At 35.1% G+C, this 144,179-nt stretch overlaps 5 protein-coding genes across 12 annotated transcripts; 3 read left to right on the plus strand and 2 right to left on the minus strand.

Moving 5' to 3' along the window:
• Positions 1–217: 217 nt before the first annotated feature.
• On the plus strand, positions 218–23,235 carry LOC129791315 (leucine--tRNA ligase, cytoplasmic). The gene is made up of 7 exons (XM_055829424.1): positions 218–372; positions 487–573; positions 636–2,128; positions 16,990–18,289; positions 21,126–21,347; positions 22,604–22,835; positions 22,936–23,235. Exons 1-7 carry the CDS (start codon positions 370–372, stop codon positions 23,124–23,126), a joined length of 3,528 nt encoding a protein of 1,175 aa, XP_055685399.1. The 5' UTR covers positions 218–369; the 3' UTR covers positions 23,127–23,235.
• Positions 3,670–13,310, minus strand: LOC129791320 (restin homolog). The gene is made up of 4 exons (XM_055829431.1): positions 10,222–13,310; positions 8,372–8,589; positions 7,753–8,251; positions 3,670–5,286 (listed from the first exon to the last, which is right to left on the minus strand). The coding sequence occupies exons 1-4, from the start codon at positions 10,699–10,701 to the stop codon at positions 3,943–3,945; spliced, it is 2,541 nt and encodes an 846-aa protein (XP_055685406.1). The 5' UTR covers positions 10,702–13,310; the 3' UTR covers positions 3,670–3,942.
• Positions 23,236–35,459: 12,224 nt separating the features above from the next.
• On the plus strand, positions 35,460–94,842 carry LOC129791367 (out at first protein). Of its 5 annotated transcripts, none has more exons than XR_008750678.1 (6): positions 35,499–35,733; positions 45,101–45,214; positions 66,064–66,198; positions 68,239–68,422; positions 82,876–83,310; positions 84,027–88,680. XR_008750678.1 is itself a non-coding variant. In XM_055829517.1 (6 exons), the coding sequence occupies exons 1-6, from the start codon at positions 35,626–35,628 to the stop codon at positions 94,825–94,827; spliced, it is 705 nt and encodes a 234-aa protein (XP_055685492.1). In that variant the 5' UTR covers positions 35,499–35,625; the 3' UTR covers positions 94,828–94,842. The 5 variants fall into 5 exon arrangements, 3 of the variants coding, with proteins under 3 accessions (XP_055685489.1, XP_055685492.1, XP_055685491.1); XR_008750679.1 differs by having other exon boundaries at positions 84,181–88,680; XM_055829517.1 differs by lacking the exon at positions 84,027–88,680 and adding an exon at positions 94,817–94,842 and having other exon boundaries at positions 82,876–83,028.
• LOC129791308 (uncharacterized) lies at positions 46,734–53,279 on the minus strand. 4 transcript variants are annotated; one of them, XM_055829406.1, is made up of 4 exons: positions 52,789–53,279; positions 52,621–52,692; positions 52,453–52,548; positions 46,734–52,380 (listed from the first exon to the last, which is right to left on the minus strand). In XM_055829406.1, the coding sequence occupies exon 4, from the start codon at positions 52,311–52,313 to the stop codon at positions 47,001–47,003; it is 5,313 nt and encodes a 1,770-aa protein (XP_055685381.1). In that variant the 5' UTR covers positions 52,314–52,380; positions 52,453–52,548; positions 52,621–52,692; positions 52,789–53,279; the 3' UTR covers positions 46,734–47,000. The 4 variants fall into 4 exon arrangements, with proteins under 4 accessions (XP_055685381.1, XP_055685380.1, XP_055685378.1 ...); XM_055829405.1 differs by having other exon boundaries at positions 52,621–53,279; XM_055829403.1 differs by lacking the exon at positions 52,453–52,548 and having other exon boundaries at positions 52,621–53,279.
• A 12,935-nt stretch (positions 94,843–107,777) lies between the features above and the next one.
• Positions 107,778–113,083, plus strand: LOC129791379 (peptidoglycan-recognition protein LB-like). The gene is made up of 5 exons (XM_055829535.1): positions 107,778–108,213; positions 109,380–109,484; positions 109,570–109,694; positions 110,791–110,875; positions 112,534–113,083. Exons 1-5 carry the CDS (start codon positions 108,162–108,164, stop codon positions 112,749–112,751), a joined length of 585 nt encoding a protein of 194 aa, XP_055685510.1. The 5' UTR covers positions 107,778–108,161; the 3' UTR covers positions 112,752–113,083.
• The last annotated feature ends 31,096 nt before the right edge of the window (positions 113,084–144,179 follow it).

Genomic DNA, 144,179 nt, shown 5'->3' on the forward strand with positions numbered 1-144,179 from the left:
CATCTCATTTTCTCTTTAGCAAAATGTTCCAAAAAGGGCGCCAAATTCAAAAACTGGTCAAAAAAGCATGAATTTTATATGGGGGCGCTATGAAGGGAGGCTCTGGGGGGAAAATGAATGTCGTTGGTGAAAACCGCCTGGTATCAGTAGTCTCTGTACCAAACATCGCGATCGGACCAACGAAATTATAGAGAAAACTTTATACATATATATATATATATATATATATATATATATCGTACCAGCTGGGACGTTGTGGCAGTTTTGCGACGTGGTGCATTTTCTTGAGTGTTTTCCCTGTAAAATACTCACCGGAAAATCCACAGGATAGTTCTATAGTGCATCCCTATTGACCAGGAATACGTGAAAATGGTAAGATTGCTATGACAAGGCTGTAAAAATGAGATTTCCGGCTGATGCAATTTTGAGGTTATGTTCAATCAGAATGAAATTCACTGAAAATCCCCCGGAAAATCCTTTTTGCAGGCTTCAGTTGAGCGGAAAGGAACGTACAAGGTGGAGTATTTGCAGAAGATTGAGAGGGAAGTACAGCAAAAGTGGGCAGAGCAGAAGGTAATTAATTTTGCGGGGAGATTTCCGGGCGTTTGAGCTAATTTTTGGCAAATTCTCTGCAGCTTCATGAGACTGATGCACCGGAAGAGCCAAGGAAGTCTCTCGATGAGAAGTTCTTCGTCACCTTCCCATTTCCCTATATGAATGGGAGACTTCATCTGGGGCATTCGTTCTCGCTGTCAAAGGCGGAATTTGCTGTGCGCTACCATCGTCTCAAGGGAAGGAAGGTGCTCTTCCCCTTCGGCTTCCACTGCACTGGGATGCCCATTAAGGCATGCGCGGATAAGCTGAAGAGAGAAATTGAGCTTTATGGGTGTCCACCAAAGTTCCCCGAAGGGCAGGAAGAGCAGGAAGTTCCCGAAGAGAGGGATGTTGTGCCCAAGGACAAGAGTAAGGGGAAGAAGAGCAAAGCCGTGGCCAAGACGGGTTCTGCAAAGTATCAGTGGCAGATAATGCAGAGTCTGGGCCTGAGTGACGATGAGATCGCGAAGTTTGCTGAATCTGAACACTGGCTGGAGTACTTCCCGCCATTTGCCATTGAGGATCTCACGAAACTTGGGGTTCACGTGGATTGGAGAAGGACTTTCATCACCACGGATGCCAATCCGTTCTTTGATTCCTTCGTTCGGTGGCAGTATAATCATCTCAAAGCTCGCGGGAAGATTATGTTCGGCAAGAGGAATACAATTTATTCCCCCAAAGACGGGCAGCCGTGTATGGATCACGATAGAGCCTCAGGGGAGGGTGTGGGACCGCAGGAGTACACGCTGATTAAGATGAAAGTCGAGACGCCCCTCCCGAAGCTCCCGCAGAAGGCAAAAGTCTTCCTCGTGGCTGCTACTCTTCGTCCGGAAACAATGTACGGGCAAACAAATTGCTGGCTTCATCCGGACATCAAGTACATTGCCTTCAAGACATCCCGGAAGGATGAAATTTGGATCTGTACGCGTCGTGCTGCGAGGAATATGAGCTATCAGGGATTGACGTCTGCTGAGGGGAAGATTGAGGTGTTGGCTGAATTTACGGGGCAGGAACTCCTCGGGCTCCCACTGAGCGCCCCCCTGACGTCCAACAAGGTCGTCTACACGCTTCCCATGCTCTCTGTCAAGGAGGACAAAGGTACGGGTGTTGTGACTTCCGTCCCATCGGATTCTCCCGATGATTACGCTGCTCTGGTGGATCTGCAGAAGAAGCCCCCATTCCGGGAGAAGTATGGCATCCGCGATGAGATGGTGCTTCCCTATGAACCCATCCCAATCATCGAAGTACCCACTCTGGGCAATCTAAGCGCCGTCAAGGCGTACGAAATGTTCAAAGTGGCCAGTCAGAATGACAAGGATAAGCTCCTGGAAGCCAAAGAGCTCTGCTACCTCAAGGGCTTCTACGACGGAACACTCCTTGTGGGTGAATTTGCCGGAAAGAAAGTTCAGGATGTGAAGAAAATTGTCCGGGAGAAATTGATTGAAGCTCACCAGGCGGAGGCATACTTTGAACCTGAGAAAACTATCATTTCCCGTTCCGGAGATGTCTGCGTTGTTGCCCTTTGCGATCAATGGTGAGTCAATTTGTTTTTTTTTATTTATTTCTTTAAGGAAATTTCCATTGAATACTTCCCGGAAGTTGTACGATTAATGCGCGTACAATGTGAATGCAATTTATACAAAATATTGCATTTATTTGCAAAATTAATTTGAAGCTCAAATGCAGAATTTTGGGATTGGTACACTGAGAAAAAATATTCCGCACAGAGAGAGTAGAAAACGTGTGTTGGATTAACACACGAATTTTGAGTGATGGAACAGAGAGACATCTGTGGTGAAAACAACACTGAACTTAATTTAAATTACTGATTTTCCTTTAAAAATTAACGTTCTACTCACAGATATATTTTCTTCAGGGATTTGTACTTACCATTGAGATTTTTTTTGTTAACTATTGAACTTTACCGTTAAAAAGCAATGATTTATCTGAAATATTTCCTTTAAAATTTGAATTGATTCCCTTCAAATATTATTTTGTGTAGAAAAAAAAAGTCTAAAAAATTAATATTTTGCATTTAAAAAAAAATTATAATTTTCCGGAAAATATTTTTTTTGTTCCGGAAGCATTATTCGGCATTTATTTCCCATATTCTGAAATGTATTTCATTAGAAATTAGATCATTTTTGTTATATAAATGACAAACTAGCAATAAATGCTAAAAAAAAATGCGTGTAGAAACGCTACCGGAAATCTTTCGGATTAACAATTCGTAAATAAAATTACGCTAAAGTTAGAAGGTTACAACAGTATCGTCTGATTTTCTAGCATCCTTTTATCATTGATCATTCTTAGATAGTCAAGAATAAATTAATGGTTCTTTCTAAGGCTTATCTGAATGAATAATATCAAACGTATCAAACATAACCTAATAAACGTTCATCCTATAGCAGTAATGATCTTGATTAGCAGAGTGTCATCTTCTCATAAAAATCTTTATAATGAGGTTGTTAGATGTTTAGAAATAAAACTTTAAAATCTTTAAAATTAAAGAATCAGAGTAAAAAAAAGATAGGTTATCATTAACATAACCTCACAAATGAAATAAGGTTAGTTCTAACCCTTAGAAAGAGCCTTAGAACTGTTAGAACAGAGTTAGATAAAAACTTAATTCCATAAATAAGAAGAAAAAGATCCAAGAAGTTTATAGAAATTACATTTTGTTTTAAATTATGTCATGCCATGTGATTAGCTTGAGAGTAGATTTTTCATCAATCAATTAATTCAAACTATAATTTCATTTTAGGAATTATTCTGTGCTAGATCAGAACTAATAAAAGTTATAAATTATTCTCTTTTTTAAACCTTTTTCTTTATAATTTTCAAAGCTCAAAATTCGTGGTAAAATTAACCCCCGTTGTATCCACAAAATTATTTTTTCCTCAGTGTAAAATTTTTCGTTTTCACAATAATTCGCAACAAAAGAAAAATCTCACTGCAAATAAAACTTCGTTTAAAGTCTCTGTTGAATTTATTCTCATAACATGGTCAGCCCCAAAGCCTTTAGAGCTGGTAGAAAGTATAGAACCAAAAAAATGAGAATGAAAAGTCATTAAATTTTCTTTCAAAGAGAGCGCATATTTTATTCAAGAAAAAAAGAAAACTTTTACAAGAACTTTTCTCACTGTTTCAAAAGATATTTCGCTTTTCTCTCAAAAGAATTACATACATACATATATGGAAGATTCTTTGGCGATTAACGAACATGTAAAAATATATATATTTCGCTCCTCTGGTGGAGGAAGGGAGAGAGAGAGGGAGGGGAGTGAGATAAGAAAAAAATGTAAGAAAAGGGAGAATTTTTCCAATGATAGGAGGAGGATGGGAAAGTTATGGGAGATTCTTATCGGGGTCTTCCGGTTCTTGTGGGGCTGTACTGGGGGTTTCGGGGGGTTGAATCTCAGGGGATGATCGTGTGGAGAAGCGCTGATGCATCTCGTCGAGTTGTTCACTCAATTCCTCTCCGCGATTTCGATTGGCTGTCATTTTGTCCATCAATTCCCTGCATTGCGCCTCCAAGCGCTGAATTCTCTCACTCCGCCGCGTGGTGTAGTCCTCCTCGGTGGCTGTGAGGATTCCACGGGGATTTGTGGTCAAAGGAGACTCTTCCCGTGAGGTAGTTGATGGTGCTTCTTCGGCACGATTCGAGGGGGTTTCAATTGATTCCGGAAGGTCTTCTTCGGGACCAGGGGGCGCAGCATTTGCATTCCCATCCACATGGTGAGTTTCAGCGAAGCGAATGTGAACACGGTCGAGATGATTGGAGAGTTGTGAGCCACGATTTCGATTTTCCGTCATCTTCGCCACAAATACCTTACATTCCTCCTCGAGGCGCTTAAGTCGAGCAGCACGCCTTGCTGTGTAATCCTCCTCGTTTGCCGTAAGAACACTCCGGCTTGTGGATGCAATTGAATTCCCACCACCATCCATCTCAGGTCCGTCGGGAGTGGGTGTTGGGGGAACTTCAGCACTCACAGAGCTGTCTCCGGGGATTTCCTGCAGTGGATTTTCGAGAACTGCACCACTTATCCGATTGAACATCTCCTCGAGAGTTTCACTTGCTCCTGTGAGTCTCATTTGAGGCATAATGGGGGTGGTGGTGGTGGCAGTTTTATCTCCATCCTGCACTTCGTCCTCTGAATCCACTTCCTTGCAACTCTTTGCATCGTCTTCCTCCTCTTCCTCCGAGGCGGGATCATCGCTGTAGCCACTCTCAGCTGAGGCACTTCCATCTTTGCGATTGGCAAATTCACGCCTCAGTGATTCCCACTGAAGCTCTGAATCCTCATTCTTCTCGCGCGCTTTCGCCCACTTTTGCCGGCAGTACTCGAGCTCTTCCTTGAGCTCCAGCAGGAGGCGTCGCTTCTGCTGCAGCTGATACCGCAGCACCTGTTCCTGCGTATGCAGCTGTCGGTGCTGCCGCTGCAGACGATTCACCAAATGCCATGTCTTTGTCAGCTCAATACTAACAGCACTGAGACGCTTCTCCTGCGACGACAGTGTCCGCTCCAAATGGCAATTGAGCGTCTTCAGGCGATTCGTCTCCTTTGTCAGGGATTTCTTCTCCAGGATGAGATTCTTCAGCTTAATGTACGTCTTACTGACACTCAGCACAAGCTGTGGGCCCGTGGGTGTCTGAACAGATTTGTAGCAATCCTCATTTTGGCTGTTTTCCTGTAAAAATTCAGAGCACAAAGAATTTCATTTTGTAGCTTTTTGCGATGTAAACTCTTCCACTTTAGCGTCTAATCAATTACGCAGAAATTTTAATTAAATAAAACGCAAATTTTGTATAAATATTTTGGGAAATGAGGTGAAGCTAATGTGTGGATTTAATGTGATTGTGAGAGGTTTTATTAACTTTTTTTTTGCTATTTTGTGTGGATTTATTTACTATTCTTCTGTTGATGAAAACTTTTAATTGCGAATGTTATAAAATCTATAAAATTCTCCAAAGAAAATATCATGAAAAAGAGTATTCAAAGCACTGATTAATATATAAAAGAAATAAAATTAATTACAGTGGGGCTCCGTAGTAGGAAATTAATTATTTTTACAATGAATCGATGTTGGGACTTTTCCGAGATGTTGGAAATTAAATTTTCTTTGCAGCATCACAGGAAAGTCACAAAATTGACTCGAAAAGTAAGGAGTGTTTATCTGAATGAAATTATTCGGATCTTCGGAAATATTCGGTTCGGATTATTTATTAATATTCGGATGATTTGGCAAAGAAATCAAAATATTGGTTCTTAGCCTGAAAATGGCTCAGATTGAGGAACAGAAGCCTGAAAAATATTTAATTCAAGCCTAAAAAAAAATTAAATTTAAGTCGAATAGTAAATTCAACCCGAAACGTGCTAAATTCTAGCCTAAAACCGGCTAAATTCAAGCAGAAAAACATTTGTTTTCAGTCCTAAAATGGCAGAGATTAATGAACAAAAGCTTAAGAAATTTTATTGAACTCTCGAAATAACAAAAATTAGTAAATTTGACCCGAAACGTCCCTAATTCTTCAATCTCAAAAGGCCTAAAAAATAATTATTTTAAGCCTAAGAAGTAGTAAATTCAAGCGGAAAAAACTAAGTTTTTTTTCGATTTTTATTCCGGTTTCGTGTTATTCGGATCATCGTAAGTATTCGAATGTATCGCCATATTAATCAAAATATTCGTTAGATTTTAGAACACCCTTTAGAACACCCCTTGTGAAAAAAAGCAAAATTGAATAATATTTTACTGCGTAACGCCACTGTATTTAGAATAAACAAGGCTCGTCTAATTCCTTAAAAATGTAAGAAATAATTTTTGATCTTTCTTAATTTTTTTAATCAGTTTAATCAAGCCGATTATTCGATTTTGCCAATCGGGATGTTTATATTAAATTCAAGCTTCAAAAGTGTTTAATTTAAGCAAAAAAAAAGTCGTTCGGTTTTTACTCCTAAAAAGGATCAAATTGAGAAGAAAAAATTGAAAATAGGTTACTAAATTCAAATCTGAAACGTAAAGTAAAGTCAAGCGATAAAAGGGCTAAAATCAAGTCTAGAACGTACTAAATTCTAGCTGAAAAAATTAATCTGATTTTAGTCTTAAGAAGGCTCAAACGGAATTGGAAAAGTTTAAACAAAGGGGTAGATTCTGATTAAAATCTTTTTTTTTTTCTTCTTACAATTCGTCTTATAAGATATTAACATTTTATTTCTTTCTTCAATCGGGTTTTTGAAGGAAAATTACTTTTCCAGAACTCTTTAAAAATCTTTCTGATTGTTTTTTAGAACAACAAATTCTTGGCTTTTCTTTAATAGAACGACAATAGAATAATTAAAAAAAACACACACCATCTGTCAAAATCTTATAACAAATTTTAAATTTTTATAGAAAAGAAAAGATTTTTATCAGAATCGACACCAAAGTTTCAAAAAAAAAATCAATTTTTTTTGCCGATATTCGGATGATTCGCCAAATAATAGATTATTATAATCAAAATATTAGACAAATAAACACACCCCTTGGTTTTTCAAAAATAAAAAAAAACAATTAAAATTATTCTCCAAATATTTGTTTTACAAATTTTAAATTCAATTTGCCAAAGGATTAAATTTTGACAAAAATTAATGAATGTGAAAATGTTTTATTTAATTAATGAATAAATAAATTCATTCATTAAATGATTTAATTAATAAATTATTTAAATAAAAGTCATATTTCACCATAATTCTGTTAATGAATTTTACCAAATCTCTAAAGCTATAAAATTAGAATAACATTGAATTGAATTAATTGGCAAAACCAGAAAATTTTTAAAAATTAATTTGTTAATATTTTCAAAAATTAATCTTCAAATAAATTTTATGAAAAAATAAAGAAAAAGTCTTTTAACACTACAAAGAAAGAAATCAATGCAGTTTATTTTTTGGCTAAATGTTACCATTGAAATTACAGAGATAATAGACTAAAAATAAAGCTCGCGTGAAAAGTTATGATATTTTCGTCAATAACAGGTGTGTGATGAATGCATTAAGTTTAATGGGAAAGTTTTTCCCGAAAAGAAAATGAATGCATTCACTTAAATTTAAAGTTTTGCAAACAAAAAGAATGAAAGAAAAAAAAGTTTGGAGTTGAGGAAGTAAAAGTTTTTCTTACCTGCAGTGGCACAGGATTAATTTTCTTCTGATGGCTCAATAATTCCGTAAGAATTCTCCATACTTTTGGCAAATTCCCAATAATTTCTTCTGTAGTTGTGATTTCTTTTCTATTGGCATTTGATGGTGATGATGATGAATCCTCAAGGGGGACGACGGTAGGTTGGTCCTCCGTCTGTTTGTCCTCACCATCACCCGTTGCTTGGGTAACTAAATCACAGAGAACTTTGGGCAGGAAATTATTTGCAATTAGGGAATCTTCGTTGTTTGTAATGTCACACAGGAGGAGACGATGATCCTCGAGGATTTCCGTCAATTTATCTATATCCAAATTGTCATTTCCCGAATTGAAACCCATTAGCATGCGTCCAAATAGTTGATTGATGGCACCATATTCAGTTTGGAGATTTTCAATTTCACACTTTGAGTCGGTCAATTGATTTTGTGTGATTGAAAGCTCCTTCTCGAGGTGTTGAATGTGATTCTCCTGCTCTTGATTTCTGCGAATTGTTTTTTTTTTTTTCACAGCAGAGATGGAAAGAGAAAAAAGTAAAGAGAAAGAAAAAAAATGGTTAAGAAAGTTTTGTGAAAAGGAAAAGTTTGTGTGGGTGTTAAATTACTTGTCAACTTCTTCTTTCAATCGATTTTCACTGGCAATTAGGCGCTCTTTCAGCGCTTCAATCTCCAAGTCGGCCGTCCTGGCTCTCTGCTCGTACAGTGTCCTCAGGTTCTTCATATTCTCCAACTGCCGCATGTACTCATTCCGTAGATTCTCGGACATTATCAACATTTCTCGGTCAGCCAGTGACACCTCGATATCTCTCAATTTAGCTTTCAGCTATAATTAATTCATTTTGTGGTGAATGAAAGTATATAAAGAGGAGAGAGAGAATTAGGATTTGTAGTGCACTTATTGGCATACTTTGCAATTGCACACACAATGCCTCCTCACAGACTAAACACACTTTAAGAGCTGTTAATTAAATACAAATTGAGTTTGGATTTAGCTAATTTTGCCAGTTTGATGCGTTTGATTCAGTCTAATTTTTTTTAAAGATAGGTTTTAGTTCTTTCAGGCTGTGCTTGACTTTTTTTTTTCAAAAACAGGCTTAAGGTTTTGAGATAAAGTCAGGTTAGATCCGGACTGAATGTTTTTTTTTTTAAGATTATTAAAGGCCTGACTGTTTTAGCGCATTAAAAGCCTTAAGAATTATCCAAAAATCCATTCTCCACTGATTTAGATTGATCTAACTTTAAGGCCTTAAAAACGTGACCTTAAAAAAAAATAAGTCCGGATTATAGAACCTACGTCTAGTCTAAGGGAACTTAAAACTATCCAAAAAAAAAAATTAAAGTCTGGTCTTAGAAAACTAAATTTAGTGGCCTAAACTAAATTAAAAATTAAACCTAAGCCTAAGCCTATATTAAACCTAGTCGGCCCTATCCTCCTCCATGGAGGCTAATGACAGGTAAGTAAGTAAGCCTAAGCTAACTGACCATTAAACTCGAACGTATTTTTCAAATTAATCAAGGAATTAAAAAAAAACATTAAAAGTTCAAAAACTTTTAGTTTGGCTAAGTTATCTAAATATTCCATTCAATTATTTTTTAAACTGATAAATATTTTAATAGATTAATTAGAAAAGTTCTTGAGAAATTTTGCTCATCAAGGAAAGACATTTAATTAACCATTTTTGGCGAATTTTTAATAAATTCTTTGAATCGTAAAAATAATAATTCCCTTGAATAAGGAATTTATGAATAAAGGTTGTTTATTATAACGCTTTCTTATTAATTTTAGTCAATTAAACAAATCTTTGAAATATTATGAATGAATTTTTAAAAGAAAATTGGCGTTATTTTCTGAGAATTCTTTTCAAGTGACATAAATTAATTTGAGGCGCTTGAATTCGGAAGGAAATCGTCTTGGAATTTTCCTAGAAGTACATTATATTTGCAGAAAAATTTGCGATTTTAATTGGCTAAATTGAATTACTTCCTGCCTAATGAATGAATCTTTAATAAATAAGTAGGTTGGGATGCAAATTATTGGATATTTTATCATAATATTCTTTCAAATTAAGTAGGAGTGATTATAAATTAAATTAAATTAGTTCTTTACAGGCTTTCAGAAGCCATCATACGTCTAAAAATTGATATTCTGAGGCATTTTAAAATTTGAAATGGGTATTTCAAGTTAAACCAGACATTTGAATTTATGATTTAAGCAAAAAATATTACCCTCTATTAGCCCTAGAAACTCGATATTTATTTATAGAAATTTATCAAGAAGAGAGAGAGAAAGACTTTAACAGAATCCTTAAAAATTCTGAAGGAACGATAACGTTCTAAATTGCAGAGTTTCCCAAGTAATTTATTCTAAATTAAATTATCTAGGTATGTAGATTATCTATATTTTATTGGCAGGGCGTGTATGTTGGGATGAGTTTTAATTTGAAATGCAACTCACTTGATTCACTTCAGCTTCCCGAATCTCCATTAGTTGTTTACTTATTGTATTCACCTCCTTTAGTGAGACCACCTGTCGTTTGATTGCACTCAACTCTGATGTCAACGAGAGGACGTTTGCATTTGCTAATTGCAACTCATGTTGGGCTTCTGCCAAGTTGGACTTGATACTCGTGACGTGATCATCATCATCATCCTGCTGATGGTCACTGTCGTCTGGAGATGTGGCACAGCTTGATGAATTTTGTGGTGTATCAGCTGATTTCGCGGCTGTATCCTCAGGAAAATCCACCACAATACCCTCTCGGGCACAAATTTCGCGCAATTTTGCATTTTCTCCCTCCAATTTGTGGAGTTTTTCACGAAAATTGGCAATAACTGTATGACGTTGTTCACGTTTCTGTCGTAGATTCTGCCTAAATTCCTCCATTTCACTCTCACGGGAACTTTTATCACGATTTCCTTCACAAGAATCACCCATTTCTCCACTCACATAGCACACACACAACACTTTGAAAATGCCTGGAAGAATGAAAGTTTTCTTCCCTAAAAATTCCTTGGAATCTCTTTGTATACTCTCCGGAGACACGGGGGGTGGAAAACTTTCTCAATTTGATTGAAATATGTATATAGCTTCTTTAACACACAAGAAAATTTATCTCAATAGAGGCGTGTTCTCTCGATGAAAATTCACCACATTCTGAGAAAGAGATGAGGTTCGTTGTGAAGAGATGTATCTCCTTTGGATGTGGAAATGTTGTACGTATTGTGAAACTCGAGGGATTTATATTTAGATTTTTCTACGTTAGTTGCGATGACTGGTCGATGGTCTATGTGAGCACATTTTCTTTATTTTTTTATGTGTGTCTTCATAGACGTTCAACACTTTCCCCGCGTTTATGATGCGCACAAGCTAAAGGCTTTAAACAGTTCCTGAGAAGAATTTTGAGTCAGATTTCTGCAGGTTTTTTTTTGTAAAGAACTTTCTATAAGGAAAATTCAATGATTTTCTTCTATTTATTAAAGGAGGATAAGCAAGGATCTTCAGAGAAAAATGAACGTATAGAGAGGAAAAATTTCAAATTATTCAATAGAATTAAATTTTCTCCTTATTTTTCAATTAAATTTCTTCATTAGGAATTTTCTATTATACCTGGGAAAATTCTAGCTATATTTTCTCTCTGATTTTGAGTATCTGAAAAGGACATCATGCACAATACATGAAGAAAGTTAATAGGAACAACATGATTTTTTGAACATTTTTAAGCTTGAAAACGATCTAATTTATTTTTACGAATCTATTGTGTTTCGACCTTTCGATGGCTTGGATTTTGCTCTTCCTCAGGCTTCCATAAAAAAATTATAAAAGACAATTTTCAGAACAAGAACTTACCGATAAAATATCAGAATTTCTTCAGTCTGCATTTTGCATTAAATAGAGCAAAGATGTTCATTACCTTAATTACCTAATTAATTATATTTATACTTAAATCAAGGGCTGATTATCTGCCGAATATTTTGACTGTTTAGGCGAATAATCACAATATTTCCAAAGATCTGAATATTCTAATTTTCAGCTAAAATTTAGTACTTCTGCAGCTTGAATTTACTACTTTCTTGGTTTAAATTAACTGTTTTTTAAAGAACTTTTCAGGATTGAATTTAGTACTTTTTAGGCTTAAATTTAGTAGGTACTTATTCGCGTTTAAATTTAGTACTCTTTTTCCGATTGAACTTTTTCATTTAGAATTTACTATATTTTACGCTAGAATTTAATATGTTTTCGACTAGAATTTAATACTTTTAATTGTTAAGTTTTTACTTCTTAAAATGAATTTAAAAAAAATACTGAAGTACTAAATTTAATCGGAAAACGTACTAAGTTGTAGCTAAAAAAGTATACTGAATACAATGAGAAAAGTACTAAATTTAAGCCTATAAAGTACTAAATTAAACACATTTTTGTCTAAAATTTAGTACTCTTTAGGCTTTTGCTCTTCAGTCTCTACAAATTTGAGACTAAAAAAAAACATAAATACCTCTTGATCTAAATTAAAATTCTTTTCAACATAAGATCTTTTTTTAAGCAAATTTAGTACAACTGAGCATCGATGTGATCAAAGAGTTAATTTTTAGAGGGTTTCTTTGTCTTCTATCATATTCAAAAATTTCTTTAAAAAATCGCTCAAAACGATAATTTAAATTAGGTTATAAATAAAATACGAGGCAGTGTTAATATTCCACGCATGTGAGAAGAAATCCTTTGTGATTTACAGAGACGGTGGTAATGTGTTGTCTGATGATGTGTTGGGTTCAAAACGGAGAAATCAACCATTAGTGAGTGCTGTGAGAATTAGAAGAAAGGAGACTTGTAATATATTTTACCACCAATTTATTTTTATACCATTTCTCATTGAGCATTTGCAATATATTTCATGAAAGATTTGCTTTTCCCCGCATATTTCCTTCTTCCTTTCTATTCACATTTTTTTTTCTCGCGGGAAAGCAATTTATCCATTTTGTACACAACTTTCACTTCTTTCAAAGTGTTGCAGTTTGTGTTGCATCTATCGCAAATGACGTTCTATTATTAAATTTTCTGTTTTCTGAGTACTTTGTTGTTGCATTTCCAAGTGGGTGGCTAATGCGGGTAATGCAATGAAAAATAGAATGTGTGTATAATGTAAGAAGAAAAGCGTTGATGAGTCAGGAAGATTCGTATTGGATGCCATCGGATGTTTACTGAGAAGGGTGGCCGGGGAGGTGTAGGGAAACACCTCATCGCGAAAATATATACGTAATTTTCTGCTTTTCAATCACGTGGAAGATTGATTGTCGGAAAATGTTGGGATGGTGTGTATATGTGCTCTGCTGAGCAGAAAGAATTTTGTATATATGGGATAAAACTGAGAGGAGGGAAAGCTCGGTGTAAGGAAGCGGGAGAAAGAAAGAAAAGACCTTTCTCTTGTATTTTGTACTATTTTTCCATTAAGATGTCTCCCGAAAAAAAAAAGTTGGATGAAACAAAGAGAAAAGTTGTTGACTTCTCGTGCGCGCTTTTTCTCTTTGTCACTAAAAGAAAATTATATATGTACAAAATCCACGCCCAGCTAGCCTCTTGTGGCTGTGGCTCCTGTGGCTGCTACGGGGATCCACAGTAGCGCCACCAGACAGTCCCAATACGTGGCTCTTTCAGTTTTTGCCGTGACCGAAATTGGCGGCCACAGGGGACCCACGAATGGTTGCAAATTGTGACCATGCAGAATTCAATGAATCTTGAAAATCGTATTTCACGTATTTAACACCAATTTAATGTAACAGAAACTTTGTAATTTCAAATAGAGATTACTTAAAAATCGATATCAATCGGAAAAGTATAGAATTTTAAGAGAATTAAACATTTTTGTAAAAACGGCCACGAGAGGGTCCCAGAGCAGCCACAGCGGGGACGAGACGTTTACAATTTATGTGGAATATTAGCAGTTTTTTAGCTTTTTCTTGAAAATAAAATATCTGGGCATCTTTAGTATGTTGATAACAACTGATAAATATCATTTTATCTAAAATACAAAGAAAAAAATTTTTTTTTAATCAGCCACAAAAGTAAAGTCACAGGGGGTCCCCTTTTTTTTGGTTCGTGGCCGCCCTGTGGCTCCTACTTTGGGAAATTTCCCAAAATAATTTTTTGAGCCACCACCGCAGCGCTAGTTATGTTGAGATATTTTTGTGTGAAAGAGAGGCACATAAACGTCATATTCCTATACTCTTCTTACACATTAGAGAAGATTACTTGGTGATAGACCCAAAACGCATTAGGGAGACAAGGATAGAAAAGTGAAACAAATATATATCCGCAAGCGGTGCGCGAACCACGTGGACGGCCACTACGCGGTCACCACACGGCCACAGCGATCCTAAGAAGTGCATGACGTCACAGCGATGCTTCTCACTCACAAGATCAATGATTCTCCGGGAGATCAATGCCAAATGAGTTTAAAATAAAAATATTAGAAAAAAATATTTTTATATTTTTGAATTAAAATATGCTTTTACATTAATTTAAATAATTAAAAATTATCCGAAGATACTTTATTAAATTTTTCGCGTTTTTAATTTCATTTTATCAATGCTCTCTTTAATTACTAATTATATTTTTTGTGATCGTTCAAACCAAAAATCATAGTTATTCATTTTTTAGTCAGAAAATAAATTATCTTTAAAATAAAAACCACTCAATCGATATTTAAGTACGTTCAAGAGAGAAAAAAATATGTTTTACCGCACCTACTAAATAACATCTTAAACGTAATTTTCAATCTTAATCTTAGGTATGAATATAGGTAAAAATTTTAACACAAATATTACTGTAAGTATTTTCCTTTAGTTGAGACAATTGCAGGTAATAAATTGGTTTTATGGTATTGTACTGCCGAAAGGCTTAGTAGGGAAAACTAAAAGATTATGCTCCAGGTAGCAATTCGAGCAGCACTTGGGCATCAATGCATATGTTAATATTGGAAATACCCAAATGTTTTGCAAAAAAACTCCTAAACTTTCCAGACGCACAGTAAAATATATGAATTCATTTTGTTTGCAGGAAATTCATATTATTTAAAGTCTCGAAAACAGCGTATTTTCAGTTTTTAGTCTTTGCAATAGCTATCTATTTTACGTAAGCCTACGAGAATAATGTTTGCAATGGTTCCCTATTTAGCCCATATGAAGCACGTGGAAAAATATCATTACAAATAATCTTATTTTCTTTATAATCCTGGACATTTATTGGCATAAAACAATGTCAGGACCCTTCTAAAAGGGTTTAGTTTAGGTTTTGATCAATATTTTGCAATTTTATTATTTTACCCTAAAAATCGTCAATTTTAAATCATTTAATTAATAAAATTGCATTAAGGACCCGCATTTTGAGATTATTCATTAAATTTCAAGACGTAAAGTGGATATCGCATTTATTTCTGAATGGTTGATACCCCGAAAATCTGATTACAAAGTTATGATAATTCTTTGACATATTATTGTATATTTCATGAGGGAATATACCATCGCCATGCCCTCTATGTATCTTGTAGAAATATATTTTAAAAGAATATTTTTGGGATATTTTTGTGGGAAATTTTTCTGGATGCTTGCGCCGTAGCCACGAGCCATCCACAGAGGGGACGTCACAGTGACCGGTCACGATTTATTCCCCATTTGTATGTCACCTGACCGTGTGGTGGCTGTCTGGTGGCGCCACAGGGGCCACCCATGACCGCCACGGACCGCGTGGTGGCTGCTGAAGGTGTGCTGGGCGGTTAAATATATATTTTTCTCATCTCTTTCCTCCCGTGGATAAAGTCTCTGCAAGCGGGTAGAAAGACAAGATGTGGCTGCGTCTTTTGGGGGGATCTTGCAGCTTGTGATGCCTAATTTTAGAATAAATATGAATATTTTTATTTCCCATACACTGCGATAAAAGAGAGAGAGGGAGAAAAATAATTTTGCTCCGTGTGTATTGCAAATAAAACAGAGGGAGTGATGTTTTTATTTGCACCAACGACGGAGAAAGACTTTCACAAGTTTTATTTGTAGAGTTGAGTAATGAAATTGTAATGTGTATCATCTGTGAGTCACAAAAAAATTCTTTGCAGAAGAAGAAGCAATGAAATGAAAAGATTGTGGTTGGGAAATTAGAATTTTATATATGAAAATTATACTACATTTCTCTTTTCTCTTTCTTTTGCTCCAAATTAGAGTTTTATTTAAAAAAAAAAATAGGGGAGATGGTGGTTGAAATTATGGTAGTTTAAGTTGAAATTTAAAAAAAAATGCGATGAAAACAACACACTTCATAATTTTCCAAGTAAACAAATTGCCAAGAATTGATCAATTATTCAGCTCAATTTTGAGTCAATGTAGGTCTGCATGTAGTTGATCAATTATTGATCAATCAGATTGATAGACAATAATAGCTCAACTTGTTTTGAATGTGATTAATTGTCATTAATTGATCAATAGATAATCAATCGGTGATTTATCAATTATTGATCAATCCTCTGATTGATTCATTTACAATTGAACATTTATTGGCTCAATTTATTGATCGTTTAATGATCAATTATTGTCAGTCAATCAGATTGATTACAAATTGAGCGATAATTGACTGTCATGCCGATTGATTAATGTTCATTGATCATTAATTGTGCATAAATTGATCAACTGTTTGATAAAAAATCAATAGTTGATTAAAAATTGACTCAATATTTTTTATTTATTTATTTAATTAATAAAGGGGTTGCCATCATTGCTGATGATTCCCCTTACTCAATATTGAGTCAATAGAAGATCAATTATTGAGCTATTATAGAATTTTTTAAAAATTATGGTCAATTGTTGGTCAATAATAGAACAATGGATTGACTGATGATTCAATTGATATAGCAATTATTGAACAATCATTGATCAATTTGATTGACTCAATTGAACCTTTATTTGCTCAATAAATTGGGATGCGTAACACTTTTTTTCAAATCTACATATCTATTAATTTTTTAATTTCTTAAACTAACCTAAAGTACAAGTTATGAAGAAGTTAAGATCTTGAAATCAACTTAAGAATTCTACTCATTTTTTTTTTTAAATTATTTAACGATCTAAAGAATATTTAAAGAAAAAACAAAACGTCAGTTTTATTGCTGAAAAAATCCCTTTTAAAGAAGAAATTCCTTAAAAAAAAGGAAGGTGATTTTTAAATGATTTTTCAATCCAAAAGGTACCTAAATTATGGCGAAGATACCTGGCGCAATCAGACAACAAAGCACATGGAGAGCATGGAGCTGTACCATGAGGAAGTTCGTCGAAACTTTGAAGCATGCTTCGAGTGGCTTCATGAGTATGCTTGCTCAAGAACTTATGGCCTGGGGACGAAGCTTCCTTGGGATAATCAATGGTTGATTGAGAGTCTGTCCGATTCAACAATCTACATGGCTTTCTACACGGTTGTGCACCTCCTACAGGGTGGTTCATTTCGCGGTGAACGACCCAGTCCGTTGGGGATTAAGGCTGAACAGATGACTGAGGAAGTGTGGGATTATATTTTCTTTGGCGGGGCAAAAGTGCCAACAAAATCGGGAATAAGTGAGGCACATTTGAAGGTAATGCGAAGGGAATTTCTGTATTGGTACCCAATGGATTTGCGTGTCTCGGGGAAGGATCTCATCCAGAATCATCTCACCTTTATGCTGTACAATCATGCGGCAATTTGGCCGAATGAAGAGAATCTGTGGCCTCTTGGGGTGCGCGTAAATGGGCATCTCTTGCTGAATTCGAGCAAAATGTCCAAATCTGAGGGGAATTTCCTCACATTGAGTGATGCAATTGAGAAGTTTAGTGCAGACGGGACGAGGTTGTGCTTGGCAGATTCAGGCGATAGTATTGAGGATGCGAACTTTGTGGTAACAATGGCAGATGCGGGGATTCTGCGACTCTTCACATTCATTGAGTGGGTGAAGGAGATGCTGGCATCGAAGCCACTTCTTCGCAAAGGTGCCACAAATTCCTTCAATGACAGCGTCTTCATTAGTGAGATGCACCTCAAGACGCGCGAAACTGATGCTAATTACCGTAGAATGTTGTTCAAAGATGCCCTCCGTACGGGTTTCTTTGAATTCCAGTCAGCACGCGATAAATATCGAGAGCTCTGTGGGGCAAATGGGATGCACGTGGAACTCGTGTTTGAATTCATTCGGCGTCAGGCACTTCTCATTGCACCCATTTGCCCCCATGTGGCGGAACATGTGTGGCATTTACTCGATGAGCCAGAGAGTATTTTCCGTGCAGCATGGCCACAAGTTGGTGACATCAATGAGAATCAAATAAAATGCTCAGAGTATCTCATGGAGGTGGCGCACTCATTCAGGCTTGCCCTCAAGAATACGGCACAGGTGAAGGCAAAGGGGGCAAAAGATAAAGTGTCCGCCGCAGAGAAGCCAACTGATGGCACTGTGTGGGTGGCAAAATCCTACCCACCGTGGCAATCATGTGTCCTCAACGTTCTGCGCGGATTGTTTGAGGTGAGTTTTTCTTTTATTTTTTCTCTTAAAAAAATGATTTTTTCCAAGGGGTGTTTATCTGGCGAATATTTTGGCTATTTAAGCGAATCATCCGAATATTTCTGAAGATCTGGAAAACCATTCCTTGTTAGGAAAATGGGGCCCAATTTTGACTTCCTAGTGTCTTTTTAAAGTAATTATTTGTTAAAATTATTAAGACTTTGAATGTAGAAAATTATGGAAAAATAAGGTCCTAATATTGACCTAAAAATGATATCAGATTTATGAGAATTGATTTCTATTTAATATATAATATTGAATATTTGATTTCACACGAACATCTTTTGCTAAAAATCGATAAACTTAAAATGGAACAAAATTCAAAAACGTATTTAGGAATTTTTTGTTTGAATTTAATCTTTTTTAGGTTAAATTTACTACTTTTTAGCATTAATTTATTACTTTTCGGTTTAAATCCATAGTCCTTTTTTAGGCTTTTTTAATGTTTTTTTTTAATAAACTTTATTCCTCAATCTGAGCTGTTTTGGGACTGAAAACCAAATTGGCTTGAATTTATTCTTCTTTGGGGTTGAATTTACAACTTTTCGGTTTGATTTAATCGTTTTTAGGCTTGAATTTAACATTTTTTAGGCTTGACTTTATTAGCTTAGGCTATATTTGAATTTCCTTGGCGAATCAACCGAATATTAGTGAATAAACCGAATATTCCCGAAGATCCGAATAATTTTGTCCAGATGAACACCCCTTGATTTTTTCTCTATGCCAAATAATAACTTCCGTGGAAATTGGATGATCTCAAAATAACACGCGGATTCTCAAAGAAAATTCTATTTTGGATGGCATTTAGAAAATAAATACTTCACAGGGAGAAATTGGCGCGAAATGGACAGCATGTCATGTTGTCTGGCTTGTAATTAGTGTGGTATTATTTGCACACACACAAACACACATTACGGGGTTAAAGGCCCAAATTAGCGTACAACATTTTGTGGATTGGTCAGTTGGGGGTTTATTAATGGTAGTTCATCAATTATTTGGATTCTAAGCTAATCCAAATCAACCCCAATATCGGTTGTGGCTGTGTTGTCTAACATTGAGGTTGCACACACAGAGCCATAGTGTTTGGTGATGATGATTGATTAGTTGGTTGTTGTAAAATTGAGCAAATATTGAGCAAGAGTTATGAAGAGTTTTAATTAGAACATCTCATAATTCTTTTTTAAATACGGAAAAAAAGAAATCCAATCGATTTTTCCTCGATATTTTGAACATTTTTCGACTAAAAACTATTTTTTTGCATTTTCTATCTCTATTGGTTTTAGAATGAACAGAGTTGGGCAATTTCATGTAAAATTATTTGTTTACATGTAAAAAATATGTAAATTATATGAAAAGTATACAAAAATGTAAAAAAGATGTAAAAAATTTGTAAAAACAATAATTGAGGGAGAAATGATCGGAAAAAACCTAAAGTTTGATTTTTCTTTGTTAAAATTATTTTAAGTGATTAGCTAAAAATCTTTAAATCAATAATTGTTTTACATTAACGGAAAAATTAATTTGTAAAAAGTTTGTTAATTTTTAAAAGGTTTTAAATTTCTTTCTTAATATGTATGCAAAATTACTGATTGGTCAGAAATGTAGGTGGAAAATAATCTTTTAGATGAAACCCGTTAAGATATTAAAAAAAAAACTTCGGTCAAGATTATGTAGAAATTTCCTTTTTGTAAAGAAAAAGATGAAATATCCTGGTTTTTCATTCTTATTGACGTTCTTAAAGCCTACTAAATGATTCTAAAATTGATATTTTTCATATTTCGATAAAAAAAAACCTTTTCTCACATTATTATTAAAGCTTTCTTTAACATAGTTTTGAGTTAAAGCTCAAATTACCATGATAGATAATTTTGCGTTTATGCGAAATGAACACTTATATATTTTTCATGGAGAAAACTCACCTTTTAAAGGTATAATGTTAATTTAAAGAATTTTTTCATAAGGAAAGAATGTGTTGAAGGAAGAAAATAAGTTCAATTTCAACAAATTTTTTCATTAATAATGGAGTTGAAAAACATTTTTACAAAACTTTAAGTGAAATTTTCCATAAAAGTATGACAATTTACAAACCTTTAACAAATTAATTCTATCTGTATTTACAATTTTGTCTCTTATCATGATTTTTTTGTCTGAAAATAACTTTTTACATAATTTTACAAAATAATTACTTTTTTTTCCAATTAAAGAAATATTTTTCTACCATTATTTTTCTTTACATTATTTATGTAAAATTAAAATGTAAAGAAAACGTAAAGAAAAAAGCATGTAAAGAAAGGAATTGTTTACATGTAAAAAAGTATGTAAAATGTAAAAATGTAAACAAACGCCCAACCCTGAGAATGAATCTGAATTAATTTGAAAACAACGATTGTCTTTAGGAAAATCAAATATTCTAACTTTTATAGAAGTCGAGATATTAATCCCTAAAGAAATCGTTGGAAAATAAGAAAATTCTTTCATTACTTTTTTAGCTGTGATTCTTTTTTTTTTAATTTAACAATAAACCTTCGCCAAAAATTTACAAACAAACCATAAAAATATTTCTTGCAACATAAATTTTTCTCCGCATTGCATAAAAACATGCACATAAATTACATTTTGAGAAGTATTTTAAAAATGAAGAAAGAACCTTTCAACACTGCGAAGATTTCTTTCCCTCTTGGGGCTGCTGAATGGGGGGTGCAAAATGTTACATTTGTAGCATAAATTGCTGGCAATTTGTACCTAATCTTCGTCTCTTCTGTCTGTTTCATTCCTTTCCATGGAATGGATGTTGCAGAAACACAATAAATTGCCCGATAATAAAACGATTTCGGTGGAATTGGGAAAACAAGAGATTCTCAAGAAGTACATGAAGAAAGTTATGCCATTCGCCCAGATGATACGTGAGAGAGTTGAGGCGCCCGGGGGTCCACATCGCCAAGCCCTATCGATTACATTGGACTTTAGCGAGAGGGAGGTGCTCGAGAGTAACTTGGAGTATTTGAAAAACACCCTCGATGTGAGTTTTTAGCTGTGTTTCTTTCAGACACAGCTTTTGTGTACCGAGCAAAATCGAAAGTCGTCAGATCGGGCTCAAACTTTGGATGAGCACGAATTAGGGTCCCCACATTCCAAAAAACGTATGCGCCAAAAAAAAAATTTTTCCGGCCGTCCGTCCGTCCGTCCGTCCGTCCGGCCGTAGTACAACGATAAATTGCAAGAGAACGGTAATAGATAGAGACTTGCGGTAAACGGCAAAGTTTAAATATCGACCGGAAGACATCCGATTATGAAGTCAAATCCACCCCCCCACTCCTCCGTCCGCCATTTTGGATAACCTCAAAATTTTGTTTTCGCTATATCTCAGCCCCTATTATAGCTAGAGGTCTGAAATTTTGATATGTTGTAGGGGCCATCAATACCTTTCCAACGATACCTCATTTTCGAAAATCGGTCAAGCCGTTTAGTCAATATGGCCGCCACAATTTTTCATCGAAAATCGACCATAACTCGAAAACGGCTTGACCGATTTTGATCAACCCGGGGTCAAATGAAAGATCTCAACAAACCCTACAACTCTCTAGAACATCCGAAGTTTCAAAAGTGACCGCTAGGGGGCCAAAAATCAAAAACAAAATTTTCGATGAGTTTTCGACGAATATCTCGAAAACGACGACATAAATTTTTTTCATTTTTTGATATGTTGTAGCTGACCATATTATCTAGCTTCATGCCAAAAATGAAGAAAATCTATGGATCCGTTCTCGAGATATAGCCTTCCAAAGTTGACATGTCATATCTCGGGTTCTACAAGTCCGATCTTGATCAACTCAAGCGCAAATGAAAGGTTTCGAGAAACCCTACAAATGTCTAGAACATTGCAACTTAGAAAAATGTCCGCAAGAGGCGCTAAAGTCGAAAACAAAGTTTTCGAAAATTTCGAACTCGAATTTTTCGAAAATGGCGACATAAATTTTTTTCATTTTTCGATATGTTATAGCTGACTTCAAGATCTTTCAAACAAAAAAAAATTTATGAAAATCTATGGATCCGTTCTCGAGATATGGCCTTCTAAACATTTCTTAGGGTATGACTTTTCTACTTTTCCCGACTTTGCGCGTATTTAAATTAATTCGCGTTCTAGTTTGCTCTCACAAAATTGGTGCACTGAAAGAAACACAGCTCCCGTAAGCTTGGTCAGCTTACCAGTACATTTTTGTTAGATTTTTTGAAGATGAGAAAAGTTTCTTGATACAAAATAATTTATTTAAGCAGCTCAGTACACTTATTGTGAAATTTACGGATGATGCGGATGCACCGGAGAAGATGAAGGAAGAAGTCCGTCCGGGGGTGCCATTTATTGCATTTAGCACAAAGCCATCAGTTGTGCTGAAGTTGGAAAATCCAATTCCATCCAGTGGACTCTTCACCGTACACGTGTCCATTTGCGATGGGGACAACGTGAAGAGCCTCTATGCGAAGGTTTCCAAGATTATTGGGTTGAAAGGTGAGTTAGTTTTGAGAGAGAGAGAGAGAGAGAGGGGGGAGATGAGTTTTAAGGGCAATTTATTGAATTTTCCTCCCAAAAAAAAAAACTTTTCATGAAGACGTGAAAGCACTCAAGATCTGGCGCTACGAAGATCCAGTACTGGGTCCACGGAAGCTGCCCAAATTCAATGACTACAAGTCCGGAAAGTGTCTCATTGAGGATGGACCTTTGAGTATTGATTGCGAGAAGAAGGAAGTTTTCCTGGAGGCATCAAATATCGGATCGAATTTGATTTATGTCGTTGAGTAAGTTTTTCTCTCTTCTCACCTCTTCTCTGTTTTTTTTCTTTTTCAAAAGCTGCCCATTGAATTCTGTAAAATGTAAACTTAAAATGAAATAAAGAATTTTATTTAACTTATTTTTGATAAAGTTTTGTACGTTAAAGGTGAAAGAGAATCCTGAAAAACTCGCGAAAGTTTCTCACACAACTTTAATTCAAGAAAAGTTGAATACTTATTTTTTTTTTATGGAGCATGCCTCATTAGGGGAAGAATACGAGTGAAAACGCAAAAGAGTCCTCGCGTGCAAATGGAGCACCAACGTCAATTATCTTTTAAAAATTTTTCCATTAAAAACAATGCTTAATGAGAAGGAGCTCCTAATTTTGGGTATACTTGGAGAATATAACGCGTAAAATTCAAGATGCTTCACAAACGAGAGAGAGAGTGATGGGAACGAGGAGGAAGTACATGGATGATGATGAATAAAAACATTGCAGAAGTGAATAGGGAAAAGTGGGGTTAATTGATTAAATTAATTTGCGTAAATTTATTTTAATTTTTGGGGTAGATTCTGATAAAAATCTTTACTCTTCTAACAACTTAAAAGTTTATTGTAAGATTTTGACAGATGGAGTTTATAATTCGTTCTGCTGTCATTCGTTATATAAAGAAAAAACAAAGAATTAGTTGTTCCAGAAAATAGTCAGAAAGAACTTTAAAGAGTCCTAAGGCTGTATTCTCTAAGAGTGAAAAACTCTCGTGATAAACTCCCGAAGGCTTTTTGCAAGAAAAAGTGAGGAAAATGTTACGTGAGCTTGATCCTTTAAGAAAAATAATGCATCCGTGATAAACTCCCGTAAGATTTTCCCGGTTTTCACGTTTCTTTTAAAGCGCTAAAGGCTTCAGGAGTTTATCACGGGACTTTTTCACTCTTAGAGAATTCGTGCCCTGGAGAAGTAATTTTCTTTCAGGAATCCGTTTAAAGAAAGAAATAGCTTTCGATTTTTTTTTAAAGAAGATTGCGAATGATGGAAGCGATTTTTACGTTTCGAGGACCTGATCAAGAGGAAAATGCAAGCCCTCAAAGCGTCGCAATTAATAAATCTTCGATAAATAAATTTCATTTGGTTAAATTCAAACAAAAGGCACCAACTTTTACCAATGAATTGTACAGCTTTATTTTTCTATTAGTATTAACCCTTTCACGTTCACGTAAAACATCAGAATATTTATTCTATGGATGCTCTCAGAGGACATTTCTAAGTCAGAACATCTTCTTTGGCCTCTTCTGCTTGAATTTAATACATTTCTAACCTGGATAAACAATAAAATTTATTAAAATTCGGAATAATTTAATGTTTCACCTTTAGGTCAACGTATGACCCAAAGATCGCGAAAGGGTTGAATGTCCCATTGTAATGATTTTTGCGATTTAATAAATAAATAACGAGGTATGTTTACAAAAGATTTTTTTGGCAATTTTCATCCATTGCTCTCTTTTTAAATGTTTATTTTTCGTTGAATTAATTTTTCGATCGAATTAAATTCAATGTGAAAGAATTAATTATTTTAAATAACAATTTGGTTGGAAAAAATGTTTTTGCTCATATAATGAAATTGATTATACCGACAGAGTTTTTTTTATCATTAAATTAATTTACATTTTGTTGATTTAATTAAATTAATAATGAAGAAATCAATAAATAGTTTTCATAATGAGAAAGATTTTTTTTATTATTCTTTGAAAATGTTATTGTTGGGCTTTCTAAACGGTTGAAAAATAATTTAATAAAAATTGAATGATTTACCTTTCAATGGGTTGTAAAATATCCAAGAAAACGTTCAAAATAATTCGTTTAACGGTCAACCAGGGGTTAAGACAATGAACTATCAAGCCCCAGTCTTCTCTATATGGATGTCAATGCAATAAAATAGAATGGCACGCAAACGTTCCTCAACGGATGGTGGGAGTGGGTGGTAATTTGAGACATTACGGGAAAAATCGCAAAATTAAATTAAATTATTCTAATTACACTTTCTTGTTTGTGAGATTGTTGCAAAAAGGAATGGCAAGAACTCGACTTACAGCACAAGTGGATCTACTTTCACGAGAGAGACACGGAAAACTTGTATTGAGGCCAATTATTGTGTACAAACAATAATGAAATTTTCCCTGCACACTGGTCAAAAGAAGCAGGAGGGGTGTAAGGCAGGGAAGAAGAGTAAAAATAAGGAAGTGCCGAAGAAAGTTTGTATGCCAATGGGAAACTTCTGCAAATTGTCTGTCTCCAATTACGTTTTAATTCTTTAACAATTATATAAAATTGTGAGAATTATTGCGAGACGATGGAGTGATGATTGTGCAAATCCGAAATAAATTTGAAAAGTCTAATGGGAGGAGGGTTTGTGTGGTTCGTTGGGATTTTTAAGTAAATTTGTGGGAATGAAGTTAATTAATTATCCCCCGTAAGCAGAGAGAGAGAGAGTCCAGCAAGCTGCTGAAAATCTCCATCGCGCCTCTGTGCTAATTTTCCCATCACTATAATGTTGATTTTATTAAAGTGAATAATTTGGCAATTTCAGCAAAATCGGATAATTTGGAAATTGCGGATTTGTTAATGCTCGATGGATATTAATTTTAATTGCGCCGCGTTGGTGTGAGAGGTGGAGGTTAACTCTTCCATAAAATACGACAGAAACGTGGCGGAGATAATTACCCAGCAGAATACGTTTTTATTAATTCGATGAAAGTTGTGGAGTTTAACGAATTTATTTTCCAATTTGTTGAAGTCTTTTTGATTTATTTTTTTCTTGATTTATATTCCATGATTTTTTCCGCTATTAATTTGTTAATTATTTGCATTAAAACTATGGGAAAAAAGGGCAAAAAAGAGACAGAAATAGACTCAAAAAAATTAGAAGGTAAACTATTAAAAAAGAATTTAAATAATTTTTAAACAAGTTTTGAGAAAGTTAAGAAACTTTTACACACTAAAAAAAATTCCCGTAAAATTTACGGAATGGACACTCATTTTAATTTTTTTAACGATATTTTAGTAAATCTCTAAATGAGTTTGCTTTACATTATTACTAAAATTTTAGTAATTTTTAACTAAATTTCTTATTAAAAAAAATCCTGAAAATATTTTTTTCTCAATTTAATTCAATTTATATTTGTTTTTGAAGTCATTTGGTTTCCATTTCTTTTATTATATTATTGGTAATTAGCATAATACTATGCTATTTCAGTCGTATGACTGACAACATAGAACTTAGAAAAATTATAAAGCACTCTTCAGACAAAAATATACAAATTTCGTTCATTTTACGGTGAAAATGAATTATTTTACTCAATTTAAAAGAAATTTGTTTTCAAAAAAACTAAAATTCTGTTTTATTTTACTAAATTTATATCTATAAATTATAAAACTAAATAATTTAGTTATTTTTACTAAGAAAATATTCATCAATAAAAATTTAGTAAAAAAAAACTCAGAGAAAGAATTGTTTAATTTAACTAAACATTTAGGAAAATCACTAGTTTTCCGTTAAAAAAAAAGACAAATTTCCCGTCAAAATACTTTTTATGGTGAATTTAGTAGCAAAACTAAAATTTTTTTTTAGAGTGTAGAAATCTTTTTTCCTAATTTCTTGTAGCATTTTGTAGCGAGTAAATAAACTTGTTTTAACCCTTTTCGCATCATTTTACTTCATTTTTAAATTATTAAAAAACAAAAATCATAATTCTTTTTATAAGTAATTTTCAACCCAAGTTTTCCCCACAAAACAATAAAAAAATAGTGCTTCATCATTTTCAGCAAACACCTGTGGGCAATTTTGGCCTAATTCTGGTTCGTATTGTCAGTTTTGGGCAATCGTTAGTCTCTCCTAATGAATCCATCCATTTTTTTCTCCCCACAAGTCGTGTCTTTTGAGGTTTAAGAGCGGCACGAAGGAAAAATTCCTACAGATTTTCCTTCGCTTTTCATGCTTCGTTGATTATTGACTAATTACTCCAAAGCTGCGGCAGCTGCTATGAGGCACACACTACTACGCCAAAATTCTATATCATATATACATGTAGTTAAACCCCTTTTTAGCGGGAGAGAAAATCATTAAGTATTTTGGAGGGAACGCGATTGCAATGGCTTCCACCAAGCACCAACATCATCTCTCGTTAGCTCACTCCGCGTTGGCGAACAACGACGTGCGCTCCTTCGGGGGCTGGGAGGGGGGAGGGGGAGCTTAATTGAATTTCGATTTTGATTAATTACGAGGAAATTGCCGGTGTAAATCTTTTCCATGAACCACCACTGATGCAGAAACCCTTGAGTACCATCATTTGGTTACTAAAATTCACACAGGATTCTCCCATCCTGCCCAATATGAGGTGATGGGTGGATGGTGAGGAGGATACTCTGTACAGACTTTCTCACAACTATACTTCACTTTCTTCTCGCTCCATAGAGCATCCCATCTATATGTACAAAAAACTTCTAAACATTTTGGCTCCCATCATCTGCTCACGGAGAACTTTTTCATTTGCTGATGGGGAAATTTTCAGCAGCAGTGTGTCAAAAGCACGAGCGGAGTTTCCGGCTTGAGAATTTCCCATGAACTCTCCCCCGAAAATGAACTTGGTGTGTGTCTCCTTATCACGCCTGGGACGTTACTTGATGGAATTGTTGAATAAGAGCAAGCATATACACTTCACTGCGCCCTTTTAGTTACTTTTTGTACAAAATAACAAAGTTCCAATCAGAGAGAAATAAATTTGGAAATTTTAATCGTTTCTCAAAGAATTCTTTATTCTCAATTTGTTGCTGAAGAATTTCATTTAGGAGCAATATTGAATAAAAATGGATAAACTTTAAGGGAATCTAGGTGGATAAAGGGAGAGCTTTTAGGTAAGTTTTGTTGCCAGAAGTCCAATTCAAGGAGTTGTTTTGAGAAAACGATTTTTCTTTTAAAAATTACCTCAAAAACAGTCCTAAAAAATTGATTAGAAAGAATCAGGATTAAATTAAAGACTACTAAACCATATTAACCCTTCGTTTACTATGAGGGATAGGTGACCGACCCCAGAGTTATATTTCGATTAATTACGCCTTAGTTCTTAGAGGTATAGAACCAAGCTTCTGGAAATAAGTTCCTTGGTTATCTGAGAAGATTGTGTAAAAATTTCAAGTCAATCTGATCACCAGAAAAAAAGTTATTAACAAAAATGTAAGAAGAGGGAATTCAAAAATTGGTGTAACGGTCAAATTTATTCCATTTTCTCTTCGCTTTGTCACTCTTTGTCTCTAGAAGATTCTACTTACTTACTTACTTAACCGGCACTACAGCTGGTCTCCAGCCTTGGCCTGATCGAGGATCCTCCTCCATCTGTCCCTATCCCGCGCCACTGTCCGCCAGTTCGGCACCCCTATTGACTTGGCGTCCTGGTCCACGCCGTTGATCCATCTGAGGCTGGGCCTTCCTCGTCACCTCGTGCCATAGACCTAGAAGATTCTAACCTCAAAAAAATCATTGCAAAAATCATCAAAAAAAAATCCATTTAAAAGTTATTTTTGTGTTCTAAAATGGACAAAAAGGAGTCTATTAAAGCTCATTTGAAAGAAAGAATTTGCTTATTTTGCGAAAAATTCTATGGGGTCGGTCAGCTACCCCAATAGTAATGCGCGTAAGTGTTTTGTTCACAGTATACGGACGGTTAACGGCTATTGCATTCAAATCATCAACATCTAAACACAATGATATTCAATTTTATGAAATCTTTGATTTTTACTTTCTAACGTTTGACATTTTGTGGCTTTTTTTCTTATTGTTTGATATTTCTATAATTTTATATTGCTTTCTATCTTTTTTGTAATTATTGGTTTGTCCAATTTTTATTTGGATTTCTAATCAAACACATTTGCATTCAATTCAGTCCAATTTTAATTTTCTGTTGACCAACTTCATTAAATTTAATGTAAGTATGTTAGGTTAGAAATCCGAATAAATATTGGACAAACTAATACATTTAAACGTTTGACGTTTTCTTTCAAATGTTTGACATTTCTCTTCAACATTTTTTATGTTAAACATTTTTTTCTCCAACTTTTGATGTAACTTTTCTTATTTTTGAAATATTCTTCTATTTATTAAAATATTTTTCTCATTATTTTTTTGTAATGAACGTTCCTTTCATAACGTTTGACGTTTTCTTGTTACCGTTTGACATTTTTAGTATAATATTCTTTTTTTTTCTTAAACAAACTTTAGAAAGAAAAATCTGTCAAATATTTTCTTTTTCCCCTAAAAATATATATTTTTTTTTAAAAACTTCTCCCCACACCTTCCTTTGAAAGTAATAATTTTTGCCAATTTTTAACCAATTAGCGTCCTCGGGAGAAATAAATAGCATAATATGTTTGGCTTTGTGCTATAAAATAACAAAGTTAATTTAATATTTCCTCCAACCATTTGGATTTTCCATGAAAAAATGAACATTTTATCATTTATGGGGGTCCAGTGAAAACAAATTCTGCCTTTTAGTGCATTCATTTGTGAGATATAAAAAAGGGGCGATTAATGCGCTGCGTGGGAGAAAAAAAAATATTGCATTTAACACAGCAAAATCCATAGTAGATTATATCGTGATTTATTGAATTAAAACTACAGTTTCCACCCACGCGCGCGGGTAAAAAAAATCGAATAATTGATTATTATAGGTATTATGTCCCGTAAATTATGTCATACGGTCATTTAATCAGTTCATTTGTATGCTAAAATTATGATTAATTGCCACGGGGCCAGTGTAACATACACTACACCCACACAGTGTGGTTTGGAATTACATATCCTCATGTGAAGTGGCACATACATACATAATACAACATTGAAAACCCCCTGATTGAGCACAAATGGTCGTCGTGTTGAATTTTCCTGCAATAGAGATGTTGTATGTGTCAAAGGGGGATGAGGAGGGGGGTGAGGGTGGTAAATTGAATCACAGTGCAAATTATGATTTAACCTTCCTCCCCTCTAAATTCCCCCCTCTCCCCCGTTCTCAACAACTGCACAATCACCATTCCAAAGTCAGAGAGAAAATTACAAACTTATCCCTATTCCCACATTACAATTACATCGCGCACAAGAAGCTACGCTAAAGAGGTCCTTTTTGAGTATTCTCTCCGTCTTCGTGACTGCTACAAATCATATATGAAAGTTTCGTGCGCGGGGAGGGAAAGCTTCAATTGCACCCAAGTACAATAGTGGGTGTGGAAAATTGCCATGTTAATCGAAAGGCAATTTAACGTTGCACATCACTCACACAGAAAATATCTACATAAAACCATAAAGTCATTGGGCATTGCAAAGTACCGTGGGAAATTGACGCAAAGGGATTTTCCAATTGGACGGCGCATTTATATTATTAATTTTCATGATTTTCATGCAATGAAATTCATACGGAAAACATAGGGGCAAAGAAAAGTTTTTAAAACGATGTGATAGATTAAAGATTTCGGTATAGCTGACATCGACACTCAAATTAAGAATTCTTAATAAATAAGCAAAAAAAAGTCGATAAAAATTTAGATAGAGCTGACTTTAAATTTATTTAGGGGAGGGCGGGGCTAATAAAGTCACTTAAGGGTTTGGAAAAAGCTTAAAATATCATATTTCCGAGCTAGATAGAACAGAATGATCTGAGAACGAGTTGTAGGGCAGTAAATTTCCAAAAGAAATGAGCTATACATTTCGCTTTATCTGTTTGGGAAATATGATATTTTGAACTTTTTCTAAACCCTTAAGTGACTTTTTTAACCCTGGTCTCCCCTATTTATACATATTTCTGTAGCACTTATTGGCTCAATTTTGACATCTTCAGGCTTTTTTTTAAGACTTTGGAATTTAAGGTTTATTTAAAATAAAATGGCTTGATACCTGTTTGACTTAAACACACAAGTGGAGACGCCGGGTGTAACTAGGCGCCTCCATTCACAGTTTCAGTGAACTCAGAGTTCAAAGAGGAACGTTGAAGAAAACTGGGCATAATTATTTTATTTTTTAGATGAAGAAATTACCTTACAGGTTATGAAGAGAAATTTTAAAAAATTTGGCTTCTTGAAAGAGCTCCAAAAGCGCCGAAAGCTCAGAGCTTAAAGTACAAAATTTCTTCCGTGAAACCAAATATTCCAAGTATCCCTTTATTGTGTCGTAATCTCTGTTTGATTTCTTAATAATGGAAAAACCCGAAAAATCTTTAAGAGTTCGAGGATTTTCATCATGATTTGTATGTAGTTTTTAACATAAATAGAAACTTTTGGATCAATCTTAAGTTTTATTTTGAATTATTACTCATTTTTCTGATACTAAAATTCTAGACAGTTCTACAATATTCTCAAATGAATTTCTTTCTTGTGCTTTGATCTTCTTATCGTAAATTGAATAAATTGATATGCGAGAATAACCAGGCGTCTCCATCGTCTAATCAATCAAAGTTTAATAATAGAAATTACGATTCTCTCGCTGAATCTAATAAAAATTTAAATTCAACTGCCTAAGGGTGACACAACCTTGACCCAATTTCAAATCCTTTGCCAAGAATATTTCTTCTACTACATATAATGGCAGAGAGACATTGTTGTTGAAGCTTTTGCTTTGCAGCTTTGTATGGAATTGCGCATGCAAATTCTCTCATTCCGATGGGAAATTCAATTTACTTTCTATATCAAGCAATTGTACATAATTTTGTACTTTTGTACTACGATGACAAATGGCTCTCATCAATCACTATATGCGAGGGAAATGTACTCCAAAAGACATCCTGTTATGGAGTTATTTCTGTTATACGAAGGATTAATTAGCTGAAATATCAATCTGAGGATTGATTGTGTGTCGCTGAAGGGGATGAGGGAGGAATTTTATTAGTATACCATTCAGTTTTCCACTTAAAACTTGACTTAATGATAGGAGGGGAGGTGCAAACCCCGCAGTGTATATATGGGAATGTGCCATATTCCAATATGTAATCGATTAATTCCAAAATTGACACATACATATATAGTATCATACATGGATGCATATTATGGAATATGCAAGTCAATGTTTCCGCTTTTGGAGGTTTCATTAAGTTCACTGAAGTGGATGATTGACTACAACATCGTTTAAAGTTCACATCAAAATTTCATGTCTCCGGAATTATTATTGATTGAAGTTCTATTTTTCCATGCAGTATATGGACTTCTTTGAAGTTTTAGCAGTCAAATAAAGGGAAAATATGAATTTTACTTTGCATATCTCTCTTCTTTGCATGGTATACCCGAGATATTTGTTTGAGAAAATCCTCAATGTTCCATGTCTTGTTGATTGCCCTATTTCTTTCAAGATTAAACAAAAAATAACGAAGAATACGTTTGAAAAATATGTTTTCTCGTAAAATTTCAGATGTTAAGTAACAACCAGGCGTCTCCATCTGGTTCTTTTTTTTTCTTTTTCAGTAAAAAGCTTACTGCAAAAGCTCTTATAAGAAAATCACCTAACTTTTGAAAGTTTTCATTTTCAGCCATCTATAGATGATTTTCTTATAAGAGCTTTTGCAGTAAGCTTTTTACTGAAGAAAAATCAGATGGAGACGCCTGGTAGTTACTTAACATCTGAAATTTTACAAGAAAACATTTTTCATACGTATTCGTTATTTTTTTAATCATGAAAGAAATAGGACAATCATCAAGACATAGAATTGAAACATAGGAAAAGATCAACCAGAAAATCTGACCATTTCTTTTTTCTTTTTCTTCGTTGCTTTTCCAGTGAAAATTGCAATTTTGAATGCAAGTTTTTCATTAGCGTCTGCCGCGGGGGTACGTTTATTGAATGACTTTCTTCATCTTTCAGAAACACTCAGTTTATAAGTCCCCGCTCTTCCACCTTTAACCTCCTCCTCCGTATTTCCACCACAAATCCCAATTATACTCCCTGGTCTTTGGGAGCGGGGAGTTCTTTGGGGAGAAAATACCATGAGATTTGTTGGAGTGTTTTCCAACACTTTTTGTATATCGTTGTACCCTTTGAACTTGTGGCGAATTCCGTGGCAAATTTTCCGTGTCTTTTCATAGAGTTTGTGTACGTTGGATGGAAACTCTTCATCTCTTAAATGAAAGCTTCGTTGGGGACATGCTGCTTTTTAATTGCATTCATGACTTTTTGTGCTATAAAATCCACTCTCGTTTACTCTTTAGATATTCCTCAGGTTTATTCTTGGTGCATGTGATCACTCCACTTTAGAGGAATCCTCTTCCACTCATATACAACATCCAACATTAAACTTTGTCGTTCTCTCACTCTCTCGTATTTCATTGGAAAATGTGCGTATCCTGAGAGGATGAAGGAGTGTTTTCTGCATGATTTATTTCCTTGGAGCACCCTGTTGAGAGCCCTGCATAGTGGGGGTGTGTGCGCCTTTTCCAGGATTCAATTAACAGAAATGTGTATTTGTTTCCCACTCTTACCCATCGTCTCTTGTGTAGGAATACACAATATGGTGTACGACACGAAAACCCACCCACTCCCATTGAAAACCTCATCACTAATGCAGAATGATTTTCTTATCAAATTACAATTTAGCAATTCTGCGAACACGCAAAGTGCTAAAACGCCAACAATAATGGGAAAGCGAAGCTCCATCGAGTCTCAACATTTTCCATCCCTTATCGATGTGGATACGATGACAAGGAGAGAAGGTTTATGTGGAAATTATTTATTGCCTCCTTGTACCACACACAATACGCAGGATATTCAACCCTTAATTTCACTTGCCCTCTCGTGATATTAATAATGCAACACTTCAATGAAAATCACCCAGACTTACAGATTAAACTTAAAACTCAATTGATGGGAGCGTCACTCGGTGGTTGCACTTTCATTGCATACCTACGATACCTACCTCTACCTACGTATATCCGTTTGTGTGAGGAAGGTGCAGTCAAATTAATTGAATTGATCAACTCTAAATAAGTGAATTAAGTCAATCTTCCCTTACGAAATATTTACATCTCATTTGTATTTGACTAAACATCGGTACACAAGCAGTATCAGTTAAATAGTATTAGCGGAATGTTTCTCACTGTATTAAGACGTAGGTTATATATTAGACATTATTGCAAATATTGGTTCTGTTTAATCAGAATGATATCATCTTACATGGAGATCTGTTAATTTTTTTTTGAAATGTTCTGCAAGAAATTTTGCAGAAGATACAAAGATGTAAAGGGAAATTTCAAATGCAAAAATTTAGAATTTTCAATTTTTACCTTGAAGTTTAGACATATTTTTGACTGAAATCAGTTTTTCGCATTTTCTGGCTCTCCTGTTGATTTTAGAGCAAATCTGAATGGATTTTTGGGTCATCCCGTACCCGCAGGTTCGTCGATGAGCCTGATCGATATGTACCAAAGCGAAGTTTCAAATACAAAAATTTAGAATATTCAATTTAAGAAATCATTGATTAAGTTATTCCTAAATCATCAATATTAAAAAAAATATCATTCAAGAATCAGGGACTCAAAATTTTATTTACGAAATAGACAGGAAAAGCATCACAACAAATTCCTTTTCCTATCAAATCTATAAAAATTCATGATTATAAATATTTTTATATAAAAAACTCGACTAGGTTCTAACAGCATCCTTCTGCACGAATTCTTTTTAAGAAAAATTGAAGGAGATCCAATAAAATGTTTTATTATGCAAAAATTCTTTCACAGCGGGAAAAATCTTTTGTGTGATCAAATAAATCCTTATTCTTTTCTTCTCAAAAATCTATATATCATCCCACCCAGACGGTATGGGGAAGATTAACCGAAAACTTTAACCTTAAATCTCTCGAAAAGTTGATCCAGGAACTATATATTGATTAGGAAATATTCCTTTGGAAATGCAAATGCCTTCTGCGAGTGAGGATAGAGGGTGGGAATGTGAAATATGTGCCATCGCATGAACTTTGCATCGGTATTGAGATAGAGAACAAAATATATATTTCATAGCACGCGGGAGACTTTCTGCACACTGTATATATACGTGAAAAGTTCCCTTTTTGGTAAAAGGGATGAAGTACATAAATCTTGTCTTAATACTATTCCTCTTCATGCCTCTTCTTCCTCCTCCTCCGCTAAAGGTGTGTGAGGACGTGTGATGAAAGTGTAAAAATGTGTGGAATGATATTTTGTTGAAGATGTGTTTTTGTGCATGATATACCACAAGCTCGCCGAACGCTCGCGCATATTGGCGCCTTTTTCGTGCGCGTCGCCACGTCGACTCAGAGCTCCTGCATTGCCAGCAGTGGGATGTCTTTTAGACCATGATTGCCCTAGTTGCCGCTCCGTCGCTGGTGCTGTGTTATCATAAACGTCAGTCGAACTGTGGAAGGCAAAGAGAACGGTGCCGTCACTGAAGACGAAATTTTTTTGGCAAATCGGTCAATAAAGAAGGTTTTTAATGTAATAAAAATTGCTTTTTTCTTATGATAATCCTTAGTGAGAATGTGTCGAAAAGTGTACTACCTGCACAACTATAAATTTGGATTACTCTACTTCCTACAATTGTTCCTGCTGGGCAATGCAGAACTTTTAATTAATGTACAAAATCAGGTATATTTGCCTTCTCAATTTCATTGTACTGTCAAAAATTTTTAGTGATGATTTTTTTATGTGTGCAGAGAGCTTTAAGCTCCTTGGGGATGATTATAGATAGGTCGTTTTAATGGGGTGTCAAAGGGTTGTCGTGTGTGGTGCAAAAAAATCTTTGTGATGAATTTAAATTCTTCCGATTGGTGAAAGTTTGGTTATGTTTTTGGGTTATTTACTTCCGAATTACTACCATCCCGTGGAATTAATTAAATGCTAAATTTTGTAATTAATTTTATTTAAACAAATTACCTATAGTGTCAAGCTTTTGAGCTTTTTCTTTTGTTTACTACACGGTAACAAATTGAAATATATATATCACATATATATAACACTTGCACTATATATACATAGTTGTTTTAATCATTTTGAAGGGGGCGGATTTAATAATAATAAAATACAAAACTATATGTGGAATATGTCTTGATAAAACAACAAAATGTTAACCAAATTCGGGTGGTAATATGAGTACCCACCGAGATACTGTTTTGCTAATAAACCAATTTAAATTAATTATATTTAATTACCACAAACTCCCGATGGAATACTGGTGCTCCACTCTAGTTCAGACTAAATTAAAATTCACCGGAAAAAAGGAGCTTTTGGAGTTTGTTTTTAGTATGGATGGCGAATTAAATTTATCTATAGTTTGAATTATTTATTATGAGCTTTTCGGATAAAATGCAGGATGTACAACATTTTGTAGGTATGTTGTAGATGAAGCAATATTATTAACAAGTTGTGTGTGTTGATTTACTAAAATGTGTGGTCTTCTCACCTCGAAAATTCTCCTCTGCATGGGGGTGGTTTTGTAGAGGAAAAACTTCTCTTCCGGAACCACTCTAGCCATTAAACATTAAAGCTAAAGGTGTTGAAGGGGTGGAAAAGTGTGGAAAAGAGTTGTAGGGGGTGTGTATGTGTAAAAACTCGTCTGAAATCCACACCGTCATGTGTCTGCCACGAGGGGGTTGAAAAGGAGGCAAAAAGCATCCCCTTTGTGACCTTTTCAACCCCACACAAAACTCTTCGCCGGTACTCTTACACTCCTAAAGTTTCAAACTACAACTAAATATTTGATTGTGTATTGATTAGTTTATCATCTGTTATGTGCAGCACTTTTTCCCATAAACGTGGGAGGAAAGCTTAGAAAGTATTACATGTAAAAGAGCTAAAAAATGTAAATAAATTGAACAATCCAATGTGGTTAATGCGGATGATAAATCAGTTGGGCAGAGGGATGTGGTTCTTTTTAATTCTAAAATAAGTTTAACCTGCTGAATGAGACCAAAATTGAACCATTTGTCACCGCAGGGTCAATTTGAGAATAATTAGCTCATTTGAATGCTGCGGCAATGGTGGTCTAGGTGAAATTATGGGTCATTTTAATTAGGCCTTTTAGCCATTGATGTCCACAATGATCATTCTCCAAATTATCGTACAATTTACCTAAGTTATTGTTCATCCAATTCCACCAAAGTCACCCAAAAAGCCACACACACACACATACTGAATGTTTTGCAAATCGCATTGATCGAGCTGCCAGGAGGAAAGTTATTCGGTAACGTCCAGTCTGATTAGTATTCTCAGGCCTTCTCTCATTCCTCCCCTTGGTACAAAACCCCAATATACCTAAAGCTAAACCATGCGAATCTAATTGCATTTCTCAGTGGTTCATTGGAGAAGGAATTTGCATTATCCCTGTGACAGAATATTAGCATCTTCCTCCTCCTCTATCTCGTTAGATATTTTCGTATAACGAGCACTTTGAATTATCTCACTTTCCCTCGCATTGACAAATCCACTAAAAGGTAAAGAATTTATAAGAGAGATTTTTGGTTGAAAGTGATTAGAAATTTATGAACACTGTCAGACACTGTGGGAGACTTATATTTTATTGGAGGTTCCCACAAAACCGCAGAATTTTAAATTCTTACTTCAGCATCTTCTTGCGCTGAAGAATTTTCCGGGGAAATTTAATAATAAGGGAGAGATTTAGTGTTGAAATTTTAATACCATGTGGTGGAGCATCCTTGGGCAATTGAAAAACTATTTATAGGTAGTCTTCATCTTGTTATATATGTATTAAACTGAAATATTTAATTTTTCTTAGTCCTTACCTTCCATAAAGAGTTTATAAAATTATTTTGATGATTAGTGTAGTCAGGGAAATTCTCTGAAAGGTCATACAAGTCTGGTTTTTTTCTTAAGAGGTTAAAAGAAATTCTTTCTGGGTAAAACTTAAAAAAAAATCAAAAGGAAATTTTCAAACGTCTATCATGAAAAAGAACGTCAAAATTAATACATGTAAAAAATTATAAAATTATTATTAAGCTTTACAATTTAAAATTAAATTTAAAGAAAAGGAAATGTCAAACGTTAGAAAAATCCACAATTAAAAGAATGCCAAACATGACCAAACAAATACTAGAAAATAAATGTTAAACGTTAAAAACAATCGCCTAGGGTTAAAAAATGTTAACGTTAGAAAAGAAACGTAAATAGTTATTTATTAATCAATAAATACATATATGCTAATTTTAATGCACATAACAGAAAAACACACATTTGAAAAAATTTCTAATTACACCCCTGTGATAATATACATAATCTATTTAATTTTATTTGAAAGCAAAGAGTTGTAATATGTATGTACATAAGTTGCAGACCGTTAAATTTAATGAAATTATTTATTTTATGTTCTTTTTTTTATTTAAAATATGCTGTACTCGATTTACATATTAATTCAACCCCCGATTCAAAGTATAAATACAAAAAAAGAGAATCATTTATAGCAAATTCAGTGGCAATGTTTTTGCAATTTGTGGTTAATTGCATGGTCATTGTTTGTATTGTTGTAATGCAATTTGCGCCAAACAATTTTGTACTTTTTGTACAATTTTCTTTTAAACATTTTAATTAATGTCTGGACAAAACTGTTCGTTTCAATTATGTTTAAAATCATTCAAATAGTCGTTATTTTATGTTTCGAGTTCAAAAGTAAAAATTACCTTTTCTATTTTATTAAATTTATTTTTCTTTATGGATTTTCTCAATTAGTTTTTGTTTTAATATTTCTGTCACAAAAGAAAATCGAAGTCGTTATCTTTAGTTCGTATAATAAATAGAAGTTAACGAACTATATAGTTTGCGTTATGCTTTTTGCATAGAGATAAAAATTAAAAGTACTAAACTGACAAAAGCTTCGTGCTGATTCTTTTTATTTTTATTTCAGACTTCAAATACACAAATGATGGCAATTAAAACAACATTTATGTTCGCAATATGTATTGTAGAATAATAAAAAAAGAAAAGGAAAAAACATACCAACGAAACAGATAAAAAAATTCACTAATTAGTTCTGTGAATGTCAGGAGGGTAAAAAAAAATAGATAGCAGAGAAGTGCTATTAAAGTGAAATTATGACGTTTATTCGGGGAAAAACCAACAGTAGGGGTTTGCGTTAGATTTTTTCCGTGTTTTTCGTGATTAGTTCCAGATCACGCGGAGTGGGGTATTCTGTCTACCATCAAAGGTTAACTACCTATGTACCATTGGTTGGCAGGAGAATGGTGAGGATGACTGTTTGGAGATACATACAAAAAGCTCTTTATTCCATCCTCCTCCCCGAATTTTACCTCATTTTTCCGAGAGAAATGGAAAGGGTACCATTTCCCGGGGGCTTTTTTGCGCTTTGTATACGCGCGACTGGATTGGGCTTCAAAATGTGAATTCGTTGGGAAATTTATTCGTTTCATTGGTGTTTCAGATCTCTTTTTTTTCAATTTGCTTTTCCTCCCTTCGCTTTTTATTCGGCTTAGGGGATGGGGTTCAGACTGTTTAATTAATCCATGATTTAGAACTTTTTGTTTTTTTGCCATCTCACCCCATAGTCAAACCAAAAGGAATGTTTACGCTAAATATCGGTGGTAGGGGGTTCTTTTTTTTCCTCTTTGATATGACTATGACAAGCCCCTCGCATTTACATACCCATTTTTATCCTTCAGTCGTTGTTTGTTTCTTCTTTCTTATGTTTAATTTGAGCACAATTGTGTGCAACAAGGAGCTACACTGGGGGGAGTTGGGGGAAAACTTTCTCTCAGCGTTATTGCCAACAATCACCAAAGAAACATTTCCATTTAGTCACCCCTTCTTATCCCAACGAGGGGAGTATTTCGCCGTTTTTGGGGGTGAATGGAATCAAGCCAAGAATCAACCCCATCCAACATTCTAGTATACTCACAATTGTACCTCTATGTGGGGGATGTTGGCTTTTTTTTCCACGCAACGTGCAATATTTGTTCATTGCGATATACCTACAGTTGTTGTGCAGAGGGGGGTGCTGGGTGGGAAGGAGGAGGAGGGTGAAAGTGGGAAGCACTCAGAATGTTAACATGAGAGACAGCTGAGGGAACAAATGACGGGAAAAAGAGGAGCGCACACAAGTGAAATGAAAATGAATTGCTAAATTAATGAAAGTATAGTCCTTATCGTCCCCAATGGTACAACCCCCCATTTTCTTCCCCACACCCCCCCCTCCGCCCCCTTTGCCGCACGTCCGGCTAATTAATGTGGAATTCCCATGACTGAATTGTGGGGCTTTATGGTTTCTCGCCATCGTGACGAACGAAATGAAAATGCAAAAGAATTTTGCTATATACACCATAGATGGGTCCCTCATTAAATAAATCCTCAATTTGGGAATTATGAAAAAGGGACACGCAGACGAAATCTCCAACAGGGATTTTTTTCCCACCAAATTCAAGTTGAGCTTTTTTCAACAATTTTCTCGCATTGTTAATTCCTTTGCGAATTCTACGAGTAAATTTTTTTTTATTACATCCACAATTTTTTTTTACTGTTTCATACCACTTTTGGGGATTTTTTTCGTGCATTTTTCAGTGAATTAAAACAAAAATGTTAAATAAGGTATGTGAAAGCAGCTTTCCGGTCCTTGTAAATAAAATGTAATTAATTTATATGGAAAATAAAGCACATGTATAGCATAATGAATTTATAATGAGTCGGAAGGAAAGCAAGGTCAAGATCTTTTACTTTGTCTTCATTTTTTCCACATTCAGCGCATTCAGCTGTTTGTGGAGCTTTCACAGGGCAACTCGGAGCTTTTGTGATTTATTATCCTGGTGATTTTCTTTTTGTTGCAAAGGGCAAATAACTTAAATTTTTTGTATAGCGACGTTTCGACTTTACTCTGAATTTAGGATTTTTAAAATTATTCTTTGAAGTTCTAAAACTTTGCAAAAATAAACGGCTTTTCAATTACGTATTTATGTACATTTTATATATGTAGGTATATAATCAACTTCAACAAGTCCTATGAAAAGCTTTTCATGGGGATAAAATGAACAAAAACCATACCAATTTTCCTTAAATATTTTCACTATTTATTAGGTATACATTTTGCCAGTCTATTCAGTCAAAATGGAACAGTAGAATGTCCCAAGGGTGGGTAATACCATACAAAATTGTCTTTGAGACGTCAGCATTGGCGTAAGTGAATGGGTTGGCTTTTCTCTCAACATACTACATATATTTTCCCTTTAGCATCGTCTTTTTTGTACGAATTCTCTCCAAAAAAGAGATTGCTTAGAGAGCATTCAAATGCCTTACTTATCCTAAAAAGGGACAATCCCTTTGGAAGGTGAAATGGGGAATAAGAGAAAGGACAAATGAGGTTCACCTTTTCCCCTTGGCCAGGGAAGGTTATAAAACAAATCAGTTTCAATTGCTTTTCTGCCACACCATTGAATATATCATTTTGATGGCGGTACTTCGATTTCTCCCCTTAATGACTCTCCCACCTTCTCTCTTGTCGACCCACCGAAAAATCCCTCCACCACCCCTTTCTTCCCTATGAATTGATGATTTTTCCGGCACGGCGTGAACCGAAATACATAATGAAGAAGAATTGTGTCCAAATGCGGGTGAGAATGGTTGTTTCGGGGGAATGGGGGATTTTTCCATCAGTATTGGGGGATGGGAAAAAAATGACTGGCTGTCAATGGCAGAAAAATATTAATAACGCAAAAATAATGACTAGACGCTTTTTTCGCTGCGGCCGTAACCTTTTCACCTCGTGGTGTCTGGAGTAGAATGCTTATGCCTCCCCGCCTCTAAAAGCGCCTCGGCAAAAATTGCTAAATGGGTTAGTACGGCGGGGGAGGGGGGGGGGAAGAGTGTTCATATAAATCGCCAGGAAATTGGGGATCAAGAGAAGCGATTAACCCTTCCATGGATTATACGGATGGTGGTGGGTGATGGGTTGTGTTTGAGGGGGAAACGTGCCTCGTGTGGAGTCGATGGGAAAGCCGTCATTTGTGGGGGATGAAAGTGTATACAGGAAAGGTATATATACTTTTTATTTTTACTTTTTTTTTGCATAAAATCCACTCCCAGCCTGTATGAAAAGAATCCTTTTTCTTTGTTACAAATTCCAAGATATTGTTCATATTTTTGCGTGAATTTTCCTCCGTGTCAGGCCTATTCAGGGTTCGTGTTATTTCTCCCCATGGCATCTTTGGAAGAAAAACAATATTCTTGAGGTATTGTTGAGGGTAAAAGTACCCCTATATGTATATCCGAAAGATCCCAGAGAGTGTCAAATACACCCTCCTAAGCATCGTTCTTTCGTGTTTTTTTTTTAGGTCAACAAGGGGGCAGAAAAGCTCTCAAGTTGCGACAACCGCATAATTTTAGACGAAAACTTTCTACATTAAATTTTTATTGCGTAAAAATTGCGTGATGCTCTATATAAGCTAGATACCTACATACTTATGTTTAGGTACTCGTGTATACATAATATTGATACTTGAGAGGACTTTGGGGAAGTAATAGGAGAACATCGGTGAAACACATGTGAATATAAGTTCTTTATTACGTCAGTAATGTCACATAATGTGAATATCTCGCTAAAGTATTAAAGTAAATCCCATAAATTTATCCATTCTACATTCTTTTTTCCTCGCGCATTAATGTACTCCATGTACCCCATGTACTATGCTCAGTCGGTCTACATCTCCCAAGGACTAAATATATGCAGTATGTCTATTTTTAAGGACTCCACACATGGTAAAACACAAGAAATTGAGGGAAATTCCCCCTTTGCATGCTTTATTTGCATTGCTTTTCCCCCTCAAACAATTTCAAAGTGAAATTTCTCAAATTGTTTCATCTCATATGAATGTTCCATTTATGTAGCGTCGTATTTTTTATGCTTTCTCAAAATTACATTTCATATTACGTGTATTATTCTTTGGGAGTAAAGTGAATTTCCATGTGTTTCTTTTTTTTTGATTTTCCAAAGCATGTTGTAAAAGTAGATGGGTTCATGGGGGGGGGGTGGAGGGTTATGGATGTACCCACCTACATATATCTCCTCCCTTAGCACAAAGTATGATTACATTTTCGCAAAGCCAACCACAGACTCCGTTAATGGACACTAACCACAAATTCCTGAATGGTCGTGAAAGTTACAAGATTTTAATTGCATGGTTTTACGTACCTACGTATGTAAAGGAATTATGTATAACATTGGAATGATTTACCATGAAAATATTGCATGGGTGCTGAATGAAATGTTTGTTTACTTACTATAGTTGGAGAATAGCAATTTCAACTGAAATACTAATTTAATAAATCAACCCTCTGTTGTTTAATAGAAATTGCGGTCTTATTCAAGCTCTCCGTGCCCTACCCACTTCTGGGTACAAAATGAGGTTACAGGTTACAGCTAAAGCACAAAGAGATCGATTGATTTTTCGCCATGAATAGTTTAAGGATATTCATACCAGTAGAGGCATTTGAAAGGACATTTAATTTTTCAACCCCTTATTCATAGATCAGGGACGTAACCAGGGATTTTTATTTTTCAGAATTTTATCGAACATTTTTTAGAAAGTTCTTTGATTAATTCGAATATTTTCCGCATTTTTTTTATCATTAGAATTTATGTAAAGAGATTTAAGGCAACATAATCTTTATTGCAAGACAAAAGATCTCCTCATAATCACCCCCAAAAGTCTGTAATGGATCAAAACTAAACGAAACTCTCACTTCTTAGGTTTCATTTTGCACCACATTATCACCCCCATTCCATTCACATTTTCCTCCCACAGTCAATGAACTATTTAGCAAAACATAAAACATATATAGCAAAAGCAACTTTGTCACTAAAGATTTTGGGTATACAAAAGGACGCACGATGCCTGAATAAGTCTGATAGAGAAGCTTGTCTCTCGGTACGTGTATTCAATTTTATTTTATATACCCAACTGTTTAAGTCCCTCTGGGAGACATAAGAAGAAAATATGATTATTATTTTGTGTTTGTATCTATATTAAGTATTGCTGAGGAGCTTAATGAAATTTACATTCGTACCCTGATCCTTCTATCTCATAAATACACAGAATTGGCATTATTTGTGTGGCTGCTTTCTGGGTCGAAAGCATTGCCCTGAGGAAAATGAAGCATTGTTATTGGAAGTCAATGAGTGTGGGGAAAACTCAAACCATTGAATTATATTGGCAAATTAATTAATTGCCTTTGGATGTAGATAAATAAAATAATTCACATGAATTAACTGACATATATTATAACGCATATTATAGGGTTCTATAGAAAATTAAAGGGGTTTAAGTAATGAAAAGTACCCACCAGTGGAAATAATGTATGTACATACCGGAGGGGGTTATGTGTGTGACCATGAAGAACCCGTAGCAGATGGGGAAACTGCTGTGGTACTAATACTATACACATATTATATAGGTACACAATATACCACCTTTCGTGTGGCAATGTGAATCCTTTTGGACCCCATCCTTGTTTAACAAAGCACCATGAGCTTCTGTGCAACTGATACGAAAAGACCTTCTCATCTATCACAAAAGCTAATCCATGCTTGAGTTTGTTATGAATAATGTTGCAGCTGAATGTTCCTGTGGGGACAATGGAGAGTGAATGGTTATATAAATGCGTGTATTGGCTTCCCCCTTTTGTCCATTATATCTGTTTAGTTTTGTACCAATGAACACAAGATAATCCTCTGCTCTCAAGGGATGGCAGGTATTGGTGCCAAAGGGGAGGGGGGGGGTGTGCGGCAGGGAATGGGGCGAGGGTATTGTTTGGGAAATGAGACGGAAAGTGATGGAAGGAAAATTGTCTTCTTAAACACATTAACGATTCTCTCGTGCACTTAAGATTGCTTCAATGCGATATGACGGGAGAAAGCACCGAAATGGTGCTGTTGCCTGAAATATTCCGTGATGTGAGTCATTTTCTTAATGATGTGTCCTTTTTCTTGTCCTTTTTCCCATAGGGAGGCGAAGTGGTGCAAGAGACAATAACTTCCAATGTCAGTGATGATGTTATTACCTTGGAGTTTCAACGGACTGATGGAACTCTTATCACAGAGCTGATTGACTTTCGAAACGTAAGTTAAAATGATTTTATTTTCTAACTTGGGCAGAGTTAAAAGAATTGATCGTTTGGCATCAGTGCGATGACTTCCAATTGCTTTTAAAAAATCATTCTTTTGAATTTTCTTTGAGTTCCTCCTTGAGATGACATTGTGTTAACTATTATGTGAAGGAAGACAATAAACGATTTATTTTAGGACAGAAATCTCCAAAATCCTCTTTCAACTCTGCTATGTATGAAAAGCATCTCTATCTTCTTAAGATTTTGAGTGAATGTGTATCAAGATTTTCTTAGAAAAGCATACGAAAAAAAGCTCTCGGGTGAGATAAGGATTTTCCCAGAACACTTACCCCAGGAAAATTCTATAAAAACACATGGCTTAAATTTCTTGGTAGATAAATTGCTGCTTCAATTGAATTCTCATGAAAATTGATACAAATACAAAAATGTATGTAGGTTACTCTAAAAAATGGAAATGAGGAAGAGTCGGAAGAGTTGGAAGAGAACAAAATGAGTAAAAGTTCACTATGTGCCAACATACCCCACACCATCATTCCGTATGAATAACAATTTAGTTGGTTTAGCAAAAGTTTCCCTCTTTGGAAAACATATTCATTCACAAATTGGAACAAGGAGGGAAGCGAGGAGTTTAGCGTTCCACATGTACCTTACCAGAAAAAAGGGGTAAAGTTGACAGAATTAATTGTTTTCTCTGCAAAATTCATTTTCGTATGTATCTAACAGCAATTTAGGTATCTCTTTTCCATGAAAACTTTCCACTACTTTTCATTTAAGTTCTCCTACCATGTGAGCTTTCTATGTTGAAATTAAAATTCTACAATAATCTTTGAAGCTTTTTTTGTTTTTACTTACAGAATTATTTAAATATTAAAAAAAATGATTTTTTAATATAAAATAAATTACAAGAGCTCAATTAAATATTTTATGAACAAATAAAACCTATAAAATATGCGCTATTATATTTTTACGAAGGGTGTAAATTATTCAAAATAATCAAGATAATACTTGAGATATGTTTTAGCAATATATATAGCGATATTATCACGATGCTCACAATATATTTGCATAATCAGCTGCTTATTATTCACAATATTTTTGCAGATTTTCTCTACCAATCTGTTGCTTGTTTTACGACTCTTTTAAATAATTTTATCAGTTACGTTTATTAATGCATTAAAAGAGAGAGAAAAAAGCACAAAAGTGACGTCACTGTGCGCATTTCCGGGCAAATATTTGCCGGTTTTTCTCAGATGAAAATGGAAAGTCTCTGACGATTTCTTATTTATTCCCTTTTGAAAAATAATCGTGTCCATATTATTTCTTCGAATGAGAAATTTCCCCATACAACGGTGACTAAACTCCTTTTAAATATTCAAGATTTTTACTATTATAACCTACATCCATACTTTTGCCGCCCCTTGATTTATGTCCATGCCAGAGCTTTTAACTCACCCAAAACTTCTTTTTGGTAAATCAATTTTTCCCTAAAGCATTGACTTTTTCCTACAAAGAATGAAAACAAATAGCTTTATTGAATTCTTAGAAAGAAATTCCATAAATTCTGAAAAATCTAAAAATGTTTTTTGACAGGAAAATTACAAAAAAAAAACTCAGAGTGTATAGAGAAAATTTAAAATAGGTCACAGAAGTGTTCTCAATAAAAAAGAGCGAATAAAGGAGTAAATTCAAACGTGAAGAGAATTTAGGGGAAAGAGGGTAAATGGAGTTTATGTATGACAAACTTCAGTATTGATTTATATATTGGTTACCATGAGAAATTACGATGGGAAGCGATCAAATTCACACGCCGATAAATAACTAAATTGCCATTGGACTGCCGGAGGGAGTCCAGAATTCCGAAGATCTGTAGCTGGTAGGCGTGCGACCTTTGTGATGGGCCGCGTATAAACTCCTCGCTTTGTTCGTACTTCAACAACACGAACGTGTCCGTCTCTCCTTGGGCGAACTTTCTCGATAAGGCCAAGCACCCATTTGCAACCTTCGGGATTGCCCTCGTCCAGGAGCAATACAACTTCTCCGACCACAAGATCATCACGTACGTTGCGCCATCGAGATCGTTGCTGAAGGGTGTTCAGATAAAACAACCTCCATTTCCTTCCGAACTCCTGAACTTTGTGCTGACAAGCTTCCCAATAGGACAAACGATTTTCGGGAATGTGGGTTAAATTTGGATCGGGAGGTGCGTTGGGTGCACCAAGGAGAAAGAAATGTCCGGGTGTGAGGAAATTTCTATCGTTGGGATCTTCGGACATCTTGCAAATGGGTCGACTATTGAGCACATTCTCAATTTGGCACAACACAATGTGCAATTCTTCATATGATATGGGCTTGGAATTGGTGACGCGGATCAAATGGTATTTCGTACTCTTGACGCAGGCCTCCCACAGGCCTCCATGGTGTGGTGAGGCAGGTGGATTGAAATGCCATAAAATCCCGTGCTCTCTTGTAGCCGATACTATATCCCGTTGAGCTTCTTCCTGCTGGAGTAGGCGCGAAAGCTCATTTGCCGCGCCTGTGAAGTTTTTTCCGCAATCCGAAAAGACATGGCGTGGCGTAGTTCTTCGTGCTGTGAAGCAACGAAATGATGCTAGAAAAGCTTCAGTGGATAAAGATGTGACAATCTCCAGGTGAGCAGCTTTCGTCGCCATGCATACATACACAGCGATGTATATCTTTTGGGTGCCAGCTTTCCGAGATCGCACTCCCCGGGTTGCAGAACTGAGCATTTGGATGGGACCCGCAAAGTCCACACCAACTGATTGGAATGGACGGTACAGCTCAACACGATTGCCGGGCAGATTGGCCATGATCTGCTCCAAAGGTCTGGGTTTGAATCGATAGCAACGGCCGCATTCATGAACAACTTTCCTCACAAGATTGCGTCCACCAATCGGCCAAACATATTGCCGCAGTGATGCTAACAACAGAGTGGGTGGTGCATGAAGCTGCTGCAGATGTTCCCTTCTGGCGATGAGCAATGTGAGCAGACTCTTCGGCAAAAGAATTGGATGTTTTGCAGAAAATGGCTCACTGGAGTATTCAAGTCTTCCTCCTACTCTAATCAGGCCCTTGGAGTCGAGAAATGGTGCTAGATTGCTAATGGACTTGAATTCAGAAGAGAGTTGTGATTCATCCTTGAGTTCCTCAGCCAAACCCGGCCAGTAGGTTTGCTGATCGATCTTGATGAGTGTATGGAGAGCATTCTCCATATCCACAGCAGTGATTGGTTCACGAGAATGTTGACAAAACTTCAAACAGTACGCAACAATTCTCTGGATTTTGGAAAGAGAAGAGAATTTGACGAAGAGGTCACTAAATAGGGGTGGATCCTGAGCAACAACATGACATTTGGCCTCTTCTATTGTTGTTGGAAAGTCCATGAAGGGTTCTGGCCACGAAGTTTTGGATGCTACAAGCCATTCTGGACCCTTCCACCATAAATCACAGTCCCGGAGCTTGGCTGGGGATGCTCCCCGGGATATGATGTCTGCGGGATTGCATTTTCCAGGGACATGGTGCCACTGATCGGGTTCAGAACTCTGTAGAATCCTCCTAACTCGGTTTGCTACGAAGACCTTGAAGTCATCAGGAGGGCTTCTCAACCAACTGAGCACAGTGGTGGAGTCAGACCAGAAGTAAGTTGAATCAGCGTTGCAAGTGTTCTTGAATTTATCATACGTACAAATGGCAACCTTTGCAGCTTCTAACTCAAGTTTTGGTATCGTCAGCTTCTGAAGAGGGGCTACACGTGACTTGGCGAGGTATAAACTGCTGTGCTTGTTGTTCTTAGCATCGGACGTCACAATGTAAATTGCTACTCCATATGCGTTGATGCTAGCGTCACAGAATATATGGAGTTCAGTTGTAACCGGGCATTCAAAGCATGAAATCCAACGAGGTATTTTGAGTTCAGGAAGGTGCTGCAATCCTTGAGCGAATTTGAGCCATTTCTCGATGATGTCCTGAGGCAACTTTCCATCCCACGGAATTTTCAACTTATGAAGCTCTTGTAGCATAATCTTGGCTTCAATAACTACAGGTCCTATGAGACCAATGGGATCAAATAACTTGGCTATGGCGGAGGCCATGTTACGTTTTGTTTTCACCTCCTTGGTGTCGTCCAGAGGAGAAGTGAAGACGAATGAATCAGTTTCAGTATTCCAGGGTAGTCCTAAAACACTGATGATGGGATTTTCTGGCGGAGCATCCTGAGAATCGGCATTGGGTTCAAACAATCCCTTGTGGTTGCTGGTCCACTTAGCAAGTGTAAAGCCCCCACGACCAAGCACATTGATCAATTGAGACTGTATTTCCCTGGCTTCCTCGATAGACTTGCAAGAAACGACGCAATCATCGACATAAAACCACTTCTTGAGTGCTTTGGATGCTAGTGGAAATTCTCTCTCATGTTCCTCAGCGAGTTGTATGAGAGCTCGTGTGGCTAAAAACGGGGAAGAGGCCAGGCCAAAGCACACACGTAGAAATCGGACATCACATATGGGTTGATTCGTGTCCTCACGCCAGACAAGTCGAGTGCAATCTGCGTCCTTTAGAGCCATGAGCAGTTGGAGATACATCTTGGTGATGTCAGCAGTGAAGGCGATTGCATGTATTCGAAAACGCAGCAAAATGATAGCCAAGTCGTCCTGCACGGTTGGTCCTACCATCAGGAAATCGTTCAGGCTGAAACCTGAGGTGGTTTTTGCGCTACCATTGTACACAATGCGTAGTTTGGTGGTTGTGGAATCCTTAAAGACCCCATGATGCGGCATATAGTACGAGATTGCACGTGAATCATCCCACGGCACAGGTTCTAACCATCCTCGTTCTAACTGATCCCGCATGACTTCAGAATAAGCTTTCTTGAGCTCAGGGAATTTTTCAAACTTTCTTTCTAGGGCAAGAAGTTGACGAATTGCTTGAGGCCGCGACTCTCCAAGCAACTCTGGACTTTTCTTGAAAGGGAGCTCTACCACAAATCTCCCTTCAGGGGTGCGGGTGTGTGTAGCGACGAAGTGATCTTCTGCAGCTTGCTGCTCATTGGTAATTGGGGCATCATCTGGCAAATCTTCCAATTTCCAGAATTTTTCTAGGGCATCATCCAACGTAGAAGTAGTGGCAAGGCAAACAGCACCCCTATTCGCTGGTACAGAGTGTTGTTCTCCCACGATGGCGTACCCAAACACGGTCTCTCTCAAATGAGGCATTCCAGGGCCAAGGGAAATCACATTCGTAAGGAGACTGAACCAGTAAACATCTCCACCAACAATAATGTCAATGGGCTTCTGGTCAGCCCAAAGGGGGTCGGCGAGGGTCACATGTTGTGGAATGTTGTACTGCGTTTTGTCGGTGGTCCAGCCAGGGATGTTGCCTGTGGCCTTAGGCATGACCTGGCAATCGAATGTGAAAGTGTCATTGGAAATTTGAGAGCAAATTGTGGCAGTTATTTGGTGGCGAATTTTGGTTTGGTGGCCTCCCACCCCAACAACTGCAACATTGGATTGGCATCTTGGAAGCTTAAGCTTTTGGGCAAGCTCTGTGGTGATTATGTTCACTTCTGCTCCTCCATCTAGGAGCAGACGGCACGGGATCCTTCCCCCATTAACATCGAGTGCATCTACCATGGCGGTCATCAAATACACCCTAGTTCTTTGGGTAGAAGCAACACCCACCAAGGAAGTGGAATTCTGCAGCGGGGGTCCGCTAGCATTCTGGGTCGTTGGGGCTGGTGGTGTTGTAGGTGTGGGTGGAACAGTAGAATTGGAGTCGCTAGCGAATTTGTCGTGCAATAGAACATTGTGTTTGCCCTGGCATTTGCGACAAACACGGAAGGTGCAAGAATTGGTCATATGAGGATCGAGACAATTCCTACAGAGGCCAAGGCGCTTGACGACATCAAATCTTTCGAATGCAGACATTCCCAGAAATTTTGCGCACCTATACAGGGGATGAGGTGCTTCTGAACAGCATCGACAGTTGGGTTTGGCGGCATCCGATTGAGTTACACCGATCTGGCGTTTGGAAACATTGGGTTTGTGGTAGCTTTGGTTCTTGGGATTTGGATTGGTATTTTTCGTGGCAGAGCTTTCGGTGGAATTTTTAGCATCAATACATCGCTGCATGAGAAATTTCTTAAAAGTGGACAAGGAGGGCACATCATTTCCACACTCGCGTCCCCATAGCACCTTTGACTCGGTGTCCAATTTGTCTAAAACAAATTGCACAATCCATGGATCTCTTCCTGGGATTTCCATAGCATCAAGCGCCATCACGCTCTCAGACAGGGTGTTGTAAATCTTGTGGATGGCTTGAGAGTCAGATGAAGTCACACGTGGGATAGAGTAAAGGGAGCGAATGTGGTCAGCAACAATTTCACCTTTCCTCTCAAATCGCTGCACTAGGAGGTCCCATGCGATTGAGAAATTCGTTGCTGTGGTACTCAGGTGTTTAATGGTGGATGCAGCGTCGGAGGTGAGGGCGGATTTCAAATAATCGAGCTTTTGCACGGCAGATAATGAGGGGTGATCAATGACGGAAGACTGAAAGCGATCTCTGAATGATAGCCAATCGTTATATTTTCCATCAAATGTGGGGAGCTGAATTTGAGGCAATTTAGTGACTGTGGGTGGATTCTGGCTGGGGGCTTGGCCACTGCTTGGGCCACTACTTTGGTTTTGCGAAAGGGCATTCACTAAATCCATCATGCATTTTTGATTCTGCTGCATGATGTCGCGCATGAAATTGCATAGATCTGATTTTGACTCACCAGCTGAATCTTGGGGGGCTTGCTGCAGCATCGATGTGATGTTAAGCGTGAGAGCATCACACCTGTCGAGGATCTCCTTTTGGTAGTCCACTTCAGTCCTTTTTCGGGTTTCATCAGTTTGGTCAGTGATGATGGATGTTTGCAGCACCAAGAATTTGTTCCTCATTTGCCCAACAAGCCTCAATTGGGACTCCAGAACCTCACGTGTGCCCAGGAGTGGTACTTCTGCTTCGGTGAGGCCATTCACCAATCCCTCAATGCGGGTGATGGTTGATACAATGCCACCTCTCTGCCGTATGACCATGGTTGCGAGCTCTAGCTGGTTCCTTCACAATGAAGGCTCGAAGATGACCAGGAATTATGTAACGTACCTTGAATTACACACGGAAAAGTAGAATTAACTCAATGTGAAAGCTCTCTCCAGTCTCCCCGGAAGTGCATACCTTTTGAGATGTATTGGGAAAAGAATGGAATTAATTATTAGCCCTTTGCCTCTTTCAGCCCTCTAAAAGCTCCTCAATCCTCTTCCACGTTCTCACCTTTAATTGATAAGCAGAACAATTAATATTGAATCTTATCCGGCTCGAAGGACCAGGAATTATGTAACGTACCTTGAATTACACACGGAAAAGTAGAATTAACTCAATGTGAAAGCTCTCTCCAGTCTCCCCGGAAGTGCATACCTTTTGAGATGTATTGGGAAAAGAATGGAATTAATTATTAGCCCTTTGCCTCTTTCAGCCCTCTAAAAGCTCCTCAATCCTCTTCCACGTTCTCACCTTTAATTGATAAGCAGAACAATTAATATTGAATCTTCTCCGGTCGGAGGACCAGGAATTTTTGTAGATTCAGCTCCTCGTGGTCCAATGAGGGCACCAATGCCTCAGTAAGAAGATAAGGGGAAGATCTGATGGCACCACGACGTGATCACAAAAATCTACTTTTTTCTTTTTAATCCACAACTTTATTAGTTCAATTTAATTTAATCCACCACCTGAATAATTTATTTTCTTCAATTATAAACTTTTAATATAAATTTTACAATAATTTTTCAATAATTTCTCAAAAACTTTGCCAAAAATTTCCACGAACAATTTCTCCACGTAAAGCTCAAAACGGAAGTGATTGTACATAGCTGTCACAAACAGCTGCTGAGCTTTTGGGACTCACAAAGATTACCGATTTTTTAACGTGGCGCTACGCGCGCAAAAGTGGCGCACGCAGAATTTGAATTTTTGATCTTCTATTGTAACGGGTTAACGAGCGGAGCCAACAGCCATAAAACCTCTCGATTCTCCACCGATCAATGGCCAAAGGTGTGTAAATTCTCCCTTCTCTATACTCCGGTGGTCATCTGAGGGATGAGTCCTCCGGGTTATCGAATGGCAGTGAGAGTGAAATGCACGTTCCATCGATTTTATGCAGTGCGAAAATATGCAGTTGACAAACAATCACTTTATATGGCGCGCGTTCACATTCACATGACCGAAAAATAACTTTCAATGGAAGCACCCAAAGCTTCCGCATAGCCCACACTGAATGATTTTTATCTCATCCAGGTGAAATATGTTGCAATGCATGGGCGGTATGCCCTTTTGTGTTACGGTGGTTCTCTCATTCATGGAAACATTTGAATTTCATCGTCAAAATTGCCCTCTCCAGGTGAAGGTATATAGAGAGTTTCGCTCGACTACCTTTCCCGGCTCTGGAACATTTTGAAAAGTTATTTTAACAAGATTTTCAACCATTACTCCAGCAGTGTGTATTTTCTTTCCATCCCTAACGAGGCTGTATTGTATGCTTTTGCGCCAATCTGCAATGTAATTGAATTGAGAAAAGGAATGGTGATAAAAAATAAAGAAAGCGTGTCTCCAGTTTCTTCCCTTCTTCAAATTGTTGAAATGTTTATTTGTGTTGAAGGAAAAAAAAACGGAAAATTGCCAATTAGGATCATGTTTATATGAAAAGTTCTCCACCAACGGACCAACGCACGTTTCTCAATACACCAATATCGCTTCGGAGGATGCAATTTTGTGGGGTAAAAGAAAATAAACATCGTCTACCTTATTTGTTGCCATCATTATTTTGGTATTTTCTCGTTTTCTCGGAAAAATCTCTTATTTGCTTTTCACAAGCTATATACAATTGAGAAATCTCAGAAGAGGGAATAGATAGTAAAAAAAAATTCTTTCAAGCTGAGAGAACATTATTATAATGGACCTAATATCGTGTAGAGATTGCTATGGTGCAAGTGGACACGCCGGGTAGAACCAGGCGCCTCCATTTCTATTATCAATCTATAATAAATAGAATGGACAAAAAGTAAACTGATTTGAGATTAATATTCAATCATGTTGACTTTTTATAATTTTTAAAATATTTTAAAGACAATAAAGTACAAAAAGAACTTTTTTATGCATTGAGCTTTTCGCCACAAAGCACAAATTAATAAGCTCTTCATAGGAAAACATTCATTTGATTGAGTTGAGATCATTTCTGAGTTTCATTTCAAATTATAAAAATCTTCTATAACTATGAGAATTTGTGTATATAGATAGCATTTTCAACAGTACAAAAAGCTCTTTGAACAGAATCAAAGAATTTCACATAGCTACTGCACATTTTTCCCACCACAATGCATTTCTTCTTTTCTTTCTGTGAGTATAGAAGTGGAAAGTAGGTGGAAAAAAAGAAAAATACTTTTCTCCTCAAACTATGCTAAGAATCTTTACATTTGTGCAAAAGCTCTCCTCCTAACACTACACATACCACACTGAAATTCCCCAGCACCTTACCTACAAGGTGTCTTTCTACACACACAGGGGGTTTCCCGTCACATTCCCATTGGATTTTTTTCTTTCAGTTTCTTCGATTCGAACCCCTTCTGCGATATATATATCGAATTTTTAGCCCCATCTATAGATATTGTGAAAATTGCTCGAGGGCAACAATTCAACTGCGCATTCCCTTTTTACAAATTCGTTACTTCACCATTTCACACCCACACACACACACTAAACCCTCCTTAAGCAGTGTACTTAAAAAAAAAGACAAAGCGAATGTTTCTCCTTTGCTTGGAATCCTCATGAGGTGGGTGAGCGATAAATGGGGGTGAATTTGCTTGCCAATGACACTGAATATAAACTCCATGGGGAATGTTTTTCACCTTTCTTGGCAAGTACACGATGGTTTGTACTTTCTTCTTCTACATACATACACTGTCTGTGGCGAAAGTAATATCCCCCAAAGAACACAAGCTGAAAAAAAATCACAAATTTATGTCGCCAATAAAAACACCACATGGAATTGCGGTTCCAGCACCACAAAATAATTCTTTCTCCTCACCCAAGCCTCCTCCTTTACACATTGGCATACTTATGCATTTGTGTAGCTCTCGCGAGGAGTAGAGGGAGTACAGAAGAAGAAGAAAAAAAACAAGCATCTCACCTCAGTCTTGCTTATCACCACGTTGCATGATATATTTTTCATTTTTGCATACCTACTGAGGCATAATATAATACACATATAGAGCTTATAAAGCTCGCTGTGCATGTGCGAAGCCTGGCTAGGGTTGGGGAATGTATAGCAGAGGTAGAGAGGAGTGGGTGTAACGAAAGCCTGAAAGGGAGGGGAGTGCCTGTTGAACCGAAAGCTCATGCAGCATAGAGTTCCATCAGGATGTGAATGTGCTTTTAAAAGAGTTCACCCTCAGAGTTCATGGAGAATGAAAGCATCACTCTCGGGGCGAGTTCATTATGAGGAGAGTTTGCCAGATAGTTAAATCTTCCCACCCACAGAACACGAGAATATTTATCACTGTAAACAGCGAGAGCATAAAGAATGGACATAATTCATAAAAGCAGCGCACTTAGAAAGCTCCCCACAGTGTGCATATCATTTACACACATCAAACTTTGCTGCACATAATGCGATGAACGCAAATGACTAATGTAAATATGATATGTACATATATTCCATTGAAAATCCTTTTATTTCCCTCCCCTTTAATGAGGGCTATACAATGGAAATTTTCCAATAAACCGGCATAACAAATTAACTTGTTTTCATTCGTGGAAATGCATTATATTGGAAATTTGCTTTATTGCCGTATTTAATGAGTTATATAGGAAATAAAGAAATCGATTTTTTACCTTTGATTTACTTTGTCATTGTTTATTTAGATTAAAAGCTTCCTTTTGGTTGAAAGCTTTTAAGTTCCATGCCAAATAAACTGTACTGCAGGACACTACTGTATGCTGCTACATTTGTATTAATGCGCCCTAGAAATGCAAAATGATTCCACAAAACTAGGACGAGATGAATTTTGAATAGATAAAATCCTATATAGTTAAAAAGCTTTCTCTCTTTTTTGGGCTTTTAATTCCATCATAGAAGGGAAATTAAGAAAAGAGGATAGCGGAGAGATAATCCAATAGGGTTTTTGCATATAAAAGAGAGATAATTTGCAATCCTCTTAGGTGAAACAACACTGTGAGAAATATAAGGCAGCACAAAGGATGTTTTGGAGTTAAGTTACAGAAATTGTAATAATTTTGCATTATGTAAGTCATGCCCTTATTCAAATTTCCACTTCCAAGCAAAGTGCATCCGAGTTCTGTGAGAATAAACAAACACCCACTAAACCTCCCCTGGTTCTATTTGAAACTTAATCCAACAAGATGTGTTACGTATAGTAATTTGAAATGAATTCTGAAGCTTTCGTTATATTATAGAGAACCCAGAGTGAGTTTGTTACCAGAAAAGGCTTGTTTTCCTATATGATGTTGATGCGTCCCCGCTAGAAGGATTATGGGTAAACAAAGAAGTTTAGTTTAGTTTAAGATGTTATCCTCAAAATTTAATAAAAGCTCATTTTGGTACTCATATGTTTGGGGAAAGCTCATGGAGGAAATTCTATGTAGAAAATCTGGAAAACCGCATATTTAATTTCAAAGGAAAATATGTAGTTAAAAGAAACAGATTTTAACGTGCATTCTTCGGTGCTTTTGAGCGGGTTTAATAAGGACATCTTACATTTTTCCTCTTGGAAAATTATAAGAGGAAAAGAAAACGAAAAAAAAAGAAATTCTGCTGCTGTCTTTGAAATTTCTTATAAAACGTATAATTTTTGTGAATCCCAAGAAATTGCAGAATAATATTTTTCCTTATTAAAATTATTATAAAGAAATAAAATTTCACGTGGAATTGCAAGGAAGCATAGTTATGGAATTTTCTAACGTTTAATTTCTTTTGGTAGAAAATCCAATTTAAAAAAATATTTTCTCATTTTTTTTTCTTAATTAAATTGCAAAAATGTCACTGACATTTCATTTCTCAAACACCTTCTTGAGTCTGTGAGAAAAGTTTTTGCATATAATTCTCCAAGAGATGGTATTTTCTTCTTATATTAAAGAAAAAAATTAAATGAAAAATCAGTTTAATTTAGCATAAATATGAGTCAAAAGCACATTTATGTAGAATAAGAATTAAAATTATGTTTTTTAAAATTCTTTTAGAAGAAATAAGTACGACTGAATACAACTTAACCAAGATTTGCTTATTGATAATTTAAGCGCAATAATTGGGCATAAAAAGTTCATTTTCGATAAAACAAATGGATTCGGTTAATGGAAAACCTTACGATCTTCTTGAGACAGATTTAAAGAATATTGGTTGAGAAATAACTATTCAAGATAATTTTAATCTTCGCAAAAAAATCAAAAAAAAATCTTAAGCTTATCTAGAATTTAATTTTAAAAGTTTCCAAGAAAGTCTGAAATTTTCAATTTCAATCCAGCGTGAAGATCAAAAAGTCAATCTAAATCCAAATTAATCCAATTTAGTGTCACACTATCTAAATGAAATGATGCTATCGTGACTTTTAAGGCAACCGAAACTTTTCAAAACTTTCGCTAAAAGTTGAAAGAAAAAAAATGTAATCAAACTTTTTTCAAGATTCTTCATTGTCAAGATGCGAACTCATCCCTAAAAGTTTTTTGGTTGTCAAATCTTGGCTCCTATGTAGAATTTCATAGTATGTGTGCCACGAGGAATTCATTGGCCACCTGAGTGCATGAAAATTCCACCTTTCGTGCCAAAAAGGAGGCAGAGAGGGAGCGCATCGTGTGCGATAAAAAGACATAGAGTAATGTGTATGAAGGAGTTTTCGCCTCGTGTATATGTTAGTGTGTTAACCACCTACCCGGAAGGACATATAATGGAAGTGAAATTACTTGGAAACTTTTCGGTTACAAGGCAAATTTTAAGTTTTATGGGATTTGCCAACTTCCTCTCTCATCATTTTCTTTAGTACAATGACAGAGTACTCATTGTTCGGAAGGTGGAACCCGGTAGAATGGAATTTTGGGTAAAATCCCCGAATTTCCTTTTTGTGTGAAATCTTCTACTGTTTGTCCGAAAATTTTGCCAAAAGCCCTGCCACATGGAAAACTATTATCCTCCACAATATACATATTTAATTCCTAATCTATTCAACAGAGCTATATATGTTTTATATGTATGATAAATTAATCATGTCGAAAGCAGATAAAATTTTCAAGATACAAAAGAACTTTTGTTCTAAACGTTAGAATGGTTTAGAATTATGTTCTATCAAAATGAGTAAAATTTGCTTAATATTTTGCAGAAAATGAAAATAATAAAGTTCTTAGCTCTCTTTGGTGGGAGATTTTAAGAGCATTAGTGTCTTCGCACTACTTCTTTCTCATCCAATACTTTTTATTGGATTTCAGTGTTAAGGGAAAATCCATAAGATGTTGGGTAATGTCAAATAGAAATTACTATTGAACCGAAAATGGATAAACAAGGGGCGAAAAAGAATTCAGAGAGAAGAATAGCAAAAGACATTACACATTAGGAAGACTGATATAAATGCCCCAATACTTGGCAGGGAGAACGAAACATAATGAGTACACCAAGTTGGGTTTTCTATTGTACATACATATTGAAAGTACATATAGCACATATATAGAAAAAGCATATTACGTATATACAAAGAGGGAAATGCGAAAGAAGACGGAAATGTGTTTTGCCATTGCAAGTTGGTGGGAAAACAATTCGATTAAATTACCAACTGAAATTGGAAGATTCTTATCCGCAACTTGTTATAACGATAGCGTGGCTTTAATTATTATTAAATAATCTAAATGAGAAAACAAGGGAGAGATTATGTAATTGGACATTCAGAAAATTACCTTTTTATTTGATTCCTTTTCGCATTTCCAATGAGATCTATTTATGTTGATAAATAAACATTAATTTAAAAACTTTTATTTTGAATTATTTTTTCTCTGTGCAATATGTAGAGGTACATTCGTTAGAACTTGGCAAATTGTTCTAGCAATATTATACCTAATGAAAGGTAGATTATACTTGAGAAGAGAAAACTCCGCAATGTTGACAAAAACGAACATTCCAAACTTTGGGAAATTTCATTTATTTTGCTTAAGTAGATTAGCACACGTTTTGAAATGAAATGTGACATTATAGCTCATCAACTGAACATGTGAATTGCTATCATGTAAATGTATTCATGCATGAGGAAACTTTGTGACAAGTCTGTAAAGGTCTTTCTCAAGAAATTGTTATTTAACCGTCTAATTTTGAAGTTATATATAAAACAATCAACTTGTATTGCTATCTAACTTGTGCATTTCCTCAAAGCTCAGTTTAAACTCTCCTTAGTATGTAATTAAAGCTCTTTAACTAACACAAACGATTGTTTAATTTCAAATATTAATTCATTTGCAATACTTGGTGTCTTACTAATCTAGTCTTAATATGTCTTAATACTTTGGCAGATTATAAGGTAGATTCGGTAGAATATAATGTCTAATTTTCACTTGTATCTCCATCCTTAAGATAACTTTCTCCTCTATAAGCTTCACAATCTATTGCCTTGTACCAGCTAAGCTTCCATTGGTGAGCGTACTGTTGTCATAACTTACGAATTCTCGACAAGAAACTAATTGGGTCACTCTGTGGAATGTATCTTGGCTTTTATTACCTTCCTAATTGCATCACATTTTTAATCTTGTGCCAGTCTTCCGGTGGCAAGGGTTAGTGATGGTAATTCTTCTTTGCGGAGTGAGGGGGTAGGTGATATAATACACATAAAACAAAACACAAAAGAAAGTTAAGAGTCTCATGGGGGGGGTGGCTGGACGAAGTGCGATAAAACCAAGTGGAAGAACATGTAAGGTAGGGCCATAGGAGGGTGGTTAACACGTTAAACAGTTTCCTTTTTTTCTCTCCTCTTCACTCCACTCCCCACTGTCCCAATACATGAGCGTCTTGCCTCGTAACATGTGAGTATCTTGAGGGTTATTAACTGCTAACTTTGGGCATTTATTTGCTCCAAGGAGGAAAATGAAGGAGAATGAAAAAACGGGCTCTTCCCAGGAAGTCATAACATTAGCCTTTAGTTACTACACCGTAGGGCAACTAAGAAATTCAATATTTGCATTAAAGCTCACTCTTTTGGAGCTTAACTGCTAATTTTGGCTGTATAGTATTAAAGAGATTGTTTTATTGTACATAGTTCGTTAGAAAATACGTTACGTTTATTGTTCCGTTTTAATGGTTTCTATGTAATATTTAAGGTCTCTTACCTAGGAAAGCTATTAGTAAGTTTTTATTTCACTTTTAATGTGAATTTAAAAGCTACTATTTTCTACGTGCTCTATTAAAAAGCTTAGCGTAATTTATAGTAGAATCTTAAATTGAATTAATTAAAATAAAAAAAATTTCTTACAATAATTTATGTTTAACATTCAATCGATTATTATAAGTTTATGCGTTTAACATAATTAGAACTGCGAGAACTTAATGGTCATTTTAATAGCACCATAAAATGATACTTAATCACGGTCATACCATATGGCTAATTCATAAATTTTATTGGTTTAAAATTTATGTTTATGTTTAATTAAATAGCCAAAATATTTCAAGTTTTTTTCCAAAGAAATTGTATACCAAAAGAAGAACATGAGAAAATGTATTTAAAACGAATTAATTTATTTAAAAATCTACAATGTCTGTGTGAAAAAAAAACGAACAAAGATGGTTTTGTTATTTTAAAATTAACTCGGCAATTAAATAAAAAAATAATTCGCCAGATGTTGCAGAATCATTGAATTATTTTTCCATATTGGTTATTTTAATATTTGTTTAATCATAAATTCAAGTCATATTTGCATATAAATGCTTTTTTGAGAGCTTTTCAATATTGTTTTTAAATTGTTAATATTTTGTGTTCGTTGAAGCAATATTGTGCAAGCAATAATTACGTAGATTTATTTATTTATTATTTTTTTTGTGAAATACCTGATGAAAGTGTCTGATGTGGAGCAGGAATTAAATAGACAAAGAAGTTTCTTTTGGGAGCTTTTTAAAAATTAGGATTCTTTTTCCATATTGCCTTTTAGCCACAGATAGCACCGAATATATAATTCAAAGAAAACTCATAAAATTCTGAAGCTTTGGAAGCTTTTGTTAGTTGATATTATATAGCTCACTCTCCTTACGTGACTAATATTTATTTAAAAAGCAATGTCTGTCACAATATATATTTTACAGTGAGGGTTTTCTGCATTAGGAAGTGTCCTTATTTGAGTCAATTTTCTTCAACAACACTCAAGACACTCAAGAAGAATTTATCTTACATACATGCATTTTGTTTTGTACAAAATATTCTCTAAATTATCTCTTAAAATTCTTCTTAGCTTTCATAGAACTTTCTCAATGACTTCATAAATCTTGTGTGGTTAAATTCATTTCTTTCCGCCTTTTCTTTACAAAACACGAAACCTCAACCGTATTAAAATAAATGCATTTACTTCACTTTAGCTTTGTACTCACTACAACACACTATTTTATATAAACGTGAGTGAAAAGTTTGGTTGCTATATATTCATGTCACGCGGTGTACATACATACATACTTCTCGTTTCGGCATTGCTGCACAATCTTTCGAGTTTGCAGTGCAATATAAACAAAAGAATTGCTGAAAATCGCACCAGTTGTCTGTGCCACCGCATAAACTAACGAATTTTCATGAGAATGAAAACGCAGATATAAGTATAAGCGCTTGACATCTTCATTATATAGCACATAGTTGTTTATACTGTAAATATGTATAAATATGCATATTCTAAGGGGAGATTCCGTAGACGTCGTGGATGGTGGTGGGCCACTGACAAGAAGGATGACTTTCAGCAAAGACGACGTAAAAGTTTATACCACTTGTGGTTGTCTTCGTCGTGACTTTGAGTGCATGAAAATAATGGGAACATATCGCTAAAGAGAAGAATATTTGCCGCGCGCGACAATAGATTTTCTCGGGAGATTCAAAAAGTAAATTGGGATGAAAAGTGGAAGCTGCGGGGTTGCCTTTCAACGAGGCTATAACAACAGAGAGCAGAGAATTTCTTGTTTTCCCAATATATCACCCGCTTTTCCTTTGCGTCGGAGTTGGAGAAAAATATTATTTCTCTGAATTCCATTGATTGCTCTATAAATGACATTCCCAATGATATATTTTACCGAAAAAGTTCCGCACAACTTTTCCTCTATCAATACCCATGATTTTGAGTGGGTGAATGGATCTATGGGGGATATATTTTTACAGTATGTTTTGTTACAGAATCAACCATTAAACTTTCTTCTGTGACCATGAAGTTTCTATTAAAGAAAATTCATTTGGAACTTTATGGACAAAGTTTTCACAAAAATAATGAAGAATTTTTATTAACAAAAATTCTTGGAATACCGTCAAAGGAAAAATTCTTTTATTAAATTAATTTCTTTGAAAAAAATCCTAAGATAGTTAAGAGAAATTCTGAGTCTCCTGCAAACTATAACATCATACCTTTCTAAACCTGATATTATCTATCCAGTTATGGGGATAAGTATTTGGATAGAATCCTTGTACAGAATTAATAATAAATTAAAAACACTTTTGAATAAAAATATCTACAAAAAGAAATAATAAAATCAAATATTAATTAATTTTTAATTGATAAAGAGTCTTATGCACAATACATAGAGTAAGTCCCTTTCATGTTATCTTTAATTTATACATAAATTGTTGTAAGGCATTGCCAAAGATTCAAGAAAAGTGTGGTCATTTTCTGGAAAGATCCTAGAAAAGTATAAAATTCCTTCGAAACGTCTAGCCAATAATAATTTAAAAAAAATGAAATTTGATAGATGTAGAGAACTTCCTCTATGTATTGTGCATAACATTCCTTAGCAAAATCGAACAAAATTAATCAAATTGCTCAAATAATTTCATATTTATTATTAAATTTTTAAAATCCTTTTTGCTTTAAAACAATGTCCGACTATCCCATGACTTTGCTCAAAAAATCAACTAAAAATTAACCCAAAAATAAGCAATAAAAGCAACACCCCCGCAATGAACAGACTGTAGCAAATAGCATGCCAACTATTTAATATTCTGTCTGTTACCAAAGTATTTTGTATGAATAAAAAACAGCACAAGGGAAACATTTTTTTTCCACACAAGATCTACATACAGAGTTTGGGGGCATTTGGGGGGTGGAAATGGTAGAAAAACTAAGGCCAGATTCAGGTATAATATTGTCTATGGATCCTTCAATATATAATCTTGACAAGTTGAATAGATATTGATTGTTTCTTCTATACAATTTCACATTGGTCCCGCTCCACTTGTTCTGATTTCGGTAGACTCCGTGAACAACTTCCCTAGTGTAGGGGAGGTGGGGGTTGGGTGGGTATCCTTCAGATATCCTGTGAAAATTTCGCTTTTTCCCCTCTCACATACACCAGTCACGATTTTTGTGCGACATTCACACACAAAAACCCTTGATTATCATTGATCCCGAACCCTGGATGTATGTGATATATTATTTTCTTTTGTACGATCTCCGGGGGGTGGGTGGGCGGTTGATGGGGGGGGGGCGGAGAGGGTACACGCTGTGTGCCCGGAGTTGGCGTTGAGATAACATTCGGAGAACGGTCAGTCTAAATGGGAGTGTTGGTGGTGAAGTCCATGAGCTGAGGGAGGGTGTGAGTTGGGGGAGCTTTTGAAGCTTTTCGTCAGTTGCAAAATGATTGATTTTCTTGTGTATACGAACGTGGATGGGGGCGAGGGTGGTTTTGGTCACCGACAAATGTGTGGATGGTAAAATGTTAAATTGATTCCCCATACTTCCCATCACATGCCAGCAATTTACTTCCCTGAATGGTTCGTGTTTTTTCTGCGTCCGCACTGAAACAGAGTGGTGTGTATTTGGAATAGTAATGACGTCCAGCAATTTTCTGCTATTCAAAGCGATGACCGTGATTTCCAGGACGTCATCAGCATTGCGAAATATTTACGGTTTTCATAAATCGATATTTGAGGACGGTTTGCATTGTTGGACAAATCGATATGGAGCTTTTTGTGCTTAAAATTAACGTTTGAATTTAAAATATGAAACTTTTCAGAGCATAAAAGTATCTGGAAATTCATGATACGGCTTATGTCTTAGTTTGGTTTAAGGGATTAAATACAATGCTGAAATTTATCTCTTGTATGTTTCATTGTTTGTGCAAAAGCAACGTATTGATTTTCAGTTTTTTTTTAACAAGGATTTATTTGATTGAATTGGAGGAATTATTGAAGAGTTTTTTTTCATGGTTTTTCATTGCAAAGAGATTTATGGTATTTGTGAAAATATTTGTAAAATTTGCATAAAGATTTATTGTGATTTGCAACATTTTTTTATTGGATTTATGAGATTGAGCAAAATTTACTGCTTGTGCTTAAATTACAAATTATTTAACTCGAAAAATCGTGAATTATGTGAAGGGAAATGGGTTTTATTAGGGGTTGCATCAAGAGCCAATTAAATCTTTTTTAAAAAAATATATGTTTAAATATTTTTAAACAAAAAAGCTCGAATCTTTTATTAAATCTAAAATTGGACTGAAATCTTTCAACGAAAGCTTTGTTGGTTTTGTTTATGTATTTATTTTTCCTCGAAATATATACCATCTCAAAATAAGATAAACATATATTTGATTTTTTGACATTGAGAAGCATTTGAAATGATTGAAAAGGAGAAATCAATCATCATGATTTATTTCCAGTTCGATGAATCCTTGAAAGGAATTCAATGGATTTAAAATCCTTTCTCAATTTCTTATAAATTCCCTGAAAGACTATTTTAATATTCTTCCTCCAACGACAATAAGTAGAAGACTTTTCATCTAACCTTCCCAACAATAAGACGTTATAAAATTAAATTTATATAGGAAGCCATAAAAACTAGAATTATTATCAGTACACAACATATGAAGCTTTCACCGGGAATTTCCCAGAGTTTATCTTCAATTTTAATATACACACCAAACCCAATGGAAAAGTGGGAAAACTTTTGCATGACTGATAGCCCCACAATGTTGTTTCGCAGCTATTGAAGCTTGATTTGAAACTTATACACAAAAGTTCCACTTTTCCTGCGCAAATTGACGCGTGGGGGTGAGGGTTGCAATAAAAGCTCTCACACAACCCCTATAAATTTTCCTGTGAATTTCAGAAATTCTCACAGCAATTTTTTTCACACTTTTCCCACCCCCCACCATCCAGTGGATGTGAATTCAAATTATAATTGCTATATGTGGTGCTGCACAGTGTACGACGGCTACAAAGTGAGAGTTGAGGGGATGTTCACTTTAAATTTATTGTCTGGAAATTGTTGCTCACGAGACTTTCCAGACAAATTCAACTCTCTTTAGTTGCAGCGTAGTCTCTCCAACCGCTTTGCGCCATTTCAGTGTCTGGCGCGGAGCTTTATATTTTGTATGAATGTGTCTATATGTTTGAGGGGGTGGCATCGTGTGGGGTGGGTGAGTGTGTGACATATAACCATATTCCCTGGGAGAATGGTGTGAACGTTAAATGTGAGAAGAATGTGAAATTGATCACATGTATCCTGTGTGACTCTGATATACAATTGCCATTGACTACATCGGAAGTTTTATTGTTTTACTATTCCATTTGGCAGGAGGTGCACGTCCTGAAGGCACTCGTCCTGGGTGAGGAGGAGCGAGGGCAGAGTCAGTATCAAGTGATGTGCTTCGTGACGAAATTTCAGAAGGGCGATTTCATCTCTTCAGATGCAATGGCAAAATTAAGACAGGTAAACTTAGAATTAAATTTCCTATAAAATATTTCTCCCAAAAAAATCAACTTCTTGCAACAAAAAATGTCAAGAGGAGTTTCACCTTTTATTAACATTGACGTCCACCCCCTCCCCCCCCCCGGCAATTCATCGTGTCTTCGCGTGCATAAATAATGTGGTTGTGCTTTAAATAGAGTTTGTGTTGCACTTGATGTGAAAGTTTTTGGAAAACTTAATGAATTTAAGATAAGATCGTATATGGAGCATGGAAAAAGAACTTAGAACATACTGTTGAACTCCTACTTTAGCGATAATATTCATGCTTATGGGACCTTCTCATGAGATTCTACATGCAACATACCACATACTACTGAGAGATAATTTATTTATAATGCATCTGTCTGATTAAGTTTAAACTTTTCCCTAAAACCACAAATTTGGATGTATAGTACTTCCAGTATAATAATACTTCTCATGTAGTTGATATGAAGACAAGAGAATTACATTGTTAAATGGCACCCACACAAAAATTTTCTGTGTGCGAGAAATTATGCTTTTCCTTGACAAATGGGACAAAGCTTATAATAGAAGAAAAAGTCTGCTGATTTTCTTCGTAGAATAAGCAAAAAAAGACGTCCCTTTTGGCACACAAGAGGGATTATTTGGCAGAAAGTTTATTAATCTTGTGTGTTTGCTTCAAGTCATCGCACTTCCATTACAATTTGATAATGCTGAAGCATTTTCGGTGGATTGCGAGGGTGGAAAAACTTTATGTTAGGTGAGATATTCTCTCGCAAAACTTTAGTTTATGTATGAGAGACAGCACTGTATGTAACACTAATTCCGTCCGATATTTGACATTTTGTTTTACATAGATATATAATGTATACTACATGCTGGGAAGTCAACCAAAAGTTCTTTTTACTATCTGTGTGTCTCTTGAAAAGTCTTTCATGAGAGAGTGGAACTCCTCTCGCATTTTGCAGATATGTACATTTTGAGTTTTAAAAGTGAAGGTAAAATGTATGGAAATGAGAAGTTTAAATGCAAAGTTTTAGGGGGAGAGAGAGAGCATCTCAAAAAGTCCTTTTCGGGTGAGGAAGTCTCTTTCAGCGCAGGGATGGGTACATAAGGATGTTTGATGGAATTTTGGGAGTTTAGTGTTTGAGTTTTGGTGATGCGTTGTTTAAGAGAAAGTGTGGGCAAGAAAATCAATGATAAACATGCAAAGAGTCTGACTAAAATCCCCTCAAAAACTTAGAAAGTTTGCATTTCAATCCACAGAAAGTTTTTCTTTTGAAAGAGAATGGGATTTAGAAATAATATTTTTTTGTTGTTCTTGTTTGAATGAAAAGTTTGCTTTAAGCCAGCATAAAGCTTATAATTCAGGATTTTTTTTTAAACAAAGTTCATGAAGTGGTTGAAGTGAGATAAAAAAATCATTTGAATGTTTTTTAAGGTTTTTTGTGAGGAAATGGTTTTGTTTCTTCTAATCATTAAAATAAATTAAGTTAAGGTAAAACTAGGAGATTAATTTATATATGTAAATATTATACATAGTCCAGCATAATTTCCTGTAGGTACTTATTTATTATCTTTTAATCCAGAGCTTTCGATTCTCTTCTTAAAAGCTCTTAGCACATCTTAAAGCATATTCAAAAAAATATAAAAATTCAACCAACAGAATCAAGACATCAAGACTCAAAAATTCTATTAAATAAAAAGAGAATAATTTCTCGAGAATTTTAAAATTTTGCCCGGTATTTCTTCGAAACTGTATTAAAATTTTCATCGTGAGTGTTTTAGAATTTTGCCCTAGAATGTTAATGAACCATCTAACTCTATGAGCTTTTCAAGCCCTAAATTGCAATTTCTTCTGTGCTCTCGTTCTTGAAATTCTTCCTACATTACCTCCATACACACATAGGTGACACCAAAATAAAACTAGAAAATGAGCTGTAAATTCTTAATTTAAATTCATACACAACCACCCCCTGCGGGCAGGAGAGACAATTCTTTTGAGAGTTTATTTTTTGCTTTTTTTCTGTATTTTAACAGAAAAATCCCAGTACAATTCGAATCCCAGAGGAGGATCGAGGGAAGGAGAATTTCACAATGACAGCTTGGGTGACACTGGAACGGTCGTCCTCCATATCACGGCACATAGCATCCCTGTGTGCTGAAGCATCGGACTCAACCTATGCGAGGGATGTGGATTTGAGAGCATGGGCGGAACTTCCAGGTAAAAAAAAATTTTTTTCCCGAATTGAAGAGAATCAAAAAGACTTTTTCTCTCTTGGCGTTCCTTCCGATATATTTTGCAGACTGAAAAATATCAATGTACCCCCAAAATGTTGAATGAAGAACGTGTAGCATAGAGGGGATATTTAGGTAGAATACATTCTATTCAGAGACTTTTAGAGCAATATAGCGGGGGTTATTTGTGGAAAATCTCTCTCTTTCACTCCCTTTTGCCTCGAATTTATATACACGACGTCGGATGTGTTGCTACATAGTAAGGATTTTATTAGAATTGGTGGGTGTAAAACGGAACATCAAGTATGTGCCCGAATATGAGCGAAAAACGATGACGGTTCGTTGTTATCGTTTCCATATTTTGCCAAAAAGGATGTCGTCTCGCCAACTAAATGGTTAGAGGGATTTTTCAATGGGACATGGAGTCTCGAGGAATGGCTATATAACGCTGGTATAGAGGCGACTGCTAGTCGCTCGCAGACATCGTCGTCTCGTCACATACTTCACGAATATTTATATTGTTAACAATATTACTTACATGCGGGAGGATGATTCTCTTGCAAAATCATCTTCCACAGCACATACACCCCCGCCCCCTAAGGGTTGGAAAATTCCATGGAGGTTTTATATAGGGAAGAATGTTTCAATCTATTGTGGCAATTGTGCAAATCGAATTACATCAATTTTGTGTGAAAATGGGTGCCATGATAGCGAAGGAGATGAGTTTATTTGTTGCTCCTTTCACCAACCATTCCCGAGGTTGTTGCACATTTGCTTTTGTATAACGTAAACCATGGGAGAGATTTAATGGCGGTTCCTTTACACGTGCTGTAAAGTGATTTAATTGCTGTAAAATATTCACCATCCAATTTATTTTGTGGCTATAAACAAGCTAAATTTAATTTTATATGAATGGATTGTGAATGGGTTTTATGCAGAGGGAAAATTTGAGTAAACTGTTTAGGAAAGTCATTCTTTGTTGTTAATTTTATGCGTGAGAAAATTGAGGAAAATCAGGAAATTCCTCAATGCTATTTGTTATTTTATTCTTTTAAATTTATTTTTTAAATCTCAATAAATCCATTTGTGATGGTGTTGAAGGAATTTTTGTGAAAATGAAAGAATTAAAAGAAGCTTTCAAAGAGAAGTTTTAAGTAAACTAAAAGTCCGTAGAAAGTGCATAAGTTTATGAAAGCTTTGACTAAATTTTGAGATACTTTTTTCCATTTAATACTCATTTTCCACGAATTTAATTTCATCTGAAAGTTGAGTTAAGAAAGCTTAAAAATTCTCAAAATACGTAGAATTGATGTCAGTGTGAAGTCAATGCGTGGAATAAGAAGATAATAGCATGTTTATGCTTTTCAGCAATGTTTCGTCAAAATTCATATTATCATAAAATTAAAAGATTTAGTATTCGTGAGAAAAATTAAAAAACAACCTTAAAGGCTTTTTTTTTAACAAAAATTGAAGAATTTCGTAAAAGCTCAAAAACTTTTTTTTTTTTGAAAAAATTCAAGAGTTTTTTTTAAATTGTTTTAGATTTTTTCACCAACTTTTAGTCAAAGGTAAAGGAATTTCATAAAACTTTTTCTTTTTTTTATTTCTTATTTAGCGCTAAACTTTCTTTTAATTGTAGGTATTCACAATAGAGTCTGCTGGAAGCGTTGCTGGAAAGCTTAAAGATATGTTTTTTTTTCTTATTTCCGCCATAATTCCCTACTGATAAATTCAAAAACTTGCACTAGAGTCGATAGTATTCAAAAATCAATTTAATGGAAGAATTGAAAAGTTTGAAATACGATTTCTTCTAATTCTAATAAAAAAGTTTCAGCAGTATGAGCTTTTTTTTTACATACCTAACAGTATTATGAGTTGCTTAAAATTTGTCATTATAAATTCTCCTCACAGAGGTGAACCCTAAAAAGATTTTAAAATTAATTAAATAACTTTACCTTTGAAAAAAAAAAGAAAACCTCACAAAACAGAGTGGATGGACGTGCTTTTACTTCTTCACGTAAATTGTGGAAATGCACGTGATCTTACCATAATGTGTATGAATAATAAACAACAGGAATATTTAAGTATTCATTTGCAATTTATGTCATGTTTTATAATACTTCAAATGTCCCATATATCTCTTATATCTGTGTTAACAATAAATATGTATGTTTTTTATGTTATTCAAAATACGATGAGAGCTTTTTTTTATAAGTTCATTCCACAATGCTTCTTGATATACGTTCGAAGATAAAGTCATTTTTTATATCTAAAAAACCTCACAAGATAATAAAATTAAATGGTATTCAAGTGCGTTAGTCTGGTGGGAATAAGACGATGGAGGAAGAAGGAAAAAAAAGACGACAGTCCCTCTGGCACCCAATGAGATGACATTATTGAATCGATCCTTGCTTTCAGGATGAGAATGATAAATTGTGTAATGTGTCTATCAAAATGTCTGTGTGTGTTTATGTGCTTTTTTTAAGGGTCAGTGGTGAACAGCATTTATCCATTTGGGAGGGTGGAAGATGGATGAAATTGTTTCACCGCATCGTGTTCTTTTTGCAACATGACAGGTGGAAGAGCTTTTAGATGGGTGAAAGTGACGAATTTCCAACTCCAAATCGACCTTTGGTGTGTGTATGAATTTAATTGAAATCCATACACGCAGGTGTGGTTGGAGGTAAGGAGGAAATTCTCTTGTCCAAACCACACACATTACCTTCCTGAATGGATTTCAAAATGGTCCTCTATATTGATTCCTTGAGGGTAGAAATAATACGATCTGGTTCAATGCTACCATCACTCCTCTTCCTTCTTAGTCTATAGGTGTTTCAAGTCAGATTTTCTTTTTCCCAGGAGAAAGCTTTTGCTGTTTAAACGGCTCCTTTTCACTAAACATTCTTCCCTCTTTCTTCTTCTCACCTCTTGCGCACTCTTGTCCATTTTCCATTTAAAATTAAAATGCTCCCAGGTATCAAAACTACCTATATATATACATATATAGGTTGCATGCAGCAAAACCATTTGAGGAATGCTGGAAAATGTCTGTTGAATAAACATGACGCAATTGTGTAGACCAAAGCTCCCAACAATTCTTCTACATGGGTGCTATTTTTATGCACTCTACGTGGGTAACGATTGTAAATGATTGCGTTTCTTAATCCAAACCAATGGGAATCAATATTAAAAGGAAAAAATCCCGAGTTCATGTTTCCATTGAATCCACTCGCACTAATGGAGTGAAAATGTGGGATGAATTTTGTATTTGTCTACATAATTTTTTCTCTTGCTGAGCTTTTAGCAGATAAAATGCAAGTTCTCCAATCATTTATTTCTTTTTTTATTCCAACAAAGAATAATTCATGTGAATTTATTCTCGGAAGATGAAGGAAAAAGTAAATAAAAATCATAGAGATTTTTTTTTAACATTTCCACATCAGGTGGATTAAAGCTTCTGTGGAACTACTTACAGCTTACTTTCTTTCTTTTCTTTTTACCAAAATTGAGAAAATACCTTAGAATTTTCTTCCATGAGATCCCCATGAAGAAAAGTTCCCGAAATTGGTATAAATAGGGAAATTATTATCGTGGGTTTCACTGAAATAATAAAGTTATAGGAAGTTTTTTTTGTTGTTGTTGAAAAAGTGCTGGATGGTTATAATAATAATGCGGGGGCGGGAAGGTGTAAGAGGGGTGGGGTATTATGGTAAAACAACATCTGTTAAAAGTTTATAAATTCAATGTTGGAGTTGAAAACTCACGAGGCAGGCAGAAAAGGAAAAGGACGATACGAAAAGGATGTTGGGTGAAAATATAAGATGAAAATCCCTCTGAAGAAACCTGTTTGAGACATTTCCATTTACTCCCAATTTCCGGAATACCTTTTCCCACCATTACATTGTCCTCTCCATTTGCATACAGAGGGACAGGACTTTTTTTTCCTAGTGCTCCTTTATAGGGAGAACGGTAATCACTACTTGGGAAATATATATACGTGCGGGGTTAGGTAGAAAGTTTGAGGTCAAAAAGGGATTCAACACAAAAGTTTTTCCAATGTTTCTGAAACAATTTGAAAACAAAATGTAAATAATAAAATTTTTACAGTAGATATGGGTAGATTTGGTCGAATTTAAGGAAGTTCTGTGGGAGAATATTTTGGTGAAATCTTTTAAAATAAATTAAAAATTTTTGGGTTCTGCCAGAGTTGTTCTTAAAAAAAAAACTCTATTTTCTTGCTTCTTAAAATTCTATTTTAAATATAAATTTAAAAAATTATTTAAAAAAATAAGTTTTTGGTAAGAGATGTTTATCCGGCAAATATTTTGGTTGCTGTAATGAATCATCTTAATATAATGAATATGTTGTGCTCAAAACCGGAAAAATCATAAAACAACTTTAGGAATTTTCAGCTTGAATTTGCTTATTTTTAGACCTTAATTTACGACGTTTCGATTTGAATTTAGTCATTTTTATTTAAAGACTTTAATTAAGTCTTTTTTCTTTAACTTTGTTCCTGAATTTAAGATGTTTTAAGACTGAAAACTATATGAATATTTTTTGGCTTGTATTTACTCTTTTTTTATGGTTAAAATTACTATTTTTTGGCCAAAAATTAGAACTAATCAGTTTGAATTTACTAGTATTTGGCTTGAATTAAATATTTTTAGGCTTAGACTAATATTTATTTTTCCTTAGAGAATCATCCACATATTTCCGATAATCCAAATAATTTCGTTCAGATAAACTCCTCTTGGTTTTTGGGCTTCAATTAAAATTATTTTCAAAGGATTGTTCTTGATTTCGGTGTGAAATGTGAATGTAACTGCTAAATTATCTAGAGAAAATCCAAAAATTCGACCCACTTCCCAATACAACCCCCTTTTACAGTATAAATCATTTTCAGGATGATTTAGAACAGGAATCTTTTTCCTAACCCTCCAATGTATCCATTTTCGTAGACATTTGTAAGAAAAGTATAGTATTTATCTCGGTGGTTTTCTATAATAGACCATTCCGAGGGGATGTACATTGCCGACAATGATAGATGAGATTAGAAAGGTCTCGGAGATTTCCCTACAAGACTTTTTTCACCACGTTCGTGGGTAATCTCAAGGGGAAAAATCAAAGTGAAGGGAACCCATTTAGAGGTTTTTGGCTTTTTCACCCATTCCGTGCCAACAAAAAAAACCCTCCACCGTACTCATGAGTAGGTATTGACATTTTCTATGATATTACGTCAGTGAATAAATTTATTATGATGGAAGCGCTTTTTATGATTTTGAATTAAAATTCAATGTGTATGTAGTTCAATTAATTTTGCAATTCCTACAGCTTCCGGATATTGCTTTTAAACGTCATTAATAAACTTTTATAGAACGACTGGATTTCCGGTATACCGAGAGTGATGAATTTTATTATTTCAACTCGGTTCAATGGGTGTTTTGCGATAAATTCCACTCAATTAGTCTAAAATGGTAATGAAGATGCACAAAGTGCAGCAAAAGAGAGATTTTGCACAAAAAAATGATTCCAATTCACAGAATTTTTCATGCTGGAGAATAAATTAATGAATACTGCACCCTCTCAATGGGTTTTTTTTGTGCCCCAATCCACCGCATTGGAAAGTTCATAGTGAGAATTTTTTCACCGTAATTGCATGGTGATGGTATTTTAGGAAGGTTGATTTTGCACCCAAAAGTGTTTTACTCTTGTTCTGTACAGCGATTAAGTTTTAATTAAAATTTTTATTACCGAAATTCCAACAAAAGGCACGGATATGGGAATGAATGGAGCACCATACCGGCACAAAAACCTACATTGAACCGAAGATTATGCCTTGGGCAATTTTCAATTTAGTTTTTATGACTTTCCGGCTAAAGGAGATTATATACACTGCGTTTGGTTGTTGTGGCTCTGATGTTTTTTGTCGCAAAAAGGATAGAGTAATCATTGGGGAACTTTTTGTGGGGCTATTGATTTTGCTACACTATACAGGCCATTTTTTTTTATAAGGGGATGGATACTGAAAAAACTCTTCTCTGGGGTTTTGTAATGCTTAGAATTTCAAAATAGTTCATTGATGTAGTTTTAGTAGGATCCACATGGAATATTTAGACAAAATTTTCAATGTTAAAAGCATATTAAAGAAATATCCTTGATTGAAAGCTCTCAACAGAGATGCAAATGCATGGCAAATGGATTCATATGCTAACAACCGGGCGTCTCCATTTCATTACATTTAAATACATTAAAACCAAGAGATTGCAGTGGAGGCGCCGGGTGGAATTATGCAACTCTCTTTGATTTCAACATAAACCCATCACTAAAAGCTTTTGAACTTAAGGGAAAATTTACGTGAAAATAGGTGGAAACTCTTTTAATTTCAGTGCCTAATTATTTAATCTAAACTCTAATGATTGCTCAATAATAATTTTTAACTTATTCGTGCCAGGGTTAAACGCAGGAATTCCTGCAAAAGAAAATTAAAAAGTTTTCAGTAATGTTGCGCAATTTGAAACTGCTCCACTTTAAAATCTCCTAATGCCTTTAAAATAGTTCCAAAAAATTTCCCCAACAACATTATATACTGTTTTGCAAATTGTTGCTCAATTGGTTTAAAGAGTGGAGGAGGAATGGGATAAACTTTTCCATGATCCTTTGTACCAAAACACGTTCCCATTTGCAAACTCCAACATTCAATACTCTCTCCCTCTTCAAAGTATATATACAATTTTGTATAAAATGTAAAATTTTCCTGAAGCAGCTCAAAGGCACAAAACGAAATAAATGACGTTTTATTCTTTGTACGATGCACACAAAAAAGGCTTAGGGCGTGTTTTTAATGGGGCAGTAGAGATGAAATAATAAACGAAAAAAAAAGTTAGAGAAAAATGTGGAAAAATTGCGGACTATATATTAATCTGAAGGAAAAAATGGGAAAAATTGCAAATATCTGTCTACAAGGGCTACAGGCAAAAATGTGGTTCTCTACTGATATTAACTTCTGTGGTTAATGTTTTTTTTTTCGTTCAAAACTGATATGTTCCAATATAGGGAAAGTTCTTTTTTGCATGTCCAACATAATAGTGAAACATTTTGTTCACTCCCCGCCCCCCATGGAGCCCTTTTTTGTTGTGTTGTACGTACTCTTCTCTAACTTTGAGTGTGTTAACAGTCGTTGTCAATTTTTCATCACAAAAAAGTTCTTGTTGAAAAATATATATAGTTTATATTCGATATACGTTATATAATACTTCCGAAAAAAAGCTCTATCGAGGCTCATCGATCACCCATTTTTTTATCTCCTTGCGATTTATGTAACACTAAATGTGGCGCGGGAAAATGTATGTGAAATGGAGACAGAGAGATACTTTGCTGACTTTATCACGTTAATGTGTTGTCGGGAAGTTTTTTTTTCGTGGTAGAGTGGGTGCGAATGTGGCGAAGTGTGGTGATTCTAAATGGCTCTGTGCACAACTCTAATAAGATTTATAACTGCATCTACTTTGAGTTTAAAAATTAGTAGGTGTAAGTGTCAGATAATTGAGTTAAATTATCCCCGGATGGTTGAGGAATTCTCTCTCTTACCTCTGCACCACTTTCCTGATTGTTCAGCGTGGTTTTTACCTGTACTCCCCCACACTGCGATGCTTTCAAATGAATCCCTCAAATCCCCAAAACCATTACGGTCTTTTTGTCTGTGCGGGGGAGGTAGGATTGAGCCCAGCAATGAGATTTATTTAATTGAGAAGATCTTCAAACCACTAAATAGAGCACGTTGGGGTGGTTTTGCTACTCAAAAACTTTTCTGATAGCCATCCACCAGACATGGCACAAGGCACAGACTTTGGGGATTTATGTGCGTATAGGGGTGATGTAGGTATCGTTGTCGTTTGCATGCAAATTATATGGTATCCACCTCGTCAGTGTGGTGGGTGGAAAATTCACAAGGGAAAATCATTCGAAAGTCAGTCATCAAGGATGAGAATGGGGGGGGGAAGAGACTTTGGCGAGGTTTTCTTGTTGTAGAGGAGAAAACAGGATGAGGACATGGGACACCAAAAACTCATTTGAAAGTCGTGACCCATACAAGCTTGTCCCTTTACCTATATATCAGATCTAAACGTATGTGTCTATGTGGGTGGGCAAAGTATAATAATTGAGTGTGAGAGGAAAGCAAACTTGGGACTGCAAATGGGAAAATTATAGGAGTGAGTTTATAATCTAGGAAAAATTACGAAAATTTCGTGGTTGGAATATCTAATGAGTATTTTATCACATCTCAAGTGATTAAAAGTTTTCTCGGGGGGCGGGTGGGGTGTTTTTTGGCACTCTTCAGATGCTGCGGATATTTTTGACTTGTGGCGGAAAGTAAGATGAGTTGGTGAATTAAATTCCGTCAAGGGGGATGATCGAAAAACAGGGTGAATTCATTAGCTAAGCGGAAAGTGTTCGAAAGCTTTTAGGATTTTAAGTGATTATCTTTTCCTCTTTTAAACTTTCACCATGATATCTATAAAAATAGATGAATTTTCTTTTTATGGATATTTCTCTGTACAAAAAAAGCTCTCTATTGTGCTTTCAATTTGTATAGAGAGAAACTTTTAGAATTACCGTAAATATAGTCTACTATTGAAACTTTTGAAAGTTTTCAGAATGAAATGATGTGATATATATTCGCAATTTTTTGAACAGATATGATTGAATTTTTCAATGAAAAAATTGATTAGATGGTTTCTTTATTCTGAATATTTTAAGATTGATAGCAGTTTTGCTTTTATGGCTGAGCATTTAATGTGTTTTTTATTCAATTCTTAAATTGAATTAAATGTTTAAATATAACATTAAGGATTATAGAATTAAATTTAATAAATTAAAATTAAATTAAATTAGATTCTTACCTAACGCCTCATTTAAGAATACAAGGCGTTAATGTCCATCAAAAGTTTTGTGACCTCACAACTCATCCATGATTAATCATAGACATCCTTCAAGCCATCATCGTCTAATTGGACTTCCAAAAAAGCATTAAGCTGTTATTTCAAAAGTTTAGGAAGGCAACCAAATTGATAATTTCAAATTCATCCCCAAAAAATCTTCATTTTGCTAAATTTAAATGATCTCAAACAACCAGAAAGCTTCACGAATTGTGAGCTTTTTTTTTTTCAAGGAGACTTTAATCAAAATAAAAAATCTATAGCAGAAATTCCAAATTAATTTTAATGATGAGGAGATGAGATTAAAAAAAAATTATTCAATTTAAAGAGAAAAAGAAAATTGAAATGGGACTTTTCCTCGCGCGGGAAAAGTGTCTCCTTTTGGCTTTTTCCTTTACACAAAAATTAATGTTGTAAAAGAACAAAGAAGTCAAGCAACGTTGACCTTCTTTCTGGTATTTGGTACACGCGGTGAAAAATAAACACCGCCAAATGTAATTATTCTAAAAACACCCTCAGTAATGAATAAAAGCAGGTGTAAGGGAACTTTTGTGGGTGGGAAGTGAAATATAATTTCATTAGGGCGCATAATTTGGACGCAAAAGGGGTGATATTCCATTAAGATTTTTGTGCTGTGGCATATTTTAACCTATGTTAGTCATGCTCGTAGGACAATGCGTTATATAGGAGATGTACCTATATATATATAGAGTAAGGTGGGTACCTTTGTCTGCTGATAAATATGGAGGAACCACAATAATTTAGATCTTCGAAATGGGCTTGAATACACGAAAGCTCGTTTTTGGGCTTTGAGAGAGTGAGAGAAGTGGTAGGTAGGTAGGTAGGTATGTATGTAATAGTAGACACACCATTAAATTTCCACGATGTCCGGCGGAACTAAGGGAACTCACAAATCCAGACATCTGGTCCCCATTATCTCGTGTGGCTTTATTGTTTTCCCTATAGTCTCTTGTATTTGGTCTCTGTGTATATATGCTGTGGTATATATGGTTGGTAAGGTGGGTTTGGCGCCAAAGGCAAAGACATGAGCCCATAGGGGTGTGATGGTTTTTGCGGAGGGTGGAAGGAGGGAGGGAAAAGAGTTGGGCGAGATGCCCGATCGAGTTCTTGTTTGTACTTGGAGAGTAACGCTTCCCTCCAAATGGATTTGTAAATGTGTATATATGTATCTACTGGGATTTGTTGGCAAATAAATGTATTTGGAGTATGAGTGGACAACGTGGGTGGCCCATAGAAAATAGGGGGAGTGCTGTTAGTCCGGCGGTGCTATATGTAGCATAGAGGAGTATAGGATTTGGTTAAATAGAGAGAACATGTTCGACTCCTATATGTATGAAGAACATATTGTGGAGAACGGGTGGTACAAGATAATATATATAGAGAGAAAGTATAAATTTGTGTGGTGGTGCGAGATTGAGAACAAGAGAAATTAAATCAGATAGCAATGGACCATTCGGTCAAGGAAATAGGAAACTAAGTAAAGGCGATAGAGATCCCGGAATAGAGTCAAGTGTGTTACATAAATTCATTTCTTGTGCATGAATTTACTCCTCTTGAGTGCTATCGGGGGTAAAAGCAAGGTTATTATAATCTCAATATGTTTCCAAAGTTTGTTCTGGATTTTCCAAAACGGGGGTGGGGGGGGGGGCGACTTGTGTGGGAGCATGAGGATAGTTTTGGAATTAGTCTCATTTACTAATTGTGTTCATAGTTGATGATATCAACTGGTGTGCTCGGGGTTTTCTCTCCCATACAATAAATTTACTCCATTCTCTCTGTGTGCAATTACAGTATTGCTTTTCGTTTCAATTTCCACCCAGAAGAAAAAGGAAATTGCTTTGCCAATATCTACTACAGATTTGCACTTAACATTACTAAATAAATACTACGTACATGCACCAAACGTGCCATAATATATTGGGGAATGTTATAGCATCAAAACAGATAAAATTGCAAATATTTCTCAAATTCAACTATAGTTGTATTAAAAATTTAGACACGTTCCCCATTTGAAAGTACCACAAACTAAAGTTAGCAGATGCTGCTTGAAAGCTCACACAGGAATTGGTTATTTGGTATAAGTATATAAAGGAATTGGTTATTTGGTTCGTTTCAAAATCAATTTTCAATGAAGAGCTTAATTGAAACGTCTGCAGTTATAATCAAAATTCAAATATATTTTATTCAAATTCTCCTTTAAACTATTAGTTTTTATGTCGACTTATATTGAAACTGATGCAAATTAATTTTCACAAAAAACTTGATATTTGAAGAAGAAGTTTTAGTGAAAGCTCCAGTCTGTTTTGGAGCATTTTTTGGTCATATTCTAGAGTCTACATTATGATTTTCTTATTGCACAATTTTAGCATTGATATTCATAGAATTTTTTTTTTAATTTTGCGAAGTTTGACTTTAAAATTGCCAAGAAAATTCAATTCTTGATCAATACTTAAAAAAATCGTGTAAAAGCTCTTATGCTCGAATCCATTCGAATTTTGTGAAAAGATAAATTTTTTATAGGATTTTTAAGCGCCCAAAATCAACAAAAAGAATTTTCAGAGTGTACAAAATACAAGAAAATAGAAAATCCGAGTTTAACTAACTTTCACAATCTATTTTATGATTTAACAAAGTTCTTAGGTAATTAATGTAGTTTCCTAAATAAAAAAATCATTAAAAATATTAAAATTTGTTTTTCAGAGCTTTTCGAAACTTTTGCATAACTAACTTTAGCTTAGCTCTTCCCAAAGAATAATTCAAAACCTAAAATATTCCCCGCATATCTCATTTCAAACGATTAACTTGATTTAATTTTCATAATTTAATAAAGAATTAAATGAAATGTACCCGTCCATTTACATTTAGTTCCCTCCCTGCGTGTAACCATTTAAATTCATTCGTAGATCGTAATGGAGGCGCCTGGTGGACGATAATTTCGTTCATAATAAATTACATATCGCGATGGAGGCGCCTGGTTTTGGCCGTTACCGCAATGCCTCATCTAAAGAACACTGACACGATTTTCTAGAGACGTGGTATATGAGATATTCAGTCCAGAAAACGTTTTTACACGTTTTTTTTCTGGTTTTCCTGCAACAAAAAAGCATTTTCATCATACACGTATGATTTTGGGTCATTTTATAAAAGATGTTACACCATTGAAAGATTAACTTCTGCAAAAAGATTTCGTGACGACATGTCATAGGATAATCCATACCTTTTTCTCTTTTCGTCATTGAATAAATTCTTAATATATCCAATCATTTACAAAATTTTGCAAATATTTTTTTTATAATTACAAAAAAAAAAACCAAAAATTATTTATAGAAAATTAAATTAAGCTGTTTTACGAAATCTTATGTCGCAAAGTGCTACTTTAAAATAACACGAGCTACTTTAGAAAGGATTTTCAGTCGGGATTTCGCCCTCAAATTCTTTTGACCGCCATCTTGCATACCAAACTATTATTGATTTTTTTTAAATTCATATCCTTGATTCTACAAAATAGGGCTTTATAACGTTTCATAAGATCTATATTTTCCTAAATTAAAACAAATAAATTAATAATTAAAATAAAAAAAATAATATTCGCGTGAAATACAAGTTTATGGTTATGGGAAATGTGAGAAACATCATCCAAAAAGCGTGGTTGTAAAATAAAATATTTATTTTACATTACATTTGTTGGAAAAAAGTTCGGATAAAATGGCGGCCATTTTTGAATTGCTTAAAAATTTTTATCTAAAATTGATCAACGTAACCATATTATGTAATATACTTTCATATTTTACCATTAAGCTTATAATAAGCTTTAATATTTATGATCGGACATTTCGGTTTAGGATTGTTCGTCCGATTGACTTAAATTTTATTTTATAAAGTTAAATTAATGTCTTATGAAACATTATCAAGTTAAATTAGTTTTTGACGATATTTTTTAAATATCCTTTCTAAAGTAGTTCAAGTTATCTTAAAGTAACCCTGCGACGTAAGATTTTGTAACACAGCCTTATTTAAGGGTCTATTAATTAACTTTTGTTTTTTTTTTTTTTTAATTATAAAAAATAATTCAAACTTTGAAAGTCATTATGAAATTATTTAATGACGAAAAAAGAAAAAGTATGGATTATCCTACGACATATCGTCATGAAATTCTGTTGCAGAAATTATTTTTTCTATGGTTGTGACATCCTTTAAAAAATATGCGAAAATTTATGTTTTCGAGAAGAAATTTTATTTTTGTGGACCTTTACATGAGATCAGATAATGATTTTTGGTGTTTTAATAGTTTTTCCAGATGAAAAATTAACAAAATAAAAATCATGTGTAAAATTGGTAATTCCGCCCAATTTCCGCGCGGCGCTAGTGTTTGTGAAAGAAACCTTTTAAATGTTTTTTCTGCTATAACATTTGCTTTCTTCTCGTCAATTTTATCAATTAATATTGTATTTTTATTTATCTATTTTGGGCAAATAATGCTATTTATGGAAGAAATATTGCTTTTAAATTGGTGTAAGTGATTGAGCAAATCAGTATTTATAGAATTCAATGTTCAATTTCGGTCCAATAAATGTGAAAATTTTCGAGAAATAGTGCGAATGAGTGCGAGTGAAATATTCGTATTTTGTCTATGCGAGTGGCCCACTCGCAAAAATTGACGATTTGACTGCCACTTTTTGTCATTTTTTTTCTGTGTGTATGTATAAGTTATAATTTTGAATATATCCGCTTTTAACTTGACAAGTAGCTAAATAAAATGTAGTCACCCTACAATAATAAATCGTTGTTGTCTCCCTTATAATGTTTTGAGGGGTTAATGCAAATTTTCCAAATCAAACAATAAATTCAATAACCCAGAAATGGATATTTTGCATTGTAAACAAAATTGCTATATATACGACAATGCTATGTATTATGAGATTGAATATATAATTTGTATTGAATAATATTGAGAAAATATTCAATGTTATGATGGTTTATTTCCGGGATTGGCTGGTTAATTCGTATGGATTTTGCAATGGAACAAATAATACCCTAAAATTATAATAAATTTTGTACTTCCTTTTCGAATTATTTTCGAATTACTCTCAATGTTCTGTGATGCGTAATGTGCATAGCAGGAAGTATTGCTGTAATATGATAAATGGTCCACAAATGCGCCTATCCCTTGGGGCTGTATATGGGGTGTAGGGGTGTGTTTATTTTATATTCCAACCACGTTGCTACTGCGGATATATTAATTTTCGAGAGAGAGAGAGACAGGAAGAGAAGGAGGGAGAGAGCGTGTGGGGTAGGGTGCAGATTTTATTGGTGCAGAGGGAAGGAAATCAATGAATTTTAGATTTATGCACCTTATCAATATTTTATATAATATTGCGGATACCAAAGTGGAGAGATGAAGAAGTTCCGAGATTCACTTTTTTCTTATTTTCTTCTCACTTGGTTTTTTTTCTCCTTTTTGCTTCTTCCTCTTTCGCAGGTTCATCGATATCCAACTTGGAGGCAGCACTGCGGCAATTTCCGCCGACAAAACCCTCACGATGTAGCGAAGTATCGGGTGTCTGGGCACCGTGCACGTGCTTCCTGGAAATGTGCATCGGTTGGTATCCGTGTGGCCTGAAGTACTGCAAAGGTAAGCCGGATTCGCAAGATGGTGCCATGGCGTCAGGTACCACAAGCTACCGGTGTGGCATTAAGACGTGCCGGAAATGCCATCAATACTCCTACTATGTACGGCAGAAGCAGCAATGCCTCTGGGATGAATGACCATTGTTTAGATTTAATTTCCATTCATCCTTTTTTTACAATCCCAATGTGGAATTTCATTTATATTCCACGGACACTACACCCTTCTGCAACGATGAAACTTGTCAACAAATGTTAAAATATTCATAAAACAAAATGCAGCTGAATGGTGAGAATGCGGGTTGAGGATGTGGTGGGGGGGGGGCGGTGTGAAAGTTCCACAGAGATCCCTTTTATCTGCTACACAGGTGTGGAAAAAATAATAAATTTCATTAAATTCACATAAAACTGAAAAATTTTGTGCATAATCATTAGGACAGGTGTGTTCAAAAAGTTCTTTTGCATCGTGTTCTTTGAAGAAGAGACTTAATCTATAAAGTATTTTAGTGCTCGTGCCATAAAGTTCTGCCATAGATTTTCTTTTGACCAACTTGATGTGTATTTAGTACCAATTTAACGGAAATTCAACCAAACTGCCCAAACACAATAAATTCAAAAAATAAAAATGAATAGCAATAGAATTAATGAAAAACCTCTAGCTGTAAGATCTTTTCCAATTTTTTACTATGCAAGTATTTAAACTAACAAAAAAAAATTCTCATTTTAAGGAAATATTCGTTGTTTTAAAAGTTTTTTCCAGCTCCTCTTGAATCAAGTTTCTCCTAAGCTTTTCCAGTGTGTCGTTAACTTGTTAAATCCCTCTAGAGTTGCATTTTTTGAATTAATAAAAAATACTCTTTGACTTTGAAAGGTTTGTGATTAAATTACCGGAAAATATACTCAAAGAGAAAGGAATTTATTCACTGTTTTATAGGAAAATTCTTTATTCGAAGAAAAAAATCAGGAAACGATTGATCTCGTCTTTTAATTTTCCTTTGGGATTAGCTGGGAAAAGCCAGCAAATATTTGTCTATTATAAATATTCAAAAAATTATCTCAATCAAAAATAAGTAGTTGCTTGTATCCTCACTTAAGTCCTATAGTAAGCAAAAGAACTTTTTGAACACACCCACAAACAGACTCGTGATACCTGTAAAAGGTACGTTGACTCTGTGTAGCAGTGCAAATTGGATGAACATGTAAATTTAAATGAAAGTTATATATAAAAAAAATAAGACTTCATCCAACCATACGAAATTCTGTGGCATGTTGCGTGTTTTGAGTGAAAGTGGATGAGAGAGAATTTTTGGGAAAACATCGAGGGTGTGTGCTGGGGTGGAAAAAAAATGTAATTTTGTAAATACTAAAAGAAAAAGAAGAAACGATGGAAAAGAAAATGCTAAGAAAAAGTATATTGTAGGCTATAATGTATATTTTCTAAACTGGAAAAGATCATGCAAGGGTTAAAAATGACACACACACACAATTTGGAAACTTTCAAAATGGATTCAGCTATTCTTTTACAAAACTTATCGTTAAAATTGTTGGTGCATGTGTGAGACTTTTGTGATTGAAGAAAAAAAAACAGTGAACACAGACGGATAGAAAAGGAAAGAAAACATGAATTTAATCATAGCTTCTATATGTAAATTTTCCGACTGAGCGCATACTGAATGAGTGCTGAATGGTTTATATTTTTGCAATGTTGCCATTTTTATTAGTTGGTACGTATTTTTTTTATTTGCTTGTTTTTAGCAAAAAAAAAGGCTTCTTCTATTCTAAAACTCCATGGAGGTTTTTTTTTTCACAATATATTTCCCCTTTTTTTATGCTCTTTTTGTGCGACAGAGTTAACAAAAAAAATTACACAGGCAAATACACGGGGTGATGCAACAGGGGAAAAAGAAGAGGAAGAAGGGGATGGATTTTTCTGTTTGAAAGCTTTCCGGAAAAAAAAATTCCACCCTCAGTGTATTATTTGTTTAATTATACCACGAACCGATGTCCGTGTGCAGGTGCAAAATATACAACAAAGTTGGAGGCATTGTGCCATATCGTAATTATCATTTGTGCCAATCAACTGAAATCAATTGATTCAATTGTGCAGGGGTTGGAATATCACCGACAAATTGGGTCAGGTACGTTTTTTTTCTCCCCCGTTGATGGTGGTGGTGGGTGTCAGTTGGAAAATGATAAATAGCAAATTTTGTGAAGTGGATTAATTTTGCAACTTGCACATAAGCAGATAAATATGGGAGGCCCATTCAATATAAAATGTGCATCGAGATAGTGGCAAAAAGCGGGTAAAATCTCTTTGATGTTATCGCGCAAACCCAAATATGGAGGTAACCCAAACTTCAATTGATGACAAACAATTCAATCAGAAAATTAGACAATTCACGCCCAAAATATTGGCAAAAGGGGGGTTAATTTACTTTTGACAGATTTTAAATGTAGTTCAGTTCATTAACTTGTTTGTATTTTATGGTATCAATAAACCCCTATTGAGTTACATACATACATAGTTATTTTCACTCTATATAACATTCGTAGTATGTATGTAATGAACTTGTGTAACGGCGTATTGAAATTATTATCGTTAGCCTAATCTTTAGGTAAAATATCAAGGAAGGATTTTAAAGAATTTATTCATTTTGAGGTCATTCATAAAAAATAATATGGAAGATTGTAAAACATTTAATAATACTCAGATGATTTATTGTTTTATTTTACATGACTAAAAGCTCAAGAAAGCTTTGCTAAGAATAGTAAAGCCACGCCCACATTAAATCTCATTTTGATTTACAATTTTTATATACATAGAGCATATGCTTTAGTGCTCTATTCGATGATTCTTATCTTATTTTCCCGTTCATGAGGTGTTTTAATTGATTCCATAGCTTCAAAAATAATTTAAAAAAAAATAAATGACAAATCTGAAACTTTCACGTCAAAATGACAAAATTGCCGACAACTAGACACACATTCATCCCAAAATGAATAAGCTCCTTTTAAAAATGGTATTAAATCATCCAAACTATGTCCTAAAATCGCTGAAATTTTATTTTTTCTTTCTGTTAGTTCAATAGAATTTATTTGAATACACAAAAAACAATTTTTTAATGAATTTTTGGAGCAATTCAACCTCTGAATTCTTTTTTTTTCCTTTTCCTTTTAAATAATTTTGAAAATTTTCCCCAAAATAGTCAAAAAATTAATAATTTTCCTTGCTATTCATCAACCCAATCATCCCCACTAAACTCCATTCAATTTCATAAATAATCCTTGGTATGTTATAAAGCACAAATTATGTATACTTTATGTGCAAACTACCATCACGATGTTGGCTTTGAGCATGTGATATAGCATTTCCGACATTTATATAACTCAATATTGCACGGATATTTCCGTAATGACAAGCTATTTGATTTTTTTTTTGAGGGAGTACTTCGTCAGAAAAGCAATTTTCATTGATTTGTCGATATATCGTTCATTTGGGGTATACATATAATACCCCCCAATATTCCCCCAAAAATTCCCTGGTAGGTACTATGAAACCCACGAATTTGAAACTCTAAAGGCGCGGACTTTCCGCTCTCTCAGGAAGTTTTCCCCCATGGGGGAAGGTGTGGGCAATTGATAGAAAGTTTTTTTTTGGGTGAAATTTTCCGGGAAATGCTATTAGGGATTGTTGAAATTGAAGAAATATTTTCCTTCTCTTACCTTTCTAATATTTTTGCGTGGATGATGTAAAAAAAAGTTTCTCATAGGAATTTTATCCTACAAAAAAAGTGTGTGGAGAGTGAGGAATTTCACGGGAAATATTTCAACATCGACTTTATTGATTGATGGTTAAGTTATATATTATACATATACATTTATAAAAAATTTTGAAGAGTTAGAGAAAACATTTGGGGAGGGTTGCCGAAACGGGAAATTCGCGTAGTGATTGATGGTGAAAAGTATAATCGAAGATGGTTCTTTTTCTTCATTTTCCATAATTGATTCAACCATCCCCCACATTTCCGCCCTCTCTCTGGCAGAAATCTCACCCAGGCACTATTTTGCGCGAAGTGTGTGGGTGGTAGGGCATCCCTCTCGGTCTTTGGAGTGTCTGAACGATGTAGCTTTGGGGCATTTACTCAAGTCATTATCAGTTGTGGGAAAAAGGAGGAAATAATGGTGAAGGATGTACCGAAAGTTTGATCAAATACAAATATGATGATGTCAGAGGTTATTGATATCCTGGGCGAGGCCTCTTCCTCACCACATATATAGCTATACTGCTGGTAAATTATGAACTCCATTATCTACTCAGGCGTCGAGTGTGTGAGCCTGTGGCGTGAATTGTCTGGTCAGCAAACCCTCTTAAACTTACCTCGAGGGGATGTACAAAATGTCTATATTTATCGTAGCTATTGGCCTCCCAAACCACATCTCGACTACTGAATATTAAATCTTCTTTGGTTGTGGGTGGGAATAACTCATTGAACGGCTTCATTAATCATTCTGGATTTGCAAGTCCAACGTGAAAATTTGCATTTTGGCTTTCAAGCTTCTGCATTTGCACTGTAGTTTCAATTTAAACTGAACTTAAATCCACACACACGTGTGATTTAATTACTGTGGGCTAGTTAAGGGAAAGAAAGCACCGTGTGATGTATCAATTTTTGAATTCATCAACCCCTATATAGAATCAAACCCTCCATCTCAATAAATCAATACCGGAACACTGCTCAAATATAGATTCAGTTCCCTCTGTGTGTGTGTGCCTGTTTAATTTACACTCTGTCGATCAAATCCGGAGCTTATTTGCCAAAAAGGGCTCTCTTCCTCCATCTTCATCATCAACACGCTCTAGGCAACCCCAAATCGCCACCCAACCCCCGCAAAAAAAATGATGAGGGTGAGAAATTTATATTTATTTTGCAAGAAGAAAATTTATTTTCATTGATTTATTTTCTTGTCCTCCTTTTTTGCGTTCTGCGTAAATGAGAATCTGATTATGTGGCCTTAGCTTTTCTCTTCAAAGTGACAATTTGTAAAAGGTTATATAGAGTAGGGAACGGAGTAAAAAACAAATGAGAAAAATTCAACACAATAAAAAAAAGAAAAAAAAGAACCCTATAGTGGTATTTATTTAGAGAAAAGTGTGAATAGAAGAGTGAAAAATGGAACTAATAGAAAAATATTGCAACGTGGGAGAGTAAATCCGTTTAGCTTTTCAATTTCTCGCAGTTTGACATGAAAAGACAATTTATCCCTTTTTCCTTGGAAGTTTTCTTCTTTTATATAGCCTGCCATCAGTCCTGCCCCCTCTCCCTCCCAACACACATACGCTATGTATGTAGGTATAGCTATGTTGGGGAGGAAAATGCGGTAATTGTGTAATAAAAGCGAATGAAAGGATATTTTATTTAGTCAAATAGATGGCAGCACAACTTCTTTTTAAGGCAATATTGTCGTTATCAATTTTATTACATCGAATATTTGCTAATTATGATTTTTTCTTGTGATTTCATTTACAAACACATAGCTCTGAAAATATTGACGTAAAAAACAATGGAAACAACAACTATAAAAATGATTTAATAAATTTTGTATTGAGGGACAAAATGATATAAAAAAATCAATAAAATTTTTTGATTCTTTTCATAAAGGAATAGTTTTCTTTGCTGTGACCTTTTGGTCCTGAAGTCGGTGAGGAATTCACTTCAAATGCATAAAATTCTAAATTGGTAATCTATCGATTTAAGAATTTGCCGGAATCACGTTAAAAAAAGCTTTCGAAATAAACTTAATTTGTGTTTTCTTTAGGTAATTAAAAAAATCACTTTGGCTATTTTATTGTGAAAAATACTTAGCCGTTAATATATTACGTTTCTGGACTCAAAATATCCGGAAAGTACAATTGATTGAAGGAAGACGTAAGCAGCGCCGGAAGCAAGAGAAAACTACATAATTTTATTCAAAAATCAAACAATGATATTAGAAAACAAAAGACGATCCAATAGACGCATAAGGGTTAAAAAAATCCATTTAAAATTCGTCCAACTTGACCTAGATATAATTTCTACAAAGTTTCTCTCTTACACTTTTGAAAGATGAACGATGGAACAGTATTTTATCCAAAATGGGTCAACAAACTAATCTCTTTTCAATATTTTACGAGATTTTTTTTTTCTTTGACACAAGAGGTAAATTACAATAAATTTCCGTTCTTAAAAGTCTCTAAATTCCAATAGAAATTTTTGAAATCTAGGACGAATTTTACTAATAAAATGGAATCGAGCAAAGAGGTTGCCTGGAGTGACACACAGGAGATGAAAATGGGAAATTGAATGAGGAAATACAATTTCGTTTGGCCAAAAAGTTTCGGCAAAAGCATGAGGTGAAAAAAGGGATCAGCTAAAGTTTCTCTCGAAGCATTCCTGAACCAGAAATATGTATGAGACGGAAAAAGGGTTCAACAACCCTACAAACTGTCCACTTAGAGCGCACCCCTCCCATTTGGCAAAGTTCTCTCTCCGACCCCCCATAAGAATATCTTCTCCTCCAACTTGTTGTACTTCAATGTTTCTTCCTTCTTGTTACATCAATTTCATTGGAATGGCATCCCTATTTTGGGACTAACAAGATAAATATCTAAAACGGAACCGAAATGTAAATCCACTTACGGAGAGATTTCAATTTAAAATAAAATGCAAACATGCGAAGCTCCATTGGGGAATGTTGGAAATTTTCTGCAGCCAAAAACTTTTCATACCGCGAAGTTGATTTTGCAGTTTTCAAAAGTTTTTGGTTGAAAAAAAAATAACACAGAAGAATTCGCAGCAATATGTACATTCATACAGTCATTCATGAAATTAATATTAATGGAGGGGGAGAGCTCGTTTGGATTGCAAAATCCTGGAATGTTTTATATTAAATTAATTGCATTTTGCAGATGCTCCAAACCATCGTAAGGATTTTCGTAGAGTTATATGGTACAAGCTCGCAGTGCAGGTAACGGGGAGAGAATTTAATGAATTCTAATAACAACACTGAAGGGAAGATTTCCTCAAATGCTATCCTGAAGGGATTTTTTTCGTTGATAAAACAAACTTTCAAGTAAAAATTTAATAGTTTTCCTACGGAGATGTTACTTTCTTAACTTTCCACTGTAATATCATCCTTAAACAAAATTGTTTTTTCTTTGTAAGGTCATATTTAAACTATTCCCCCGTATTATTTTGCAAAAGCCTCAATTTCAGCATGAAGAAAAGTTTTCTTTTGAGAAAACTAAAGAGACATCTCTTATAAGTTCTTTTATTATTACATTACGAGGAATCTGGAGTAGGAGTTTACATTCGAGGGGCTTTCAATTGCTTTATTTTAGGCGAGAAGTCAGTAATAAGGAAAGACAGTGGAGACGCCTGGTTTCTCCGATAGGAAACGATTGAAGTTTAACAGATATTTGAAAGCATTTTTCGACTTAAAATAATTTTGAAAACAAAGAATAAAATAAGAATAGAATTTAGTTCAACACCAATTACAGACTTTGGAATTTTTTTTCTTAATTGATCGTATTCAGCAACCAAGAAACCCTTGAAATTCGCTTAAAATCTTTGAAATTTGTCCTGAAATTCTAAGATTTCAAGCGAATTTCAAAGGTTTGTTGGTCGCTGAATAGGGCCTTGGATACTTTAATTCTTATCTATTACTTAAATCAGGCAGTTACCCCGAATTTCCTATTCTAGCTTAAAATATTTGGCATGTAAAATTCTACAAATAAAGTAGGGAAACGTGGCCTAATTCTGACTTCCAAAGGCCCGCGTAGAGTGAGAAAAAAAATGGTACAAAACAAAAAGCAATATTCTTAAATTTTGTACCATTTTTAAGCCCATTTAATGTTCTTTTTACTTGACTAATTTTCTACAATTAAAGTTTAATGGGTTTAAAAAGCCCGATGGTGGTCGAAATCGGTCACGTTTCCCTAAATGAATAATTCCTTTAATTTTTCAAATAATTTCCAAGGATTTCGAATATTTTACATAAGATCTAAACTATGTATTAAACATTTTTTTTAGACAGTTAAAAGCCCCATTCAGACACTACGTGCAAGATTATTTTGAAATTTTAAATGAATTTCTACTTTGAAAACAAACTACATAATTTTAGCCGTAAGTTTTTGGCTCTGTGCAACATTTCATCAAGGGTAAAGTTTATTAACACATCATCCATAGAGACACCTCTACTATATCCTTTCTATCCTTACTAAAAGAAAAGAATTTTCATTGAAAAAACATTCATAGAAAAAGATTTGTTTTTTCGCTTCCTTTTAACCGCTTTTCCGAGGATTTTACGAGCTTATTCTTGCAGCTTTCCGTGCTCGATAAAAATTCAATATTTCACTCAAAATATTTTTCTTAAAATATTATCTCACAGCATGAGGACGATGACGGATGGCAGTTGTGATGGACATATCAAATTTTCTCAATTATATTATTGAGTTATCCCTCCCAAATCCTCCGCTGAATCCTCCCACTTTCCATAGAGTTTCCACACTGATTTTCCTTTTGTGGAATTTTCTTTTCACACAGATCTCCCCAATGGAGACGTGGGTGGTGGAATATATAAGATAAAACATACAATTGGGTGTTTTGGTACACTTCTTTGCGATGATTCCAATCAATTTTCAGTCTTTTCTGGGTCTTTTCAGTACAACTTGCGTACACGTTCGCTTCTTTTTTCCGTTCACCCATTAGGCTTTTCCTCGCGCGTACTCAAGGCGAGTAATCATGAATGTGGGCAGACAGTGTGCGGGGGTGGCGACGCTGCCAAATAAATTATTGATGAATTTGAATTTTTACACCCTCTCGCTGTGTTTGGGGGCTCTTTTTTTGTGCCTTTGCTGGTATAGAGCGAGTATTTTTGCACGGCCCGGGGATCCACTCGATAGGGAGCCGAAGAGCAACAATTGAAGCGTTGATTTATGATTGCTTTTATCGTAAAATTTTTCCCCAGTAGTCTCATCACGTTTCATGCTGAATTCAAACAAATACACCCGCCCCCACCCCTTTTGCCACCACCCATACCCTCTCCCCTCTCCCACCCCTCGTCGCAACGCTCCACGAGTGTGATGGAGTTTTTTTTTGTGAAAGGGGGTTGCCTCCTATACTGCATGGGCTATTCTAAAATCCTCTCCACGAATCCCCGTGGCTTGTGGGAGGGTGGGCGGTGGGAAATGATGAAAAACGCGAGGAGAAATTTCTGATAACCACGTTTTTGTCTAAATCCCACCGCGCGAGCACACAACATCAAATAATATTATATGACACCCTGGGGAGTACCACGAAAATTAATTTCATACACAGAAGAGACGCAGCGAATGCGAATGAGTTGCGGAAGAGCGCAATTTTGTGGGATATTTTCCCCGAAAAATAGGAGAGGGGGGTGGTTGAGTAGAGTATCTTGCACCAAAGTCATCCATTTTGAAGGATAGTGGCGTGTGATACTACAAGAGTTCAAAAGGGCATATAAACCACCCCCATTAAAGTTCAACTTGTTCTTTTGTGAAAATGTTTTTCCCTTTGGTTTTTCCTTTGCAATACAACAAACATATTAAAATGTAAAATATGATATATTTAAAAAGAGCTTCAATGGTGAAAAACAGAAGCCAGCTGCAGGAAAACTTTTCTTCTGTATATAGCTCGTATTTCCTATGTTGTAATATTTCCTCCCATGGTATTCTTTATTATTTCATTCCTAAGGAAAAAATGTGGAGAATTTGCTGAAATATCACGATTTTTCACGCAAACAACTAAAAAATCAAGTCTCTTAACCCAAAGCTTCTCCCCTCCTGCCCATGCCCAGCTGTATATGCTGGTGCTCCAACAAAAGGTCCCCATTTTTCCTTCCTCCGGCTGTTTCGTGGAAAGAAAAACTTTTTGGTGGACGTCTTCTCATCGTTTCACCAGTAGTTCTCATACAAATATATTTTTGCCATTATAAAGAAGTGCCACAATGGTGCTGCGTGTTAATATTTCGTTTTCCCCAAAATGAAAAACTTATACCACGTCACAATGCTCTCACACCCCCCTCCGCATGGCGCCATCCTGGGGCCAAACATAATGAGATTATAGACGAATTTGAGGAGAGCAAAAGTTATGTGTGGGTGGGTTCCGCAGCATGTTAATACTGGTGAAAGAGGTTTTAAAGGGCATCCCCAAACATTTTGTGGTGTGTATTTGACAGTAATAAATCGTTGAATGTGTTGGAGTCTATATTGTTCTTGATAAATGATACTCTATCGTTATCCCCATTAGGGGGAGCGGGGGGTGTGGAAACTTTAACTTATATCATTTGCCACAACTTCTCAATTTTTTTGTTGTTTTGAAATCCCTTCATACGAGTAGAGGAGCAATTTAATGGGGAAATTTTGGTGAAGGGCTGTGTTCAGTTGGGGGTTTAGTGATTCTTCTGTGTGCCGAGGGGACTTTTGAAACCAAAAGAATTTTTTTTAAATTCATTTTTGGCGTTTATGAAAGCATCGCATTGAATAGATTTCTGGCTACATTCCTGCTGAGCTTTTCGTTAGCACCATCCTGTGAGCTTATGAGTCCCGAGAAATAAGAAAAAGATTCAAAATGTTTTAAGCTCTAAAAAGCCGGAATAGAACTCGGGGACTTTCAAAAGCGATTTTCAAGCCAATTTTGAAACCAAAAATTCGAAATTCATTTGTACTCTTGTTAAATGACCAAATACTGATAAGAATTCAGTACTATCGATTTAGAAAATAAATTCTTGTGCTCAAAAAAATTATTTGTAATTCTCACATTTTGGCCATTTTGTTCCTGTAGAGTTTCCAAAATAACGTGACCAGACCATCCCTTATATTGAAATGCATAAATATTGAATTTCAGCTTAATTTAACTTAACCCTTTCGCGTTCTTTGGGTCATACGTAGAATTAAACGTGAAACATTTAATTTTCCCAAACTTTCAATAATTTTATGATTTTTCAAGTTAGAAATGCATCTAATTCCCACAATATTGGCAAAAGAAGACGTTCTGATTGTGAAACGTTCTCTTAAAGCATTAACAGAATTAATATTGTTATAAAAAGAGCGCATGTTTCAATATTTCTATTATTGTAAACGCAAAAGGGTTTAAAAACTTTTTCGTTTTTTAACTACTCAGATTGAAACGTTTTCAATTTTAAAAGAGTAACTTTTTAGGTAGATAATTCTCTATTATGACACAATTTTTGATAACTACAAAAATATTTTTCAACTTTCAGAGCTTGAATTGTAAACTATCTGTTGTTTCCTGGCGTGAATTCGATTTTTCGTCCAATAAAGTACGATTTCTTCCCAAAGCTTTCAACCCTCATCCGGGCCTTCCTCAGTGGCTGGAAGTGGGTGAATTTCTTTATTTAATAAATCTTCATTCAAACAATTTTCTTACAATCAATATGTTGTTCAAATAAAGTTTAAAGAAATTTTTCATTCGATAGCAATATCAGTGAAATTTTCATACCAACGCTGGAAATGATCTGTATATGAGATCCTTTTTCCACAAAGTAATTGGTGTTTCAACGTTATAATGAATAACAGAGCTTTGAGAAAATTTCATCCATTTATTTTCATCATATTAAAGTTTCAAGATATTTCTCTGCAATCCGGTTTATGGTAAATTTTCTCTTGCAATTTTTCACAAAGATGAGCTTTTTGAAATCAATAGGAAAAAATCTCTCTCATTTTTTTGTATTTTGAACTATATGCCCTATATGCATAAAAGTTGTATTTCTTACAGATTTATTATGACATCTTTATCCACCTTGGTAAATGGAAAAGCTTTCTTTAACCTACATAATAGTCAATTCAATGGCTAAAGAGGAGAATAATGCTTCAAACTTTAAAGTTTCATTGAAAGTAAAGTCTTTAATCTGTGAAAAATTTTATATAGCTTTACATGTGGTAACAAAGAACCTGCCAGTGAGCTGATAAATGTAGTCAAAATTTCAATTTCTCCTTGCGGTACAAAGTCTATAATTTTTTTTTAATAAATATCCTTGTAGAGCTTTTGCTATATATATTTTTTCTCTCTCCACAACATCGATAAGGCAAACAAACTGCATATTTCATTTTCTCTTCTAAACTAACCCCTGAGCAGAGTAAAGAACTTAATAGTTAACCAATAAATAATAGAAAGCTCCCCAGAGCACCCGCAGGGGGTTGCATTGGAATTATATATATGTACACAGATGACAATCTGGATAAAGTTTGTAAATGTTTCTGGGGGAAAATGTTGTGCGTGTATGAGAACAATGAATACTTAATTAAACAAGCTTGAAGCAAAATGTGTAGCAAAACTACAACAAATATAAAGTACTTAAACGGAGGTTGCAAAGTCAGAGAATTGTGTCGTTGTTGGGAGTCTTTTGCAAGAGTAAGATGCAAAATTTTGGATAGGTGCTTAAAGTATATGCATTTACAAAGCTCCTCTTAATTTGCTCTTTATTGAGTTCCAAAGACGCTTCGACGTGGATGGGTTGGGTGGGTGGTTGTACCGCTGTGACGTGAAGAATTGCATGCGATATTCGTGAAGTAAATCAATTTGTGAACTCATCAATTTTCTCCGATGTTCACGTGAAATTTTCTCCCCATCTCCCACCATTTTTCCGGACACCTCGATGAAAATTCTGTACACTGAGGGATGCAGGGGTGGGGGAGGGTCTTTAAGTGGTGCTCAAACATAAATTTTTCTCCCAAACCAACAGCCAGTTGGGGCATTTTGTGTGTGTGTGTGAATAATTTCTTATGCAGAAGCTTCCTGATGATGGAGAGAAAACACCCACCATATCTAAATTTCCTATTTGCGCACTGCAATCTGATATATGCACAGTGGTATGGTATAGACAAGGCAGGTATAGGAGCTCCTCTGTGGGTGAATAACGATAAAAGGGAAAATTTACATGTCCGGTATACAAAATTGTTGCAGAAATACCCCCTGTTTTGCAATGATTTATTAATATTGCATGGGTTGGCTTTTCAAGTGGGCCTCTCCCGCCTCACATTTGAGGAGAGAGAGAGGGCATTCAAAGCCAGGAGTGGGCTTTTCCTACACTATATATGGTGGACTTACACCTCTCCCTTTTGCACTCCCGTATTGTGTCCCGGACTTGGCTCATACATCAAAATATATATAACAACAAAGTATTATAAGGACCAAAGTCTTGTGTTCTCCCCACATACAACAACATGCCCCCCCCTCCCCCTCATTTCCCACACGGCACTTGGCAATTTCCCTGCGTGCTTTAAGGAATTGTGTGCAAATGTGTATTTACCATAATTGCAAACTATTACTTTCAGTGGGTACTACTTTAAGAATACCTACCCCCTCCTATATCTCTACCCTCTTCTCCCCTATACCCTGTGGTTTGCATATTTGCACGGACAACGACCCGACCGTGTGACAATTTTTATTTTCAAATTATAAAAGCTCAACGTATAATAAATTTTATAAATACACTGAAATTGCCATTTCCATGTAATTTTTTTCCACCACTCTAGGCATTATTAATTTTATAGTAATACTCTTATGACGTGACACATATTTTATGAACTCTGTGTTAATAATAAAATCCCCCGGGATAGTCCCTCTGTGTGTATATAAAACCATTTAAAAATCCATGTATCTCTGTGGTATATACATACATAGGTAAGGTATGTATGTATATAAAAAGTCCTCCATAAAGTCAGACAAAGAGGGATTATTTTTAATAGCACAACAAGTGTGACAAAATGGGGCGAATTTTTATGAAAAAGTTGAAAGAAAATTTTACAGCGGAAATACCTCAGCCGCAATGCAGGAAATTCCCATTTTTCCCTAATTTATAAAAGAAAATTTTGGTAAAAGATTTATTACAAAAAATCTCCTGTTTCTATGCTAAATTGTAGAACTTTGTAAATCATTCAAATTAGGGGTTCGTGCAATCTAAAGTCAATCATAACGCGTCCAGTTATTAGAGTTGGTATACCACAACGCGGATGGGTCAGTCTATGCGTTGTAATTTAATTTGTAAGTAGGATTAGTAGGCAAAGTTGATTTTTTTTATGAAATTCATCAATATGAAAGATAAAAATGCTCATATCTGAAGTTCTATAAGACCTATAGAAAATTCTTGACTAGTTTTGGAAAGGTATTAAAATAGGCTATAAATTGACATAAATTTCAATAATTTTCAAAGTCACATCTAGAACAAAAATGGCGGTTTTTTGTTTCACCAAAACAGTTTTTTGCACTTTTTGTCCTCAAGAAATGGTTCTAGAGGTTTCTGATGTTCTAGAAAGTTGTAGAGAATTGCAAAACCTTTAATTTAATACCAAGATGAGCAAAATCGGGCAAGCGGTTCAGGAGATATGGCTCTTACAACTTTTCAAATTCAAGAATTTTTCAAATGGCTATATCTTCTAAACGGCGACATAGATTTTCTTCATTTTCGGACTGGTGAAAGATATTGACTTAGGCTACAACATATCAAAATTTAAAAGAAATCGATGATGGGGATTCGGAGATATTGCCCTTTAAAGTTAGGCAATTTTTGTTTTTGATTTTAGCGCCTCTTGCGGATATTTTTGGAACTAGGAATGTTTTAGACAGTTGTAGAGCTTCTTGAAACCTTTCATTTGATACCAAGATGGTCAAAATCGGTCAAGCCGTTCTCGAGTTATATCGAAAAAACACTTTTTGCTTTAGACCGCCATATTTGCTTAACCGCTTGACCGATTTTGAAGTATGAGTTATCGATGAAAACATCTCACTGAGCACTACAACATACTAAAGTTTCAGACCTCTAGCTATAAGGAAACTGGTTGACAGTATTTCAAAATGGCGGATGGCGGCCATCTTGGATTTTGAAAATGCAAAAAAATGAAATTTTACACCCACATTTCTATAGAAAACTTCAAACCTGAAGGCTCTATCTCTCACCGTTCTCGAGATATAAGGCAAAGTTTAGAGTCCCGGACGGCAGGACGGCAGGACGGCAGGCCGGCCGGATCAAAAATTTTCCACCACCATTTTTGGAATGTGGGTTGTATGAAACGTGCTTATACCAAGTTTGAGCCCGATCTGAGGTAGTCGGTTTTTCCGACGATTACAATACTTGGTATGCCACGATTGTGGTATACCAACTAATTCAATTACAGCATAACAATAGTTCTGATTGAATTTCTATATAGCATGTAACGTACTATGTACACCAATTTCTGAAAGCTCAACTGTATATGAACTACTCATACGTCTCATATTTACATGAAAATATTCCAAAACTGAGTGTCAAAGGAAAAGTTTCAAGTTTTATTGGATTTTTGAGAAACTAACAAACTCCATAATCACTTGATCGTTATTTCACTTCCAAACTACATAGAAAATCACTTGGATAATGTCCTCGTTTTCAATGTATAAACTTTCGCGAACTACTTTAAATGGTTAGATTAACGGGGGTGAAAGCTCTCTTTGCGGTGTAAACACCCCTCAAACCACTAAAAGTGTGGATTTTTTTTTAAATGCGGACATCAAAAAACCCAAAACAAGACTAAATTTTTATGGATCCGTGAGGGGATCATAAAACCAGATACAGGATGGCCATAAAAGTGGGTTATGAACTTCCGATATTCCACGGGGATACAGCAATTTTATCCCCTTTAATGACCCCTCCTATTGCCACACATAAAAATATTAAAATTCCCAAAGAACATTGCGCAAGATTAAAGGAGATAAGTTTAGAAAGCTTTTCCGGTACATTTGGGGCGTATTTTTATGGTAATGAAAGTTCAAGGGGTTACTCACCCTTTACCGTTTATTTAGGATCAGAAATGAGGTCAGCTACAGATAAAGCTAATGAATTAAATTTTATTAAAGGGAAACTCTTTTGGAAAGTTCCTGAAGAGTGAAGAAATATTTAATCTGAATTTTAAATATTTCGATTTTTTTTACGAATAAATCAGTAAAGAGGCCTTTAAAAGACCTTTTCTGTTTTACAAAATTTCATTAGTTTCATATTTTTTAAAGTTTTTTTTTTTACTTTTAAATCTTTTGGTTAGATTTCAATGTTAGAACCTTAATTTTTTCTTTTTGATTTTTTTTTAGAATTTATGAAAATTAGTTCGTTCGATTTAACCAGAATTAGCAAATATAACATATAAAAGCTCTCATAAAAGTCCGAAAACTCTGATAGAATTTCTTCTTTCTGCCTCTATAACTATTTTTTACAGGGAGTGTTTATCTGAAGAATACAGTAGAAGTCCACATCTAATTGTTCTGGACCTGCAATGTATTTAGATCTTATGTCGAATCATTTAAAGATTGATGAATGTGAATATTTTCTTCATACAAACATCCTTTTAATTAATACTTTTTAGACTTAAATTAAGTAGGTATACTTTTTAAGTTTCAATTAAGAACTTTTTATAGTTTTTTTTCTGTTCAATTTTAGCGTTTAAGGACAAAAATCTACCAAATTTGGGCTTAATTCAGCGACCAAGAAACCCTTGAAATCTTTGAATTTTGTACTGAAATTTCAAGATTTCAAGTGAATTTCAAGGGTTTCTTAGGCGCTGAATAAGGCCCAATGTTTTGGGCTTGAATTTAGAACTTTATGTATTTGAATTTGGTAATTTTCAGTTTTATTTTAGTACTTTGAGGCTTCAATTTAGTATTTTTTAAGCATTTTTCTAGCTTTTTTTTTAAGTTCCCGGTCTTCGATCTGAGCCTTAAAAGATTAAAAATCAAAAAAACTCTTTTCTGCTTGAATTTAGTACTTTTTAGGTTTTAATTTATTGTAGGTACTTTACATTTGAATTTAGTACTCTTTGTGCTTTAATTTATTACTTCTTTTGCTTTAGTTTAGTAATCTAAGCTTTGAATTTAGCACCTTAGACTAATCCGAGTATTTTCTTTCAGATAAACACTCCCTGATTTTTTACAATGAAAAATCTTTTAGATCCTGGGAATTCTTTAATGAGACAATCATGCACACGAAGTGAACATGTAAGTGGAGTCCTTCTGCATAGGCACGTAGAAATGACATTCTTTCAATTCACCAAATCCTTGCCACATTTTGTAAAATCTCATCTATCTTTCTCTCTTATGTACAAATGCATTGTGTGTGGTGCAAAATGGGATTTATTGTGTAGGAGGAAAATGAAATTGCCCAAAAGAAAAGGAAATAGAAATAAAGTGCACAATCTTGAAGACGCCGACGACGAGTAAAAAATTCTTCCTTTCCATCTTACTTTTTTTTAGAATTGTACCCCATAGACGGAAAATGTAAGTACGTTGCACATCCGTGACAATCTTCTCACAGTTGGAGGATGCACTGCACACACAGTGGGGTATGCAAAATCTCCCTCTTTACTTGCAATAACAAAGTCATGAAAGGGAGTCGTGTGAGATGGTATTGGCTTTGGCTATAAAATGGATTCTTAGCATTTCCATTGAACACGAATTTCTTCAATTCACGATGGGGATGCTTCGCCCCGTGGATCACACACCCCACATTCATTGTGGAGGAGCATTTTAAGTGAATTGAACAATTTTGTATTGGATGGGGTCGATGCGGGGGTGTATGTGTGTATTTTATTGCAGACAACCCCTCTATTGAGTAAGTCTGGTACACGCGCACCAAATGTACCGTCTATGCATATGAAGATTACATAGAAAGAGGAGCTTTTCCTCATATAGAGCGAGAGGAGATGGAGAGATTTCCACAATCACGCACCATTGCTACGGAGAAGGGCAAGAAGCCAGACAATCGATTTGGTTTTCCCTTATTCGATTACGAATTTATTGCCAGGAAATTCAATCGTATCACTCGCCAGTTGCCCCATTTTTTTTGCGTGTGTGTGTGCCTCCACCACAGGCACTGCGCAGCGCCCCCCTTAAGCGTCATAATAATCTTCTACGACGCTCTATGCGGAGGAAATTGAATTGGGATTAGAGTTATTGCAAATTTACGCAAAAAAAGAGGAGAGAAGAGAAATAAAAAAGTAGACACAATACCACACTTCACATGCCATTCATTTCCATCGCAATTGCACAGACACAAAACCCTCTAATTGTTTTATGTAATCTCACTTAAGCTCTTTCACTCATTACCCACGACAGAGACAATTTAATCTACCCCGCAGGTACGATGGATGTTGCTCATATTCTCACCATCTATCTCACAGATGACTTTTTCCATCCCAATGTTCCTTGTTAGGATGTGACACTGTGTGTCACAAGAGGAGTTCCATGGTAAATATCATAAGCACAGCGAGCTTCTGGATATTTTCCATGTACAAAAGTGCACTGAAACTTAATGAAAATTAAATAATAAACACATAACTTTATGTTGTATTTTGCTGCAAATTAAATTATGTGAAATTACATCAACATAGCTGAAATGGATTTCCCACAGTCCAATTAGAAATATTAACTTATTTTCTCCTACAAAGTATATATAATAATTTTTCGATTCTTCCTGGAAAATTGTCACAGAATACAAATTAATTTATTTAAAAATCACAGCTAAAAAACTCAAATATATTGATTTTATTGGGAACTTTTTGCATTAAAATTCTTCCAGAGTTAGAAAATAAGGGATGAATACGATGAGTTAACCCAGATGCCAGGAAAATTTCCTTTGTTATCTTTGAATGCCTTAAAGGACATAAAAAGCTTTTATTTATTCAAAAATCGAATAATTTTGGTTAAAGTATGAGTTTTAGAGCTTTTTGAGCGAAATTTAAATAAATTTGGTTTAAAATTGACTTTGCGAAAATAAAAAGAAATTCTAATTTGGGTAAATTTTCAATCGAAGCTTATTTGAAAATAAACTTTAAGAAAAGTGTTTATTCACTCCTGGAGGCTCTCATTAAATCATTAAAAGACACAAAACAAACGGAAAATTTTGTGAACGATCATAAAATATTTAAAAGAAGCCAAACAGATTGAGTTGGGAGCTTTCATGTGAAACTTGGAGCTTTTTTTCTTATCTTTTTGTCGAATACTTTTATTTAGAAAAAAAAAAAACAATAAGAACTTCTCATTCGTTTCTTTTTCAAACGTCGGTTTATCAGTGTTATCACAATCAACATTTAATGTAGTTTTTCCTAAACATTTTAAAGAAAAAAAAGCTCAAGGGAAAAAGCTTTCTTTCCTATATAGTTCTTAAAAAAAACAAGACAACTCAAGTGTTAATCAAATTGAAATTTCTGCAAGAAATTTATTCCAAGAAGGGAAGGGCAAACGCCTTGTGTGTGAGAAATAAGCTCGCATGGCTCGTATCCATCGACATTGTAATAAAATGAAATCCGATATAGTGCCTCTCTAATGGAATATCTTGTACTGCTCATCGCAGCAGAAAGAATCTAAATCAGTTTAGTGAATTAAATTCCAATATTGGTGAATATGAAGAGCTTTGCACATCCTCCCTTTGGAAGAGTGAGCACCAAAGTGCAGCTTCAACGACATTTTCTTCCTTCCCCTTTTTATTCCCACTTGGTGCATCATCCTGGTTGAACCATCTTGCGAAAAAGGATATGAAAGGAAGGGGCTTGTGAATGGGGGGCCTGGAGTTGGTTGAAAGTGAAGAAATACGGGGAGAAATAAAATTCCACTTAAATTGTGAGACGCGCACATACTCACGTTCTTTTTAATATGATATGAATTATCCAGCATGAGCCTTCAAAGGGACTTAAGCAATGTTCCGCTTCAGTGTTACACACCATAGAGCTCTTTCGTTCTCACCCTCTATATGGGCAATATGGGAGAATATGAGTGGAGTACACCACCTTGGCGTTATATTATACGTTCTACGGCAAGTTGTGTAGACAACTCACGTATTTCCAACCCCTTTTTGTTGCCACCAAAATGCGCACAGAGGTGTTCCACACAAATTCTCGAGCTTGCTCTACGCCATCCCTGGCAATCCTCCTGGAATTTATAACCTGCCACCACTGTAGAGCCCCGAATGAGATCCATTCGTGATGGAGAGAGGGTGGCATTTGTAGGTCTCTCTGTATTTGGCTACACATACCAGCTGGCATTTTGCTAAACTCAACGGATTTCGTAAATACACCAAAACACTCCAATGCTAGACATCCCTCTCCTCGGGAACATTTCAATCGTATATCGACGGATACACATTTTCTCGGGTTTTTTTTACCGGCTCAATCCCTCCCTCAACCCCCTTATTCCCTCCCCTTTTGGCGTGCGAATTAAAAAGGAAAAAAAGAAAGCCCCCCAGATGGGGAGGATGGGCATTCACAAGAATGATTGAAGTTGGTTGATTGAGAGGTGGGTGGTAGATAAACGATCAAGTATAGAAGCGAAAATAGTTCACAGTCGATTCGTTTCTGTACCGCCATCAATTTGAAAATAAATACGATTTTGCACAGTTCCTCGTCCACCCCCTCCATTGCTGTGTGTGTGTTTAAAGAGTACACCACCCCATGCTTTTCTTTGACTCGCTGCTTCCTACCACCCAGCATCCAGCAGCAGCAGCAATACGAGCAATTGAGCTTCACTGCACACACACGAGGTCTTCAAGTACGTTCAACTGAAGATCTCAGCGAACACTCGGAAAAAAATTAAAGCATCCTCGTGCGGGAGCTTTGCAACCAACACTAATTGCATACAACTCCGTTTTCCATTTGATTACTTTAAAATTGATTGGGGGGCGAGAAAAAAGGCAAATCATCTTTTAGATCTTTTCACTCGTGATGCCGGGAGCTCAATTACTTTTTAATCCTCCTTCGAAAAAAGTAGGAGATGATTTAAATTGCAAGCAATAGTCAATAATTTGTTGGAGATAAAGGGTTGAAATTTACTAGTTAGACAGACTAAATAAGTTTACTTAAGAATGTCATAAGTTTTCATGCGATTTCTTAGGATTCCTAAATAAAAAAACTTAAGATATCTTAAGAAAAATGCTGATAGAAAAAGACAAATAATTTTTCCAAAATTTCTCTTTTATATATTTTACGTATTTTAACTCAAAAACGTATTCGATTTTGCAGCTCCAAATCAAAACCAGCTAATTTTAGTTAAACATACTGATGACAAAATGCAAAAAAATTGTTTTTCGTTGAAAAATGTGCAAAATTTCGAGAAAAATCGATTATGCTTGTCTTTTTACACGCAAAAGATCCCTAAAATATATGTTTTTATTTCCATTTCTGACTTCTAATTGGTCAAATTATGGCTTTTTGGTTGCGTTCAACTTCTTCATCAAGTCCCAAAAAACTGTTAAAAATTCATGAAAAAATTAGTATTTTAAGCGAAAAATCAAATATTTTGCAACAACATTGACTCTTGCATTCAAACATAGTAAAAATAAATTCTTAAACCTCTTGACCAATTCTTGGGGGACTCTTTTATTGTGCTGAAGAAAGATCTTGTACTGCAAGTTTATACCATTTATCTTGTTACAGGTTTAAATTTAACCCCCAGTAGATTCCCGTGACGTGCTTGGAATTTCGATGAGTGCACCCGTCGTCTTGCTGTGGGACACTGTGACACAGACGAAGGGGGGTGTGGGTGGCCCAACAGAGGAAAAGCTCTGTGAGGGTGGGAAATGAAGTGGTTGAGCGGGTGGAGCAAATGTGCAATTGATGTTTATAAACTGTCAATGTGATAATTTGTACTATGCCACACAGTTAAATTCAAACCCCTTTAAATGTTGACGACAGTTACTAACTCACTCGTTACGGCATTTGCAGTGGTCTCATGAGGGGTGGCTGCTGCTGGATTGCAAATAGACATCCATTGAGTTGCAGTACAATGCATGAAAATGCATCTTATACTCAATGTGTGACCATAAATTTATCCTATATGTACAGCCCGACCCTGATTTGACTTAAGTGTCTGTAAAGTTTCGCAAACACAATTTGGGTTTTGCTCTTTTGCATTTTAGGGGGGAAGTAAGAGTAGACACAGCCCGTGTATGATGTGCCAAAATGTTGATGAAAAGCAAAAGCTGTGTGAGGTCATGTGTTTGGAATGGTTATGCTATGGGTGTTGGATGAGGAATAGTGTTAACGTCTGCAGGTTCAGGAATTTGAAATTTCTTTGTGAGAAAAGCAGAAAAAATGTGAGTTATGGAGGGACTTCCCCGTCCATGAATTTCTCTCATCTTCTCACGTGATGCCCACCACCAACATCTTGACAACACCATGTTTACGATGCTCATAATGAAACCGGATTCTCTCCCATGAGCTTTGCAATAAACATGAGGAGATATATGAATTTTCTATATTGATGAAAAAATGAATAAATCTCCCACAAGATAACATCGCTTGACCACACATTGAGCCCATTTGCAAGTGAAGGGTTCATCTGCGAGGTCTCAGGGGAAGTACCATCTGTGGTTTTGCATGTGATGTTTTTCATTTATTTGCAAAAGCATCAATATTTTAAGAGAAGTGCAAATAGTGCGGAGATATCAAAATAACAAATTTTTATTTCATAAAATGCTTTTTGTACTTCACCGGAACAATCTAATCAATGCTGATGGGAAAATGAGAGAATCCACTGAAAAATTCAAGGTAATTCAGCGATAATACAAATACAATGAATTCTCGGTGGTTTTTTGTACCATTATATGTGGATATTTTACCAGTTATCACTGGACAATTTTCATATTTATAAAGCAACATTATTAGCATATTTCATTTACAATTTGATTTATTCGTCAAAGCTTTCGTTCTTTCAATTTGTTATATATAGACTGAGCTTTCATTTTTTTTATAAAATGTCTTTTATTTCTCAGAGCAATATATACCTACATAATATCACGATGGAAAGCTTGCAAACCCATTTAAACCCCCTGAAAGTTTGAAGTTAAGTCTTTAAAGTACAAAAGGAATGTAGCATCTTCGTATGCACCCTTCACATACTCCAAGAACCAAGCCAAGAACGCTCTAGACGTTCCATTTAAAATTCATATAAAGGAGGATTATGCTCAAATATGTTGCTCTATTCTCGAATTTCCTATCTTCACATAAATAATAATACCTTAGGTAATACTTTCATGAAACAAGAAGAAAATTAAATCCACTCTACATTATTTAAAATTTTCCCCTAGAAAAAAGCTCACGAGTTCGTATTTTGGAAAACTCTCCCCTAAAAGCTTTCAAAAATAAATAAAATGTTTATTATTTAATTACCCATCCATTATTATGTCAAAAAGCACTTACCCTTAATTTTTTTTTTGAAATTAATAATTAAATAATTTCCAACTAAAGCGCCTTTATTGAAAGTTATTGTTCACAAAATTAACATAAATATCAAGTTAATATAAATATGTATAATGAAGTTTGATTGAATTTATAAAGTTCAAAAGAATACGAGCGATACGAATATTTATTATTTTCTGTCACATAAAATAAATCAATGCGAAAGTTTAATTAGTTTTAATGAGCTTTCATGGAAATTTCTCCCTCAGGTAACTTTTTGCTGTGAGATTAATGTTTATTTCAGCATATTTGAAGTTTTAGGTAAATAATTAGATTTTTTATCTGTCATAAAATTCAAGTGGATTCATTTTTAAAAGGAATTTCTGGGAATTTCTGTGCTTTATTAATTGCCTTTGGACTTGTTTATGAAGGAAAATATTAAAAGAATTTTAATGGAAATTCCAAGGAAACTATTTATGGTCAAATATTGATTTTTATGGAATTTTCTTTTAATATTAATCGTATTCACATCGTTAAAGAGAAAAAATATGTTAAAGCAAAAATACTACATTATTAAGAATCTTTAAGTGCTGTCTATTGTTTTAAAGAGTGGAATAGGAGAGCTCTCTTAAGGTTACTGACTTTCTACGCATATACATACATATTCTAAGCTTTTTCTGAAAGCTCTTTAATATTTTGTTGACATTAAATTTTTATTTGCTTTAAATTCAAATAAATTCTGTTAAAGGAAGTATTTCTGATCTTCTTTCACGTAATTTTAAGAAATTGGCTTAGAATTGACTTTTCAAGACAATTTTAAAGACTGAAACACCTAAAAAAATCAATTTTCTAAATAATTTTTAATTTTTCCACCCCCTATTAATTATTTGGTTATTTTCTATTTCCTCAATTAACAAAAAAAAAAAACAAAAACATTTTGCATCATAATATTAAAAATGAACACTTGTTACAATTTTTATGAATTTGCAAATATCTTGGCAAATATTATTAAAGTCTTTTGCGTTAAATTAAAATAAATATTTACTTCATTTATAATTCTCACGCTATGAAAATTTTTCACACACAAAAGTCTTATCGAGAAATTAAAAAGAATTTAATCAGACTTCTCCTATATTGATAATTATACATTTTATGCGGCATGATGCTTGATTCACTCGGTGTAAGAGGTAATCATACAATCTCAAATTGTATTTGGTATTTGAAAAGTAAACAATTTTTCTAAGAAATTCTCACAATATTTGTTCATACAGAGTGATAATGAAGCGAAGAATCCCACCTTTACCCTAAAAAAATATTTTAAGAAAAGAAACTTGAACTCGTTTCGGAAGAATAAACAATGAATGGCAATTTTGGGGGATTTTTTCTTCTTATATGTATGTAATTGAATGACTCGTGCATTCGAGCCGCATAAGACTTGGTATCTCTCTGTGATACTTTTGAAGCACCTTATCAATGTGTCAACACTTGTCGCACAATTTTTCCCTCAATTACTATATTACTTTACGTTGCTCTCTTGTACGATTGACTGTATGTGGCGCGGAATTATCGGGAGATTTTGTATTTGTACGCGCACTTCGGAATTTTTTTGTTACAAGCTCTCACAAAGTTCAACAAAACACTCGGGTGCTTATTAGCTTGGGTGTTTTGAGTGCCTCTGGTCGAATGTATAAAAGTGGAGACACTCCAAAACAGCGCTTTAGTTAGCGCAGTATTGTGGACTTGAGGACGATCTTCTGTGCAAATTTGCCAAACAATTTGTATCACACGGTGCTTTATAAAAAATAAATAAAAAAAAGTAAAGAAAACACCGCAAAGAATTTAATTAGTGCGCGATATGGTGCAGTAGAGCACATACGTATATATTACAAAATTATTGATATATACAAACTATTATTTATTGTAATTGGTGGAAAATGCCCGGGACAGATTTTGCAGCACGAGTGTTGTATTTTTCAGCGTTGTCGGGTAATTTAATGGTCATTCGCGTAATTAAAAATAATGATTCACTGTAAATAATGTGATTTTAAGTACAGATAAAAATTCATAAAACTATTCGTGTTGTTAAAAATGTTTTTTAAATATATTCCAATAAATTTTTCTTTACAAAAAATATCCTGAAAACTCCCCCGCAAATGATTCTTTCGATAAAAATATTAGATGATGTGAATTTGTATGTCTAAATGGAAAAACTTTTATCACGTCATACAGTAGTTATGAAAAACATGTATTTTTGTATTTATTTTTAAATTAGTTTCAGTTTAATTGATATAGTTTTTATTAAAATTAAAATATCAGTGATTAAAATTAATAATATTGCGGCACTGATTGGAAAATTGAATTAGAGGCTTCTAAAATAGATATTTATTTTAAATAATTTTGATAAGAAAAATTTTTTTAAGCGCATTCTGAGATTTTTTTTCTGTAGGGAAGAATGCTCTGTATCCGACCTATTTAACGTTAATTTAGTCAGAAGAAAAAAAGCAGAAAATATGTATTTGGCTTCAGAATTTCATTTAAAAGAATAAACAGAAGATTTCTACGAATTTTTACACACAAAAATAGTAAAATTATTAAATCTCTTCTCCAAATTAAAAGCTCCGTTTTAGAAAAAAAGCTTTACAATGTCAGATGTAGACTACTTTACTCTATGTCCCCTCTGTGTGTGTTGAAAATAACTCTCTCATTAAATTATGAATGAATTAAATTTTAATCTCTTTAAAGCTTTGTTTCCTTTTTGCTCGTATAAACCGTGGAATTTTATTATGCAAAGTTGAGCGTAGTTTTTTAGTTTCTTTATGACATTTTGCATGGAGCCCATTCACGTATGGTTATTTCATCGTAGAAAATATGTGTTGTCGAGCAAAAGGCGGCATTCGGTGAATCCCCAGTTGAGAAACAAGAGAGTGATTTGCACCACTTTTCCTCCTTTCTTTTTGCCCCAACAGCACACAAACGTGCCATTGTGGAAATGGGTCCAATAAAAAAAATAATTCCTAAAGGGGAAAAGTATTTTAATCTTTCAAAATGGAATTGTAATTTCTATGCATTTCCCATCTTTTTTTCCTCATTCACTTTTTTTTTTATTCTCCATTCCCACGGGACTTGGTTGGGAATGACCAACTCATATATAGATATTGTTAGCCGATGTGATTGGGGTGCAGCACCACCTAAATTAGTAGAGACATTCAATGGTCCATCGCAATTTGTAATCATTCATCATTCCTACATTCCCGGTGGTGAGTTTTCTTTGTGCAAATAGCATTCACCGCAGCATTATGCAGCTGATGTGGTTGGAAAATTAAATGGTTATCTTTTAATTAGAATGCCACGATAGTGCAGAATGTATCAAGGCAATGCAGAGTATGCAGGACTTTCACCAAAACGACCGCGGATGGAATGACATTGGCTACAGCTTTGCAGTTGGTGGAGATGGAAATATCTACATGGTAAATGCACTTTTGCACAAACTTTTCTCATCAACATTTTATGCAAATTAGCTAAACGATTACTAAACCATTTACAAATGTTAGTTTGTTTTGTACATATTTGCACTATTTTTATGAGATTAAAAGGGGTTAAATAGTAACTGAGAGGGCTGAAGAAATTTTACTACCAAAGTTTATCCATCAGGGGTTGATATTAACATTCGGTAGGGGTGAGAAGGGCAAAACACTCATTCAAAGGTTTGGGAAAAGCCGAAAAGTTCGTATTTTTAGGTTTTTCTAAATTTTTTAGCGATTTTTTTTTTACTTCTTTAAAATTGTATAATTTTTTGATAAATATTTTGCTTAAAAAATCAAATAAATTAATTCTTAATTAAGTAATAATCCAAAGAAGGGAGATTTTTGCCAATTACATAAGTTGAAAGCTCTCGAAGCTTTCTAACGTCTACCTGAGTAGTAGAGACAACGATAACTTTTCTCTCATTCTTAAATCAACAATTAATTCTGAAATCTTACAATAAAGCGACTTAAGCTTTTGTGGTAAAAATAAATTTTAATTAATACAGAGCATAAAATTCCCCCAAAGATTTAATGGATTTAACGGATTAGGGACAAGATTTAAGAAAGTTCAGGGATTTTCTTGAATTACATTAAATCTTTAACCTTATTATTGATTCCATCGTCTCGTTCTGTCTTCTGTGAATTTCCCAGAATTTTCTAGTTCCCAAAGGCGACAATAAAAAACTTTGAAAAATATCACAAACGTGCTAAAAATTTAACGAGCTACTCGACATTTTATAACTTGCACGGAGAAACTTCATTTGTATTATTTTATTATAAAATTATTTACATTTTCATTACTTCGAAACTGTCACTGCATGTTGGGGTAGCAGACATAGGACATTGCCTGTCTACCATTTTATGTATATATGTCCAAAAGTCCAATAATATACATACATACATATGAGTATGAAAGCATTAAAACAGATGGTAATACTGTAGTAGGAACTTTTTGACATGAACGTGAAAAGAGGAATTCAATATGAATGTATGTATGTGGAAAATATCATGATGAAACTTTTCATTTTGTTCGAAACAGGGACGTGGCTTTTCCGTGATTGGCGCACATGCTCCCCGATACAATGACAAAAGTGTGGGAATATGCTTAATCGGCGACTGGAGAGGTGAGTAGATCATTTGTTCAGCTCTATGTGAAATATGGTGTGTTTGCGAGCGTACGTCCGGGTGGATTTGTGCAGCACAATTGCCCTGGAAATATGTGGCATCAATCCCCAGGTCTCCTGGTAAGTCTCTTCACAGCTCTCCCCGAGTACTTTGCGATATTACCTGGAACGCTCGTATCACGGGGAATTATGCCCTCAAACCCAAACTGACTGACCGGAAAATTTATGCGTACTTGAATTGAAATATCCCCTGTGTGTGGATATATGAGGAAGAAAATTGAATTTCCTTACTCATCCACTCTCCACAGGACTTCACCTTAAGGCAGACTTCTCTTTTTCCCCATCTTAGTCTCGCTGCTCCCATCGTATTTCTCTCATAAGCAGAAGAATATAAAGAAAAAAATCGTCCCCCATGGAACTTCCTCGCACTCCTTCACGTTGCGAATTACCTCACATTCTTCCACATATACCCTTAGGGGTGACTGGGGTTGAGTGGTGCAAATTTCTGAAATACACCTTATAATTTATTCTAAAATCTAGGTTTGAATTTAACGGCTAATAGAATTTTTTGGGGAATTTCTTTAATCAAAAAGACATTTTGAGAGAATATAAGAACGTAGTTTCAATCAGTTCAGGCTGACAAGAATACTAAATTAACCCTTGGAGGATTTGGCTGGCCACCGTGGCCAATTAGAATTTTTAATCATTACAAAATAAGAATAATTTAATTTATGGTGATAAATTCAACATCCTTATTTGTAAGGAAGTTCAATTACTTCTAGATTGTTGAAAGAAAACGTGGAAAAACATTTTCTTTTTGAGAGAAAACTGTGTTCAAAGTTTGAGGTTAGAAATGTCGGATCCTCCATGTGTTAAGAGAATCTTCAAAATTAGGATGCAATAATTGATTTATTTTGCATTTTCTTGGTGATATTAAATTAAATAAGCTTAAGCTTTGTTCAGCCAGAAGCGACAAAAATCTTCTATTAAATCCAACCGTAGAGAATTCATGATTTTTAATTTTCTATGTTTCTGGATAAGTTTCAATTTATTTCCATTAGGATGATTTTGATTAATTTTAATTAATTAATAATAATTATTATAGAGCTTTTGTTCGAATATGCTTAAGGCTTTCTTCAGTACTTGAAGAAGGTGAATTGAATCTCTTTTTTAGAATAATTCCTTAAAGACGTTCTTTTAATTTTATTTAAAATTATTTTTCATTTGAAAGAGTTTTAAAAAGAGAAAGAGATTTTTTAAAAAGATATTTTTGCAATTTAATTTTGAGGTTCAAATTGTTCCACAGTTAATTTCTAAGAACGATAAAAGGCGCGTTTCAAAGAAAATTCTCAAAACCTTGAAAATTATTACGAAGAAATTCCCATTACCCCTCTCATATTGCCCCATTCTCCCCTTTAGACATTTAGAAAACTTATGAAGAGAAGCGCGCAAAAAACGGGGTTTCCTGGGGTACCGTGGGTTTCCTTTTGCATAATTTCGCAAGAACGCTTTCAGCTTTGCAATATTTCTGACCTGTAGAAACTGCGATAGGGCAATTAAAGTCTCTCACTCTAATTATGTTGGCGGTGGTTTTTGAGAACGCGCGCAAAGTTCATCTGAAATTCTTCTTTTTTTTTTCTCGGCACTTCCTCACACAGAAAAGCTCCCACCTGAGAAGATGCTCCGGGCAGTTCGTAAACTTATCCAATATGGCGTTGAAGAGGGTCACATTGAGAGGAATTACACACTGCTAGGACATCGTCAGGTACGCGATACCGAATGCCCGGGTCAGAGGCTCTTCGACGAAATCACAACGTGGCCCCATTTCTCCCCACGCCCATCGGGACCAAATGACAACTACAAAGCCTTCAGATGATACACGGGACCACGCGAATAAAATTCCATGCCAGATAATATTTTTTTTCTAGTGAGGCAAAGAGAAATTTTCTGACGCTTTTAGAGACATTCCTCGCACAATTTTCCTGATTTATTCGTACCGAGATAAAACGATGAATTCCGCGGCTGTCACCATCACATAACTCTCGCGTGATGGAGTGGAGGTTTTCGCACAGATAGTGAATTAAATTAAAATTATTCTCTCGCCATAAATCAAATTGACGCGAAAAGTTTACTTTAAAAAAATTATACATATAGGTAGGTAATATTGCTTTCAACTCCGACAAATGGGAATTAAATTTAATTACAACATTTAACTTTTTTTTCCTGTGCCAATTTGATGTTTCGCTTCCAATTGGTGAAAAGTTATTTAAATATTAAAAAATTAATATCGTGAGTAAAATTTGTTGAAAAAAAAGACTTTAAAAGAAAAATTATTTTTTTGTTAAAAAAAAATTAAATTTTCCTTTAATGTTCGTTGCAAACAAAATATTTCTAGCATTGCATGTAGGTGCTAACAAGGTGCGGAAATTAATGGTTAATAGAACATGGTGCTAAATGTGCCCTTAATCACTTTTAGGTAGGGTATTGGGACAAATTTAAAACATTTCCCATTTTTTTTTTCGCTTTTACACGCCAATTATTCTTCCCATCGCATAAGAGGGTTGCGACATAAATCTCTGATAAGGGATCATCCATCTAAATGACTCGGAGAAATATTCAATTTGGAGCTCCCCGATTGAATTGCACGATACACGATATCGCTAAACAAGGTTGAGACTCACTACCCGAGGGTTTGGGGGGTGAAATTCGCTATAAATCACGCCTTCGTGAGAAAATTAAAATCGTGTTTTTTCCCCAACTTTTCCTTCAATCCAATTTTCTTTTCTCACCCAGCACAAGCTCAAGTGAACCTTTTTCCAGCCATTTACCATCCTCCCACTCTCCCGTTGACGGTTGTGGGAACTCTGAGGGAGTACCGGAGAGGGGGAGGGGGTGAGATAAATAAACATTTCTCACCCCGTCGCTGTTGTATAAGAAGAAGAAAGTCAAGTGTACGGTGAAGGAGGGTTTTTACAGCAGAGCCGCATATATGCAGTGAAAAGCTCAAACACATTTTGAGACGAATCATCACGTTGCTTGTGATCAAGATTTTATTGCTTTTTTGCATGCTGTGTACGCGCCTTTTTGGCCAATGAGTCACCCACATTTATCACACAGAGCACCCCTTATTCGTCACGATGGTCCAATGGATGAATTATTATATTTTCCATCCACACACCCTGATTCAATTCACCCCCTTGACCAATGGGGAAAAACTTTTCTCAATCGTGGAGCTTTCATGGGTGCGCGTGGAAAGTTTTCTCGCACCGCCGCACCATTTTGCTCAAATTGAGTACGATGGAGAATTGCATGTTTATTCTTGTGGCGTGCTAAGTGAGTAAACAACCTTTCCGTCCGATGTAACTTTTTTGCAGCCAACAAACACAAATAAGCTATAAATACCAATAAACTTTGTGCACCAAAAAAAAAAGTCAACACAACTTATGAAACAGATGCGTTTGCAAGTGGAAAAAAAGGAAGAAGAAAAAAAAGCTGCAATAGGAAAATATGTGGTTCAACTTTTCTTCATTTTCTATTTACTCATGACCACTTTTTATTGACTCTCCCCCGTCAGAGTGTGTAATTTTCTCTCTGCATTTTTTATTGCTTATTCATTTATATAACAACATATAGTTGTTGTTTGAAAACAGCCAGAGTGGTGGTGGAGGAAGAACAAAAGGAGTAATTATTTGCAGAACTAATTTTCCGAGAATTTTCCAACAAAAAAGGGCAAATCACAGTGAATTGTTCACGAATTTTTCCTCCAACTTTGATGGAAAATTGATTTTTTTGAACATTTTATTAAATTAAATATGACTCTATGAAAATGTTAGCTCAGGGTTTTCCCTGATAAAGCTCATGAACATAGAAGCATTTCATGCTCTTCAAAATTAATCATCCCCGAGAGCAATTTTTTCATAATTCTGCTGAAATGTGCTTTTCTTCATATTTTTCTTTGCTTTAAACTTTGTTTAAAGTGTTGTTTTAACATAACCAAAATTGAGCTTTTCACCTAAGCATGAACTCATTCATCTGCAATATAATATTCTGAAAAATATTTTCTCTATATGAAATAATAAAATAAAACATGAATTCATTTTAAGCTTGAATGATTTCCAGATTTAGGATTCCAAAAGCAATAGTCAGGATGGGGAAAAATGAAATGCGGTGGAAATGGCAATGGAAAAAGGGGTCAAAAAGGTCAATAAGGTGAATCATAAGTGTCAGTCCTTTGCACCCATGTTTCATGAAAAGATTTATTTTTAGAACTTCAACCCCGGATGTATTCATTGAGCTTTTGAGAGCTTTTTCGGAATTTTTAGCATGAAAATAATTTATTTTGATCTTAAATAAAAAGTCGAAAATTCCTGGACTTTTTAGGAATATTTAGAAGGCTTTCTTTTCACATTAGAATCAAGCCACTACGCTGTTATTTTTGAGGAGTTAAAATGCGGAAATTAATCTTTTTTCTAGATTTTCTTGAAAGCTTTCAAGAACATTGAGTTTTCTTGATAATATGTAGTTGTAAAAGCTCATTTACCTACACTCAATTTAACAAAATAATCCGACGACGTTCCAAAGCTCAAAATTTGATGAAAAAATGGATAACTATCGCTTGGACGTTCAGACAGAATAGAACAGTTGGAAAATTAAAAATTTCCCAAAGATTTTCCATAAATTATTTTATCAATGTTCACCTCTTATACCACACATTCCCATATTCATAATTTTAGTACGGAAATTTAATTAATATTTGAATTTGATAAAACCTTTCCAATTTCAATGTCTATACCCTCTGAAATATGAGATGGAAGGGATGTGTTTAAATAAAAATGTAGACATGTTAAAAGAAGAAGAATAATTGTGGGAAGTTCAGCATTTGCGATATTGCAGCAAATTATGGATTCGTTAGATCTAATCTCTCACAATAAATCCATTTTCTGTTTGCATTTGCTGTGAGCACTTTATGTTTGTGATTTTGCAAACTATATACCCTGCCCTACGTTCACATGACACATACCCCGCATGTAGTTTATGAGTCCGTTTTGCATTTTCCATTATTAAATTTATATGGTCAGATATGAATATCCCAAATTCATTTCCCACATGTCGTGTATAGTGTATGAAAGCGGATACAGAGCTAAAACATCCCGATTTTAACCCCCATACTACTCCATACAACTACCTATTTAATCTTCCTTGGAAGCTTACTGAACTCTTTTTTTTATTATTGTTTGTTTGGTGTAGCGTTCTATCGGTGAACGAATAGTGATTTGAGCTTTCAATAGCTTCATGAATATCATGTCGTTCTCGCCCACTTTAGAGGCAACAATCGACCCGCCTAGCGGAGTGCCAATAATATTCGCTATCGCTGGTGGCCAAATAGCCCCATCGTGAGCTGCTATAACGCGAAGAATGAAAATCCAATTGAGTACGGGGGAGTATGTTTGGCTCAAGGGTGCATCGTTTTCGGCAAAAGGCAACACTCTCTGGGGATGCCATCGCATAAAGCTCTATGGCAACTTCCTGCCACCCCTCAGCCCATATATGCATCGTACTAAATCCAAAGTACCTCACTATAAACACTCATTACCATGATAATATCCGAAAGCCCTGCCTCCGGCAAGCAATCTCCCCAAGGATTTTCCAACATGCTCCCGATTTTCATGTTGCGCGCCAAGGAAGCTTCTTCAAGTGCACCATATAGATGGCAAAAGAAAGTTTCCTTGCAGACACATCAAGAGCTTCCCGAGCTTCGCTTCCCCCACCCCCCTCCTTTCCTCCTACTTAAGACGTCGCAATGAAAATTGCACATATACAGTGATTCTTGTTCTCATCTCTTATGTTTATTTCAATTAAATTAAAATTTTCACAACATTCACCCCACATAGCATCTTATCCCATTCACCTATCTAACGTATACACAACACATACAAATCGCATTGTTAGTGCCCTTTATTACCACACCAGAGGCACGGTTGTTCTTTCCCATGTCCCCACACATTAGATGAAGATAAGACGGTGACTACGAGTGTGCCACACTCAGACTTTTTTTTTTTACTTCTTACGTTTCCCAACAATGTGGAAATTTTCGGTTGATATCATCTACTTATTTTCCACTTGAGGTACAAAAAAAACTGCCATTGACCCAGATTGGACGCGCGTACAAAATGAAAGAATTTGCCCGAGCATTGTTGGGTGCTATGTATTCAGCAGGAGTGTTGAACAAATTGTCAATAAATATGCTCGCACGGGAGCGAGGAGGGAAGGGGAGCTTATATTAGGTGAAAAGAATTATCAATTTCTTGTAGTTTACCCATGACTTTGGCGGAATACTAATTTTTGAGCATTCATTTGCCCCTGCTGGGTGCAATTTAGTCTTTGATAGTATAAGGTTGAATGTATGGGCGAAATATAATTGAAATGGGAAGCATGCATAGGGGAGAGAATGCTGTTTTGAATGTCTTATCTCCCAAGTTTTTTATTTAAAGGAAAATTATAAAAATTGGACTAAATTGTAAGAAGAAATATCTATGGAGTAAAAGTGTTACGAAATTTTTGTATTTTTGACAAAGAAAACGAAATTTCTATTCTAAAAAATAATGAATCTTTGGAAGAAAAATGGGAAATACTGCTCAATTCAGACTCCTTGAATTATTTTGTGCCTTTCCTATCACTAAAGTCATGCATTGTTAAATATTACGTGAAAGCAAGCTGTATAAGTATAAAGAGATAAAATATTTAATTTTCGTATTCAAAAATAAAGTAAAATTGACATTAAGGTGATTTACATAAAAGCAATCATTCGGCTCGACATAGAAACGTCCATTCTAGTTTAAAATATTATTCAATTTGAAATTCATATTCAAAATATATTCAAAAATAGTTGATAGTACTGAATTTCAAATTACATTCAGATTTTTAATAGGTTTTTCCATCTAGGAAAGGGTTAAATTATATTCTTCGTTCACTATTTAAGCAAATCCATGATTTTAAAATTGATAGTTTGTTCCGGGTGTTATGAACCAAACTCTTGTGTATTTCACTCCATGTAGCTCTCTCTTAGCACAACTAAGTCCTACTTAAGTTTCTTAGACAAGGTTGATGTTTCCTTATGCTTGTCTTAACGTTCTTGGACTAGATTTTGGGGGAAGTTCACAAATCAGACAGTCTTAAAATTTCTTTAGATTTTCTTTTTTTAATTTTCTTCAACATGTCTTAAGCTTAAAAAAAAACTTAAAATTTTTTAAAAGTATTGTTGAGCAAAAGATTAAGATTTCTTAAGTCAGGATGAATCGGGGTTTAATGCATATTTTTCAATGCCGAAAGATGATTAGAAAAAATTATCGAAAATTATGCATTCAGCCTGACTTAAAGTCTTAACTTTCGCTTAGAAAAACTTAAGGAATTCTTGAGAAAATTTTAGAAATTTTAAATTTTGCTTAAAAAAGCTTATGAGAAATTTAAAAAATGCTATTAAGACAACCTGATTAGTGAATTTCACCATTTAGTTTCATAAACTACCTATGCTTAATTTCCATAAGATAAATCTAAGTTGTTTTTACCGAGGTATAAGTTTCATAAACTAGCCTAAATTTTCTTAAGCCAGACGCTAGTTTTTTAAGCTTGGCTTAAGTTTCTTAAATTAGATTTTGGCGTTTTAAACTATAGGCTCTAAAACTTTTTTAAACCTAGGTCCAAGTTTCTTAAACCAGGCTAAAAGATTTTTTTATACGAAGGTAGACTAGTCAACAGAAGACCTACAACAGGCTAGTCTGCAAATGGCTTTAAAGCACAGTTTTCCATATTTTCTATTTCAAAACATTAATAATGATAAAAATGGATAATTTGGCCTTAAAAAATTATCTCTTGGACTAATTTTAGTACAATTAAAATATAATCTTCCAATGTGTAATGTATAGTTTGGTAGGTACTTAAATTCTTCATGCTCTACAACCTGCTTAATGCGGGATTGCATATTATAATCTTAACGTGTATGTACACCTGGTATCCATGGATCTAAATTTCTGTGTCGTGCTTATTTTCATTATCCCCAATTAATCCAACATGCTCTGTGGTTTTAACAAATAAACTCCATGCGATGTTTGTTGGAGAGTACTCAAAAAGGATTTAACTCAATTCCCAATATGCAGTCTTAATGCTCTTTCTGGCTAATATTCATATACATTGGGATATGCGGGTTTGGTGTGGGTGGGTGGGGCTGGAGGATTAAAAATCGCTATGAACATTATGCTTTCAACGTAGTGTCGCACATGCCAAAACTTTGGACAGGTGATGTACACTTCCATTCATGAATGTTGAGGGACTTTTAGTCATTGCATGCTATTGCATTTTGCATTCTTGCATAGCAGCAACAACCTGATGCTACTTTTCCAACGTAAAACACCACACTGCTGATGTTTTTCCGTTTTCTTCTTTTTTTTTGGTGGTGGAGTGGGGGAGGGAAATAACCGAAAATGCGATGAGACTGAGGAGATTTCGTTGAGAGGATATGGTGGGCAAGTGAAGTGCGGGAAAATTTTGCGCTATATAGTATTTTCACTACATCCCATGTCACGTTCCCATGAACCGCAGTATCACGAGTCATACAGTGTGGCTACATATATGGGTATGTGTGTTTGTGTGATGTATAAATGGTACTCAGAATTACGACAAAGTCCTCTATCTCCATTTTCATAAAACCTCCCTCTAAACAAGAGTGAGGTGTGTATATGCAGGAGAGTGGATGGGGGGGGGGGGTTAGAGTGGAAAAACTTTTCTTCCCATACAGGCGAGAGAGTATCTCAAATTGTGAAACATTTCTTCCCGCGTGGAAAGTTTAATTTTGCAAAACTGACAATTTATGAGCATGGCATTTACCCTTTCACCCTGTCTCAACATGTCGCACTGGCTTTCTAATGCCCGTCCCCATCCATATACCTACCACCTTCCACCATCCTCATTCGCGTAAACGTGCGCGCTAGCTTTAATATGAAATATGAATTACACAGGAATGTTTTTATTCGCATTGTTGCCAAATATAATCACACACCTCCATCATTTGCGAGAGGATTCACATATCCTTTTTATCCACGCCCAGAGCATACCGCGGCGGGTGTATCGTGCAATAAAAGGTAATAATTTAAATTGAAAAAACATTTCCTCATCATATATGATAAATTACCATATTTATTGCTTTTCTGCCAACCATTGATTTTGATTATTTCATACCATCACGTTATTTATTTTCTCGTTTTTTTTTCGCATGCGTTGGCACACACAGACAACATTCGCGCTAGCCGCCCAGGAATGTTATTCATGATGTCGCAATCCCTCGAGATTTTACGAGCTACACATCACACCCAGTGTCACGAAAAAATTTCAATCCCTTCAGGAGGGATACCCTTCTGTGTGTAAAGTCCTTTAGGACCAATGCAAAATTTTTGGTGGGACGGGGGTGGGTACTAAGGGGTGAAAATATCTGCTTATCAAACATGTCACGTAGAGCAAATATTTATTCGATATAATGAAAAAACAACCAACAAGTATGAATTTCATCTTGATACTTTTGGCACTGTTGGGGTAGTATTCAAGAAGAAAAAAAAAGGATCCTTCTCGTGGGTTCTTCTTCATGGGGGTATCTTTTATACGGAGTGTTGGCGTAAAGGAAAAGGAAAAACTTCCTATCTCCATCCGAAGAACAACACGTTAACTGATAATGGTGGAAGACACGGAGGGGAGGCTTATGGATTCGCTGTATGCTCACTTAAATTCAATTTTATTCCGCAGAGTTGGATTAAAATTAAGTTCAATTTATTTTTCTGACTTCAAAGTGATCTGAATTCTTCCCTAAACATTAATAAATTCAAACATAAAAAGTAGTTGATTCGAACTTACAAAATACTTTTAAGTATAAAAAGTTTTATGATCAAGCTGAAAATAGTTATTTAGATTTTAATCATAAAAGTCCCATATTGCAGAGAAAAAGTTTTAAAAAGTACCTCCTTAATTCATCGAGGGCTTCATTGCAAAACCGGCTAACTTTGTATGGGCTCCGAACCGACTTAGCCGTTTTTACAATGTAGCCCTCATCATGTCTCTGCCAATACTGAATTCAAGCCTAAAAAGTGCTGAATTCAAGCCTAAAATATACTCAAATCAAGTTTTATACAAGTCGCAAGAGAACATTAAGATTTTAGCCATAAAGATACTCATATTGAAGAGATAAAGCTTAAATAAAGTATTGTGGTAGGCTGACGTGTGATTTAGATTGAGAAATTGGGAATTTTTGAAATTCTCCTTCCGGTGAGCGTCGATTTGTGAAACAGCAATTAAAACATTCGAATTGTCAGAGCTTTTGACACTCTGCGTGTCATCCTCAGTGAAATAAAAAATAAATAAAAATCTATCCTCCACAGCCACTGAGGATGACACGCAGAGTGTCGAAAGCTCTGACAATTCGAATGTTTTAATTGCTGTTTCACAAATCGACGCTCACCGGAAGGAGAATTTCAAAAATTCCCAATTTCTCAATTTAAATAAAGTACATACTATACATGTCTAAAACAAAACCAGAATCAAGGCTAAAAAATCCTAAATTCAACCTAAAAATATACTAAATTTGAACACAAAAAGCACAACTTTTAAGCCGAAAAGAATTATTTAAATACTTGTAAAAATATTCGGAATATTTGCCTAAATTTCGGTGATTCGCGAAAAAGTAATCAAAATATTTCTGAAAAATATAAATTTCTCTGTCTTTTAACAGTATTCTATGAAAGCTCTTCTCAATTAAACCGAAATTACTACAGAACTCTTTAGACAATGACTTTTCTAATTTCTTTTTCGAAAATTCATTTTCAAAACATTTTGAATATTTTTTTCTTCAATTTCCCAGAATAAATCTTTAAGCATTTCAGCAGGTATAAAGAATAGCTGGAGATTAATTTACCTGGTGAATTACAGCTTCATTGGCCTGACATTCGTATTACAGCGAGCAATAAAGAAAAGAAATATCCTTAAAGAAGATAAAATTGAGATGTAAGATGTAGAACAGAAGGTGACAGCAGCCCTATCAGCCATTCATTTTCCGTATTCAAGCCTCAAGTTTCATGGGTGGCGGAGGAGGAGGGTTTTATGTACGATATATGTTGTATGTACAAGTGAGCAGAAAATACTTTGAGTGTGTAGCATGCTAAAAAGGATTGGAAGACGAATGGGGTCATAAGGTACACTAAACTGAAAATTCATTTTGCCAATGTTTTCCACCCTCCTCTCCAAAAACCCTCCCCCTTACATTGCAAAAAGTTACACAAATTATGTGCGTTCCATTTTGCGCACTTTGCGGGTGTATAACACACTCCCACGCGACGGTATAAAATACATACACAACTGCCATTTTATACCTACCCAATATACTCTTGCGAGAAAGGAGAATTATAAAATCTGTAATTCCCGTAATTTCGCAAATTAAAAGCAATAAATTATTCCTGGGCGAATTCGTAATTAGAGAGCGGTGTATGGCGCCCCGCTATTTGTGTGTAGCCCCCGCGTTTCGGGGTTCTCGCATCATACACCCCATTTTCATATAGGAACCACCACGCGCACTTTCCGGGTGGTTGGAGGGGTACTCAAAGCACATATATAAACCCCCAAAAAGCTCACTGTGCTATGGGTGTTGTAGGTACCTACTTCCTGAGGACCCCTCGAAAAATAAATGCCTCTAATTCCTAAATATGCGAACGTTACATATTTATATGTGCTACAGACAAATAAAACAGAAGAATATCCTTCAACAAGGTACACTGACATCAGCACACACCCGAAATGTGTATAGTCGGGGAACATAATCCATTTTTACGCACTCCTCCCCTTCTTTTGGGGCGAGGGAGCCAGAGTTGATGGGCTATGGCGCGGAATTTATCTTCGAGATAGGATTAGGATAGCTGGGAAATATTGTTATTGCCCGTTGTACCAAAAAAGGGGATGTGAATATTGCATTAAGTACCTTCTAAATTATTAAAACACCCCTAATGCCGGAATGGAAGGTAAAAGGTGTAGAATAGCAGCGTATTTCCTGGGAAACCAGAGAGTTATGATGACCATATTACCTCTGTGTTTAACACAATTTACAATTTGCAATTTAGGTCAGTTAAAGGAGATAATAATTCAAAATAGATTTGTAAGTTATGTTCAGAATTTTCCTAATTAACTTTATAAAATGAATTTATTTGATAACTCCGTAAGAACTGCAGAGATATTGAACGAATACCTATCTGTTAATTCTTTTAATTTTCTATAATATAAACAATTAAGCACCTAATTAAGAACTTCCTTGGAGGAACGTTGTGTTTAGTAAAAGCTCAAAAGCTACATAAAAATCTCTCCATTAAAAAATTTCAATAATTAATTTCCGAGAATATTCTTGCACGGTTCTACCTTCTTTTCAACTCTGATTGCCACGAAGATGGTGGAGATTAGGATTGTGGTGAATGAGGATGGAAAAGTAAAAGAATGGGAGACACTTTACCTTCGAAACCCAATTCCAAAGTGCTTTCGCATGACGGGGGTGGGTCTGAACACAACCATCTATACACATCAAGAAAAATCAATGGCAAAGAAGAGAAGTTCTAGGTAGCTATGTAGGTAGGTAGGTATGTGTTGTTTGTAGGTAGGTGCGTGAGGCAATGTCTCCTCCGCGTGGCACCCTAATTAAAGCACGGCAACTCATCCCACCTGGCACGTAAAAAGCTCCCATGGTGGGTTCTAGTTGGAATTGAGCATTGAGAAAACCTCGCACGCAATCGCCTGGATCTTATTAAATAAATCCACAATTTCGTGAAATGAAATGACGACCTTTTGTTCCTGAACACGACTCGAGTTCCGTGTGGGTGAGTGAAATGACTACTTCTCCACCCCATCTGATGGGGGCTTGACGAGAAAATGACTCTTCTTCGTCATTTATGGCCTGCCATTCAAAGTCTTTCTCATCCTGTTGTTTGGATTTATTCGCATGTTCCACCATGAGCCTTTAGGAGAGCTTTAGCATTTTATATACGTACTCAACGCAGGCACATTGTAAGCAGAGAGAGAGAGAGCGAGGGGGCGCTAAGAGAAAAAGGGCGACATGAGTTTGCATGTTTTCCAAAGAACTCCCCATTCCACATTACACCCCCTCCCTCCCATTTCAACCCTGTTGTTCATTCACTTTTTGGGGTATATATGGATGGGGATTGTGATATTTGGTGAGTATGATGTGAAGGGTCGAATGTGAAATGCAAATAACTATGTATATGAGAGAACAAGAAGGGGGAGCTTTTATTCAAAATAAATACAAATTGAATTTTGCAAACAGCAAAATTTTGTTTGTCAAGCTTCGCTATTGATTTTAGTTGTTCCTCGCAAACAATGAATATGAAGACGATTTTTTGGTGTGTAGGACTTTCAGCCCCACCCTTCCACCTCCCACGCTCGAATCGCAAGTCTTTGAAAAGGAAACGAGAAATCAAAGGAGATTAGAATTGAGCTGTGAGGAATGATTGGAAAAGACTCTCAAAAGAGTCAAAAAAAAAAGGAATAAAACCAATTTTCTCAAAGCTCTGTGAAAGCATATTTTGTCGATCATATCGGTAGCGATTTTCTCTCAATTCCCACTCCCAAAATAAGCTACTTATAATGCTTATATGGGAAATGGAAAATTTTAGAGGGAAAGAGACAAAAAATGCTCATTCCCTCCATTACCATAGAGATTAGAGCTTTTGTTACTATGTCTGTAGAGCTTTTGTTGAGTAGTCACACTATCGCATAAGCTTTCGCTTGGGAGAGCTTATTATTATTTTATTATCTGTTTTCAGTTAAATACGCACTGATTTGATTAACTGATTAAATAGAAGATCATTTATTTGCACAAAGAGCTCATTTATTGTGAAATTCAATAATGACTCTTAACTATGTATGTATACCATAGTTACATGGTTTTAATTTATTTATATTATTAATATATATTAATTAGGCTCCCGACTAATCAAGTCAAATACAATATTCCAACAGTCAAAACTATTTTTAGTTTGAATAAATTTAAATAAATAATTGTTTCATTTTTTTGAGTTTTACGAGTTTTTAGGAAATTGTTATAAATAATTAATTTTTAAATATTTTATTACTTTTCATGAAACACTTGTAAAGATTAGAAAATATTGATTAGAGGAAACTGAATAATTTTACTTGATAAATTGGTTCAAGACAGAGTCTAAAATTAGATAAATTTTAAAGATTTTTCTTCTCTAAAATCTTCCTTAACCATTTTGCTACAATTGCAAAGAAATAAAATTTTTAACATTTTAAATTTTTCATGGTTTACCAACTTTCTTCCCTCAACAATCTTATAAGGCTTCATTTTCCTACAAAAGCTGTCATATTTTATTTCCTCGCATTTATTTCTCTCTTGAAGACTTTATTTTTTGAATATATTTTCATCCATTTGCCCAAAGTTTTTTTTTTCTAGACATACCTGTCTATGTTTTTTTGCCCATCACACCGTAGCTGTTAGTCAGCCTAAGGGGGAATGTACGGAGAAATATTTAAACGAGAAGGTGCAAAGTGTACCCTGCGGTGTTTTATTAAAAGACGTGAAGGTAATTTGCAATTTTTGAAGAAAATTTTCTTGCACACAGTCTTCCTCAACATTTTCCATTTGCAGCACAAGAAGGAAACGTATATACCTAAAGTCTCGCGTGGCTCTGTGTGGACTGTGGAGAACCCACAAAAAGGAGGGTTGGATGTGAAAATGTCCTCAGTCGAGCGTGAAAGTCTTGTAATCGTAAAAGCACAGCATCTAACTAATCAGACGCGCGATAATAAAGTTTCCGTAATTCCGTTTTATATACATGTTTTCCGTGTATACGTATACACTTTTATCCATATTGGGTTCAAAGAGGGCATGATGCGGTGCGGGGGTGTAAGGAAGAGACAGAATAGCATATGCATTGAAGCTATTTTCACTGAGCGTGTGAGGACGAGGAAAAGCCGGAAAACCCTCTGTGAGTGTTGTATACCAGCACTCGAGGTGGCATCCAAAGCAAAGGGAAAAGGTGAAGAGGCCTGGAGTGTTCCATTGGGAAAGAGGATGGTTCAGTGAATTTGTACGTATGCTTCTTAGTTATCATTCATGTACGCATATTTAAATAAACATACAACATACATCAACATAGGGATGGGAGGTATTCGCATATTTCCGATTTTACAGCTCGCATATGTATCAAGCACAAATGCTATGTGTTTATGTGGATGTAACCAAGTGTTGAGCCCACACACAGCGGATTCCCTCACTACCACCCTTGCCCTTAATAACATCCAACAACGAGGGTGAGAGCTTTAAGCTCAAAATAAACGGCAATACTGTCAATATTTTCACATTGCTACGTGTCTCTCGCATCTTTTTCCCTGGCGGAAGCTGTGTTGAGTCAAATTTCGCAATTTATGATTGTCGTGATGTGAGGTGGAAGGCAGCTTCTGCACCAATGAGTGTCTCTGGGTGCGATATCGCCCTGGGAGATATCTCAAATTTTAATAGAAATTTGACACCCTCTGTTTTCTTTCCATTTCCAATTTTGTGTTCAACAAAATGTTAATTACTCCTCTTGATGTGTGCGCGCGCCCGCTTGGAGTATCTCCATCATTTTCATTTTACAATCCAATAATCCAATTGAGTGTCACTTTTGGGAGACAAGCAATGGGAAAAGTTAAAATCAACACGCGCGTACTCCATCGCAATTTCATTCGTCCTCCATACCATTTATTTCATAAAGAAGTTTAAAAGACGAATGGAAAGGCAAACACCTTGCTTTAAGTACTACGGTGTTCAGGATTTTCTTTTTAATTAACTAAAAATTATTTTTAAAAAGTTAAGGAAAATAGTTTGTAAATGTTGCTAAAATTTTGTTCTATTTTTTAGGGAAATAAGAATTATTTTTAGTAAGAAAATTCTTTTAATGACTTTAAATAAAATCAATATTTCAGTCGAGTTACCAATATTATTCCACACATTCCAGACCAAATATTATTCAGATTATTCTTCAAGAATCGAATTTTTCGGAGAGATTATGGTAATTCGTAAAAAAGAATCGAATTATTCGTTAAGATTCAGATTATTCGTCGAGACTTGGAGATTTGAATTATTTGTCAAAATTAGGATTTTTCGTTGAAATTCGGATTGATTGTCAAGATGACTTGAATTATTCGTATAGATAAATCGAATTATTCGACGAAATTCTGATTATTTGTCAAAGTTCAGATTTTTCGTTGAGATTAGGATTTTTCTTTAAGAAGATTTCGATTATTCGTAAAGAAGAATCGAATTATTCGTCGAGATTCAGATTTTCTGACAAAATTTGAATTTTTCGTTCAGATTCGGACTATTTATCAAGAAGATTCATTTTATTCGTAAAGAAGAATCGAAATATTCGTCGAGATTTGAAATATTCGTTCAAATTCAGAATTTGGGGAAACATATGGATTTTTTTTGAGGCATCTCATTTAAGTATTTCTTTTAAATAAATTCTAATACTTCAAGCCTACAACTATATTGGCTTGTCCCATAAAGATTAGAAATTTTTGTCCATATAAAACATTTTCTTTTCTTATGAGTTTTAGTCTGAATAAATATTGGACAGCCCAATATATCTTAACGAATAATTTTTAAATAATCTGTTTAAAATAGCATTTGAAATATATTTTATTAGGTAATTTTATCATTAAAAAAAACAATTTAAATATTTTGTTTTTATATTAAATTTTTTTAAATATATATTTTAAAATTTTCAAGAATTCTAGCTAGAATAAGATTGAGAAATTGGGAAAATTTTATGAAATTCTCCTTCCGGTGAGCGTCGATTTCGTGAATGAGCAATGTGAATGTTCTGTCTCTCCTTTCTTGTTGTTGCAGTAATTTTTTAAAAATTGTTTAATTTTTGTAAAATTCATAAGTTTTTCATGCCTTCAGCACCCTCAGGTTGTGTAATTAGTTTTCCCTCACATTTCCCACTTATGACGTGATTCACACAGCATTAATTCAATAGTTTTTGACCACTGAGGATGACACGCAGAGTGTCGAAAGCTCTGGCAATTCGAATGTTTTAATTGCTCATTCACGAAATCGACGCTCACCGGAAGGAGAATTTCATAAAATTTTCCCAATTTCTCAATCTAAATCACACGTCGGCTTACCACAATATCTAGCTAGAATAAACACATTTTCTACAAATAAAATAATTCCAATTCAAAGTAGTTTAAGAAGAAAAATCCCAATCAATTGATCCCTTTTAAATATTAACAAAAGTTCCTGACATATTAAAGTAATTAATTAAACAAAAAACATACAAATTTTCCCCGTTCTCCCCTACACGCAATGCAACATTGAATGTGCTCTGAATTATAAATGTATATTTGCTATCACCGGATGTAGTGCTGCTGTGAGAAGGAACAAGAATCACAAATTCTCTTAAATCTACTAAATATGGTAATTGATATAATAAGGACTCGGATCATAATAGTGATGCAACACAGATGTATGCTACATATGCTATATTTTATGTTATTGAGTAGGTGAATTAATTGCATTTCATGAAATTTGTAATACATCATTGCAACTTAATTTGAATGCAATCACTTTACAAACAACATAAATCAAATGGCTCTCAATGCTGGCTAATTTAGCCAGGTTCCCTCCATCTCTCACCAATATTGTGTTTAATGAACATAATGCCATAAATGAAGCTAGAAATGTGAGATGAATTAATCCATTTCACTTTGTTCAATTTGGGGAGCTTGCGGTTTAATACTCCACCCCAAAAACCGACAAGCGCTCGTACACATAGCGTTTCTAATCAAATGCAATTTAATTTATGACACGATCAAACAACAGCTGGCCCATATGAGTGCATTATGTTTTTGAGGGGGGGATGGGGAGGCGAGTGTTGTCTGCATTACATGTCACCCTCGAGAGTGCACAACCTTGCACCCCCGTAGCACCCCGGGGTGCATCTGAGAACCCATACAAAGCACCTATATGGTGGAGCTTGTGTGTAAGCCATGTGTGTGCTGTAGCACTGCGCCAGTCCCCATAAATTTAACCTGGAAATGCACAAGGTATTTCATGTCTACTTTCATCTGTCGAAGGTGTGAAACAGCACATGAACCCCAAGCTCTCCAAAATACACGACACACATCACTCTCGTGATGCGGCAGCATATTGCAGTGTTGGAAGCCAAGAATTACCACCCCAACAGCCAAAGGGTACGACCCTCGCCACACATACTCACACACAAGATGACTTCGTGATACAAGAAGACACATCACAGGCGAACCACATTCATCATCACCGGCGAATAACTGAAGGGCATTTCGTGCTTCCTCAAATTAGCCCCCAATGTTGGGAGCACGTGTGTCGCGCAAAGGGGCAAAGCAAATTCTTTAAGGTGCTTCTTAAAGAATTCCATTACAAATATTTTCAACACCCCTTCACATGTCTTCGCCGCACAAACAAAATGCTTTAAATTCATAACCCACTCAACTAAAGGTGAAATAAATCATTGGAAAATTAATGCTCCTATGTCAAGCATTTCTACGTGTGTGTGGGTTAAAGAAAAGCTAAAGCGGTGCTTGTTGATTATGTGCTGAAATGTTTTAGGTTTTGCGAGGAATTTGCAATGTCAATGGCAGATTCTCGGATCATTTACTCGTGGCGGCATTTTCTGAAAATCTCTAATGCCACAAATTCCCACGTTTTTTATGTGATATGTTATTATTTTGTTAAAAGGTTGGTAGGTTCTTTAAAATTGAACAACTGTTCTTTATTTTTTAGAAAATCTTCCACTTTCTTACACTAAGAGGTAGATTCTGATACAAAAATTATCTTTTCTTTTCTTAGAATTCGTCAATTACATATATGATTTTTTTGGTTTTCTGGAAAAAATCTTATAAGATTTCGACATTTTATTTCTTTCTTTAATCGGGTATTTAAAGGAAAATTAATTTTCCATGGCTTTTTAAAGATATTTCTGATTGTTTTCAGGAACAAAAAATTCGTTGTTTTACTTATAAAATGACAATTAAAACCATTTTTTAAAAAATCAACTGAAAAATGCTTCCAATAACTTTTAGAAAAAAAGAAAAGATTTTTATCAGAATTGACATATAAATTTTAATTTTTCTTTTATAATTCTATAGAATTTTTATCACCCTACTGACACCCAAGTTCTAAGTGCTTAGAATGTGCTTAAAACCATCTAAAAGCTTTAAAGAACAAAATCGTAAAAAAATATTTACTTAAAACTTTAGTTGAACTTTATATTAACTGATTTTTGAAAAAAAAAGTTTTCTTCAAAAGCTCTTTATGCTTCAAAATATTTTTAATTATTTAAGAAAAAAAATTCCCTACATTGAAAAGCAAACTGTTTGTTAATTTTAAAGGCTTTTTTTTAGAGTCATTAAGATTATTTTCTTTTATCTAAAAGAAAACTAAGTAAACCATTAATCTAAGAACGATTTAAATTAATTTAATCTATAGTGGAAATGTGTTTGGTTAGGCTTATCATAGGGAAAAATTAAAATTTTATTTCTGAAATAAATTATTCCTTAATCAAACCCTTTGTTAAAGTTTTATTTTACCTACAGTTTTGATCATTCGAAGTATCATTGAAATAAAAAAAATTCCTTAGTTCCCTATAAAAGTACTTATCGAGGGCTACACTGTAAAAATGGCTAAGTCGGTTTTACAATGTAGCCCTCGCTATGCTACCTACTCAAAAAGCTTTTAAAAAAATCTTTCAAAAAATAATTTTCGTCTCAATAATTTAAAAAAAATCTGTTCAAAAATAAGAAATAAAATCATGAATATTTTAGAATAAAATTTTGATAATTTGTGGAAAGAACGCAATGTAATAATATGAATGATTATCCCCTTGATTTGTGCCTTTCACTGCCAAAAACATGACTTTGTGTACACACATGGAGTTGTATGGCGAGGAAGTATGAAAGGATCTCATTAAAACAAAATAATATCCAAAACCCCCGTGGCGATGCTCATAAGTGAACAAATACATTATTAATGCTTCCCGGGACAAACTTCACTCCATGTGTATGTTTACGATTTATGCTGCCGATGGACCAAAAAGACCCATAGGAGGGAGTATGTGGCAAAAACGTTTAGATTTGCAGCGATTTTCCTAAATCCCATGAGAGGACTCACTGAAGGAATTCCATTTGCATGAATGCTTCAGTTGTGTGTCGCACAGTTGATGTGACCGTTGTTACTTTACCATTTATCTATGCAGGTGGTTCTGTACATACATAGGACGGTATACAGGCTTTCTCCATTTTCACTGTCTCTTCATTCCGGGGGAAATTTAACAATCCATCGGGCAAATTAAAGCCCATCAGTGTGTGGAGTACGTCGTGGGTGAGGATATGAAACAGTAAAATCCTATTTGCTTTTCCCTATTTCTATTCTCATGATTCCCATCCACCCACGTTGGGGTATGTACGAGAGGATTCGCACCGAAAATTTCAACGCAATGCTGACATGGTGCTCATGGAAAGATCCCAAATCTCTGATACGGATTGTCCTCACAGTTATTTACGTTCGCATCCAATTCTCTACATATAACACTTTTATTTCATGTCCATGACCCAACATAGAAAAATCTCATTTATCTGTGGTGCGCTGCAAAGTTTTGAAGCGAAAAAAAATCCTTGCAGTTGCACATTAGAGATTTTTTTTCAAGCATAGCACAATGCCAATCTTGATGGTAATTTCTTTCACAGCAAATAAAGATAAATTTTATTGGGGGATTCTATAGAGCTTTGTGTGCTACATCGTGGAGACCACAGAGATGTTCTCGACTTTTCATAATTTTCCCGCATTTTATTAATGTCCCGCAATTACTCTCTGTGCCAAAATCCTCAAAATTCTGTAGCTCCTGCTGTGGCGTCATTGAGGGCAACATTATTCTTCTTCTGCAGATGAATCCCTGCCAGCCACTCTCTAAATGAGCTTCCTGGCACCCCTCATGTTGGGCTAATGTTGGAGAAAATATTCTTTCTCAGGCGAGACACATCACAATTACACCAGCCTGCATGTGAAATAAATATATATTCCTCCCGCGTGGGGATTTTCTCATGATGCGGAATGGCATTTTAGAGACAGAGAGAGAGAGATGACATCCTCTATGGAAATCACACAGAAGCAATTAAGAGGATTGTACAAGTTAAACACGACGTTACATTCAAATTCATAGTCAAGAAGTGATTAAAGGTGAGCATCTCTAATGAGTTTATTGTGACTTGTACACACAAACGTTCTATATCAATGCAAAAGCTTACACAAGCACTCAATTTTCATTTGTATGTGACAACGAGATTACAATTAACAACAATTCTCAATTGCGAATTATGAATTTATTACCTATTTATTATTAGTGGAGTTCACTGATTACCCGATAAATTGGTAAATTATATAAAAGCTCTGGGTGTCAAGCTTGGTGCTTTTGGTAGTAAATATAATCAATGCGGCAATGACGCGCTTTTGAGCTTTAATTTTTTTCAATAAAATTGCATTAATTCATCAACATTGAAAAGGAAAATAATTGCTTGAAATTATTTTAAAACTTTTATTTGAAATTACACAAGATCTTTAACAAAGAAAGCTCATAAAGCTGAAGCTTTTGTGTTCTATATAATTAATTTACTCAATTAAATACGACTATCTAATAAAATGAAAGCTTTACAATTCAATCCAAAACAATGAAGAAAAGTCTTATTAAAAAATTCAAAAGCGAAGTAAAAATTAAGTATTTTTGTAGAAAATCATAAAATTGAGATTAATAAATTTATATTCATTTGTCAATTAAAAAATATCTTTAGTTTTTATTAATAAATTCTAATTGCCTCCAGCAGCATATCCCAAAAATTATTAAACTTTTGCAATATTTATTGGGAATTTTGCATGTATTTTTGGATATAAAATTGCATTTGGACTATTTTGGGTGTTGCATACGTGCAAAGTTTCATATTTATAATCAATGTAGCTCGTTATATACTTAATAGTGTTATATATGGTAGTACAAACAAATGCTCGCATCTGCTACCCTCTCTCAATTTAAGTTTTCCGCATGGCTAGGTATTCTCTGCATAATTTACCGGGATTCAGGGGCTCTCTCTCTCTCCCTATATATGTACATACATATAACTAGTCCCTTTTGCTGCAGAGAGATGGTGGATACCGTGGGTGAAATAATGTTAAAAGCTGTTGTCAGTGTTGATCCACAATTGTTGTTCAACATTCCCACTACGCGAGTTTAAGTTCCAGATCATTAATCAAAATTAAAGCTCCATTAAGTGAGGAGACTAAATAAATGGGTATGACTGATCAATTGGGAATAATTGAAACATGCTTCCGCATCTCGAGTATCCGCCCCCGCATGCTTATGCTGTACCTCATGAATTCAATTTGTACATTTATCCGGTGAAGGAGGACTCTATAGCTGCACCCCCAGCGGTATTGCACAGTCGTCACACAGCATAATGCAGGGTGGCTATGCATCGTCCCTCCTCTCCGTGCACATGGAAAAGGACACTGTGAGTGCAAAATGTGGAAGTCTGCAGAGAATTTTAGAATTTATATCATCGCCAAAGTGAATAAAAGTTCTCCAGGGTGTGTGGACAAACAAAGTTCCACATTTTGACAAACACTCCCTGTCGCCATCCCCAATGCTATCTCATGCATTTTTCGTCCGGCATCAACTCCCAGTTCCGGTGTATGTTTGCTGAGGGCAGAGATAGGGGGATGAGGATGGAAGGTATATAAAAAACATCCCGGCGCAAGAAGCACGTGATGACGATTCAAGGAGAAGTTCGGGTACGAGGAATGTTCTCCAATAAAAGTTTCGGAGCACGCCTGTTGATCACTGTTGCACCGACATTTGCTTGCCGCTTTTCACCACGAAGAGCACCCGCCGCACCCACGGACTACCATGTCTTTATCCACCCATCGACAAAGTGAAATGGGCAGCATATCGATGAAATTGCAAAGGCAAATGGCATTGGAAGCGGCACCGGAACACCAAATACGATGGAAAAGCGAGAAAAGCACGCTCCTATGCAGGCTCAATTTTCTTATGATTTTTGTGATTCAAATTATGTCTCTTGAGATTCCTTGAAATAAGGAATTTATTTAAATAGAACAATAAATCAAAACGTCGTTGGTTCATTAAATAGAACAGCTTCTAATGCTTTTATGCCATTTTTCCTAAAATTCTTTTGAAAACTCGCATAATCATTTATTCCAAAAGCTTTACAAGCTCCGTGTGAAATAAAATTCGCAACTATCTCCAAAAAAGCTCCCGTAAAAGCTCTTGAAAACAAACTGAAAGCTTCATAAAAATTAAAAATAGAAAATATGACGTTTGTTTATTTCCCAAAAAAAAAACATTTTCAGCTAAATCTGATGCAAAACCCAATAGCTTTTCCCCACGGAAAGGGCGACAAGTGAAAAACGAGGGATAAAATAGGAGAGTGTGACATAAAAAAAAGTTATATGGACTTTTCTGGAGCAATGAATTGTGAATTTACCTTGTTCTGCTCGGCTACACCAACTGACTCTGCTTTATGGTACTCGGTGAAAAGTTAAAATTGCTCACTCCGCCATAGCAGATACACCCAAGCAATATAGCTTCGAGGCTATATTTCTCTCCATATCTATTTCCCTTTTCACTCAATCTGGCGCATACTAATGGTTGCACTTTCTGTGTGTAACAACTGATGACTACCTGCTGCAGGTATCAATGCACCCAATGCTCTCAAATTCCCAAAAAGAGTTTCTTTTTGTGCATCCTCCCCCTACTTGTGCCTTTTTGGAGAAACAACCAAATGCGTCGTTAGGCATTCCTTCATTTCAGGATATATAGAATTCGATGAGATAATTGAAAAGGAAATCGACATTGATGATTTGCCTAGCGGTGGGTAAAGTGGTTCACCAAAGTGATTTTCCCTCTTCATCACATAGTGGGGAATGTTTGCCACAGCAATTGGACCTTCAGGCGAATAGATTAACTGAAAGTGTATTTGATTCAATTACAAGGATGTTCCTATGCAATTTTAAACTTTACATACAAGGTGCTGTTGGGGATGATATGAACTGCTATAACTACAGAAGGATCCGAAAGTTGAGCTTTCATTTTATTTGGTTGCCTATACATATATCTGTAGTTATTGATTTTAGATACGATATTTAAAATTTTGTCGTCAAAAAAGGGAATATTGGGCCTTATTCAGCGACCAAGAAACCCTTGAAATTCGCTTGAAATCTTGAAATTTCAGTACAAAATTCAAAGATTTCAAGGGTTTCTTGGTCGCTGAATTAGGCCCATTATTCGCTTTATAGTTTCTTGAGCTTTCAAAAGCTCATTTTATTAAAAATAAAAAAAATGTGCCAATAGAGGTATAAAAAGATTAAAATAAATTTTCTTTTGACAAGAAACTGATCGATTTGAGAAGTCCGAATTATTCGGTATCTTTTTTTTTTCAATTGAGCTTTCGAATGCATTTTAGAAGCTCATTATATTTTGCAGTTTAATTTTCACACAACAAATAAAAATTAATTTTATTGCCAAAGCAATTAGACAAATGAAAAGTTCAATTCTCCCTCAAAAGCTTCACTTAAATACGAGCATAGTGAATTGAATCTTCAGTACAAAGTGGTGAAGGAAGATTTCCTTTTATTGTTAAAAGGATCCCAAAGAATCCAAGGGAAAGTTCCAAAAAAAAACGAATTCTCAAATCTCCAAACAACAATACAAAAGAAATCTGTTGAAAACTACTTTTTTTTTTTACTGATTTTTCTTTTCAACGTCATTCAATCATTTCTTTTACTTGGGAAAAAAATCGTTCTATTGATAGGTAACAATAGCTCATGTGGAAGAAAGATAGTCTAGCTGTTCCACTCGAGACAGTGCAGCTTTTCATAGAGCCTTAATTGGATGTCTCCATGAAGATTGCACAACTTTTAACGAAGTCGTTCTCACAGATAGTATCGATTTGAGTCCATCTCGGGAAAAGATTTTCTCGTCAAATACCAAACATGGGATGGAGTTAATTTATCACAGTACCCGTAAACTTGTCAATTTGCGAGAGAAAACTCCAGCGTGTTGTGGGATGTTTGTTGGGGGAGGATAGAGGATACTTTCTATCCTTGGCATTTACAGGCTGGACGAGGCGAAGTTGCTGAAAATGCCCTTCTTCGCACGATTAAACGGATATTATGTACCTATATATGAAAGCCCTCCTAACGGTGGTGGTGGTGATGTGTGCACAGTGCAATCCCACCACCCTTAAAAGAGCGTCAACGTTTATTTCCCTTCGCAAAGCTGATAATGCCACCAAGAATGACATCACGTAGGACCATGTATCCGACCTCATATATTTCCTCTTCTCTGAGGTTCTCGCATGATAAGCACGGTAAGCCGCATGAAGTGGCAACAAATTGTTCAGAATTGTGTTTTCACATCCAACCTCTCGCCCCATATAGGTGGTACGGTAGGGATCAAATCATTTAATATTTTCCATTTCATTCACAAACCTCTGACCTAGATATAGCCCAAACCTATATATTTGATGATATGATGCATTGCAGGGAGCGATGGATAAATGGAAATGCAAACAACCAATTGAATGAATCGCAGAGAAAACACAAGAGAGGAAATCTTGCACAACTGTGTGGAATAGTCGTTTAATAAAAGTCTATTTGGAGAAGCCATATTTGCATTTAGCAGTGTTGGAATTTTAAAAGGAAATACTTAAAGAAAATATGTTCATGCATTTAAGTGGAAAGAAAACTTTTTTTCTATCCAGAGAAAATACAAGAGGTAGTAATTTTTAGAAATCAAAATTTGCTTTTCATTCATATTTATTTTGTATAGTTGGATAATTTATTAGTTTGAACGTCTACAATGATGTTAAATCAAGTTATTTCAAGTCAATTATAGAGATTTTCTTGTATGTAGATTATTTTCTCAAAACAGCTAATCGCAAATCTTTACCTCACTGTCATACCTTCATATTTTCCTCCCAAACATTTTCCGCATTTTCTCTCAACTCAAAATGAATTTCACTTAAAGAAAAAAACGCTATTTTCCCAAGGACTCAATAACATCTCGATTTCCTTTCGAAATTGTCAACTCGATGTTATTATCGTATTGTGATTCAATGTTATACATATAAAAAGAAGTGGAGCACCTCCCCAACTTTTCGCCTTTTGAATGTGAGAAGAAAACTCAATAGCAATGTCGTGAAGGCAAAACCCATCATTCACAATTTATATCCATGGAGATGCATTTGTGTGAAAAGATAGGGTTAAAAAGCAAAAAGGATGTTGGGTGGGAGGATTTGGAACTACTAGACGGATGGTTGATTGAAATTTGCAGCTGGGAGCTTCCTTAATCCCTCAATGGGGGTGGTTGTATAGTTGAAAATAAGTTGGAAATGGATGAGACTCAGCGTCGCCGCATAGGAGAAACGATTGTAAGGCAAATTGTGAAAAATGCGAATTCAACACAATACCGAGGAATTTTCATCGAAAACAGCAAAGGAAATCAATATTTACAATATATATATGGAAGGTACATACATATATATGAGTGTTTTGTGTTGCTCCACCAATTCGAGATGATTCTGGCAAAGAAGATAGATATGTCTCTTTGGGTTGCAATGTTTGCAATGAACGAAAGGAAATATTTTATTTAGAAATAAAAAAAAATTTCCGGGTGAAACTGTTGATTATTCTTTAAGAAAATTAATGAACTTTTGAGAAAAAAAATTTTATAATTTAATCACAAGTCTTCTTCTTTGTCATGTTTGGTTTCCCAAAGAGAATCCAAACTCATTCTTTTGAGGGACTTTGTCTCTTTCACGAAAGCTCGAAGCTCAGTGAAAGCTTTCGAAACAAATTTTTCTACATTAAGAACATGTTAAATCCTTAACAACCTCTGAACTGTGGAGTGCTGAAACTTTCTTAGTCTGGCCTCTAGCTAGGACCTTCCTAGTATGGGTAACCCTTGGTTGGTATAGTCTTTTAGTTTAAAACAAGGCACGCAAGCCCAAACACCAACGACAAGGTGAGGTTTATTGCTGAGAAATCTCAAGTCTGGAGAAGATGAATAAGATTATGAGGGTTCAACCTATTATTGAGATAATTTCAGTACATGTCTTAACTTCTTACAAATTTTAATTTAATCATAAAATTGAGCTTCAATTAGTCTGCTGAATTTAGAAGAAGAGAAATTCAACAATACCACCCTTAACAATTCTTCAATGCTTTCCCGACATTTTTCCCTCATCTCAATAGACTCTGATCCACTAATTTATGATTTAAAAAAAAACATAAAACCTATAAACCGTTAATTTTTAAATTTTAAAATGTTGAAATGTGGCCATTTCACACGGAGAAACTCAACATTTTTATTGAACTCGGCATACAATGGCAAAATCTATATTTCTCGTTACTTCTTGTACCCATTTTTTCTACCCTTCTTTTTCATGCCTGTTCTTTGTCTCCCACGGGGGTTTGGGGTGGGTTATTCCCAAAAGCAAAAGGAGAGATTTCGTGTGTATTATTCATGTTTTACCCACCACGTCTTTCTCCTTGAGCTACGGACAATCTTCTTTTGTTACTGCGAAAGCCACGCTCTGTCTGTATCTTACGGCAGTAGGGGGGGGGTTGCTTAAGAGGTTGAGGGTGTGGGAAAAGCATATAGACATATACCAATGTGGAAGCATTAAATTTTCAACAGCACACCACTAAACACGGTGTATTTTTAGCAGATGCTCTGTGACAGCCTCAGGATTTCCTATGTTGTATCTACTGCAACACAGCCAACACACAACTTACAAATGCTCTCTCCCCCATACTCCAAGTTAACGTCCGAATTTTAGGTAGGAAACTCACTGCACACACGCGGGCCTACCACTGAAAATCACCCCCCGTACTCTTCGGTGTGCTTGCACATTGTTCCTGGCGAAATGGAATATTTATAGTTCATGCTGGCAGTTCGCGACAAAACCCATCCACCACGCCACGATTGGCCCATACCCAGGCGTCTCGTTTATTCTCATCCTTCCCCCCGTACTTTTGGCCACGTGTTGAGAGGACATAAATTGATATATGCACATTGTTGCGACATGAGAATGTTATTTACTTATTTATCGTGGATTTTCCACCAGCTTCGGCTTTATCCCCTCTAACCCACCCACCCGCCCTCACTGCCCCCCGGGAAAGTCCAATGGGTACCATATATATAGGAAAAGGCTCCCCATAGAGTTTTTGTGATCGAACTCACCAAATGGCGTTCCATTGATATCATGCCACTTTATGGAAGGTATATGTGTGTACCCACATTCAATATGGAAGAAGTTGTGAGTCATCGAAGCGAATGATTGTTTTCACAAAACGAAAATGTCTCAATGATGTGAAATATTTCCCATCCCCCCTCATGCCACACACATCATTGAATCGTGACTATCGATTTCACCTACATAACAATTTTAGTTGTTGTCCTGTGCGCAGAAATGATTTATTTCCTCCTAGAGACCATATAGAACAAACTCTCAATTCACCCACCAACATATGTCCCCACCTACATTTGCTGTCCTTTTTTGCTAATTGAATTGAGCCTTCGTCCGTAAAGGAAGAGCCTGTCCGTGAGATGCTGTAGGGATACAATTATCCAAATAAATACAGTCAAGTAGCCAAAAGGAAAGAAGGGAAAAATCAAAGAGGAAAAGCTTCGTGGAAAGAGAACAAAGGGACACTCTTTTTCCCCGGAATTAAGCTCATTGTATAGCTGGACTGCCGGAAAATTCATACGGAATACCCTTGTGGGGGTATGTGTGTGTGAAATAGGGAACTATTCTTCTGAGAGTTGTGCAATTTGCGCAGGATTACCCGGGATTTGTTCTGCATGGGATTCTATTTGAGAAATTATGAAGATTTGCAACACATTGTTCTAACAAATTCATGAGATGGTACCTAATACACTGTGGAACATGTGAGGCACCGTCTGATATAGTCTCAGTGTGGGGTATTTGTATTTATTAAAAAGATTAAATGATTTTGTAGAGGCTTTAAATCGGGAATGAAGAAGGTAAAGAGAAATTTTCTTTCATGAGTAACAGGAAGAAATATATTTTCATTAAAATTTTTATAGGATTTATAGTGGGAAAGATTTATTTTTAAATTAATGTTAATTTGTCGCACTATGTATAGCTTAATTCAAGCTTAACTTATTAAGGACAGCGATGAGTTTTCTAAGCAAAATATTGATATTTTTTGATAAATTTTAGTCTCTTATCAGAAAACTGATTAAATCCAATTGAGAAATGCTTAAAGCTTTTAAAGCTTTCGTGCACGACTTTCTTTATTTTTTTTCTGTAGTTTTTTTTTCTGTAATTCTTTAGTTTTAATTTGGAACAAATTATTTAGGAAAACTCCTATTGTAAAATTTTCCCAAGAAATAATTAAAAATTAAAGAAAAACATGGTTATTTTCCATGAAAGTTCTTTGATGAAAACTTTGATTTTCTCAAATGAATATCTCGCAAACTGGCCAAGAAACCACTGAAAGTTTTGGCTTTGTGTGGGCAAATTATAATTTTCCCAGGAATATGGTTTTACTTTTCATAACTCCGCAATAATGCTCTATTCATTGATTTAATAACAATGTAGAACTTTCCAATTTTAGGGGATTTTCTCTTTGAGTACAGCATCCCTTTTCACAAACTGCCCACAATGAAATTAGTTTACATTTGCCAGAGGGTTAAGAGGTTAATTAGCATAGGGTACATTGGGGTAGGATGAGTCCCACGCAAGGGTTTTATATACAAAATCAAACAAGCTTAAGAGAAAATTTCCCTTTACCCAAAAAGATTTTTTTTTTAAAATAATTTTTGTGGTTTTATTTTAATGCAGAAAACGTAAATTTTCCTTTTAAATTTGGCTCTTTTTACCCTAATTTTCCCAAAAAAGAAATGACAGTTAATTGTGAGAACAGAATCATAGTGAAAACCAATATTTTTAATTGATTTTAATCTTCTTTACTAGTCATGCGTGAAATTTGAAAAATTATTTCCATATCATTATATTCATTTTTTTTTACGAAACCAAAACATTATTTCCGTCCCACATAATCATATTCATATACATATATTTTTCCAAATGCAAAAATATCTGGCTTGTAGCCATTTTGGTTGCACGATCTCAAATGAGGTGAAATTCGGTGATATTTTTAATTAATGAACCATAAAGTTCAGTTTGATGTTTCTATATTATGCTGTCATTTGCATTTATTTGTTCAAATAATGCTCCAATAAACCCCATAATTAGGGTTTTCTATCTCACCATTCTCGTTGCGTTATGTAGGTGACAGAATGCTATAAATACGTCTATTTTCCGGTGCTTGTATCATTGCTGGGATGATTTTCCATGGCGTGTGAAAATTGATTTGCTTCCGTTGCGATGGGACGCAAAAGAAAGTTATATTGCAATGGAAGGAGGACCTTCGTCTTTTTGTGAGGAAAGAAAAGACATGATTTTCCCTTTTTTCCCCCATTTTGGTGGTGCCTTCGACGCGGAGCTTTATATCATCTCTCCACACAGAAAAGCATAATATAACTTTCGGTGTGATGGAGTAAATTTAAAGCATGGCGAAAAGTGACGGCAAATGGTACAAGAAGTATGTGGATGATGGAAATATATTAAAGTTTCGGGGTGGGTTTGTATGAGCGCGCCCTCCACATGAGCTCCTCACAGAGAGCTCCTCGCAGCAATGTATGGAAGTTATGCTGAGGATTTAAACTTCCACCATCTGTCAATTCAAGATCTCTTCTCATAAAAGGTGATGTGTAGACACAGACCCCGGGAACGTACCAAGTCATGTGAGGAATGATAAGGTGAATCATCCTCTCTCTCTCACAGAAATGTAGATCACTCCCAGGAGGGAAAATTGCGAAAACTAACTTCCTGCCATTCTGTTTTTTCCCATTTTAATTTTGCCCCCCAACTATACAGTTTTGTGACACCCTCGGAATCCCTACAAGGTGCAATGGGGGAAGGGGAGCTATATAAGAGAGGGCGGAAGTGAAATCAACTCACTTCTTGAAACATCAAACACACCTGCTCTCATCCTTCCCACACTCAACCATGGCATCCTTTATCCACTCCCTATCAGTCTCTTGGTGAAATTTTATTATTCCAAGAAGGTACTTTTCACAGTCATAAACTACATAGAGGAAGCGAGAGATAAAAATTTCAATATTGTTACCAAAAGCTCCCAAAGACCATTCTATGCAAACACACAAGGAATAAAATTCCGAATCAGCACTGTCCATATCTTATTTATTCAAATATATATCAAGGAACACCAGGAAGAAGAAATCTATTGGCACACATACACCCAAGGATCTACTTCCAGCTCCATACAAACATTCCTCTTTCATATATGTACATATAAGTATACCTACATTTTGTCACCCTTATTTTCAAAGAAACTGGGTGGTAGGTGGAGGCTAGTTCAAGCAGGAGTGGTGTGTTTTTGTGCTGTATGCTGTGAAAGCGATTTTCGAATCAGTAAATGCCATTTTCAGCACTCCAAGGAAAATTTCCAAGTAATAAATTTCATGATAAATTGAACATTTTCTGAAACTTTAATGCCCCTACGGAATGTACGGTGCTTCCTTTTAACCTTGACGGGAAACAGGAAAAATATTTTATACTCTGGACTTTCAACTGCTGTAAGCTTAAATTTTTTATACGTCAACACCTAAGCTATTCTGAGAATTTTTATTGCTTTTAATCTCCTAGGGAAAAGGCATGAGACTTAAAGTTTAGTGAATGACGGTAAAATTCAAAGCTTTTTTCTTTAATTTTTCGACTTATTTTTTCACCTTAAATGTTTTGTTAACTTTTCTTTCAGCATATCTTTTTTGGAGTGAAAAGCTAAAAAACATTGAAATGAAAATTAAGGAAAATTTTATTAATTTGTAAAGCTCCTGTTGAGCTTTTTTGGAAATTTTCGTATTGGATAATATATGTTATTGCTCCTTTTTGAAAACTTTGACCCTCTGTAATTTTTAATTCCTTTGATCAGTTACAACATGAATACAAGAGTTGAAATAAAAAAGCTCACGTGAGCTTTTTAAAACGACATAATAATCACATTTAAAGTGAAAGCTTTCATAGAAAGCAACTGAATTTGTAGCAAAATCTCAATGAATTTGGAAAAAAATAATTCTTCAATTAAGAAGAGATTTTAGAATTTTTTTTTTGGACTTGAAAGTTTATTCCAATTCCAAAGAAAAATATACAAAACTGGCACAAAATTCAGGGAAAATTCATATCCCACCTCCCTAAGACAGCACATACGGGAATTATATCTATAATTAAACCCCATTCCAATATATCTAAATTAGTAAGTACCTACCTACGTACCTTTATATATATTGACTACAAAATTAGTACAACACATTGAGGGTTTGTAAAGTACTGCAGTGTTGAGCCACAGAATACCTCGCAAAGTACTAATTCCTCAAAATTTAATCCGCATAATTGTATTCCAAAGACAAATTGAAATTTCTATTATTGTTCTCTGCCACGTAATGAATCCCCACAACCCCCCGTTCTTTTTCATACACATAAATTCAATCCATTTACTTAATGACTTTCTTATGATGTGTGTATACTCGAAAGCACAGTGAACCTAATAATATGAGAATGCCACATTGTGGTGGAGCAATATTACTTCATATATTTGCCATGTATTTCACGTTTGATAAATGTTATAGTTTGCGGAAATGGTATTATGACTTTGTCAGCAAAATGTCTTTCATTTCTAATATTATCCATAGCATCGTAATTATTCCATTCCTCCCCCGTGGGAGGGGGTGTGCTGTGTGCTGTGTGGGTTTGCCGTGGAAAGGTCTTATGGGTGTGTGTGTGTTGATATGGAATTGAATCTGTCACTCATTTGCATCTTATATTAGAATGCTGTCTTCGTATCTCAATCACATTGTACATCCAACAATAACGAAGGCAACCAGCACATCCCTCCACCCCCACACATACCGCATCCTTTTCGTTATCAGCGTACCAAAATACACTGTGCATGGCTCAATCCAAGCACATAGATTTTCTCTTCTCTCTCTGTTTGTGCGTCTCAATGAATGGAGCTTTTGGTTACAATTAATCTTTCGTTGCGCTTCACGTA

The sequence above is a fragment of the Lutzomyia longipalpis genome, chromosome 2 (assembly GCF_024334085.1).
Source record: "Lutzomyia longipalpis isolate SR_M1_2022 chromosome 2, ASM2433408v1".
Classification (NCBI taxonomy): Eukaryota; Metazoa; Arthropoda; class Insecta; order Diptera; family Psychodidae; genus Lutzomyia; species Lutzomyia longipalpis.

Bases quoted from the DNA above. Each gene is read 5' to 3' on its own strand.
- LOC129791320 (XM_055829431.1), bottom strand. From the start codon at position 10,701: ATGGGTGATTCTTGTGAAGGAAATCGTGATAAAAGTTCCCGTGAGAGT. The intron at 8,252-8,371 runs GTAATTTAACAC...AACAATTCGCAG, and splicing joins TTGAAAGAAGAAGTTGACAA to AAATCAAGAGCAGGAGAATC. The intron at 5,287-7,752 runs GTAAGAAAAACT...GAATTTTTACAG, and splicing joins TTAATCCTGTGCCACTGCAG to GAAAACAGCCAAAATGAGGA.
- LOC129791315 (XM_055829424.1), top strand. The intron at 2,129-16,989 runs GTGAGTCAATTT...TCAATCCAAAAG, and splicing joins GTTGCCCTTTGCGATCAATG to GTACCTAAATTATGGCGAAG. The intron at 21,348-22,603 runs GTGAGTTTTTAG...TTATTTAAGCAG, and splicing joins ATTTGAAAAACACCCTCGAT to CTCAGTACACTTATTGTGAA.
- LOC129791379 (XM_055829535.1), top strand. From the start codon at position 108,162: ATGCCCGGGACAGATTTTGCAGCACGAGTGTTGTATTTTTCAGCGTTG. The intron at 109,485-109,569 runs GTGAGTTTTCTT...TCTTTTAATTAG, and splicing joins TCATTCCTACATTCCCGGTG to AATGCCACGATAGTGCAGAA. The intron at 109,695-110,790 runs GTAAATGCACTT...TGTTCGAAACAG, and splicing joins GAGATGGAAATATCTACATG to GGACGTGGCTTTTCCGTGAT.
- LOC129791308 (XM_055829406.1), bottom strand. From the start codon at position 52,313: ATGGTCATACGGCAGAGAGGTGGCATTGTATCAACCATCACCCGCATT.
- LOC129791367 (XM_055829514.1), top strand. From the start codon at position 35,626: ATGTGTCGAAAAGTGTACTACCTGCACAACTATAAATTTGGATTACTC. The intron at 35,734-45,100 runs GTATATTTGCCT...TTTTTCCCATAG, and splicing joins TAATTAATGTACAAAATCAG to GGAGGCGAAGTGGTGCAAGA. The intron at 45,215-66,063 runs GTAAGTTAAAAT...TCCATTTGGCAG, and splicing joins AGCTGATTGACTTTCGAAAC to GAGGTGCACGTCCTGAAGGC.